The 123862-nt window shown below is 44.0% G+C and overlaps 1 protein-coding gene across 1 annotated transcript; it reads right to left on the bottom strand.

Annotated features, from left to right (window-relative positions):
- Nucleotides 1-3502: 3502 nt before the first annotated feature.
- LOC132828273 (probable RNA-binding protein 46) lies at nucleotides 3503-97657 on the bottom strand. Its single transcript, XM_060845248.1, is given in 9 exon segments — nucleotides 3503-4302; nucleotides 41358-41825; nucleotides 50799-50862; nucleotides 59814-60005; nucleotides 66783-66908; nucleotides 88337-88548; nucleotides 95735-95856; nucleotides 95949-96093; nucleotides 97606-97657. Coding segments are annotated over 9 exon segments (2181 nt in total).
- Nucleotides 97658-123862: the final 26205 nt, after the last annotated feature.

Raw genomic sequence — 123862 nt, 5'->3', positions numbered from 1 at the left:
AGATTGTCTCATTAGTAAGTTTGCAGATGACACCAAGATTTGGTGAGTAGCTGATAATGAAGGGGAACTGTCAGAGAATATAGCAGAAAACATACATAAGAGTGTTGGGCAGAGAAATCGCAAATTGAGTTCAATCTGGATAAATGCGAAGTGATGCATTTTGGAAGATGCAATTCCAGAGGCAAAATATACAGTAAATGGAAGAGTCCTGGGGAAAATTGATGTACAGAGAGATTTGGGTATTCTGATCCATTGTTCCTGAAGATGGCAAACAAGTCAGTAAAATGGTCAAGATGGCATACACCATCAGATGAAGTACTGAGTACAAGAGTTGGCAAGACATGTTACAATTGTAAAAGATGTTGGTTTGGACACATTTGGAATACCGTGTACAGTTCTGGTCAACATATTACCAAAAGGATGAGGATGCTTTGGAGAGGGTGCAGAGGAGATTTACCAGGATGTTGCCTCTTATGGAAAGTGCTAGCTATGAGGAGAGGTTGCGTAGGTTATGATTATTTTCATTGGAAAGAACATGGTTGAGGGTGAATCTGATTGAGGCCCACAAAAATCATGAAAAGTGTAGATTGGGTGGATAGCAAAATCTTTTGTCCAGAGGGGAGGACTCAATTACTAGGGTTCATGAGTTCAAACTGAGAAGGAAAAGTTTAGGGGAGACATACATGGAAAGTTCTTAATGCAGAGGGCGGTGGGTTCCTGGAATACGTTACCAGCAGAGGTGGTTTGGGGCAGGAACAATGGTGTCATTTAAGATGTATCTAAATAGATGCATGAATGGGCAGGGAGCAAAGGGATACAGATCCTTAGAAAATAGATGGCAGATTTGGATGGAGGATATGAATTGGCGCAGGTTTGGAGGGGTGAAGAGTCTGTTCCTTGCTGTAATGTTCTTCGTTCTATCAACAAACACATTGATTTGGACCCCATCTACAACTCTCTAAGAAAAAGAACAGGAAATGACATCACCAACACAGGAAATTATATCACCAACCCAAGGAAACCTAAACACATAAATAGAATATGGGACATAACACCAGAGGCTCACTGATGACGTTATTTAGTATGTGACAAAACATCTGAAAATGAACCTTCCAGTTCAGCAAACAAACTTCCATCCAGTATAGTAACCCTCCTGAAGTAGGGTTACATCCAAAACATTGACTTATCCACCTCCTGATTCTTCCTGGTTTGCCATGTTCTTCCAACTTCCTGCTTACATTTACATTTTTGATAGCTCCTTTTGACAGATTGAGTTTGACAAGACTTTTGATAGTCCCAGTGAGATTGCCATTTATAAGTTTTACACACATTTATACTTACCTTTACTAATCCCAAAGTCATCCGACAACATCCAAAGGCTACTTTACCTCAATTAAAGGTTCCATTTATGTTAACTGCAATAAATTCTTGGGCACTCATGTTTTCTCCTTCATTGCTTGTAGAATCTCCTCATGATTCCATCAGAAGACCATTTCCATTACAGAAATTCCATTATGCACCTCACCATTCTCATGCCTTTTATTAGTTTTGAAAAGGCTGGTACTGGAAAAGCATAGCAGGTCAGGCAGCATTCAAGGAGCAGTAGAGTCGATGTTTTAGGCATTGACTTTGATGCCTGAATATCCTGCTCCTCAGATGCTGCCTGACCTGTGGTGCTTTTCCAATGCCAATCTTTTCCATTCTGATTCTCCAGCATCTGCAATCCTCACTTTCTCCCTTTTATTAGTTGGCAACTCATTTTTAAGTTGTGCTTCTCACTAACTATCCCACCTTATTACAATTTATTTGCGACAGCAGTTCAAAATTTAGGCCCATCATCACTTAAGCTAAAAAGGCCCTAGCCTCACATAAGTGAATACTGGTATCCTCTTCATCATTATCAACAACCGTCATGACATAAGAACAAAGAAAAAAGAAAATTTACAGCCCAGTAACAGACCCTTTCACCTCCAATCCTGAGCCGAAGCAAATCCACTGTCTAATCCTGTCGCCCAGTTCCTAAGCATCTGTATCCCTCTGTTCCCAACCTACTCATGCATCTTAAATTAATCTGTCCAGATCTCAGTCAATTTAGCATATGTTCTTACAGTTATCTTTCACTCCTCTAACACTGGCCTACTCTCCAAACCCACCTATGCCTCACCCTCTGTCCTTCCTGCTCAGAAAAAGAAAATCAAGATTGAACTTTCATGTTTCTTTTTCTTCCATTTAACTTTGAAAACTTCTGTAAACATTTGCAGAACCCTCAGAGAAATGGTGTTCGTGTCAATAGCTTTAATGAAACAAAAACTGAAATTGCTGGAGAAAATCAATAGGTCTGGACGCATTTGTGGAAAGAAAACAAAGTTATGTTTCTGAAGAAAGGTCACTGGATTTTAAACCTTATCTCTGTTTTCAATCAACAGTTTTGTATGTTTTGTCCAAGTTTTTCACAGATCTTGGGGCAAAGCTGCAAATGACTGGGTTATGACTACTGAAGTTCAACTCCACAATTCAATTGTGCTTTGATTTCCCATTCTAAAAGTTTGTCTTCCTTGACATAATGTTTTCTGCTCTATAACAATGTTTTCGACATATGTATCATAGAATGTAGAATATAGAACTATATAGCACAGGAACGGGCCCTTCGGCCCACGGTGTTATGTTGAACATGAAACTAAGTTAAGTTAATCCTTTCTGCCTGTCTTTGATCCATATCCTTGCATATTCAAATAAGAAGCATAGGCTGTGCACAGCAAAACATCCTGAACTCTCACCATTCTCATATAACAAAAACTGTAACTAAGCCTTAGTTTGTAAAAAGATGATTTTTTAAGAAATTATAATACTTTTCCACAATCATCCTTGTCACAGCATATTCACTTTGTTGGATTTCCTGAAAATATATTAGCAATTTGTCTCATTGTCTACCCAGAAGTCAGATGTCTCAGTAAGGAATTCTTGCCGCTTCCTAAAATGTTGCTCTGCTTTGATCATATATCAGGAGAGTTAGTTTCCCAACAATCCAGAGCTTTGTGACTCCTTGGTGGACAAAACCTACTGAAAAGCTCTGCTTTCATACTCACTAAGCCAGAATAGAGTGTTTCTTGTGAAATATATTGACTTAATAGTTTAGACAGAGATCTCTGGAATATTCACGTGTGTGTGAACATTTCACAGTTAGGTTTACAAATATGTTTCAAAGCAGAAAGACTGGAGTTGTGCACTTAGAAAAGCTTCCCCTATCATTACAAAATAGATTTTTTTTTCTGGGGGACTTTTATACTTATTCAGAATGTAGTGCAATGCCTACAGGATTCAGTTACGGAAATAGAATGAAATTAGCATTTATTTTTAAATGAATAAAATGTAATAGGCATTTCACTTACTTCAAAATTACAGCTGAAACAGGACTTAATTTTCAAAATATATACATTGTTGCAATGTGGTGCAGACTTCATCTGTTCTTTGCACATAAAGTTAAGAGAGAAAGACAGAAATACTAACCTAAATGTGTTAGTGCATATTGTGCAGCTAGTTCCTTAGCATCTTCCAGCATTGTGCAGAGCTTATCAGGCATGAAATGGCTCAGTGTACCTTGTGAACTGTTCGCAAGGGAGGGAATAACCACTTTATAAACAAGCAGTTGTTTCCCATCCTGACTTGTTGTTGAGTATAGGTAGTACTCTGGTGGCGCCCAATTATTTTTGTTGCAATAATATTCCAAGTGTGTAACTGAGGACTGAAAATGGCTAGGCTTCAATGAATAAATACTCAAAGGTGTAAGCTTTATTCCAGGGAATAAAGGATATGTGCATCTCTCCAGTTCAGGTGAGCATGGGCTATGGTGACCATTCAGACGTGCCGGTAAGCTTGGTGACCTTCCTGGGGTTTTTGCTATCCCATCTTCCTTGTTGGTAAATGTTAGTCATTGATTTTCACAATTAATATTGACTTGACTACCTTGAGTGTACTTCCAAGAGCCATCTTTATTAACTGGCTTTGCAAGGGTGACTTCAATGCTAGCACCATCTATACACTTTCCATTCATAATATTCATAGCTGTAACTGCATCATCTCTGTCAAAAAAATGCACAAATGCATAGTCTCTGAGCTTTTTTACTCGTTCAACTGCTCCAGGCTTAATTTTGTTGAATTCCATTTTGATAGTCTCTTCTGTTGTGGATATCATCAGGTTTCGGACATAGAGTACCTTAACCTTTTGCATAGTTTCCTCATCCACTTCTTTTTCAGGGTCTGCCCAATCCACCTGAATGGTATGCCCCCACAATTGAAAAGTACCTGAAAAATACAGATGAGGTCAAGATGTTATTTCTAAAGTAACAGTGGCTTGGATTTACATTCTGCATTACCAAACAACTTGTTATTTCCCATCACTATATCATTTCAAATACATTGTATTTGCCAATTGGAGCTAAAAATTGGAAACATTACTTATTTGGAATTAGTTTTGGTTGAGGGGTTAGAGAGTTTACTTTTTAGGTTGTGAGTTCCCCATCTTCCAAAGCAGAAATTACAGCTATGGAGAAGAGGCTACTAAGTGGCGGCACAGTGGCACAGTGGTTAGCACTGCTGTCTCACAGCACCGGAGACCCGGGTTCAATTCCCGATTCAGGCGACTGACTGTGTGGAGTTTGCACGTTCTCCCCGTGTCTGCGTGGGTTTCCTCCAGGTGCTCCGGTTTCCTCCCACAATCCAAAGATGTGTGGGTCAGGTGAATTGGCCATGCTAAATTGCCCGTAGTGTTAGGTAAGGGGTAAATATAGGGGTATGGGTGGGTTGCGCTTCGACGGGTCGGTGTGGACTTGTTGGGCCGAAGGGCCTGTTTCCACACTGTAAGTAATCTAATCTAAGTCCAGAGGTTCAAGCGACACAATCCCTGACTCACTGGATTAATGCTTTTCCTTAAATTTAGAAATATTTTCAGCACTGAGTGCTGAGCATGCCTGGGATGTTGATGCATCAACATGGCCCAGCTAGAGGCTGTTAAGTGAAAGTGACTGACAAATGAATAGGGAGTGGATGAAACTAGGAATCAATAAGCTAAGCTGGGAAATGTGCTTTTGCTCCTATCTGTTTGTTTTACAGGCTTCTTACCCTGGAAAATGTGCTCCACAGGTACTGAAAACTAGGTGGGGTAAGATGAGTGGATTGCAGCACATGGAAAGAACTAATTACAGTGGAAGGGATTGATTTTAATATAAATGGGGGAAGAACATCTTGAGGCGAGGGCCTAATTAGTGCATGAGTATTAAAATGGGGTTACCTTGAAAAGATTATGCAAGAACACAAAGTAATTGCATATTGAAAGAAACAGAAGATAGCAGGAATAGGGTTTTTGGCTCTGAGAGTACTCAGCCATTCAGTATGATCGTAGCTGATCCGCTAAGTCTGTTTCTTGTTTCTGCTTTCTCCCTTTGATCATTTTATCTCTAATAACCATTGCCAATTCCTTGAAAGAATTCAAAGTTTTGGCCTCAGCTGTTTTCCACTGGCACAGATTTCCACTGGCTCACCACTCATATTAGTTTGCCTCGTTAACTGGTTCTGGACCCCCTGATAATTTTAGAGTTTTCTATCAGATCTTTGCTTACTCTTCTAAATTCCAATGCATATAGCACTAACACATCCAGGCGCTTTTCAAATGTCAATCCTGCCATCCCAGTAAGCAATGTGGTAAACCTTCACTCCACTCTCTCCGTAGTTCAGGTAAGGAGACCAAAATCACACACAATACTCCAGTAAGTGTGGTCTCATCAAGGCCCTGTACAATTACAGCAAGACATTCCTGTTCCTGTATGCAAATTGTCTTGCTGTGAAGGCCAACATACTACTTGACTTCTTCATTGCCTACATGATTACATTCAGCGAATGGCAGGTCGCCCAGGTCTTGTTGCACCTCTTCTTTCCCAATATATCACCATTCAGATAAGGTTGAAGATAAGTATGATGGTGCAGCATGCAGTAAAGAAGGCAAATGGTATGCACCCTTCATTGCAAAAGGTTTCATGTAGAAGAACAGGGGTGTGTTGCTGTAGTTATACAAGGCTTTGGTGAGGCCACATCTAGAACACTGTGTGCAGTTTTGGTCTTCTTTTCTGAGGAAGGGTTCTCTTGTTCTCGACAGAGTTTACCAGGCTGATTCCGAGGATGGTGCGGCTGATGTATGAGGAGGGATCGATTAGGTTAGGATTGTTTTTGCTGGAGTTCAGACGGATGAAGGGGGAATCTCACAGAGACTTAAAAAATTCTAACAGGACTAGACAGGGCAGATGCAGGGAGGATGTTCCCGATGGTGGGTGTGTCCAGAACCAGGGGTCACAGTCTGAGGATTCAGAGTGGACCATTTAAAACAGAGATAAGGAGACATTTCTTCACCCAAAGAATGGTGAGCCTGTGGAATTCATTACCACAGGAAGTAGTTGATGCCAAAATATTGAATGTATTCAAGAGGCGGCTAGATGAAGCACTTTTGGTGAATAGGAACAAAGGTTATGGGCGAAAGCAGGGTTAGATTACTGAGTTGGACGATCAACTATGTATAGCGAAGCAGGTTCGAAGGTCAGAATGGCCTCTTCCTGCTCTTAGCTTTTATGTTTCTATGTCTATGATTGTATGTTTCCTATTTTACTATCTAAGTGTATAAGTTCAGATTTATCTACATTATATATCATCTGTCATGCAATGCCCACTCACTATGTTCAAAATTAAAACATCTCTACGTCCTTCTCACAGTTCAAGCTCTATTGTGTCATCTGCAAATTTAGGGATATTACATTTAGTTTTCTCATCTACATTATTAATATATATATTATGAACACTAAACACTTTGGTGCTCACCAGTCACTGCTTGTCAGTATTGCATAAATGTATTGGAATTTACAGACTTGCATTGAGTACACTGCTCAACTGTTGAGATAGTTCAATTTCTGTCCCCTGATCATTAGTGCAACAATCCAAGAATACTCTAAGAGGATCCAAGCTGGAGGTGGATTCGGAAGCTCCAGATGGAACTCATCTGCTCTGCCTATTCTTTTTTTCTTTTTCCTTTTACACTCTTAGTACTTTTTTCTTCTTCACTCATGGCTTTTGACGATTCCCGGCCTCTGGCAACAATTCCTGGCCTCCAGAGAGCAACGATTCTGGGCTATGACTCTTGGTCTCCAGTGATGACTCATGGCCTCGTGACCTTCTGGCCTGGTACAATGGCCTCCTGGCATGGCATGGTAACCGACCAGCCTGGCATAGCAGCCTCCCCAACCTTACTGTAGCAGCCTCCTGGCATAGCAGCCTCAGCCCAGCGAAGTGTCCTCAGCCCGGCATGGCAGTCTAAAGTTGTCTCCTAGCCTCATGGTTCTCAAAATGAAGTCTGGTGCAGTCGGGAGCCAGGGCCAAGCACAGACTGGAAGTTCTGAACTTGTATCTCTGCAATGCTGGACATTTTATTTCTTGAGTCTCTGAGATTTTGTAACTAAAGAAGATGTAAATAGCTATCTTTGTACCTACGTTGGTGCTGTAAATGACTGCATATAAGCTTTTTGCTATACTCAGTGTGGCAATAAAGATTGATTTGAATTCTAATCTATAATTTGAAATTAATGGACTTTTATCTTTTAATATTAATGTTCAACTTTTTGGGTCTCAGAAACATACAGTAATCCAGTTCGCATACTTTTATCAGGCATCCTATAGTTTAGAAAACACTGAAATCTATAACTGCTAGGAATCTAAACATGCTGATTCAGGAGGTCATCATTCATGCATACAGATTGTGAAATCTGAGAGAAATATACCCAACCTCATATATAATCACAATAATAATCAATTACTATTGATTAAACCAGATTACATCAACATATTTAAAACATTTAAATAAAAGTTTCTGAAGAAGTCAGAACAATTAACTGTATTTCTCTCTCCATAGGTGTCACCAGACCGGCTGAGTTTCTCTAGCATTTTCTGTTTGTTTATTTAAATTAATGTTTTACTGAAAATAAAATTACACAGGATATAACATTTTTGATTTCCATTGACCTCAATTAAATCTGCCAAGATAGATTGATGTCTTTCAGATTCACCTTTCCCAGCAGTATTTAGTGCCATGTAAATATGATTTTCATATATAAAGAACAATATAATACAAGAACAGGCCGTTGGCCCTGCAAGTCTGTGCTGACATATTGTGTTTTTCTCTTCTAAAACTGTCTTCACTTACAGGATCCGTATCCCTCTATTCCCTTCCTATTCGTGTATTCGTCCAGGCGTTTCTTGAATATGGTTATTGTGTCTGCTTCCACCACTTCCTTTGGCAGCACGTTCCAGGCACTCACTACCCTTTGTGTGAAAAACTTATCTTGCACATATCTTAAACATGCCTCTGCTACCCCCCCCCCACCCCCCAAAAGCTGTGTCCCCTAGTAATTGAATCCTTTGTGCTGGGAAAAACCCTCATACTTTCCACTCTATCCAAGTTATTCATAATCTTATAAACTTCTATCATGTCATCCTTCAACTTCCTGCATTTCAGTGAAAACAAATCCAGTCTATCCAACCTTTCTTCATAGCTAAAAACTCCCATCTCAGAAAGCATCCTGGTGAACCTTTTCTATACTCTCTCCAAATCATCTACATCCTCCTGGTGGTGTGGTGACCACCATTCCTGATGAAGGCCTTATGACCGAAACATTGATTCTCCTGCTCCTTGGATGCTACCTGACTGGCTGTGCTTTTCCAGCACCACACTCTTCAACTCTGATTCTCAGCATCTGCAGTCCTCACTTTCTCCTGGTGTGATGACTGTACGCAACAAATATCAGGAACTGTGATGTCATGAAACATGATGATAGCCATCACACTGAAGTTTTCTCAAAACAGAGTGAACCAAAAAGATAAAAACACATATACATTAATATTGAATTAAAACATTCCAGAGAATAAAATAAATGATAAGATTGGCTTAAGAAGCTCAAATATGACAAAGTGTACAGTTTTTACAGTGAAATGATCAGGGTAAATCAGATTATATAGATTAAATAGCATAGAAAAAAAAAGACTATCTGGTCCATGGCTAATATTCTAGTTGAGTCTCCCCAAATCTCTTCTTATCTAAATTTATCATGGTAACCATCTCCCTTCTCTCAAATAGTTATTGAGCTTCCCTCGAAGGCATCAATACTATTCACTTCAATGCTCTCTGTGATAATGCTTTACATTGTTATCACATTTCAGATTATGAAGTTTCTTCTGAATTCCTATGGAGTGCCTGTTATAATGTTCACTGATGGCCTTCAGTCATCAGGGGTGAGAGAAGCCAGAAACAAATGTCAGAAATTTATTTTTGATAAGGAATCATGTATTTAAAGCTTTTTTTTATGATTTGTAGTGAATGCAAATGCTAACAGTTGGTGATGGAGCGGCTGGCATTACGGGACTTGGACTGTGAGCGGCTGTTAGATTTGAGTGGCCAGAAAAATTCCCACAGCAGGAAAATAAAACGCTGGGCCAATTTGAGTGATGGGACTATTTGATGAAGAGACAGAAGGCAGGATTGTGTACACCGAATATGCTTAAAAGCTAACAAAATAGCTTAAGGCATAACATACCAGCTTTCTTGAGTACCATTGGGTGCAAAGCATTCTCAGTTCTAAGGAGTCTGGTGCAACCAGAGAAAACTGCAAAAACGCACCAAGAACTATACAAACATTTGGGGAGTTATTTTGCACCACTCATGACCATAGAAAGTTTTCATTTTTATAAATGGGTGCAGCACAAATGAGAGTCCATCGCCCAATTTATGGCCACCTGAATGAGGTCAGTGAAATATTGTGAATGTGGAGGATTCCTCCAAAATGATGTGTGAGACCATGTGGTATATGGCTTCTGACACAAAGCCATCCGATGGAAGCTACTAACAAGGACTGACCTTGATTTTAAGGCAAATTTCAAAATTTCTGCCTAGATGGAGTTGACCATCAGCGAAGCAAAAATTCAGTGATGATCCATGGGTGCAGAAAGTAGAGGAAACTCAGCAGAGTGTGGTACCAACCATAGAATGCCACCAATGTAGCAGAAGTCGCCACGTGGAGTCAAGAAGCCCAGTGCTGCCAGTAACATATTTCAGGTTATATTGCCTGAAATTGTTGAGTACAATTCAAATGAGAGACGGGGTGTTTAAAGAAGATAATTCAGAGCACAAGACATAAAGTACTTTATCTTTATTTCTTCATTTATGGGATGAATATGTTTTATTGCCCATATCAATTGACCTTGAAATGATGGTGGTAAGCTGCATTCTCGAACTGCTGCAGTTCACCTCTTGTGGGTTGACCCACAGTGCCAGTTGAGAGGGAATTCCAGGATTTTGACCTAGCAATATATTTCCAAGTTAGGATGGTGGATGGTTTGGAGAGGAACTTTTAAGGTGGTGGTGTTCCCCTGCATCTGCTGCCTTTGTTCTTTTGAGGGAAGTGGTTTGGAAAATGTTATCTGAGAATCTTCAGTGAATTTCTGCAGTGCATCTTGTGGATAGTACAAACTGCAGGAGAAGCTGAAGGCCCAGAGTCAGCAGATTTTCAGTTAAACATCCTGTCAGTATGAGGGGAAGTTGATCATTTCAGAGTTCTGATGGAAATGGATATAAATGCAGTGGTGTTTCTGATTCCCAAATCATTATAAAAGGAAAAGTTAAAGGCAATGCCCAAGTGTGCCGAATTTCCTTTGTATGTAGTGAAAAACAGCTACCATGCATTATTCATTCAATGCTGGTTTTAGACATTAAAGTTAAATAGGGCATTAATAATTAATAGGTTGGCGGGCTCAAAAGCAGGTATAAAGATTTTTAGGTATAAAGATGTCCTCAAGGAGCCCTGGAGGTAATGAAAGGAGTAGAGCTTAAACTTCGGTTGAAGCAGGAGGGCATGCAGGTCCAGTACCATACGCCATCCAGCCTAAAGTGGAGGCAGAACTGGAAAGACCAGTTGTGAACCTGGAAATGTTGGAACCAGTTACCAATAGGGAATGTGCGCCTCCAGTGATTCCAGTCTTTAAAACATTGAAGCTTTGTGATAACTTGAAGGTCACAGTCAAACCAATTCTGTCATTGAGGGGACTAGCTGGAGGAAAGAAATTCTTAAAAATGTTTTGTCAGGTCTATTAGGTCTATTTGCAGATGGGTACTGTGAAGGAGTCCCAGTCACCGCTGATGATAGGACACACAGTGGACTGTTCTGCTACAAATGATTTCCTTTTGGCAGGTGTCTAATGTTACCTTGATGGTACTTTGTTTTTTGTATTTATTTGTGGGATGGCCATCATTTATTGCCCGTATCCAGTTGCCCTTGAGAAGGTGATGGTGAGTTGAATTGCTGCAGTCTACCTGTTGTGGATTCACCCACAATGCCTTTAGGGAGGGAATTTCAGGATTTTGATCCACCACCAGTGGAGTAATGGCAATATATTTCCAAGTCAGGGCAACTTGGAGAGGTGGTGGAGTTCCCCTGGACCTGCTGCTCTTGTTCTTCTGATGGAAGTGTCTTGGTAAATGTTGTCTGAGGATCTTTAGTGAATTTCTGCATTGTATCTTGTGGATAGTACAAACTGGTACTACTGAGTGTCGGTGGTGGAGGGAGTCAATGTTGTTGTTGTGGTGCCAGTCAAGTGGGCTACATTGTCCTGGATAGTGTCATGTTTCTTGTCTATTGTTGGAGCTGCACCTTGTGTCTTGTAGATGGACAGGAGGAAGGAGGTGAATTGACAGTGAGAGATTCAGTGATAGCAATACCATTGAATGTAAAGGGGCAATTGTTAGATTATCTCTTATGGTGATGGTCACACCCTGGTATTTATGTGGTGCGATTGTTACTTGCCCCTTGTTAGTCCAATCCTAGGTGTTGTTCAGATCTTGTTGCATCTGAACATGGATGGCTTCAGTATCAGAATTCACAAATGGTGCTGAACATTACACAACCACCAGCAAACATCACCACTTCTGACCTTATAATTGAGGGAAGGTCATTTATGAAGCATGTTGCATGAAGCACTTATGTTGGACCTAGGACACTACCCTGAATAATTCCTGCAGAAATGTTCCTAGAGTTGAGAGGATGACCTCCAACAGTCACTGTCTAAACTTTCTGACCCACAGACCGCAATCAGTGAAGATAAGAATACTCCACCTGCTCCACAATAACATTCAACACTGCAGACCCTCAAGGATGTGTCCTCAGCCCCCTATTGTACTCCTTGTACATCCACAACTATGTTACCAAATTCCAAATGAATGGCATACAAGTTTGCTGATGACACCAACACAGTTGGACGGATATTGAACAACGAGTCCAAATACAGAAGGGAGATAGAGGGCTTGGTTACATAGTGCAATGAGAACAACCTCTTTCTCTCAACAGCAGCAAAACTAAAGAACCAATCATTGACTTGAGAAAGAAAGGAGGAGAACACACCCCATCAACATAACTGAGGTTGACAGGATGGAGAATGTCAAGTTCCTCAGCGTGATGATAACCAACAACCTGTCCTGGACTTTCCACGTATTTGCGAGGATCAAAAAGGCACAAAAACGCTTCTTCTTCCTCATGCACCTCAGGAAATTTGGCATACCTATAAAGACCCTGACGAATTTCCACAGATACACCATTGAAAGCATACTGTCCGGTTGCATAACGGCCTAGTATGGCAACTACTCTGCCCAGGACCATAACAAACTACACAAGATAGTGTACACAGCCCAGACCATCACAGAAGCCAACTTTCCATCCTTAGACTCCATTTACATGGCTTGCTACCTTGGAAAGGCTGCTAACATCATCAAGGTCCCATCGCATTCCAGTAATGATCTCTGAGAACCTCGTCTGTCAGGCAGAAGATACAGAAGGCTGAAAACACACACACACACACACACACATCAGATTCAGGTACAGCTTCTTCCTGGCCACTATTAGATTGATGAATAGACTGTCTAGCCTCAAATAATGCTGACTTTGCTCTTGCCTCGTGAATGCCCTCTGCAATGTAAACATGTACGCCTCTATCTAAGTCTTTTTGATTTGTATATCCTTGCTTACTATAATCTGCTTGTACTGCTCATAAACAAAGCTTTTCATTGTACATGACAATAAATCTATCAATCAACCACGTGCAAAGTAAGACTCCAATCAGTGGAGACTTTGCCCCAGATACCTATGGATTCCAGTTTTGCTTGGGCTACTTGAGGCCACACTCGGTCAAATGCAGCCTTGATGTCAAGTATTGTCACTCTCACCTCACTTCTGGAATTCAGCTGTTTTACCCATGTTCGAACCAAGGTTGTTATAAGATCAGGAGCTAAATGGCCCTGGCGCAACCCAAACTGGATGCCACTGAGCAGGTCATTGGTGAGCAGGTGCTGCTTGAAAGCATTGTTGATGACAACTGATGATTGAGAATAGGTTGATTGGTCAGGTTGAATTTGTCCTGTTTTTTTACATACAGGATATGCCTGCGCAATTTTCCACATTATTGGGTAGATCCCAATGTTGTAGCTATACTGGATGAGCTTGGCTAGGGGAGTGGCAAATTCTCGAGCACAAGTCTTAATTACCATTCTTGGAACATTTATTAAGGCCCATAAGCCCTTCCAGGATCCACTGCTTCCAATTGTTTCTTGATATGGAGTTAAAGACTTGTACCTATATGCCAAGGACCACTGGAGGAGGTTAAGATGGATCATTCACTCGGTACTTCTGGCAGAAGACTGCTGTGAATGAACTGATGTGCTGGGCTCTTTCATCACTGAGGATGGGGACATTTATGAAGCTTCTTCCTCCAGTGAGTTGAATAATCACTCACCACTATTCACAACTGGATCCTCTGAAGATCAGAAATTTCCAGATCATCTGAAGGGAAGTATTTGCAAAACCTAGAAGAAACCAAAAAAACAATTGCAGAAGCATGGCCTACAAGTAAAAAGGGAGAAACACGTGATTTTTAAAGACTCCATAGAGTACCTGGGCCATAAAGGCTATCATGTCAGCCCCTAGATCAGAGAATGTGTCTCAAATGAGATTGTTCTTGTGATTTTTAAAGTTCTATGGCAAGTTCTTATTTGATTAGCAACTGTGCTAAAACACCTGCATCTGTTGCTGGGAAGAGGACATCCATAGAAATAGACCCAGGAATATGAGGAGCATTACTAGGAGGTGAAGGAAGCTTGAAAAGGTCAGAATTGTTGATTCATTTTGACCAGAAGTTACCACTGCAGTTTTCAATGTCTCACCTTATGGGGTGTATTATCATGTATCTTGAAGAACAGAGAGGAAGGGCCCATTGTGTTTAAATCAAGGTCACTAACAAAGATGGAGGAGAAGTATGTCCAAGCCAAAAAGGAAGGATGGAGCACTGTGTTTGGTGTTAAGAATTCCTCTATGGCAGGCATGTTGTGTTGCTGACATGGCTTTGGATGCGTACCTTCATTTTTGGCCCATGCATAGGCAAAACACCTGCAGAGATGGGCACTGGCTCTGTCACTCACATGAAATCATATACCAATAGTCGGAGAAGCATGGCAATAATGGTTGCTTTATTAAAATTACCACTACATGGAAATAAGGAAGTTCCCAATTTCAACCTGTAAATTATGCACTTTTCCCGGAACGACAAGGTGTCAGTCTTAGCAAGTTAGGTGTGGTCTTGACATTTTTAAGTTCGTAGAATCTCTCAGTTTGACCTATTGAGACCACACAGACACTTTGCAGAAATCCCACCAGGCTCTCTCCCTACCCTATCCCTCTAACCCTGTACTTTCCTGTGATGAATGCACCTAGCCTGCACACTGTTGGACTGTGGGAGGAAACCAGAGCACAGGGAAGAAAACCACGCAGACACAGAGAGAATGTGCAAGTTGCACAGTCACTTGAGGTTTGAACTGATCCTAGGATCCCCAGCACTGTGAGGCAGCAGTGCCAACCACAGAGACACCATGCCATCCCAAGTGATGGATTCAGTCCTGAGAGGAAAGACATGTCATAGAAACATCCCAAAATTATACCCTGACTTGTTTGGAAGGTGGGAGTTATATGTATCAGATGGGTGTTTGTGTGGGGAATGAGAGTTGTTATTGCTTCCTTCTGTTAAGAGGAAAGTTGCTGCAATAAGTGCACCAAGGGCATCCCAACATGGGGCGAATGAAAGGAATACCCAAGAACTACTTTTAGTGGCCAAAGGTGGAATGGATCAGATTTTGTCCCAGATTGAGGAGAAAGCAGGACCATGCCAATCTTACACATTAGTAAGGAAGGTGCCACTGTTGTAGTCCCTCCACATATGGTGAATGGCCTCATTCAACCTGGCAACAGATTCATGTAGATTTCACGGGACTGGTAGAGGGATAGATGGCATTGTTGTTCGTGGACGCCCACTTCAAGAGGCCCGAGACCTTAATCACGAAGTCGGCATCTGCAAAGGCACTGATAGACCAACTGGATGAAATTTTTGACAAATTTGGGACTCCTGAACAACTCACAAATGACATGGGCTCACAGTTTGTGGTGTAAGAGTACTTGGAAGGTCACTGATTCAACAATGGCTCTATATCACACTGCAACTAATGGACGGGCACAGAGGCTTGTATTAACCTTAAAGGCTTCACAACAGGAATGCCCACTAGGATGCCTCCTCAACAAATTTCTCAGCATATACATAAGCATACCATACACAATGACACAGTGCTTGTTGGCATCCTTAATGTTCAACTGCCAGCTAAAAATCATATTTGATTAACTGCAGCCGAAAGAGACTAGAGTGGTGGTAGAACAAAATCAAGGGCAGGGACTTCAAAGTTGAGGGTATTCCATAAAGGAGAGAATGTACTGGCCTAGAACTATATGTCTGGGGAGAAATGGATCCTAGCAGTGATGGCACAAACAGAAATGTTGCTGTGCAGACTGACCCCATACCCAGGAAGGAGACAACAGCAGCCAATCAAAGAGGAATGTATTAGTGAAACAACAGGAATTTCCTGAAAACTACACTAGAAAAGATTCCTAAAACAAAGAGGCAGTCTTTCCAGAATGGCCATAGTTATGAACCAGACCAGACATCTTCAAAATATTTCAAGAGGGTAGCCTGGAGCCTAACTTTTTCTTATTTTAAAGGCAAAATGAAGTGCCGTGATCCAGATACAATGTGACTGGTCAAAACAAAAATGCGATGTATTTAATACCCACTCTAGTTAAAATACAAATAAAAGAAAAAACTTCATAACAACATTGAGAGAACATTCACAGACAGTGGCAGCCAGGAGACATTTACTAAATCGCCCAATTCTGTTGAGACCCCAATAAGTTCTGATACTGTTGAAAACCAAAATCCAGAAATCCTAATTTGTGAGATTAGGCCACACTTATTCAGGCTGTTAAACAAAAAGCCAAGGCCTCCCAAGCTTTTTACTCAAGTGGTCTTGGCAGACTGCTTAGTGCCTCTGTCTTACAACCTCTTTCAAAGGAAAAACAGAATAAAACCTCCCCTTAAAGCCACAGCATAGTTACACCATCCTCAAGAGAAACTATCTTTTGTGAATTTACATCATATTAATATAGACTACAGAAGGATTTTTTCCTTTTTTTTGTAAGTACTCCTGATGATGTATGTATGTTACCTACAATGTCTGAATAATAGTTATAATTGTTGGATGTCAAGGGGAGTATGAAATAAAAGATGGAGTGTCATGTATGTAGTTGGGTATGCACTGCCCCTTTAAGAGAGCAGATGAAGTGACGTGGAGGCAGGAGCTCAGGGAGGAAGCTTAAAAACCAAATGTAGCGCTGAGGGATCTACGATAAAGTATTCCCTGTTCATGTTTACACATCGTCCACTTCATGTTTTATTTATGGCTCTAATGCTCAAGACAACTCGGGATGGGCAATAAATGCAGGCCTTGCCAGTCTGCAGAGCTTCAAAATAAAAGATACTGGTCCAAAACAGAAAGGTGACAAGGTGAACTACAGTTCAGAAAGCGCTTTCTCCACTGTTTCCGATTGGGAATATTGGGAAGAGAGTTCGTTTGTCCCAGGCACATTTGATGTATATTCATGGCAAAAATTGACAGAATAAGAGGAAATTAAAACTGCACACATGTTCTTCTACAAGCGAGTTGTGTTCTCTGGAAGTCAATTGTCAGCTGCTTGATTTCTTTCTAATCAGCAGCCATGCTTGTGGATGTTGTGCATTATACTTTGGGGTACATTTATTCTTGCAATTGCACAAGGAATCTGTGGTCTGTGACATTAGCATGCTGTGGACCATTGCATCTCACATGGAAGCTCATGATACATATGTATTAATTGTATTTACAACTAGTGGCAAATACATCAGCAGGACAAGCTGTCCTTTCATGTTTGCACAGTTGGACAAATACTTCTAAAACGTTTTCTGAGATAATTGAGAAATGTTTATATTAATATTGCACCAGTCATTTACAATTGAATTATAGAATGATAGTACAGAACAAGGTCACCTGGTTTATCATAACTCTGCCATCTGTAAATGAACCATGCAGCTTGATTCCACTTCTCAGCATTTGGTCCCATAACCTTGCAGGTTATGACACCTGAGGTGAATACACAAAAGAGAACCAGGAACTGTTTAAACTTAGGTAATACACCTGTATTTTGCTTCACAATAAACCCTTTATTCTGGAATCTTCAGTGTTTAAACATGGAGAAACGGTCATCACTGAGGCCACAACAAAAATAAAAGATCTCTCTTCATTTTAAAAATCCCTTCGTATAATATAGCATGGACATAAGTTTTAACATTGCAATTTAATTTTTACCTTGCCTGACAAGGCCACACATCAACACATCAATAGGCTGCCAGTGCGTGTATACTGCACATACTTCTTTCTCTGCCAGAATCAATGGCACAACATGTTGTTTCCTCATAAAATTATTTTGAAGTGAAGAATCAAGGTAGAATTTTTGTCAAAAGGCATACATTTCTCATCCCTGAATTATGCTTTTCTCTATAAAAGGAAATATTCTGTCTGCATTCATTGAGCAATTTTTTTTGTTCACAATTCTACAATGATTTTCTAATGGTAATCAATCATGCTAATCAACTGACTCTGATAAACATACAGTAAACCAGTATGCCTGCTTGATGTCATTACACAACAGAAAATGAGTATGTACAAAAAATGAGCATTTTGCTCTGTCGCAATTTTCCAACTTAATTGCTCATTTTATGAATATTGTTCATTCAAGGTGAAGGGAAAATTAAGGGAAATGCGAGGGAAAATGAAACTGTTGAATACATAAAATAACTAATATTGAGAGAAACAAAGAAGTACAAATTTTTGGTTGGTGTGTGTAAATTGATCTTATGATAACATAAAAATATTAAAACTATGTGTACTTTATTGTTGAGTTTTCTCACATTACCATCTGTTGGAAAATGGCTCTGGGTTATGCTTGAATAAAACCATTGCAAAAATGTTGGCCCAAGGGCAATTGTGGGAACCCAGGCAGGTGGGTGATTGAAAATGTCTATAACAAAGGATTTTTTTCAATCAATGCATCTAGGTCTTCCTGATAATTTATGCTTAACATAATTGTGCGGTTGTGGAAGGAGTCAAAATGGGGACAAAAAATGTACAGTTAAGCATGTAGTAAAACTAGCGCCACGTGCATGTGGTTCCAGCCAAGCAAGAAAACAAGATTCTCTAACCCTCTAGCTTGAGGCACGAGTAATGATCCAGCTGCAACATAATAAAAGGTAGGGACTTTATCCCTTTGGTTTGTTTCTCTGTGTCAGTGTATGAGGTAAGCTGATCAGAAATGACGATAGTACAGGATTGTATGTATGTGTGATGAATATTGTTCCAGAGAGCTTGAAGATTCAGAGAATAGAGAAAGAGGCTTTGAGCCCACCCACAGGAATTTTAAAAATAGGAAAAGGGGCTTTGAACCCTCCCACGGGAATTAAGAAAATACAGAAAGGGGCTTCGAGCCTGCCTATGAGAAAAGATGATGTTGAGGAGCCAGTGTTGGACTAGGGTGGACAAAGTTAAAAATCACACCACACCTGATTGAGGAGCAGTCCTCTGAAAGCTAGTGCTTCCAAATAAACCTATTGGACTGTAACCTAGTGTTGTGTGGTGTTTAACTACAACGAAAGAGATGACAATCAGGGACCCCAGCTGACAATAAACTTTGTCTCAAAATTGGGCAACTTAAATTGTAATGTCCAGTTTAAATGATTGCATGATGGTGAAAATGTATGTGCATGTGAGGCAGCTGTCAACAGAATCAGAAGGGAACACCTTTGGCATATATGTATGTCAAAGAAGGCATTTGGTATGTTTTTCTTTATTGGTCGGAGTATTGAGTATAGGAGTTGGGAGGTCATATTACAGCTGTACAGGACATTGGTTAGGCCGCTTTTGGAATACTGCGTGAAATTCTGTGCTCCTTCCTCTCTTTGGAGTCTGTATTGAATGCACCTTTGTTTGTTGGTGGTTAAATGGTGTCATGTGTAATATTTGTATTTTCATTCCTTGGAAATTGAGATCCAAGAATGCTTTGAGTTTAGTTTGCATTTTGGCAATCAATAAAAATTTACCTTGTAGAACTGGAATTTATCACATTTGGAATTTCATTTTCTGGCCAGCGTGAACTTCCAAATATGTTTTACCACCTAAGTTAATCTTTAATTCTGGATAATATGATTTTCTCATTGTAAATATACTTTGGTGTGAAAGTATCCAAGTAATAGTAAAACTGGAATTTAGGAAATGCAATTTTGTTTGAACAAAATTCTGGTGAAATGTTCTAAAAGCTATGAAAACTGTTAAGTATGTGGGGATTATGCTGAGCAACTTTGTGTGGCCTTTGAATTATATTCGAATATTGAGGTTGATGCTGGGATGCCCGCTCTGTTAGTGCTGTTGCAAACAGGTTGCAACTATGTATGAAATAAATCTTCTGTACCATCTGTGAAGGGTGGGAAACTAAAAGCTTGAACGAATCTCAAGAATCCTGCAGCATTCCCAGCACCAGTTACAACTCCAGTAGTCAAAAAAAATAAGGAAAGACCTGATCAGATCCTTGTTGCAGATGAAGCTAGACCACCTCATAGACACCCTTGGACCAATGCAGACAGAGGATGTGGCCAGGGTAGGGGAAAGGCCAAATGGGGACCTTGTAATAATTGCGGTCAACATGGCCTTTGGTCCTGAGAGTGTCCGAACAAATCGCAGGAGATTGTAGTGTCTGCAATTTCTTTCCCCTTTTGCATCAGTTGCAGCAGCAGGCATAGGAGTGTCACTCCCAGAAAAAGGATGGCTCCTGTTAATCCCTCAAATGATGCATCCTTAGGAAACTCTCATGCTGACCTTGAGGCCAAGGAAGCAGCTGCAGAATGATCCAGGATGATGCGTTGCCCCAGCTGCCCCTACAAGATCCCCCCCTTCCCTTGTGGACATTATTACCTTTAAATCATAATCCAGCACCGCAGAACTATGTGCCTGGCATGTTGCAGGATATCTCCAATGGCCAGATCACTTATGGGTCTTCCAAAATGTCCACGTGGTAGCACCTTCTGCCTTGTAACCCTGGCTTGCCTGCATCTGTCACCACTTTACATACAGGCAAATGGGGGGAATGAATAGTATTATACAACAATCCTGATAAGTGTCCAGACTTAGTGACAATAATTTTTTTAAAAAGTGCTAGATATATGGTATGTCAAAGACTTAATGTAGTGAAAACTCCTAGTGTCAAGCCTGCTTTGCAATCCCAAGAATGGGGCCCCTTTGTGCATAAACAAATGGACATCCTCAGTGTGGATGACATCCTATTGAACTAATGTATGACTCAACTAAGTCTCTTAAATCATTCCATTCACAGGTAGCTGAAAGCTCAAGGGAAGCCACTAAGGAAAGCTGCGACATATACCAGCCAGGAGATTGAGTATTTGTCAAATTATTCCGCAAAACAAACTGAGAGTAAAACAAAAATTAAATGAGAGTGAAATACAACCTGTTTTCTACATTGATAATGACACACGGTGACAAGGGTGGTTGTCCAAGGGTGACCACATGTGCAACTGGTTCCAGGTTGATATCAGCCCCATTACAACATGACTAAGAGGCTGCCACAGTTTCAGATGATGTTCCAAATGAGAGCCCCATACTGTTATTCCAATACCATTGGAAAAGGACAGTTCTTGGATAGTAGCACCTATAACCAGTATATACTACATTCCTGATGAAGGGCTTTTGGCTGCAACTTTGATTTTCCTGCTCCTCGAATGCTGGCTAACCTGCTGCACTTTTCCAGGACCATTCTAGTCTTGACTCTAATCTCCAGTATGGCAGAACCTACTTCTGATCAGTATACTACAGCTGATCCCCTTTGGGCAGAGAATGGTATTACTGGGTATATGGATACAGGGCATTCTCTTGATTGCTGCCAGCCTGTCTCTCGTTTCAGGATAAAGCCACACACTAAACAGGAAAAAGACAATGTTGTTGAGGAGAATACAGATATACATACTATTATACTAAACGGGATTGAGGTTCACAAGGAGGAGTTGTTAGCAATTCTGGGAAGTATGAAATTGGGTAAGTCCCCTGTGCCAGATGGGATTTATCATAAGATTCTCTGAGAAGCCAGTGAGGAGATTGCCGAGCCTTTGGCTTTGATCTTTATGTCACCATTGTCTACAGGAATAGTGCCAGAAGACTGGAGGACAGCAAATGTTGTCACTTTGTTCAAGAAGGGCTTTGTTTAAGAAGGGGGGTAGAGACAATTCCCCCACTTTGGGTGTGGGTAAAGTATTGGAAAGGATGATTAGAGATAGGATTTCTAATCATCTAGAAAGGAATAATTTAATTAGGTAGGGTAAACACGGTTTTCTGAAGGATAGGTCGTGCCTCACAAACCTATCTGAGTTGTTCGAGAAAGTGACCAAATAGGGTAAAGCGGCTGATGTGGTGTATGTGGATTTCTGTAAAGTGTTTGGTAAGCTTCCCCTCAGTAGGCTAATGCACAAAATACACCATAGGATTGAGGATGATTTCACAGTTTGGATCAAAAATTGGCTAGCTGAAAGAAGACAGAGGGTGATAGTTGATGGAAAATATTCAGCCTGGAGTTCAGTTACTGGCGGTGTACCGCAAGGATCCGTTTTGGGGGCATGCTGTTTGTCATCTTTATAAATGATCTGGATGAGGGCGTAGAAGGATGTGTTAGTAAATTTGCAGATGATACTAAGGTCGGTGGAATTGTGAACAGTGCCGAAAAATGTTGCAGGTTATGAATGGACACAGATAAGCTGCACAGATGGACTGAGAGGTGGCAAATGGAGTTTAATGCGGAAAAGTGTGAGGTCATTCACTTTGGAAGCAGCAACAGGAATAAAGAGTACTAGGCTAATGCTAAGATTCCTGGTAGTGTGGATGAGCAGAGAGATCGCATGTGCATTGCATAGATTCCTGAAAGTTGCCATACAGGTTGACAGGGTTGTTAAGAAGGAATACGGTATATTAGCTTTTATTGGTAGAGGGATTGAGTTTCGGAGCAATGAGGCCATGTTGCAGCTGTACAAAACTCTGGTGAGGCCACACTTGGGGATTATTGCATACAGTTCTGGTCGTCGCATTATAGAGAGGACGTGGAAGCATTGGAAATGGTGCAGGGGAGATTTACCAGGATGTTTCCTGGTATGGAGGGAAGGTCTTATGAGTAAAGGCTGAGAGACTTGGGACTAAGAGAGAAGGTTAAGAGGTGACTTAATCGAGACATACAAGATGATCAGAGGATTAGGTAGGGTGAGCAATCAGAGCATTTTTCCTTGGATGGTGATGCCTTACACAAGGCATAGCTTTAAATTGAAGGGTGATAAAGACCCTACCTCTGACATTTGTCCTGTATCTAAGGGCATGGTAAGGGCATGGAATGCACTGTCTGTAACAGTAGTAGACTCGCCAACTTTATGGTCATTTAGATCATCATTGGATAAATATATGAGTGATAACGGAATAGTATAGGTTAGATGGGCTTCAGACCGTGTTCATAGGTCGGCACAAAATCGAGGGCTGAAGGACCTAAACAGAGGAAACTCGATTATCCAAAGGACATAGGCAAGCAGTATTCGCTCAGTTAATTGAAATCCGGATAATCGAATGCCGGATAACATAGTTTAGCCGAGCACTTGCGATCTTGCTGGGTAATCCAATATTCAGAAAATCGAGATTGCTCTGTATTGCGCTGTATTGTTCTACGTTCTATGTAATTGTACTCAATACCACATGTGAAGGACCATAAAGGCTTAAAAATAATGTTCACGGAATTCCAGTGACTGCAGTGGAAAAGGGCTCCAATATTGCTTTTTATGTAGTCCCATGCTCCAACCTTCATGATCTATCTGCAGTACATTGGCTTCTGGGCCCAATAGGATTGCTTAAGGGTATCTTGAGAAACTGGGGGAGATCAATTGCTCAGCAGTGTAGTTTACCTGATTATTATTGCCTTAGTTCGGGTAGGATGCATCAGGATCCTTTGCACCAGGCTGTGGCCAATCCATAGTCCAACATTTGGTAAGACCAGAGGATAAGGATCTGGAATTCCAAAGACTGAGTCAGACTGAACTCTAAAGTTATGGAAGGAATCAAAACTGGGACTGAAAAATGTGAGCTAAGCAAGTAGGAAAGCTAGCATTTTGTAAGAGTTGAAGGCAGATGACCTATTAAGGGTTTCTAAAGCTTGAAATTGAGATGTATTTGGCCAATAAGAAGAATGCTAATTTGTGTATAGAAGTGTGATTGTAACCGCTAAAAGGCAGACTTCACTATACTAAGGGTTCTGTGACCCTGCTTGTTGAGGGTCCTTGCATGTAAGTAATAAAGGAAGCTGTATGAAGTATCCTACCGTCTGGCTGATCATTTCAACGCCGTTTACAGTATCTTCCAAAATCCAATTGGGGTGGCAAGTACCAGGGACCTGGGTTTGATTCCTGCCTTGGGTGACTATCTGTGTGGAGTTTGCATATTCTCCCCGTGTCTGTGTGGGTTTGCTCCAGTTTCCTCCCACAGTACAATGATGTGCGAGTTAGATGAATTGGCCATGCCTTTGGAGGGCCAGTGTGGATTTGCCAGGCTGAAGGATCTGTTTCAACACTATAGGAATTCTTCTTCGTCTAGTCTTTCTAGCATACATCACTTTACAGTTCTCTGTCATGGTTATGGAAGCATGCCCCTCATATTTTTATACACTTCTATCAGATTGTCGCTCAGTGTCTGATGCTTGAGAGAGAATAATCAAAATTTTCCAATTTCTTCTTCACCTCAGATGCTTAATCCAAGTGTGAGATCTACTACTTAGGTCCTATCACTTTACTTAATTTCAAAGGCCGTCTCACTTCATGTCTGAATATTAACGCAAAGGGAGTAGAGTCATAGAGATGTACAGCATGGAAACAGACCCTTCGGTCCAACTCGTCCATGCTGACCAAATATCCCAACCCAATCTAGTCCCACCTGCCAGCACCTGGCCCATATTCCTCCAAACCCTTCCTATTCATATACCCATCCAAATGCCTCTTAAATGTTGCAATTGTACCAGCCTCCACCACTTCCTCTGGCAGTTCAGTCCATACACGTACCACTGTCTGTGTGAAAAAGTTGCCCCGTAGGTTTCTTTTATATCTTTCCCCTCTCATCCTAAACCTATGCCCTCTAGTTCTGGACTCCCTGATCCCAGGGAAAAGACTTTGCCTAATTACCCTATCCACGCCCCTCATAATTTTGTAAACCTCTATAAGGTCACCCCTCAGCCTCCGATGCTCCAGGGAAAACAGCCCCAGCCTGTTCAGCCTCTCCTTATAGCTCAAATCCTCCAAGCTTGGCAATATTCTTGTAAATCTTTTCTGGACCCTTTTAAGTTTCTTAACATTTTTCCGGTAGGAAGGAGACCAGAACTGCACGCAATATTCCAGTAGTGGCCTAACCAATGTCCTATACAGCCACAACATGACCTCCCAACTCCCGTACTCAATAAAGGAAAGCATACCAAAAGCCTTCTTCACTATCCTATCTACCTGTGACTCCACTTTCAAGGAGTTGTGAACCTGCACTCTAAGGTCTCTTTGTTCAGCAACACTCCCTAGGACCTTATCTTTAAGTGTATAAGTCCTGCTAAGATTTGCTTTCCTAAAATGCAGCACCTCGCATTTATCTGAATTAAACTCCATCTGCCACTTCTCAGCCCATTGGCCCATCTGGTCCAGATGCTGTTGTAATCTGAGATAACCCTCTTTGCTTGCATCCAAATCATTTATGTGAATGATAAAAAATAGAGGGCCCAGCAACGATCCTTGTGGCACTCCACTGGTCACAGGCCTCCAGTCTGAAAAACAACCCTCCATCATCACCCTCTCTCTTGTACCTTTCAGCCAGTTCCGAATCCAAATGGCTAGTTCTCCCTGTATTCCATGAGATTTAACCTTGCTAATCAGTCTCCCATTGGGAACCTTGTCAAATGCCTTAGTGAAGTCTATATAGATCACATCTACCGCTCTGCCCTCATCAATCCTCTTTGTTACTTCCTCAAAAACTCAATCACGCACAAAGCCATGTTGACTATCCCTAATCAGGCCTTGCCTTTCCAAATACATGTACAACCTGTCCCTCAGGATTTCCTCCAACAACTTACCCACCACCGAGGTCAGGCTCACTGGTCTATAGTTCCCTGGCTTGTCCTTACCACCCTTAAATAGTGGCACCACGTTTGCCAACCTCCAGTCTTCCGGCACCTCATCTGTGACTATCGATGACACAAATATCTCAGCAAGAGGCTCAGCAATCACATTCTAGTTTCCCACAGAGTTCTAGGGCACACCTGATCAGTTCCTGGGGATTTATCCACCTTTACCCATTTCAAGATATCCAGTACTTCCTCCTCTGTAATGTGGACATTTGCAAGATGTCACCATCTATTTCCTTACAGTCTATATCTTCCATATTCTTTTGCACAGTAAATACTGATGCAAAATACTCATTTAGCATCTCCTCCATTTTCTGCTTCTTCACACAATGGCCGCCCTGCTGATCTTTGAGGAGCCTTATTCTCTCCCTTTTGCCCTTTATGTATTTATAAAAACTCTTTGGATTCTCCTTAATTTTAACTGCCAAAGCTATCTCATGTCCCCTTTTTTCCCTTCCTCATTTCCCTCTTAAGTATACCCCTACTTCCTATATCCTCTTCTAAGGATTCACTTGATCTATCCTATCTATACCTTACATGTGCTTCCTTCTTTTTCTTAACCAAGCCCTCAATTTCTTAGTCATCCAGCATTCGCTGTACCTACCAGCCTTTCCTTTCACCCTAACAGGAATATACTTTCTCTCGATTCTTGTTCTCTCATTTCTGAAGGCTTCCCATTTTCCAAACGAGCCTTTACCTGTGAACATCTGTCTCCAATCAGCTTTCGAAAGTTCTTGCCTAATACCATCAAAATTGGCCTTTCTCCAATTTAGAACTTCAACATTTAGATCTGGTCTATCCTTTTCCACCATTATTTTAAATCGAATACAATTATGGTCACTGGTCCCAAAGTGCTCCCCCACTGACACCTCAGTCACCTGCCCTGCCTTATTTCGCAAGAGTAGGTCAAGTTTTATACCTTCTCTAGAACGTACATCCACATACTGAATTAGAAAATTGTCTTCTACACAAGAAGTTCCTCTCCATCTAAACCCTTAACACTATGGCAGTCCCAATCTATGTTTGGAAAGTTAAAATCCCCTACCATAACCATCCTATTATTCTTACAGATAGCTGAGATCTCTTCACAAGTTTGTTTCTCAATTTCTCTCTGACTATTAGGGGGTCTATAATACAATCCTAGTGTGGTGATCATTCCTCTCTTATTTCTCAGTTCCACCCAAATAACATCCCTGGAAGTATTCCGGGAATATCCTCCCTCAGCACAGCTGTAATGCTATCCTTTTTCAAAAATGCCACTCCCCCTCCTCTCTTGCCTCCCTTTATATCCTTCCTGTAGCATTTGTATCCTGGAACATTAAGCTGCTAGTCTTGCCCATCCCTGAGCCATTTTTCTGTACTGCTAGGATATCCTAGTCCCATGTTCCTAACCATGCCCTGAGGTTCATCTGCCTTCTCTGTTAGGCCCCTTGCATTGAAATAAATGCAATTTAATTTATTAGTCCTACCTTGTCCCTGCCTGCCCTGACTGTTTGACTCGCTTCTGTTCTCAACTGTACTAGTCTCAGATTGATCTCTTTCCTCACTGTCTCCAACCCCCCATCTTACTAGTTTAAATCCTCTTGAGCAGCTGTAGCAAATTTCCCTGCCAGTATATTAGTTCCCTTCCAATTTAAGAGCAATCCGTCCTTCTTGTAAAGGTCACTTCTACTCCAAAAGAGATTCCAATGATCCAAAAAATGTGAATCCTTCTCCCATCCACTAGCTTCTAAGCCATTCATTCATCTGCTCTATCCTCCTATTCCTGCCCTCACTCGCTCGTAGCACCAGGAGTAATCCAGATATCACTATTCTTGAGGACCTCCTTTTTAAATTTCTGCCTAACTCTCTGTAATCTCCCTTCAGAATTTCAACCTTTTCCCTTCCTACGTCATTGGTTCCAATGTGGATAATGACCTCTTGCTCGCCCTTCTCCCCCGTGAGAACATTTTGCACCCTCGTTGAGACATTCTTGATCCTGCCACCAGGGAAGCAACACACCATTCTGCTTTTTCGCTGCTGGCCACAGAATGCCTGTATGTACCTTGGACTAGAGAATCGCCTAACAATTGATCTCTTGAAAGCTGACGGATCCCTCGTTGCATTAGAGCCAGTCTCAATATCAGAAACTAGGCTGTTCATGCTTTGTTCCCCTTAGAATCCATCACCCCCTACATTTTCCAAAACAGTGTACCTGTTTGAAATGGGTATATCCACAAAAGACTCCTGCACTAACTGCCTACCTCTCTTATACTTCCTGGAGTTAACCCATCTATGCATCTGAGACTTCCCCCCTTCCAATAACTGCCATCCATCACATACTGTTGCTGTTGCAAATTCCTCATTGCTTCTAAGTGTCTCTCCAAACAATTCATTCGATCTGATAAAATTTGCAGCCTACTGCATTTATGACAATATAATCTGCAGTAACCCTAAAACTCTCTTTAAATTCCCACATCTGACAAGAAGTACATATCACAAAAGACCATTTTTGCTCCTTTACACTCTACAGTCCCAGAAAATAGCACCATCTTATTACTCTACAAACACTGCCCATGTTAAATTAATAGTTATGACTTACATTTTAAGTTTAATCGAGAGACATATCTCCAAAAAACATCTAATCAAGAAAGAATCCACTCGACTCCCTACTGCAGATTCTCCATGGGCTACACTTAAAAACGATTAACATATCTGATTCTGTGCTGTGAACTTCACCCAACAGTTCCTCCAAGATTAGTTGTGAATGTCACTGCTTGTTAATTTTCTCAGATGCACTCTGATGTCCAACGATACACGAATTCAAACAGCAAAGGCAGTAACTGTGCAGGTTTTCTCTCTCCTGCAATGACCTCACCATGTGCTTCCTTTTCTGCTCTTCTCTCTTTTAATACTGCTGTTGTTTTGACTTTGTTTTTCAAAGTTCCAAAACAATGCATCAACATATAAAACAGTAATTGCTGCTCCTGGAATTCAAGGAAATCACCTCCAACACCGACAATGAGTAAATTCATTTGGGGCATCGCTAATGGCAAACAATATGACTGGGATAACTTAATTCCAATCATTTGGGAAATCCTGACAGTACACTCTTAACATGGTCTTTGGCGTCTGATGCCACCTTTCCAAGGCTCCCTGGGATTCAGGATTTCAATGGCTTTCTTCACATCCTCAAATGCCCCAGACACCTCCTCTGATAGTGAGGCAAATATCTCCTTAGCTCTATCTACAAATTTTATTTTAAACAACAAAACCCACATTGTCACCTGGCCACTTCATTTGTTTAGCCATCTTCTCAAATGGGATGAATAAGGCTTCTACATCCTTCTCACCATATGTTGGTACTGTTTGGATGTATTTAAGCAGATCCTCACCGTACCTTTGGCTACCAAAGGTTTGCTCATCCTCACTAAGCTTACCTTCAGCCTTCATCTCCATCCTTTTAAGTTGACTTTCCTGTCTAAGTGCCAATTTCTGAAGTTCTTTTCTCTCCCTCTTTCTGCCTTTCCTCTCTTTTTCTAGTAAAGCAATTCATTAATTTTTCTCTTTCCTTTGCTTTTAAATTGCAATTCAAACAGTTTTATTTCTTTCGCCCTTGCCTTTTCTTTTGTCTCTAACTCAAGCTTTGTTTTCAATTGAATTTTAACCTTTTCTAAGTTTTCTGATGGCGTTTCAGCAAATTTAAATGCTGAGCTATTGCTATAATTATCGCTGCTCATGAAAGGAGCTCTAACTCCAGCTTGACTGCCAATTCCAGCAGTTTTTCCTTGTTCACCTTTTGTAAAGCTCCCAAAGTCACTTCTTCCACCTCTAGAAAACTCTTAGTGACTGAAAGAGCCATGGCTATCCCAAGCGTTATTTAAAACAACCAAAATCAACACCCAGAACAAAAGACACTAATACCTACCACTTTGAGTCCAACAACCATAATCCTAATTTGGAAGTAACGAACAAATCCCACAGAGTTCTCACTCTGTTATGGACCACCAGGCCAGACCCCCTCAAAATATTTTAAGAAGGTTGCCCAGACCCTAATGTTTCTAGTTATTTTATGCAGGTATGGATTGGATATTCCAGGAGTGATGCAGCTGGCCCACCCACTCCGTTTTAAACAAAATAGAATTTATTTATACATGAACAAAAGAAAACCAAATTTAGAATAACCTATTTGAAAACCTAATCAACTGTATCACAACTTAATGATGCTGTTCCAATTACTTGCAAAATCCCCATAAACATCCCTAAGCAAAAATGGTAAAGTCAAATACAGGTTCTTACAGGAGAGATTCAGAGAGATCAGCATAGAGCTGTTTCTTTGACTAGCAGCCTCAAAAAAAAACTGACTGCTTGCAAAAGCCAATCCAAAACAAGCATGAGAAATGCTGAGCTGGGAGAACTGCTCACTCTCCTTTAAATGTACAGTTATGTCTTTTTAAACTTGAAAGCCTTTTATCTGAGGTAGTAAGAGGATTGATGAGGGCAGAGCAGTAGATGTGACCTATATGGACTTCAGTAAGGTGTTCGACAAGGTTCCACATGGGAGACTGATTAGCAAGATTAGATCTCATGGAATACAGAAAGAAGTAGCCATTTGGATCCAGAACTGGCTCAAAGGTAGAAGATAGAGGATGGTTGTGGGGGATTTTTTCTCAGACTGGAGGCCTGTGACCAATGGAGTGCCATAAAGATCAGTGCTGGGTCCACTACTATTCGTCAGTTGACACCAAAATTGGAGGTGTAGCAGACAGCGAAGGTTACCTCAGATTACAACAGGGTCTTGACCAGATGGGCCAGTGGGCTGAGGAGTGGGAGATGGAGTTTGATTTAGATAAATTCAAGGTGCTGCATTTGGGAAACCAAATCTTAGCAGGACTTATACACTTAATGGTAAGGTCCTGGGGAGTGTTGCTGAACAAAGAAACCTTGGAATGCAGGTTCATAGCTCCTTGAAAGTAGAGTCACAGGTAGATATGATAGTGAAGAACGCATTTGGTATGCTTTCCTTTATTGGTCAGAGTATTGAGTACAGGAGTTGGGAGGTCATGTTGCGGCTGTACAGGACATTGGTTAAGCCACTGTTGGAATATAGCATGCAATTCTGGTCTCCTTCCTATCGGAAAGATGTTGTGAAACTTGAAAGGGTTCAGAAAAGATTGACAAGGATGTTGCCAGGATTGGAGGATTTGAGCTACATGGAGGGTTTGAATAGACTGGGGCTGTTTTCCCTGGAGTGTCGGAGACTGAGGAGTGACTTTATAGAAATTTATAAAATCATGAAGGGCATGGATAGGCTAAATAGACAAGATCTTTTCCCTGGGGTCGGGAATTCCAGAATTAGGGGGCATAGGTTTAGAGTGAGAGGGGAAAGATATAAAAGGGACCTAAGGGGCAACCTTTTCAAGCAGAAGATGGTACGTATAGGCTAGAGGAAGTGGTGGAGGCTGGTACAATTACAACATTTAAAAGGCATCTGAATGGGTATATGAATAGGAAGGCTTTGGAGGGATATGGGCCAGGTGCTGGCAGGTGGGACAAGATTGGATTGGGATATCTGGTCGGCATGGACGGGTTGGACCGAAGGGTCTGTTTCCATGCTGTACATCTCTATGACTCTATCTATAATCACATGACTCCTTGGAATCATAGACACATTGGAATATATGCATCTATGACCCCTCTGAAAAAAAAATGACAACTTAACCCTGTTAAAGAAGCTGCATCATCACATGAGGAACTGAACATTTGTGGACCAGATGCATAGTTCTCAGTGATGTTGAGCCTCATGAGTGTTGGTTTACAATGCAATTCAAGATGGTCAGGAATATTCCATCATATTCCTAAGGAATGCATTGTAGATGTTAGAAAGGCTTCTATCTTTACCAAATTATAATATGGCTGAGCTGAAAATGTTGGTATTGAGCCAGTGGGCATAGAAGCCCATAACCTTTGACCAGGCATTTTAAGTACTCATCCAAAGATGCTAACCAGCACACAAAATATTCCAACTTATGGATAATAGGATTTTGCTGAAGTGCAATCCATCAGTTCTGGAACAATGCTGACTACTTAAATGTTGCAACACAGAATGATTTGGAGATGCTGGTTTTGGACTGGAGTGCACAAAGTTAAAAATCACACATCACCAGGTTATATTATATATCAGGTGGTTGTGGAGAATAAGATGGAAGACACAGAATTTACAGTGTGATGTGACTGAAATTTCAGTCACATCACACTGTAAACCTTTGCCATAAATTCAGAGTCACACAATCTTATACTCCACAACCACCTGATAAAGAAGCAGCGCTCTGAAAGCTAGTGCTTCCAATTAAAACTGTTGGACTATAACCTGGTGTTGTATGATTTTTAACTTCACAACACAGAGTTGAAACACATTTGAGCCCCATTCTCCATGCAGTTGACTCAGGATTAAGAAGATGCACTTTAAATCAGCCCAACAATTGCAGCAATAATTCTTCCCGCTTGAAGTATCTTCCTCTGACTTTGGCTGCTGGCTAGATTTTAAAGAATTGTGTAACAAACTTGCAAAGTCACAAATGGTGTGCATCACATTCCTGTGAGCTCCAGAACTTTCAGTCCTCCCATGTCATTCATAAAGTTCACCTCATCACTACCTGACTCTTTCTCTGCCTCTGTAGCCCTGAACCTCCCACCAACATTCACCAAATACCATTATCCTAGATCTGTCATGTTGATATTCTTGCTCCATGCCTCCTGAGCTGATGACCTATAGGGAGGCTTTGGTGCAGTGGTTAGGACAGACCTAGGTACAATAGATATGTCACTGGATTTGAAGTACAAAGCTCCAGGTTAGTGTTGGTCATGTAGGTTCAAATCCCACTAGTACAGATGGTGAAATTTGAATCCAATAAAAATCTGTAACAAAATAATGGTCTTCATCCCAAGTTGGAATGGTAATCTGCCATGGACTAGTCATGTCACTCCACACTTGTAGCTACATGGTTGTTTCTTAAAGGCCCTCTGCGCATGTAGGGTGCTGGCCTAGGCAGCAGCATCTGACTCTTTCATAAAGACTATCGAATACTTGTCCAGTACCTAAGGACTATGACTCTTAAAAAAAACTAACTGCTCGTCTCACAATATCCTAACTTGATGGTCAAGACCTAACGTTCACCATCACCAATTCACGTTTAGACACTCACAGTGCTGAAAGTCTACGCACTGCCTTACAACTGCACCAACGTATTTGGAACACCATTATCCATTTCACTATCAATACATCATTAGGAGACACTGTATGACAGTACATCTTTAATAGACATGCTCATCCTATCAACACTCTACCATAGCGTGATATGTGATAGAATAAAGATTTTAAATGTATCTGAAGTTCGATTACTTGAGGCATGAAATGTTAATTAAAGCATAGTGCTCTCTGCAATTGAATAAGTTAATACCAACCCAGATACTCGTGCATGTGAATGTAATAACTATACATAATAGTTAGCCATAATAAACATCTGTTTGATCTTTCAGTATCACATTACCCATGCCTAGTTTGTGTTAGGATGGATAACTGCTCCATCAGGTAAAATTACTGTCTGGGAGGCAAAACTCAATCATGATTAATGGTATTAGCCATTTTATTAGCAATAAAATATTCCAAGAACTTGGTGGCTTATATTTGGAAAACTAATTAAAATCAAAACAGGCAGATAATTCAGACTAAAGGAAAGCTCCTTGCTAAATAGCGCTATTTTCCAAGATTACGGATGGCTGTTATGGATTTGTGGATGGGGCATTATAAAAAGAAAATTAAGTTGCTTTAACTTAATTGCAATTTAAGTTTGATCAAGTTAAAATGTGTGTTTAAGATTGCCATTATTAAAAAAAAAGCCGCAGTCCATTTTTGAGTTAAGACATAAGAGACAGCTTCAGTCCAAATACATGCTGTTCTGAAAACTACTGAAGTAAAAATAACTTGTAGAATAAAAGCACAACCATTTTTAAAGGAAGAATCAGTGCTAACTTGCACTGACGAGGTCAGACATTTGACTTAAGGTCTGAAGTTTTTTTTTAAATTTCATTCATTGAATTTAAATGTCACTGGCTAGGCCAGCATTTCTTGCTCATCCTTAAATGTCCTTGAGGTGGTGATGAACTGCTTTCTTAAATCATGAAGTTCATTTGGGGGCAAAGATTTTGAAACAGCAACTTTTTAGGAATGGCAGTATTTTTCCAAGACTGGATGGTGAGCAGATTGGATGGGAATTTGCAGGGGTTAATTTTAAATGTATCGCTGACCTGGTCTTTTTAGATCGCAGTGGCCATATATTTGGAACGTTCTGTCTCAGGAGCCTATGTGAGTTGTTGAAGTGCATCTTGTAGCTGGTTCACTGTTTCTGGAGGTGGTGCCAATCACACTGGCTGCTTCAAACTGGATACTGTCAAACATTTTCAGTTGTTGAAGCTGTACTTGTCCATGGATTATACTTCATCACATTCCTGGCTTGTTCTTTCGAGATGGTGGAAAGACTTTGGGGAATCAGGATGTGAATTACACATTGCAGGATTCTCAACCCCTGACCGGATATGGAAAATCCAACTCATTTTCTGGTCAATAGCAACCTTCTGGGTGTTGACAGTCAGAGATTCATAAAATGAAATGCAACTGAAAGTCAAAAGGGCCACAGTCAAGAGAGCCACACTGCATAGAAACATGCCTTTCGGTCCACCATGTCTATGCCGACCAACAAACACCAAACTACACTAATCCAACTTTTCTGATCCATAGCTGACTATGCTCTAGTTTTTATATTTAAGTACTCGTCCAGATGCTTCTTAAATATTGCAAGAGTAACTGCCTCCAGCACCATTTCAGGCAGCACGTTCCATATAACTATGACTGTCTGGGTGAAACAAAAATTCTTCAGCTCTTCTCCAAACGACTTGCTCCTCACCTTAAAACTGTTGCCCTCCAGTTTTACATTTGTCATGCAGAAGAAATTCTCACGTTCTCCTCTATCTGTGCCTCTCATAATTTTGTATACCTGAGATTTCCCCCTCGGACTCCTCTGCTCCAAGGAAAACAAATCCAGCCTATCTGGTTGCTCCTCATAACAGATTTTCTATTCCAGGGAGCATTCGGGTAAATCTCCTCTGTAGCCTCTCCAATCCAATCACATCCTTCTGATTGTACGGCGACCAGAACCACAAAAGAATACTCCATCTGGAGCCTAACGATCTTTTATAAAGTCAGAACACAGAATGGAGAAGTACAGCACAGAACAGCTCATGATGCTGTGCCAAGGATTATTCCTAATCTAAGATAAAATAACTGAACCTATTCACCCCTCAATTCACTGCTATGCATGTGCATGTCTAGCTGTCGCTTAAATGTCCCTAATGTCTCTGGTTCAACCACCACCACTGGCAACGCATTCCATGCATTCACAAGGGTGGCACTGCTGCCTCACTGTGCCAAAGACCTGGGTTCAATTCCCGCCTCAGGCGGAAGTTTGCTCATGTGGAGTTTGCACATTCTTCCAGTGTCTGCGTGGGTTTCCTCCGGGTGCTCTGGTTTCCTCCTGCAGTCCAAAAATGTGCAGGTTAGGTGAATTGGCTGTGCTAAATTGCCCGTAGTGTCAGGTGAAGGGGTAAATGTAGGGGAATGGGTCTAGGTGGGTTGCTTTTCGGAGGGTTGGTGTGGACTTGTTGGGCCAAAGGGCCTGTTTCCACACTGTAAGTAATCTAATCTAATCTAACTCTCTGCGTAAGCAACTCTCCTCTATATCTTCCTCCTATCGTGCCAGTCAATCCTGCCCTGGGAAAAAGTCTCTGGCTATTGACTCTATCATGTATACCTCGATCAGGTCACCTTTCTTCCTTCTTCTCTCCAGACAAAAAAGTTCAAGCTTAGTCAACCTCTCTTCGTAAGACAAGCCCTCCAGTTGAGGCAGCATCCTGGTAAACCTTCTTTGCACCCTTTCTAAAGCCTCCATATCTTTCCTACAACAGATCTACCAGAACTGGACACAATATTCCAAGTGTGGTTTCACCAGGGTCTTATAGAGCTGCAGCAAAACCTCTCAGCTCTTAAACCCAATGCCCCTTTTAATGAAAACCAAAACACCATATGCTTTCTTAACAACCATATCCACTTGGGTGGCAGCTATGAGGGATCTATGCACTTGAACACCAAGATCACTCTGTTCCTCCACACTGCCAAGAATCCGGACTTTAATCCAATATTCAGCATACGAGTTCAATCTTCTAAAATGCATCACTTTGCATTTATTCAGGTTGAACTCCATCTGCCATTTCTCAGCCCAGCTCTGCATCTTGTCTATGTCGTGCTGTAGCCTGCAACAGCCCTCAAAACTGTCATTGGCACCTCCAACCTTTGTATCATTGGCATATTTACTAACCCACTCCTTAACCTCCTCATCCAAGTCATTTATGAAAACTACAAAGAGCAGAGGTGCAAGAACAGAGCCCTGCCGGACACTACTCACTACTGACCTACAGGCAGAATACTTTCCATCTACAGCTGCTTCTGTCTTCTGTCAGCCAACCAATTCTGAATCCAGACAGCCAAAACTCCCTGTATTCTATACCTCCTGACTTTATGAATGAACCTACAATGGGGAACCTTATCAAATGCTTTGCTGAAGTCCACATACACCACATCCATTACTCGACCTTCATCAACCTGTCTCATCACCTCCTCAAAGAACTGAATAAGATTCGTGAGGCATGGCCTGACCCTCGCAAAGCCATGCTGGCTGCCTTTAATCACGCTATGAGTTTCCAAATAGTCATAAATCCTATCCCTCAGAATTCCTTCCAAAACCTTGCTTACTACAGACACAAGACTGACTGGTCTGTAATTGCCAAGGATTTCTCTATTCCCCTTCTTGAAAAGAGGAACAACATTCGCCTCCTTCCAATTTTCTGGTATGACTTCCGTGTAGAGTGAGGAAGCAAAGATCTTTGGAAGCCGCTTAGCAACCTCCTTTCTCGCTTCCTGGAGGAACCTAGGATAAATCTGGTATGGAGAAAGTGAGGACGGCAGATGCTGGGGATCAGAGCTTAAAAATAAGAAGGGCTTATGCCTGAAACGTCGATTCTCCTTCTCCTTTGATGCTGCCTGACTGCTGTGCTTTTCCAGCAACACATTTTTAAGCTTAAATCTGGTATGGCCCTGTGGACTTATCAATCTTAATATTTGCCAAAATTTCTAGCACACCAACTTCATCTGTTCAAGCCTGTTTTCCAGCTCCTCAAAATTCTCATTCACAACAAGGTCCTTTTCTATAGTGAAAACCAAAGCAAAAATATCATTTAGGGCTTCCCTTATCTGCTCAGAATCGATGCATAAGTTCCTTATGCTATCCCTGACCATCCCTACCTTCTCCCTGATCATTCCCTTATTCCTCACGAATGAGTAAAATGCCTTTGGGTTCACCCTAATTGTTCCTTCTTATCTTTTTTTGTGCCTTCTCCCAGTTCTCCTCAATCCATTTCTGAGCTCCTTTCCAGTAAGCCTGTAATCCTCTAAAGTTGTGCGAGATTCTAGGTGGAAGCTCCACCTGCCTTCTTCCTTTTGAAGGGAAGCTCCTTTGTTCTCGTCATCCAAGGCTCCTTAATCTTACCTCTTCTTGCCTGTCTCAGAGGAACAAATCTGTGCATTACTTGCAACAATTGCTCCTTAAACAGTCTCCACATATCTATTTGCCCTTTCTGTGGAACAATTGTTCCCAATCTATGTTTCCCAACTCCTGTCTGATAGCGTCATGACTTCCTTTTCCCCAAGTAAATATCTTCCCTTGGTAACTGCTCCTTTTCTTCTCCGAGGTTAAAGTAAATGTGAGGCAGTTGTGGTCATGATCACCAAAGTGTCCTCCTACCACAAGATCTGACACCTGTCCTGGCTCTTTGTTGAGCATAATTTGTAACTGATGTTCTTGCTGCTACATTCTACGCTCCTGCTATTGAAGCCGGACATTGTATTTGAATTCTTCGCCAACCTGTCTGTATTTCAGAAATCTATGGATGGTACACCAAGATCCCTTTATTCTTTAGTAATCCATAGAGACCTACCATTATGTACATAGACCTCAATAAACATTCAACAAAAAGCAACAATGTGCACTTACAAGAATTACGTTGTCACTGCTCAGGCCAATTTACTAGCTGATCAATACCAGACTACAACCCAAGACCACGCTCCTCACTATCAACGCCACCAGTTTTCTTGCTTTCTTGTTGGAAACAATTATTCCTGACACAAGAATTACTCACGTTATTTACCACCTGTCAACTCAAACTTGAATATTGCCAGGGTCTAGATTTGAACATAGATATGCATTTGAAGAGTCACAAATGCTCTTGGATTTTGTGCAATATATCCTCAGCTCTGGTCTTTTGATGGATGGAAGGTGATTGTTGAAGTATCTGAAAATGACTGGTCCTAAGACATTATGCTGATAAACGCCTGCAGAGATATCCTGATGTTGAAATGGTTGACCAACAAATATAACCATCTTCCTTTGTGATAGCTACAACTCCAACCAGCAGAGCTTTGGGTAGGACATAACCGGTCTCGGGGAATCTTGATGTCAACATGAACTGGGTCAGAAGAGTGTTCCTTTGTACTTTTTAAATCCATTTTATAATGTATTCTTGAATCTGCAATGCTGGACTTTTTAAAAAAAAACTTCTCTATTTTTCCATTAACTGCAACTGAAAAAGCTGTACCAAGGGACTTTTGTAACTACGACAGTGTGGTCAGTGGCAACTTGCACACTTTTCACCATACTCACTTAAGTACAGGTGACAACAATGCTAATTCAATTCAAGTCTTTTAGAAAGCAAATTGAAAAATTGTTATTTAGTATGGATAGAAGGGGAAAAACTTAACTCATTAGTTAAGACACTAAGTAATTATAAGTTCATATGTGTACACGTAATAGTAGTATCTTTAATTTTAGTGCATTAGACATTAGAGAATTTAATTAGATCCCTATAGACAGTTAGATCAAGGCACAGAAACACTCTTGATAAAAGTGTACCCTTGGAAAACCTACATTAGAAGTGCCTGATGCCACAGAGTCCAAAGTTTGTTATTTAATTTAGTGTCAAAGGAAAAGTCTGATCCCACCATAATCAATGGTTTTTTTAAGTAACTGCCATTGCATATTATACATACAGGTATATTGAAAGTATAAATACAACTATCAAGCTAATGTTAAGGAATGCAGCTGAATTCCTTTAAACAAATGGCTGCATACAGCAGAGAGAAGCCTCTACCTTGCCAGCAAGGGGTACTGAATGACAAATGATGTAAACACCAGGGACGAGGTGACGTGTGACAAGGAGCATAAACAGATAACCTGGTAAAAGAGCACAGAGATGCAGACAGCATTGAAAGGGGGTAGAAGAAATTGCAACAGCATTACATAGTCATTTTGACCTCAGGAAAGCAACCAATCACAGCCTCACAAGATAACAAACTGCACCCACTTAGTACAATACAGCTGGTAAATGTCTGATGAAAAGTCTGGTGGTCTGAAGGGACAAGGCAAGCACTGACATCAATGTTGCATGTAATCACTATAATGCAATAAATACAATGTACTTGATTGGGAGAGTTAGATTACCCGGAGACTGCTTCCAGACACCTCTCCTATGCTATACAGACAAGGAGCTCCTAATAAAGTTTAATTTGTGCTGCTGAACACAGGACTTAAGGCTCCTCTTTAAAAATCTCTCCACCCACAGCTGACTATTCTTGAAATCTCCAGGACCACCCACTTGATCAAGGAGGATAGAAACATTTCGTACAAGGTGGCAGCAAGTTCGTCACCTGTCTCCACCAGCATTCTGGGATAAATCCCATTAGACCCTGCAGATTTGTCTACCTCCAAGCTTTTCAAAACACCAAACACTGCCTTTTTTTTATACTGACATGTACAAGAATATCAACATATCCTTCCTGACAATCATATTCCACCACGTCTATATCTGTTGTGAATACCGATACCAAAAGTATTCATTAAACACCTCACAAATGTCTTCCAGCTCAATGCATATATTTCTTCCTTTGTCCATCAGTGGACCTAGTTTTTCACTAGCTATCCACTCACTCCTGATAAATGTTTAAAATATATTAGTATTTTCCTGAATTCTGCTTTTCCAAGACATTACATGCCATTTTAGCACTCCTAACTCCTTGTTAGAATTATTTCCTGCTTAACTTATATTCTTTAAGGGCTCTGTTGGTCCTCAGTTTCCTAAACCTTACATCTGCCTCCTTTTTTTTTGACTGAGCTCTCAAATTCTCTTCTCATCCAATTTCTTTTGCTATATTTATCCTTCATTTTCACAAACTTGCTGATTCTGAAGTCTAATCAACTGGTTTTAAATGATTCCCACATTCCAGATGTGGATTTATCCTGAATCAGCCATCCCAAACGTACCAGCCCCAGTTCCTGCCTAATACTGTGGTAGTTAACCTTCACCCAATTTAGTACTTTCATGGAGGACTGCTCTTAAAACTTACAGAACTTTGGCCACTATTCCCAAAATGCTCCTCCACTGAAACTTTGATAACCTGGGCTTGTTCCCTGATACTTCGTCGGGTATGGCCCCTTCTTGAGGATTACTTATATATTGTTTGAAAAAGTTTTTAAAAAAATCCTGGACACATGTAACACATTCCCTCCCATCCATGCCCCGGCACTACAAGAAATGTCAGTTGTCTTTTCTTCTTGATCAGAACGGCAAATAAGCCATGCTTTGTTTAAATCACATGGCAGAGAATTTCTGGGCTTATGTAAGGATTTGCAAATTCCCAGGGTTGTGTGCCATAGGGAAATGCCTGACACACACTTATGAATTAAAATCCCAAATGAAATCTGGAATGGAAAGATATCATACTGCAGGAGGAGTCGCTTATTTTGAAAGAGGTTTTCTATTTGAAAGAAATCTACATTATAGGAGAGATGTGAAGGCACTGGAGACAGTGCAGAGGAAATTTACCAGGATGTCGCCTGGACTGGAGAGTTTTAGTTATGGAGTCTGGATAACTGCAGTTATTTTCCTTGGAGCAGAGGTGACTATGAGGGGACATGACTTAAATGCATAAAATTATGGAGAGAACAGACAGGAAGAAACTTTCCCATTGGTGGAAGGATTGATGACCAGAGGACACAGATTAAAGGGAAAGAGCAGGAAGTTTACGGAGATGAGAGAAACATTTCTTTTAATCAGCGGTTGGTGGGAATCTGGAACTCACTGCCTGCAAAGGTGGTAAAGGCAGAAACCCTCAAACACTTAAGTAATATTTAGACATACACTTGCAATGCTAAGGCCTACAAGGTTACAGGCCAAATGCTGGGAAGTGGGATTACAAAGTAGGTGGCTATTTTAAACTAGCAGAGACTTGATGGATAAAGGGCTTGATTCTGTGCTGTAGACATGAGTCAATGTTTGTTTTTTTTCCCTCCGAATTCCTTCTGCAATAAAATTAGGATTGGTAAATCTGATAAATCAACAAATCCAGCTGTCTTTTAAATCACTCCTCAAACATTTCAGTACCTGGAATTAGTTTCCGTCTTGCCATTGCAGCAGCTCTATGAGATTCATATTCCACAAATGCAAATCCACGATTCTTTGTCTTGTCAGTGGCACTGGGGTAGACAATAACATCAACGACACCTTCAGTAACCTTCTTCATCTCTTCAAGGATTTCTTCCTTTTTTTTCTCTTTTGGAATTGCACCAATGAACAATCTGCAGTTATCCAAGCTAACACAAACACCAATAAATTTTCCAGGTCGAATTTCATAATTGTTAAGCATTTTGATTGCATTCTGGGCTTCTTCTCTTGTAGTGTACATTACAAAAGCATAACCTCTATTCTCACCACTGAATTGCATCATCAGTCTAAACTCATAAATTTTCCCTGCTCGTTGGAACACAGGTACCAATTCATCTTCATACATGTCTCGTGGAATTTTTCCTACAAAGACTTCACATCCACGAGGTGGTGGTGGACCTTCCCAACCTGTAAAAGAAGGTAATTTGAAGAGTGTTTTATAAAATAAAGAAACTTATCAATATGGGATGAACTAATAAGGTTCGAGGTTACACATAAAATGCACATGACAAGATTGATCAGTGATATTAAAAGAAACTTTCAATTTTAAATGCCATGAAGTTTGAAATTGAAAATTTGTACCAAATCATACCTAAAAAAGATAACTTAACTTACAAAATAGTTTATTAATTATTTTACATGTGCATTACACAAGCTTCCACAAATTATGTTCTTCCTCAAAGTCAAGAAGGGCTGAGACCAAAAATAGCTTTGAAATTCCTTTGACAAGGAATCATGTGATGATGGGACTTTTAATTGTGAGTAGAACTTTTAGATTTCAAGTGGGTAGCATTAGCTTAATTATTTGTTTACCTTCCACTAGCATAAAGACTGTGGACTAATGCATTCGTATCAAATTTCCTAAATCTTAGCATTACAGCATTTAACACAGTGAATACTTGATTTACAGGATGATATCCATATTTAACAAGACATGATCTGTGAGTCATATCAGTTGCACAGCATGAAAACTGACCATAACCTCAAAACAAACTGATACATACATGTGAAGCTTTGCAAATGATTTTTCAATTGAACCCCAGTTCAACTTACCACTTTCTCAAAAACAATTATAATGGCCTTGCTAACAATGTTTTTATTCCGTGGATGAATACATACTAATAAAATCCATGGTTGAAAGGGGTTTAGAGGTAGGAACTAAATATTCAAGTGTATGGGTCTTTTTGAAAGGATAGGTAGGAATAGAATTGTGGTGGGTAGTTTTGTTAGTAGAAGGTGGAATGAGTACAATAGCAAGAATAAGATGGATCAGATGATGCAGAATCCATCTAGATGAAGGCAAGTGATGTTGGGGGCTGCCAACGGATGCCTGACAGTAGCTATGCCATACGACAGGGAACATGTGATAATTAGGGCCCGTAAAAATGGAAGTACACTAATCATGGATGACTTTAAATCTTACACAAAGGATAGCAAAGAGGAAGAATTTGTAAGAATGTATTTCAAACAGTTTCCTGGTGTAATATATTGCAAATCCAACCATATATTAATTTTCGACCTGGCAGTTTAATAAGTCATCTCAGAGTAAGAGATCCCCTTGGGAACACTGACGGTAAGATGCTAAGTTTTTGCATTCAGTTGGGGTGTGAGAAATCTGGGCTGCAAACAACTGTGTTGAACTTAAGTAAGGGAAATTACATAGGGATGAGGGAAGAGCTGGCTGAGTGGACTGGGAAAAACGATTAATAAAAAAGATGTCGAGAAATAATAGTAGATATTAAGAAAATAGTTTATAACTCACAGCAAAGATATATTCCAGTTAAGGACAGCATCAAATTGAGAGAAAGAAGAAGTTACAAAGGTTAGTGCAATTGTGAGGACTGAGAAAGTTTTAAGAAAAAAAAAGCAAAAATAGGAAAAAAAGAACTCTGACAGCAAACCAGCAAAGTACTACAAAAACAAACAGCGAGATTTTCTTTATAAAAAAAACAAAGTGATCAGAAGCTTTTTAAGAGAAAAAAACTGGGAGAACTGGAAAATGCCAGAAGAGCAGAATAAATACTTTGCACCAGTCTTCATGGTACAGCAGGTTCATAGAATTCCAAAAAGACTAAATAGTCAAGGGGCCAGATGGGTGGGGTGAGGATATATTGTCCATTTGTGCATTTTTAAAAATTAAACTGAAGAGGTATGTTACACATATTTAAGGCTGAGATGGACAGATTCCACTAAGGGAACCAAGGCAGGAAATTGGAGTTGATAAACAGCTCAGCCATTCTCATCAGACTCAATGGGCTGATTCCCCCTTCTGTTTCTACATTTCATGGTCTTAGCACTTAAAAATTATAGTGATCCCAGACACCAGTAAAAACAAACCAGAAATAAAGCAGCACAAGAGTGCCGTTTTATTACTGAAGTTCACATAGTCAATTAACATAAAGTAACAAGCTATAAAATGAACACCATAAAATTTGACTTTATATAATTTGTGAGGTGTCAGCCAAACTCTAATTCTATAGTGACAGGAGACAAAAGCATTGCACCCCCTTACCTTACTAATCAGCTCCTGTCTCTCCACCCCACATGAATGAATCTTTCCAACTCAATTCCCTCTACAAGTTACTCCTGCGCTCTCCACACTCATGCCCTCTTCCTTCTCTACACTCTACCACCTGGATTTCACCATCTTGCTCAAATGTAGGGAGCTCAAAATGGAAATGCATAATGTTGCAGAAGTGGAAACATTTTACAAAGCAGATTCAAATACTACAGTTTTAAAAAACATTGATTGCTGCAAGTGAAATCATCAGAGTTCAAACCCCAGAGCCTGAAGTATGGACAACTCTTCCCTTCCATGAAGAATGGTATCTAATGTTGAAATATATTATCTTGAAAATAATGAACGTATGCCTCAAACAAATCTGCTCAGCAGAGAATTTAAAAAGGCTGTATAATAAAATATCATAACTATGGGGTGGCTCGCTGGTTCAGTAGTTAGCACTGCTGGCTCACAGCACCAGGGACCCAGGTTCAATTCTAGCCACAGGCAACTGTCTGTGTGGAGTTTGCACAGTCTCCCAATGTCTGTGTTGGTTTCCTCCCACAATCTAAAGATGTGCAGGTTGGGTGAATTGGCCATGCTAAATTGCTCAGAGTGTTCAGGGATATAAAGGTTAGGTGCATTAGTTAGGGGTAAATTTAAAGTAATAGGTTTGGAGAATGGGTCTAGGTGGATAAAGTTAAAAATCACACAACATCAGGTTATAGTCTAGCTGGTTTACTTGGAAGCACTAGCTTTCAGAGCGCTGCTCCGTCAGCAGGAGGTAGTGGAGTATAAGATTGTAAGACACAGAACTTATACCAAAAGTTTACAGTGTGATGCAATTGAAATATATATTGAAAAAGACCTGGATTGTTTGTTAAGCCTCTCATTTTTTAGAATAACTGTGTTGGTTTCATTTCTTTAACATGTAAATCCCAGAACTTTTTTAAAAAAAGTTACATTCTCAAAAGAACGTCAACAATAGGTGCCATATCAGCTCAGACAATGCACTGAAGGTGCGAGTTGCCCTGGACTGCTGAAGTGTTCTCCAACTCGGAGGGAACACTCCTGTCTGTAGCCTCTGCTCGGTCTTGCCAATGCACCATGCCTCAGGGCTGGGTCTGGGTGGGTTGCTCTTCACAGGGCCAGTGTGGACTTACTGGGCCAAAGGGCCTGAGTCCACACGAGGGATTCTATCATTCTATTTCCCAACATGATTTAAATTGTGGCAGCAGGCGGGACTTATGGATGGTGTGTTGCCTTCCTGGTGCCAGGGTTAAAGACATCACAGACAGAGTGCCGGAAATCCTCAAGGACGAAGGTGAAGAGCCAGAGGTGGTGGTACATGTCGGCACAAATGATGTCGGGAAGAAGTGGAGGAACATACTACAGCGGGACTTCGGAGAACTAGTAAGAAGGCTGAAAAGCAGCATGTCCAGGGTGGTTATCTCCGGTTTGCTTTCAGTTCTGGTGATGCCAGAAACAGGAAGATAATGGACTTGAACGTGTGGCTGGGGAACTGGCGCAGGATGCAAGGATTTAAATTCTTGGATCACTGGGGTATGTTTTGTTTTGTTGTAAGCATAAATTATACAAGAGAGACGGTTTGCACCTTAATAGGTTGGGGACCAGCATTCTGGCAGGCTGGTTTGCTATTGCAACACAGCTACGTTTAAACTAAGTAGCGGGGGGGGGGGGGGGGGGGGGGGAAACAAACTGGATGTTTAAGAAGGAAATTGAAGGGAAAGTTAGAACAAGGGAAGTCAAGAAAGACAACTGTAAAAGATCATGCTGTAAGGTTGAGTGAAATAGGAGTTGATGGGAAGGGCGAGGGCAGTAACAAATTAAAAATACAATATATGAATGCATGAAGCATTAGAAATAAGATGGATGAGCTTGAGGCTCTTTTGGAAATTGGCAGATACGATATTGTGGGGATAACTGAGACGTGGGTTCAATTGGACAGGGCCTGGGAAACGAATATTCAAGGCTGCACATGCTATCATAAGGATAGACTGAAGGCAGAGGGGGTGGGGTGGCCATGTTGGTAAGGGATGATATTCAGTCCTTTGCGCGGGGGGACCTAGAATCAGGGGATGTAGAGTCAATATGGGTAGATCTGAGAAATTCTAAGAGTAAAAAGACCCTCTTGGGAGTTATCTACAGGCTCCCAAACAGTCGTCTGGATGTCGGATGTAAGTTGAATCAGGAGCTGAAATTGACTTGTCGCAAACAGTTGTTATAGGGATTTCAACATGCAGGTAGACTGGGAGAATCAGGATGGTATTGGACCTCAAGAAAGAGACTTTGTGGAGTGCATCAGAGATGGATTCTTAGAACAGCTGGTACTGGAGCCTACCAGCGAGAAGGCAATTCTGGGTCTGGTATTGTGCAACGAACCAGAATTGATCAGGTACCTCGAAGTGAAGGAGCCATTGGGAAGTAGTGCCCAAAGTACAATAAGCTTCAATCTGCAATTTGAGAGGGAGAGGGTACAATCGGAAGTGACAATGTTTTTGTTGAATAAAGGGAACGATGGAGCTATGAGGGAGGAACTGGCAATACCTTAGCAGGGATGACAGTGGAGGAACAATGGCAGATACTTCTGTGTATAATGCAGAAGATGCAGAATCAGTTCATTCCAAAAAGGAAGAAAGATCCTAGGAGGAGGCATGGATGGCCGTGGCTGACGAGGAAAGTTAAGAAACATATAAAGTTAAAAGAGAAAAAGTATAACATAGCAAAGATAAGTGGGAAAACTGAGGACTGGGAAGCTTTTAAAGAACAACAGAGGATTACCAAGAAGGAAATACACAGGAAAAAAATGAGGTACGAAGGTAAACTGGCCAAAAATATAAAGGAGGATAGTAAAAGCTTTTTTAGCTATGTGAAAGACAAAAACATGGTTAAGACTACAATTGGGCCCTTGAAGACAGAAACTGGGGAATATCTTACGGGGAGCAAAGAAATGGCAGAAGAATTGAATTGGTACTTCAGATCTGTGTTCACTGGGGAAGACACAAGCAATCTCCCTGAGGTAACAGTGGCTGAAGGACCTGAACTGAAGGGAATTTATATTTGCCAGGAATTGGTGTTGGAGAGACTGTTAGGTCTGAAGGTTGATAAGTCCCCGGGGCCTGATGGTCTACATCCCAGGGTGCTGAAGGAGGTGGCTCGAGAAATCGTGGATGCGTTGGTGATTATTTTCCAGAGTTCGATAGATTTGCAATCAGTTCCTGCGGATTGGAGGGTGGCTAATGTTGTACCACTTTTTAAGAAAGGTGAGAAAGAGAAAGCAGGAAATTATACACCAGTTAGTCTGACCTCAGTGATGAGGAAGATGCTGGAGTCTATTATAAAGCATGAAATTACGACATATCTGGATAGTAGTAATCAGATAGGTCAGAGTCAGCATGAATGTATGAAGGGGAAATCATGCTTGACTAATCTTCTGGAATGTTTTGAGGATGTAACTCTGAAGATGGACGAGGGAGATCCAGTAGATGTAGTGTACCTGGACTTTCAGACAGCTTTTGATAAAGTCCCACATAGGAGGTTAATGAGCAAAATAGGGCGCATGGTATTGGGGGCAAAGTACTAACTTGGATTGAAAGTTGGTTGGCTGACAGGAAACAAAGAGTAGTGATAAACGGCTCCATTTTGGAACGGCAGGCAGTGACCAGTGGGATACCACAGGGATCAGTACTGGGACTGCAGCTTTTTACAATATGTGTTAATGATATGGAAGATGGTATTAGTAATAATATTAGCAAATTTGCTGATGATACTAAGCTGGGTGGCAAGTGAAATGTGAGGAGGATGTTAGGAGATTACAGGGTGACCTGGACAGGTTAGGTGAGTAGTCAGATGCATGGCAGGTGCAGTTTAATGTGGATAAATGTATGGTTATCCACTTTGATGGCAAGAACAGGAAGGCAGATTACTACCTAAATGGAATCAATTTAGGTAAAGGGGCAGTACAAAGAGATCTAGGTGTTTATTTTTAGATTACTTACAATGTGGAAACAGGCCCTTCGGCCCAACAAGTCCACACCGACCCGCCGAAGCGCAACCCACCCATACCCCTTACCTAACACTACGGGCAAATTAGCATGGCCAATTCATCTGACCAGCACATCTTTGGACTGTGGGAGGAAACCGGAGCACCCGGAGGAAACCCACGCAGACACGGGGAGAACGTGCAAACTCCACACAGTCAGTCGCCTGAGGCGGGAATTGAACCCAGGTCCCTGGCGCTGTGAGGCAGCAGTGCTAACCACTGTGCCACCGTGCCGACCTTATACCGTGTTCTTGTATACCAGTCAATGAATGTAAGCATGCAGGTACAGCAGGTGGTGAAGATGGCTAATTTTATGCAGGCCTTCATACAGGAAGAATTGAATATAGAAGCAAAGAGGTTCTTCTGTAGCTGTTTAGGGCCCTGGTGAGACCACACCTGGAGTACAGTGTGCAGTTCTGGTCTCCAAATTTGTGGAAAGACATTCTGGCTATTGAGGAGTGCAGCATAGGTTCACGAGGTCAATTCCTGGAAAGGCGGGACTGGAACGACTGGGCTTGTATACCCTTTAGTTTAGAAGACTGAGAGGGGATCTGAATGAGACATATAAGATTAGATTAGATTAGATTACCTACAGTGTGGAAACAGGCCCTTCGGCCCAACAAGTCCACACCGACCCGCCGAAGCGCAAACCACCCATACCCCTACATTACCCCTTACCTAACACTACGGGCAATTTAGCATGGCCAATTCACCTGACCCGCACATCTTTGGACTGTGGGAGGAAACCGGAGCAGCCGGAGGAAACCCACGCAGACACGGGGAGAACGTGCAAACTCCATACAGTCAGTCGCCTGAGTCGGGAATTGAACATGGGTCTCAGGCGCTGTGAGGCAGCAGTGCTAACCACTGTGCCACCGTATTGCCCATAAAGGATTATTAAAGGATTGGACACTCTGGAGGCAGGAAACATGTTTCCGCTGATGGGTGAGTGCCAAACCAGAGGACACAGCTTAAAAATACGTGGTAGACCATTTAGGACAGAGATGAGGAGAAACTTCTTCACCCAGAGAGTGGTGGCTGTGTGGAATGCTCTGCCCCCAGAGGGCAGTGGAGGCCCGGTCTCTGGATTCATTTGAGGAAGAGTTGGATAGAGGTCTCAAGGATAGTGGAATCAAGGGTTATGGAGATAAGGCAGGAACAGGATACTGATTAAGGATGGTCAGCCATGATCATATTGAATGGTGTTGCAGGCTCGAAGGGCAGAATGGCCCACTCCTGCACCTATTGTCTATTGTCTAATATAGTATACTGAATCAGAAATTCAGTAAATTAGATTAGTGGTAGGATAAATCTGATTCACCTCACATCTAAATTTAGATGAAATACATATTTACACAAACATTTGAAAAGAAACAAAATCTAGACCGTCTCTTTTAAAACAAAGTCACTCAGAACAGAGCATCTCAAACAAGAGACAGGAAGAGTACAGAACAATACAGAACTGGAACAGACCCTTCAGCCCTCGATATCTGCGCCAGCAAGTTCTGCCCTTCCAGAGTAAACTGTCTTCAATTATAGGATCCATATGCTTCTTTTCGTTTCCTATTCACATATTGGTCCTGGTGCTTCTTGATTGGTGCGCTGTGTCCGCATCCACCAGCTTCTCTGGCAATGCATCCCAAACACTCACCACCCTTTGTGTGGAAAACTTGCCTCACACATCTTTCGGAACTGCCACCACCAATATTCCCCCACTCCGCCTCAACAAACCGCCACGCACCTTGAACCTGTGTCCCCTAGTAATTGATCGGTCCACCCTCAGGAAAAGTCTTATACACAATTCATTCACAATCTTATAAACTTCTATTAGGTTGCCCTTCAATCTCCTGAGTTCCAATGAAAACAAACTCAGTCTATTCAACTTTCTTCACAGCTAAAATCCCCCATGCCAGGCAACACCCTGGTAAACCTTTTCTTTACCCTCTCCAAAGCATCTACATTCTTCTGGTAGTGTGGTGACCAGAACAGTACACAATATTCCAAGTGTTGCCTAACTAAAGTTCTATAAAGTTGCAGCATAACTTGTTTATCCTTATACTCAATGCCATTTCCAATGAAGGCAAACATGTCATATCTCACCTACCCGCACAACCACCTTCAGTGACCTGTGAACCCACACACCCAGATCCCTCTGCATATCAATACTCCTAAGAATTCTACTATTCATTGTATAAATTCAACCTGTACTTGACACTCCAAAATGCATCACCTCACATTTGTCCGGCTTAACTTCCATTTTTCGTCCATACCTCCAACTGATCTATATCCTGCTGTATTCTCTAACAATCCTCACTATTAGCAACTCCGACAATCTTTGTATCAACTAGAAGCTAATTAGACCAACACGTTTTCCTACAATATCATTTACATGGTTCACAAACAACAGAGGTCTCAGCACTGATACCTACGGGACACCACTTGTCACGGCCGTCCCTTCTGCAAAGCACCCTTCTAACCCTACCCTCTGTCTCTGATAACTAAGTCAGCTCTGTATCTGTCTTGGCAGCTTACCCCGATATCATGTGACTTCACCTTATGTACTAATCTGCCATGAGTAGCCATGTCAAAGGCTTTTCTGAACCCTATGCAGAAAACTCAACCGCTTTTCCCTCAATCATCTTCAACACCTCAAAAAACTCAGTCAAGTTAGTGAGGCACAATTCCACTCTCCCTATATCATCCCCTGCACAAAACCATGCTGTCTATTGCCAATCAGTCCATTTGCTTCTAAATGTGTTTATATCTTGTCCTTGATAACCTTTTACAATAATTCCCCCACCACCGACTTGCAACTCACAGGCATCCCTGCTACCCTTCTTATCCAATGGGACAACGCTGGCTATTCTCCAGTTCTTTAGGACCTGTGAGCAAAGAGGATACAAAGATCTATGTCAATGCTTCAGCAATTTGTTCTCGTCTCCCTCATTATTATGGGAAAGACTCCCTTCAGGACCCAGGACTTAGCTACCTTAATATATATTAAGGCAAACCACACCTCTTCCTCTTTTAATAGCAACGGGGCTTAGAAACTCATCACTTCCTTCCTGGAGATCATCCCCAACAATTCCTTCTCTTTGGTGAATACCGACACACAGTATTTGTTCAGGACCTCACATACTCTTTTGGCTCCATACAGATTCCTTCCTTTGTCCTGGAGTGGACCAACCCTTTCCATGGCTACTGTTTTTTTTTAACACATGTATAAAATTCTTTGGTAATTTCCTTAATCCTGATTTGGAAATGCCAGTGTTGGACTGGGATGCAGTGAAATATCACACAACACCAGATTATAATCCAACAGATTTAATTGGAAGCACACAAGCAAGGATGCCCTGAGGCATGGTACATTGGGAAAACCGAGCAAAGGCTATGGCTTTGAATGGGCACTGCACAACAATCAACAGACAGGACTATTCCCTTCCAGTTGGAGAACATTTCAGCGGTCCAGGACATTCGACCTCGGACCTTCGGATGACCATCCTCCAAGGCGGATTTCAGGACAGGGAGCAACGAAAAGTGGTCAAGCAGAGGCTGATAGCTAAGTTCCATACCCATAGGGAGGGCCTCAACAGGGACCTTGGGTTCATGTCACATTTCAGGTGACCACCATTGCACTATACACACACACACACACACGTTTGTGGGGTGAATTTGTACTTGCAGAGTTACATTGCACTTTGCTCAAAAACTGCATGATTTCATGTAAAACACTGTTATTGCACTTTTTATATTAGAATCAGTCTAAACATCAAGGCACAGACAGAGAACATGGGGGCTAACACCTTCAACATATTGTCCAGCTAACATCAATTATTACAGTTAACCTGAGAATGCAACTTTTAAAAAAAGGTTTTGTGATTTACACATGAACGAATCGAAACTACCATGGTATTTGAACAGATGAAAGACTCAACAGACAATCGATGTAATTTTCAATGTATAATTTCAGTTACATCACACTGTAAACTTTTGCTATAAATTCTGTGCCTTACAATTGTGTCCTCCACAACCACCTGATGAAGGAGCGGCACTCCAAAAGCTCGTGTGCTTCCAATTAAACCTGTTGGACTATAACCTGGTGTTGTGTGATTTTTAACTTCCTTAATCCTGTTTGCTAATGACTTTTCATGTCCTTGTTTTACTCATCTAATTCCTTGTTTAAGTTCTTTCCTGTTTTCTTAAATACTTCAAGGCTTCATCAATTCCCATTCTCCTATGCTTCCTTTTACTTTCTAACCAAGATCATAACTCCATCCCTGGTATTCACTCAACTTTCCTTTACTCTCGCAGGAACGTTCCACTCCTGAACTCTGCCATTTGAAATACTCCCACATGCTCGATGTAAATTTATCCTCAAACCAGCCACCTCGAATCAAAATTCTCCAGTTCCCGCCTAATATTGTTGTCGTTTGCCTTTCGCCTAATCTAACACTCTCACTTAAAGACTGTTGTTATGTCTATTCATGAGTCTCTCAAAACTCACAGCACAGGTCACTACTCCTGAAATGCTCCCCCATTGACATCACTCAACTGGCTGGGTTCATTTCCCAAAATCAGGTCCAGTATCACCCCTTCTGGGTTAGATTGTTTACATATTGTGTCAAGAATCCCTCCTGAATGGTCCTTACAAACTTTGCCCCATTCAAGCCCTTAGCACATAGCAATCCCTAGTCAGAAGTGGGTACTGCAGATGCTGGAGATTACAGTCAAGATTAGAGTGGTGCTGGAAAAGCACAGCAGGTCAGGCATCATGCAAGCAGCAGGCAAATCAACGTTTTCGGCAAAAGCCCTTCAGGAATAGAAAAGGTGAAATCACAGTGCTGGCGGTATATTACAGCCCCCCCCCCCCCCCCCCCCCCCCCCCCGAGAAGCCTTTGGGAGAGAATATGTAGACAAATTTTGAAAAGATGTCAAAACGGCAAGCTTATTTTGGTGGGTGACTTTGACGTCCCCCTTATATTGATGTTTCGGGTAAAAGTCCTTCATCAGAAATTGCTGAGACCTCTGCTGTTGTGATCTATATAAATGATATTGGAATTCCTGATGAAGGGCTTTTGCCGAAAACGTCGATTTGCCTGCTGCTTGCATGCTGCCTGACCTGCTGTGCTTTTCCAGCACCACTCAAATCCCGATTCCTAGTCAATATAAAGGGGAAGTTAAAGTCACCCACCAAATAAGTTTGCCGTTTTGACATCTTTTCAAAATTTGTCTACATATTCTCTCCCAAAGGCTTCTGGGGGGGGGGGGGGGGGGCTGTAGTATACCACCAGCACTGTGATTTCACCTTTTCTATTCCTGATTTACCCAATTACCCACACTGCCTCTTTACACAGGTCCTCTGATGTATCCTGCCTCAGTACAGATACTCCTTTACCAGTAATGCAATTCCCAAACCCTTTCTGTCATACCTGGAAGATACAGATTCTGGGACATTCAGGTGCCAGACCTGTCCCTGTTTCAGCCAAGTCTCTGTAATTGCAATTTTGTCATAGTTCAAAGTACTACCCAAAGCGGTAGGTTCATCTCCCTTGACTATTATACTTCTCACACTGAAACACATGCATTTAAGACCACGTCCCCTGCTCTTTTCCAGAGGATTTTCCTGACTGTTCTAATTCTTAGTAATTTTTGCCTTAGTTGTTACTTTCTGCATCTACTACCCCTACTCCTTTGGTTCCTATCCCCCTGCCACATTAGTTTAAACCCTCCACAACCACTCTACCAAGTATCTCCCAAAGACATCAGTCCCCGTCCTGCTCATGTGTAATCCACCCAGTTTATACAGGTTGCCACCTGTCCCAGAACCAGTCCCAATGCCACACAAATCTGAAATCCTCGCCCTCACACCAGTTTTCAGCCACATGTTCATCGTCTGATATCAGAAATAGACCAAATGTCTCATCAAGACCGTTTCACCATTCAATAGCTGATCTTGGATTTTAACTCAAATCTATAGTAGGAACAGAGAAAGACTTTTATTTCATTTGCATTCCAGGTTTTGTAACCTGGGATTACCCCAATCAACTTTATAATAAACTAACTGCTTTTTTGAATGCAGTTCCAGATAAAAAATACAGCAGCCAACTTGCATACACAAAAGAGATATTAACTGGTCAAATAATCTTTTTACAGTGTTAATCAAAGGACAAATGCTAGTTAGCACATAAACATAGCTAGTGGAAAACCCTAACCCTAACGCTAACCCTAATCCTAACCCTAACCCTAACCCTAACCCTAACCCCTAACCCTAACCCTAACCTTAACCCAAACCCTAACCCTAACCCTATCCCTAACCCTAACCCTATCGCTAACCCTAACCCTAACCCTAACCCGAACCCAAACCCTAACCAGAAACCTAACCCTAACCCTAACCCTAACCCTAACCCTAACCCTAAACCTAAAACCTAACCCTAACCCTAACCCTAACCCTATCGCTAACCCTAACCCTAACCCTAACCCTAACCCTAACCCGAACCCGAACCCTAACCCTAACCCTAACCCTAACCCCCGAACCCTAACCCTGACCCTGACCCTGACCCTGACCCTGACCCGGACCCTGACCCGGACCCTGACCCTGACCCTGACCCTATCCCTCACCCTCACCCTCACCCTCACCCTCACCCTCACCCTAACCCTAACCCTAACCCTAACCCTATCCCTATCCCTATCCCTGACCCTAACCCTAACCCTATCGCAGGTGCCAGTGTTGGACAGGGGAGACAACGTTTAAAAACCACATGACACCAATTTATAGACTGACAGGTTTATTTGTTGTTAAGTCTTTCATCATTTAGAATGGGCTGCACGCTTCAGTTCATTAATATGTAAATTACAGAACTTCTTGTCTGTCACTTTCTTGAGATAACAAGGTTTAATAAGAAAAGGTGACATCTGAACTTGGACAATGTATTAAATGTGTGAGGTTAGAGTCTGTCTGTATTCCAATCTTGAGTCAGACTAGTTTCATTTCCAAACTAGGAAAAGTTTGGATGTTACAATATTGACTACCTGCAGGCTGTATGCTTTTAGAGCTAAAATAGAATTTATCTGCAAATACATAAGTACAGAATGTTAATAAGGTTCTCCTTAATTCTACCCGCTAAAGATTTTTAATGTTCCTTTCCAGCTCTTTTAAGTCCATTCTTGGCTACGTTTTAACTCTCTAAAGCATTGTCTGAATCTTACCACCTCCACCTTAAGTAAGCCTCCTTCTTCCTTAAAGTACAGCACAGAACGGGCCCTTCGGCCCACGATGTTGTGCCGAGCTCTCGTCCTAATGCAAAATATAATAACTTAACCTACACAACCCTCCACTCCCTGCTATCAATGTGCATGTCCAGCAGTCGCTTAAATATCCCCAATGACACTTCTTCCACCACCACAGCTGGCACCACATTCCATGCATTCGCAACTCTCTGCGTAAAGAACCTATCTCTGGGGTCTCCTTTATACCTTCCTCCTATGACTCCTCATACCAGTCATTCCTGCCCTGGGGAAAAGTCTCTGGTTATTGACTCTATCTCTTCCACTCATTATCTTGTATACCTCGATCAGGTCTCCTCTCTTCCTCCTTCTCTCCAGAGAGAAAATCCGAGCTTTTTCAACCTGATTTCATAAGGCAAGCCCTCCAATCCAGGCAGCATCCTGGTAAACCTTCTTTGCACCATCTCTAAAGCCTCTGTATTTTTCCTATAGTAGGACGACCAGAACTGGACACAATATTCGAATTGTGGTCTCACCAGGGACTTGTAGAGCTGTAACAAAACCTCGGCTCTTAACCCCGATCCCTCTGATAATGAAAGCCAAAGCACCATATGCTTTCTTATGCTTGTCACCCAAGGTTCTGTCAAACGACCATCCCTTCCTTGCCTCAGTGAAACAAACCTCTCCAGCACTAATAGCAGATGTTTCTTAAAAAACACCTCCAGGTTTCTGTTGTGCATTTCCCTGAGAACATCTGTTCCCAATTTAGGCACTCCAGTTCCTGCCTAATAGCATTGAAATTCACCCTCCCACAATTAAACACTTTCCCACACCATCTGCTCCTATCCCTTTGTACAACTATAGGAATGGTTATGGAGTAATGATCACTATCAACGAAAGTCTCTTGCACCAAGGGATCTGACACTTGGCCAGATTCATTGCCAAGCAGCAAATCAAATATGGCCTCCCCTCTAGTTGGCCTATCCACGTATTGAGTAAGGAATTCTTCCTGGACACACCTGACAAAACCTGCTCCATCCAAAATATTTGAACTAAGTACGTTCCAATCAATATTAAGGAAGTTAAAGTCACCCATGACAACAACCGTTACTTCTGCACATTTCCAAAATCTGCCTCCCAATCTGCTGCTCTGTATTTCTACTGCTATTGGGGGAGCGGGCGGGGGGCTGGAGAAAACTTGAAAAAGTCACTGCTCCTTTCCTGTTTCTAACTTCCACCCATACTGACTACATAGATATACCTTCCTCGACAATCTCCCTCTCTGCAGTGGTGATACTATCCTTGATTAGCGATGCCACTCCCTCACCTCTTTTACCTTCACCTCGATTCCTTTTGAAACGTCTAAACCCTGGAACATCTAAAAGCCATTCCTGCCCATGTAATATCTAACCTCCGCAATGACCATAATATCATAGTTCCAAGTACTGATCCATGCTCTTGAGTTTGTCTCTCTTATTTCTGATACTTCTTGCATTAAAATACACACATTTGAACCCAACACACTGGCTGCACCTTTGCTTTATCAAGTCCCCAGCCCTCCTCTGCACGTTCTAACTGGCTGTTGACAATCTACTCCATCATCTGATCCGTAGCTCAAGTGCCCACCATCCTGCAATCTCATTTAAACCCTCCCAAAGAGCACAAGTAATCCTCCCTCCTAGGATTGAACTGGTGCCCTTCCAGTTCAGGCACAACTCGTCCTTCTTGTACAAGTCCCACCTTCACAAGAAAGTAACCCCACAATTCAGATGTTGAAGCCCTCCCTCTTATACCAGCCCCAAGCTACGTGCTCATTTCTACTCGCTCTCTATTTCCAGCCTCACTAGACCGTGCTGCTTGCAGCAATTCTGAGATTACTACTCTGCTCGTCCTGCCTTCCAGCTTTCAAGCTAACTCACTACATTCCTTCCTGGAGTCCTCCTCCCTTTCCCGACCTATGTCATTAGTACCAATGTCTACCATGACTTCTGGCTGGTCTCCCTTCCCCTTAAGAATCCTGTTGAATCAATCTGAGAAACCCTGATCTTGGAACTTGGAAGGAAACACACTATCTGGGAGTCTCACTCGCGATCACACAATCTCCTTTCTGTCCCTCACATGATTGAATCCCCTATCACTATCGCTCTCCTATTCTCCCCACATCCTGCGTGAGCTCAGGGCCAGAAACCTGGCCACTGTGGCTTTCCCCGAGAGATTCCCTCACAAAACAGTGCCCAAAATGGTTTACTTATTATTGAGGGGAATGACCACAATGTCAACAATTCCTCAACTTCAGCAGAAATGCCACAATAGAGGAGGACAAATAATGATTTCTTTGAAATAACAGCGCTGGATATATCTATAGACATCGACCTAGCCAACTGTATCATTGCCACATTATTGGACAAAGTGGTTACTGGGACACCCGATGAAACCAGCAACATCAACTCCACTACTCCACTAGGTACCTGATGGAGGAGCAGTGCTTGGAAAGCTAGTAGTTCCAACTAAATCTGTTCGAGTGTAACTTGGTATCATGTGATTTTTAACTTTGTCTACCCCAGTGCAACACTGGCACCTCCACATCATGTCTTCCACATAAGAACAGCATGCTAATAGAACATACAACATAGAACAGTACAGCACAGAACAGGCCCTTCAGCCCATGATGTTGTGCACCCGCAAATTTCTGTGACCATATGGATGTCCAGTAGTCTCTTAAATGTCCCCAATGACCTTGCTTCCACAACTGCTGCTGGCAACGCATTCCATGCTCTCACAACTCTCTGTGTAAAGAACGCACCTCTGACATCCCCTCTGTACTTTCCTCCAACCAGCTTAGAACTATGACCCCTCGTGTTAGTCATTTCTGTCCTGAGAAATAGTCTCTGGTTATCGACTCTATCTATGCCTCTCATTGTCTTCTATACCTCAATTAGGTCCCCTCTCCTCCTCCTTTTCTCCAATAAAAAAGTCCGTGCTCAGTCAACCTCTCTTCATAAGATAAGCCCTCCAGTCCAGGCAGAATCCTTGTAAACCTCCTCTGAACCCTCTCCAAAGCATTCACATCTTTCCTATAATAGGACAACCAGAACTGGACACAGTATTCCAAATGTGGTCTAACCAAAGTTTTATAGAGCTGCAACAAGATCTCACGACTCTAAAACTCAATCCCCCTGTTAATGAAAGCCAAAACACTATATGCTTTCTTAACAACCCTGTCCACTTGTGTAACAACCCAGGTTACATTCAATGGACAAGTATACAGACAAATCAACATCACCCCAATGGAGTCCCGATATCAGGACTGATAGCAGAAGCAATAACGCAACGCGTAGAATGGACAGCTCTGTCCACCATCCAACCCAAACTGTGGATTTGGTATATAGATGACACCTCTGTCATCACTAAACATACACAACTTGAAGAAAGCCACCACCACATCAATAACATCCTGACCAGAATAAAGTTCACTGACGAAGAGGAGAAGAACAGCAAACTCTCCTTTCTGGACACCTACTAGAGAACTCCAGATCAGTGTGAACAGGAAGAACGCCCATACAGACCAAATACTGAAATATAGCAGCAACAACACAACACCTATAAACGAAGCTGCATTACAATATTATTTAAACAGGCAAGGACACACTGCAGCTACCCAGAATTCCTGAAGGCAGAGCAGGAACACCTATTCAATGGATTTAAATAGACCAGGGACCCCAAAAGCACTATCCTGCAGTACTTCTGCAACAAACTCAAGAAGAAAGCACTTCACGACCAGACACGACAGTGCCCATATCATATATCAAGGACATATCCGAAATGACTACCTGACTACACAGACCCCGCGAAATCACAATGTTTCACAAACCAGCAAACACCTCTCGCCAGCTCCTTGGACACCTACATCCAACAGGACGAATATTATCTACAGGATACCATGCAAGGACTGTGAAAAACACGACAGAGATCAAGCAAGAAGAAAACTGACCATACGAGCACACGAACACCAACTCACCACTGCCAGACATGACCAGCGCACTCTCTTTTCTAATCACAGACACAATGAAGGACACAAATTCACCTGGGACAATGTAACCATCCTCACACAGATAAAACAGAGAATGCCTTGTGCATGGCACTCCAACTAGAAATCAATCACTAAACACATTGAACATATACAAATCATTCAGATACAGAACCGGAAGATAACAGAGGCACATAACTCCCAGGTGGGATGGTACACAAATGCTTCACCAGAGGCACATTGATGATGTCACCTAGCGAGATGATAAAACACATCAGCTCAGCGAACACATCGACAATCACAACATCAAATCTAACACCAAGCTGATGGTATACAGAGCTGTGGCGGTTCCTGCCCTCCTATAACGCTCTGGGACATGGACAGTCCACAAGGGGGCATCAAGGTGCTGGAGCAGTCCCATCAATGTTGCCTGCCCAAGATCCCGTCAATCCGCTGGGAAGACAGACGCACCATTACCAGGCGCCCTCAACAAGGCCAAAATCCCCAGTATTGAAGCACTCACTACCCTTGATCAGCTGCAATGGGCTGGGTACTTCCTCTGTATGACCTATATGATACTACCCAACCAGCTGCTCCATCCGTTCTCCGAAACGGCAGGCGAACCCCAGGTGGACAAAGGAAGTGCTTCAGAGATGCCCTCAAGGCCTCACTGGTGAAGTACAGCATTCCCACCCACACCTGGGAGTCACACGCCCAAGACCATTCAAAGTTCAGGAGGAACATTTGGGAAGGCATCGAGCTCCTCAAGACTTGCTGTTGGGAAGAAACGGAATCCAGGTGAAAACAGCATAAGGAGCATGCTGTCACACTAATACCTCACCTACCCCCTACCCACAGTTATCCTTTGACCCAAGTGTTGCAGAGTCTGTGGAAACTGCATCAGACTTTACAGGGACCTACGGACTCACCCTGAGAGTGGAAGAGAGTCATCCTCCTCTGCTACCGATTGTCAATGTGGTAAGATATGAAGATTGAATTCCCTCACTCCTGTCACTGTGCCTTTGTTACAAATTTCAACAATTCCCTGTCTAATAGTGTCCAACAATGTAATGCTGTTGTGGAAACTGAAACCTGTCCTTCCACTTCGGTTTTCTGACACTTGTTACCCTGAATTAGTATTCATACTGATTCATAATCTGAGGCCAATATTCTTCTTGGTAATCCCATTGTTACCTCTAACTCTGAGAGGTCCCCACCGTGCTTCTCTTTCTGCCTGACTTAACACAATGGTGTGTAGCTGTGAATATTGAAACCTCACCTTTTTGTTCACCATGTGACCACATCTCCCTAATCGTGATTAGATAGAAATTATTTCCCTCTATGTCTCAAGTGTAAATACTTTTATGCAGATTTTTGCACATTTAATTAAAGAAAATGTCTTTTTTTTAACTACAAACACAGTCATCAGTCCTGGCCCATGCGGTCTTTGTGATCTCTATTTAGACTGCAGGAGGCTCTGTGCTCAGTTGGCAGTGTGCTGTCTTTTCAGATGTCAGGGTACTCTCCATTCAGATGGCATGAGGCCCTGTGCTCAGATGGCAGGGCTTCTCTCCCAATTTTCAGAAAAAACCTTCTTAAAGTCCACTGACGATGAAACAAATTCTCCTAAAATGACTGGTTTCAGGCTGCCAACACCATCAGTTTTAAAATTCAATTGACTTTCCATGACTGTTGGGTTTAAATTAATTGGCCAACTCCCCCACTGTCATGCTCACTGTCCCGTTCACACCATTAGATTCACACTCACTGCCACACACACTCCCCCACCATCATGCTCACTCCCACATACACCTCATCACTTTCATGCTTACTTCTCCTGCACACTCCCCCACTGTCACACTCACTCCTTGCACACCGCATTACCGTCAATCTCACTCCCCCGCACACTCCCCCATTGTCACGCTCACTGCCCCACACACTCCCCCACCAACACACCCAAATCGTGTGGAACAGAACATGGGGCTGAGTCAGTCTCTCTCCAGCTCAGCTCCTTCAACACAAAGACAAACAACTCTGCATCTTGGCACTTCATAATGAACATTTTTATTGTTTACAAATTGACCAACTCGTCAAAGTCACCCTAAGGTATCCAATAACAAAGTTAATTGTTCATATTTCAGGAGACATAGGACAGTACAACACTATATAGGTCCTTCAGCCCTTGATGTCGTGCCAACATTTTATCCAGTCCAAGATCAAACTACCTACCCTTACAGTTGAGAACTCTCTGTACTATTCCTTGTCTCTCACAGACCCTTTCTCTGATTAACTGTAAGCTGAGAATGCAATTTAACTCTTATAGGAATGTTGTAAAACTTTCCCCCACTTTTACACACCAATTCCATAACACCACCGTCACTCTCCCTTCCGCCACCATAACCCATGTATCTCATCTTCCTCGTCCCGAGTCTGATTCCTTACCTCACTGTCGTACTCACTCACTCAGTGATAGTCAGTCCTCCAATATCACACTTATTCTCCCACCCACTCCGCTCCTGTCATGCTCACTCCTCCACATACTACCCCACCATCATGCTCACTCCCCCGCACAGTTCTCCACTTTCGCACTCCACGACCAGTGTGCTCATTCCCCGTACACTCTCCCACTGTCACACTCACTGTCCTGTGCACTCCTGCAGTGTAATACTCACTGCTCCACGCACACCCCCACCGTCACTCTCGCTGCCTCGCACACTCTCTCACTGTCACTCTTACTGCCCAATTACTGGCCCACTTTTATGCCAATGCCCCACATACACCCCTACTGCCACACTCACTGCTCCGCACACACGCACACTATCACGTTCACGACATTGCACATTCCCCCACCATCACGCTCATTCCCTCACTGTCATGCTTACTCCTCCACTGTTATACTCACTGACCCGTGCAATCCCCTGCACACAGTCAGTCCCCAGCACACTCCTCCATTGTCACTCTCATTGCCCCGCTCACAACCCCACCGTCACAATCATTGACCAGTGCACTCTCCTGCACAGACCCAGACCACCACACACTCCTCCATCATCACCCTCACTGCCCTGCACAATCCCCCACCATCAGGCTCACTGCCCTCATTTCCCCCAACCATCACATTCACTTCCCCTTACACGCCTCGATCAACATGCTCATCTCCCCGCATACTCCCTCACTGTAAACAGTCACTGCCCCGCACACTCTCCCAATGTCCCTCTCACTGCCCTGCTATTCCCCCACTGTCATGTTCATTGTCCGGTGCACGCCACTAGACTCACACTCACTGCCCAACACATTCCACCACCATCATGCTCACTCACCCGCACACTTCGCCTCTTTCATGCTAACTCTCCTCCACACTCCCCCACTGTCACGCTCATTCCCTGCACACTGCACCACCACCATTCTCACTCCGTTGCACACTCCCCCACCATAACACTCACTGCCTCCCACACTACCCCACCAACAACTTCCAAGGCCTAATGATCTCTCTCCAGTTAAGCTCCTTCAACACAAACAACTCTGAGTCCTGGCACTTCATAATGAATTGTTTTTTTATTGCTTCCAATTGCATTTATAGATATAATCAAAGTAATGTTGCCATTTCTCATTGGCCCATAAGTTGAGAGAAACATTGAAATGTGTCCTTTACCCCCACGCCCCCGGGACAAAGTTGGGCAAAGCATCACTGCCTTCAGTCTGTTACCATAGCGACAGGCTGCTTCAATGCAGAAGCATTCAACTGAAATGACAACATCTTGGATGTTAATTAGTGAATTTGATTGATTGATGAATTTGGGTAAAAGGGAATTTCAGCACAGTCTTCATCTGCTGTCTGAATTTAGTCTGGGTCACAGCATAAATCGCAGTGTTTGTGCAGCAGCTGAGGAGCTGCAGCATGTAGCCCAATTCCTTTACAAACCAATGCAGAAACACAGCCTGATTCCCAATATGATACATCCGGAACCATATAGAATACACCATTAAAGTTGACCATAGCACGATGAAATTGGCTGAGACCACAAACAGTAAAATGATGGATTTTTTTTCGATTTTGCAGTTCTGTGTCACACTGCCCATCCCTATTGGTGTGAGCCTGGAGTCTCCTGCGGGCTCTGCTGGTCACTACAATGTGTCTGACAGTGAAAACATTGAGCAGCAAAATCAGCAGAAATGGCACGACTGGGTTTTGAATGTTATGGAGGAACTCGATTGTGACCCAGACATGAGAGTAACGAACAGCATCTGTTACCTCACAAAACCAGGGGTAATTAACCAGCGCATACCGAGCTGTGAGCATAAAATACCAGAAAATGTTCTTTAAACAGCTCAGCACAGTCACTGTTCCCAGAACCACAGCTGCCGTTTTCTCACTGCAATATTTACTTTTCAGCTTCTGGCAACAAATGGCCACAAATCGATCAAAGGTGAAAGTGACAGTGAACCAGACAGAACAGTCAGTGGCTGCATAAAGCAGGACGGCGTGAATATTACAGACAGGGATGGCCCACAGGAAATCAAACAGTTCCTTATAAGCAATGGGAAGGTGTCTCAACATCAGGTCGAGGGTAATGACCAGTAGATCGTCCATTGCCATGGCCCCCAGGTAAAGACTGACACATGGAGACAATCCACAATCTTTATAAAGTAGGACAAAGATCGTCACTATATTAACTGTGAGGAATGGAAACAAACAAATTATACATCAGCCTGGAGTCAAAGTTACCAGTTGGATTGAAGATCCAGTGTGTCAAGTCATTCAGAGATTAAGTGAAATAATTGAAGCTGAAATAACAACTGGCAAGGTCTGAGTTACTGACAACAATGTGACACAAAACATAGGAAACAATCCCTCCCTCCCCAAACACATGGGCACAAATCCATAAGATCAACCTGGATCATTCCCAAAAACGCAATCACTTGAGATCAGAATCAGGACACTTATTTACAGTTCCGAATATGAAGATTGAAAACATTGTTGTCCTGAAGGATATCGCCCAGTTCCTTGAATACAAGCGGACGTTGGAAATTTCTGTCTTTCATGTAAATTGTAGTCGATCCTCTGTCATGATGAAAAACAAATGCCGGGGAAAGGTATTCACCCTTTTAAATACCTGAGAAGATTTCAAAAGTGTCTTTCCTTCCAGGCAACGGGATCTCTTCCCTCGGGATCTTATCTTTGTTCAATTTACTGACGTCCAACATTTCAAAAGTAATGTCAATTGGAGAATATTCCAGGGAATATCTGTTATAAAATCTTCCAGGTAAAGGCAGTTCTAAAACATTCTGGGGAATGTCAGTTATGCAATATTTCAGGGAATGTCATTTATAGAATATTCCAAGGAACGTCAGTTACAAAATGTTGCAGGGAAAGTCGGTTGTAGAATCTTTCAGGGAATGTCATTTATTAAAATTTCCAGGGAATGTCGGTTACAAAATGTTCCAGAATATGTTAGTTCAGAAGGTTCCGAGAAATTGCGTTTATGGATCAGTCCAATGAATGTCAGTTATTGAAAGTCCTGGAACATGTCAATTATAGAAACTTCCAAGGAATGTTGGTCTTAGAACTTTCCGGAGAGTGTCACTTACAGAATGTTCCGAGGAATGTTGGTTAAGAATGGTATGGGTAGTATCGGTTATAGAATGTTCCAACAAATGTTGATTATTGAATGTTCCAGAGATTGTTGGTTAGAGAGCATTCCGGGGAGGGTTGGTTACAGAATGTTTTGGAAAAAAAAGTTGGTTATAGAATGTTCTGGGGAAGGTCAGTAGTAGAACGTTCCAGAGAATTTTGTTTTTAGAATATTCTGGGGAATGGCAGTTATGGAATGTGATAGAGGCATGAAGACCCACATCACAAATGTCCTTCTGCCCATTAAGTTTGGTGAAATGCAGTCAGCCTCATGGTGGAAATCTCTCTCAAAAATCAACTCAGCTGGTACTTTGCGTAACAAAATAAGATTATGCCAATTCTGTGATCATTTGATGTAAGATTCTTTTTGACAACAAACATATATCATTCGTTATGTGCTAATCTCGCCACTTTTTTTTATTTTTGTGTTCCAGGTCCAGCTGTAAAATGTTCTGCACATTCAGTTCCCAATATCGATCACCCTGCAGCCATGTCTCTCTAATGTCATTAATCAGATCCATTTACCTCAACGTATGCAGTGAATTCCTCAATTTGTTTTTGAGAATAAAGCACACATTCAAACAGAGTGTCTTTCATTCAACTTTTTAATCCATTATTCGCTTCTCCGTTGTCGCACTTAACCTCATTTTGACAGATCATCAAACAGTCTCACATCGTCATACTCACAGAAACAGACATGCTGGGTATGTTTAATGAAGTTCCATCAGCATCCCTGGGCATATCCTATCCCACCAGCAGGACAGAACTACCAGTATTGGTGGCACCATCGTATACTGTCAGGAGTTTCCCAGGACTTGCCCAACATTGATTACAGAACATGAGAAATTCTCATAACAGGTTGGAAATGGTGAAGGAAATAACCTGATGATGTGTATCTACTTCCCTCCGCATCACTCCACAGTGATAACTCAGTTCTCCTCAATGTTGAAAACAAATCGGAGGGAGCACTGAGGGTGACAAGGACACAGAGCGTACTCTGGCTGATGAACTTCAATGTCTATCACCAAGAGTGTCTCCATAGGCCCACCACTGACTGAGCAGAACGAGGCCTCAAACACACAGCAGCCAGACTGTGGGAAGTAATCAGGGAACCAACAAGAGGGAAACATTCTCACCAACTAATTGTCACAGGTGCATCTACAGCATCTGTAGGAGCACCCAGCACACAGTCCTGGCGGAGGGCAAGTCTCAACCTCATATTGAGGATACCGTTTAATGGAATAATTTAATCTCTGTCAGGTTAAGAGGGAACAACGACTGCAGTAACACAATGATGAATACTGGGTCCTCAACTATTTGCAACCGATATCGACAGTTTAGATAAATGGAACAAATGTATTGTAACAAAATTTGTCAACGACACGTTGTTTTCATGAGAAGATACTTAGACTCTAAGAGTGTAAATGGAAAAAAAAACAATAACTTGTCAGATGGAATATAACCTGGACAACTTTGAACCTGCAATTTTTTCAGGAATAATAAAAGGCTGTATATTACATAAATGGACACAACAATACAGCATTTACGCGAGCTTTCACTCTGACCTATTCAGACATCGGGAGTGTTGCTCCACCTCCCTCATGGTCTGCTTTCTGAGGTTCCCTGTGGTACCATTTGCTCTCAGTTTACACAGGAGATTTTGATGTGCTTGGTTGTAAGTGGGAGTTGTGAGGGATGTTTTGTGTCATGCAGCAAGGGGATGGTGTTTATCCGAGAGGCTATTGGAGTCATAGAGGCGTAGAGCTTTACAGTATGGAAACCGACCCTTCAGCCCAACCTGTCCATGCCGACCAGATATTCCAACCCAATCTCGTCCCACCTGTCAGCACCCGACCCATATTCCTCCAAACCTATCCTATTCTTATATCCATCGAAATCCCTCTTAAATGTTGTAATTGTACCAGCTCTTTAATTGTACGATGTGACCCGACGATGATGGGATTGGCTGACTGCTTCTGAATGAAGAGGCTGTAGCTGCTGCGAGGACAGTGGGTATTCACCAACATGATGTACTGTACGTACTCACACTGCCAAGATTAATGGAGTGACAGTTTAGAAAGTTTATTCATATAAATGAGAACATATAATAAAGACATTGCCAGCGCACATGAAGTGGTTACTTTTATCGCATCTCCCACCTCCCAGAACTAGCCCACACACCAAAACCGCAGATATCAGTTCAGCACAAGCATTGTGAAGACCAGGCTTGTGCACTCCTCAGGACAAACTGACAATCTGTCTAGGGAGCAAAGTTGAGCAGATTACTCCAATGCATTTGTCTTTGAACCCAGACTCGGTAATTGTCCAGTCGGGGAAATGTGCAGGGAACACCAATGTACTGATCTCTAAGTTATCCCCCCAGCACATGGTGCTGTATAAACCAACCCATCTCACTAACTGGGAGATAGTAAGAACTGCAGATACAGGAGAGTCAGAGTGGATAATGTGTAGAGCTGGAAAACAAAAACCACAGCAGGTCAAGCAGCATCAAAGGAGAAAGGGAGTCAACATTTCAGATTGGAACATTTCAGCAGGATGGAAGGGGGAAGGGGACTGAGAAATTAACAGAGCAATGGGGTGGCACTGGGGGTGAGATACGTGGGATAGCAATAAGTGAATGCAAGTCGGAGGTGATTGATGAGTGGAAAGAATGGAGTAGACAGATGAGAAGGAAAATGGACAGGTAGGGTCAAGTTAAGGAGATCGAGTCGAGAGGCAGTGCTGGACCGGGGATGAGGTGAGGAGTAGAGAAATTTGGAAGCTGGTGAATTCGATGTTAAGGCTTTCTTAACATATGCTTTCTTAACAACCCTGTCCACTTGTGTTACAACCCAGGTTACATTCAATAGACAAGTATACAGACAAATTAACAGCACCCCAATGGAGTCCCGATATCAGGACTGATAGCAGAAGCAATAGTGCAACATGGAGAATGGACAGCTCTGTCCACCATCCAACCCTCACTCTGGATTTGGTATGTAGATGACACCTCTGTCATCACTAAACAGACACAACTGGAAGAAAGCCACCACCACATCGATAACATCCTGACCAGAATAAAGGTCACTGAAGAAGAGGAGAAGAACAGCAAACTCTCCTTCCTGGACACCTACGAGAGAACTCCAGATCAGTGTGAACAGGAAGAACACACATACAGACAAATACTGAACTAGAACAGCAACAACACAACACCTATAAACGAAGCTGCATTACAATATTATTTAAACAGGCAAGGACACACTGCAGCTACCCAGAATTCCCGAAGGCAGAGCAGAAACACCTATTCAACGGATTTAAATAGACCAGGGACCCCAAAAGCACTATCCTCCAGTACTTTTGCAACAAACTCAAGAAGAAAACACTTTACGACCAGATACGATAGTGCCCGTATCATATATCAAGACATATCCGAAATGATTACCTGACTACTCAGACCCCTCGAAATCACAATGTTTCACAAACCAGCAAACGCCTCTCGCCAGCTCCTTGGACACCTCCATCCAACAGGACGAATGTTATCTACAGGATACCATGCAAGGACTGTGAAAAACACTACAGAGATCAAGTAGGAAGAAAACTGACCATACGAGCACACGAACACCAACTCACCACTGCCAGACATGACCAGCGCACTCTCTTTTCTAATCACAGACACAATGAAGGACACAAATTCACCTGGGACAATGTAACCATCCTCACACAGATAAAACAGAGAATGCCTTGTGCATGGCACTCCAACTAGAAATCAATCACTAAACACATTGAACATATACAAATCATTCAGATACAGAACCGGAAGTACGAGATAACAGAGGCACATAACTACCAGGTGGGATGGTACACAAATGCTTTACCAAAGGCACATTGATTTCGTCACCTAGCGAGATGAGAAAACACATCAGCTCAGCGAACAAATCTACAATCACAACATCAAACCTAACACCAAGCTGATGGTATACAGAGCTGTGGTGGTTCCTGCCCTCCTATAACGCTCTGGGACATGGACAGTCCACAAGGGGGCCTCAAGGTGCTGGAGCAGTCCCATCAACGTTGCCTGCCCAAGATCCTGTCAATTCGCTGGGAAGACAGACGCACCATTACCAGGCGCCCTCAACAAGGCCAAAATCCCCAGGATTGAAGCACTCACTACCCTTGATCAGCTGCAATGGGCTGGGTACTTCCTCTGTATGACCTATATGATACTACCCAACCAGGTGCTCTACTCCGTGCTCCGAAACGGCAGGCGAACCCCAGGTGGACAAAGGAAGTGCTTCAGAGATGCCGTCAAGGCCTCACTGGTGAAGTACAGCATTCCCACCCACACCTGGGAGTCACACGCCCAAGACCACTCAAAGTTCAGGTGGAGCATTTGGGAAGGCATCGAGCTCCTCAAGATTTGCTGTTGGGAAGAAACGGAATCCAGGTGAAAACAGCACAAGGAGCATGCTGTCACACGAACACCTCACCTACCCCCTACCCACAGTTATCCTTTGACCCAAGTGTTGCAGATTCTGTGGAAACTGCATCAGACTTTACAGGGACTTACGGACTCACCCTGAGAGTGGAAGAGAGTCATCCTCCTCTGCTACCGATTGCCAATGTCGTAAGTTAAGAAGATTGAATTCCCTCACTACTGTCACTGTGCCTTTGTTACAAATTTCGACAATTCCAACAATGTAATGCTGTTGTGGAAACTGAAACCTGTCTTTCCACTTCGGTTTTCTGACACTTGTTACCCAGAATTAGTATTCATACTGATTCATATTCTAAGGCTAATATTTTTCTTGGTAATCCCATTGCTACCTCTCACTCTGAGAGGTCCCCACCTTGCTTCTCTTTCTGCCTGACTTAACACAATGGTGTGTAGCTGTGAATATTGAAACCTCACCTTTTTGTTCACCATATGACCACATCTCCCTAATCGTGGTTAGATAGAAATTATTTCCACCATTATTTTCACTCCCTTGCACACTCCCCCACCATAACACTCACTGTCTCCCACACTCCCTCACTATCACACTCACTGCCTCCCACACTACCCCACGAACAACATCCAAGGCCTAATGATCTGTCTGCTACTCAGCTCCTTCAACACAAAGACAAACAACTCTGAGTCATAGAGTCATAGAGATGCAGACCCTTCGGTCCAACCCGTCCATGCCGACCAGATATGCCAACCCCATCTAGTTCCACCTGCCAGCACCCAGCCCATATCCCTCCCAACCCTTCCTATTCATATACCCATCCAAATGACTCTTAAATGTTGCAATTGTACCAGCCTCCACCACTTCCTCTGGCAACTCATTCCATTCACATAACACCGTTGTGGTTCTGTTCGCCGAGCTGGAAGTTTTTGCTGCAAACGTTTCGTTCCCTGGCTAGCCAGGGAACGAAACGTTTGCAGCAAAAACTTCCAGCTGGGCGAACAGAACCACAACAATGGACACCCGAGCTACAAATCTTCAACCAGACTTTAATCACATAACACCCTCTGCGTGAACAAGTTGCCCCATAGGTCTCTTTTATACCTTTCCCCTCTCACCCTAAACCTATGCCTCTCTAGTTTTGGACTCCCCGACCCCAGGAAAAAGACTTTGTCTATTTATCCCATCCATGCCCCTCATAATTTTGTAAACCTCTAAAAGGTCACCCCTCAGCCTCTGAAGCTCCAGGGAAAACAGCTCCAGCCTGTTCAGCCTCTCCCTGTAGCTCAGATCCTCCAACCCTGGCAACATCCTTGTAAATCTTTTCTGAACCATTTCAAGGTTCACAACATCTTTCTGATCGGAAGGAGACCAGAATTGCACGGAGTATTCCAACAGTGGCCTAACCAATGTCCTTTACAGCTGCAACATACCTCCCAACTCCTGTACTCGGTGCTCTGACCAATAAAAGAAAGCATACAAAACGCCTTCTTCACTATCCTATCTACCTGCGACTCCACTTTCAAGGAGCTATGAACCTGCACTCCAAGGTCTCTTTGTTCAGCAACACTCCCTAGGACCTTACCATTAAGTTTATAAGTCCTGCTAAGATTTGCTTTCCCAAAATGCAGCACCTCGCATTTACCTGAATTAAACTCCATCTGTCACTTCTCAGCCCATTGGCCGATCTGGTCCAGATCCTGTTCTAATCTGAGGTAACCCTCAGCGCTGTCCAGTACACCTCCAATTTTGGTGTAATCTGCAAACGTACTAACTGGCCCTGGCACTTCATAATGATTTTTTTTTTATTGCTTCCAATTGCATTTATAGATATAATCGCAGTAATGTTGCCATTTCTCATTGGCCCATAAGTTGAGAGAAACATTGAAATATGTCCTGTACCTCCCCTCCCTCCCACTGTGGGACAAGGTTGGGCAAAGCATCACTGCCATCAGTCTGTTACCATAGCCACAGGCTGCTTCATTGCAGAAGCATTCAACTGAAATGACAACATCTGGATGTTAATGCGTGAATTTGATTGACTGATGAATTTGGGTAAAAGGGTATTCCAGCACAAGCTTCATCTGCTGTCTGAACTTAGTCTGGGTCACAGCATAAATCGCAGTGTTTGTGCAGCAACTGAGGAGCTGAAGCATGTAGCCCAATTCCCGCACAAACCAATTCAGAAACACGGCCTGATTCCCAATATGATACATCCGGAACCATATAGAGTACACCATTAACGTTGACCATACCACGATGAAATTGGCTGAGACCACAAACAGTAAAATGATGGATTTTTTTCGATTTTGCAGTTCTGTGTCACACTGCCTATCCCTATTGGTGTGAGCCTGGAGTCTCCTGTGGGCTCTGCTGGTCACTACAATGTGTCTGACAGTGAAAACATTGAGCAGCAAAATCAGAAGAAATGGCACGCCTGGGTTTTGAACGTTATGGAGGAACTCGATTGTGACCCAGACATGAGAGTAACGAACAGCATCTGTTATCTCACAAAACCAGGGGTAATTCTCCAGCGCATACCGAGCAGTGAGCATAAAAATACCAGAAAATGTTCTTTAAACAGCTCAGCACAGTCACTGTTCCCAGAACCACAACTGCCGCTTTCTCACTGCAATATTTACTTTTCAGCTTCTGGCAACAAATGGCCACAAATCGATCAAAGGTGAAAGTGACAGTGAACCAGACAGAACAGTCAATGGCTGCACAAAGCAGGATGGCGTGGATATTACAGACAGGGATGGACCACAGGAAATCAAACAGTTCCTTATAAGCAATGGGAAGGTGTCTCAATATCAGGTCGAGGGTAATGACCAGTAGATCGTCCATTGCCATGGCCCCCAGGTAACGTCTGTCACATGAAGACAATCCACAATCTTTATAAAGTAGGACAAAGATCGTCACTACATTAACTGTGAGGAATGGAAACAAACAAATTATACATCAGCCTGGAGTCAAAGTTACTAGTTGGATTGAAGATCCAGTGGGTCAAGTCATTCAGAGATTAAGTGAAATAATTGAAGCTGAAATAACAACTGGCAAGGTCTGAGTTACTAACAACAATGTGACATAAAACATCGGAAACAATCCCTCCCTCCCCAAACACACGGGCACAAATCCATAAGATCAACCTGGATCATTCCCAAAAACGCAATCACTTGAGATCTGACACAGGCCACTTATTTACAGTTCCGAATATGAAGATTGAAAACATTGTTGTCCTGAAGGATATCGCCCAGTTCCTTGAATACAAGCGGACGTTGGAAATTTCTGTCTTTCATGTAAATTGTAGTCGATCCTCTGTCATGATGAAAAACAAATGCAGGGGAAAGGTATTCACCCTTTTATATACCTGAGAAAATTCGAAACAGTGTCTTTCATTCCAGGCAACGGGATCTCTTCACTCGGGATCTTATCTTTGTTCAATTTACAGATGTCCAACCTTTCAAAAGTAATGTCAGTTGGAGAATATTCCAAGAAATGTCTGTTATAAAATCTTCCAGGAAAAGTCAGTTCTAAAACATTCTGGGGAATGTAGGGTATAGAATGTCCGGGGGGAATGTCAGTTATGCAATATTCCAGGAAATGTCATTTATAGAATATTCCAAGGAACGTCAGTTACAAAATGTTGCAGGGAAAGTCGGTTGTAGAATCTTCTGGGAAATATCAGTTATTAAAATTTCCAGGGAATGTCAGATACAAAATGTTCCAGAATATGTTGGTTTAGAAGGTTCTGAGAAATTGCGTTTATGGAACAGTCCAATGAATGTCAGTTATTGGAAGTTCTGCACCATGTCAGTTATAGAAACTTCCCTAGGAATGTTGGTCTTAGAACTTTCCGGAGAGTGTCACTTACAGAGTGTTCTGAGGAATGTTGGTTAAGGATGGTATGGGTAGTTTCGGTTGTAGAATGTTCCAACAAATGTTGATTATTGAATGTCCCAGAGATTGTTGGTTAGAGAGCATTCCGGGGAGGGTTGGTTACAGAGTGTTCTGAAAAAAAAGTTGATTATAGAATGTTCTGGGGAATGTCAGTAGCAGAACTTTCCAGAGAATTTTGTTTGTAGAATATTCTGGGGAATGGCAGTTATGGAATGTGATAGAGGCATGAAGACCCACATCACAAATGCCCTTCTGCCCATTAAGTTTGGTGAAATGCAATCAGCCTCATGGTGGAAATCTCTCTCAAAAAGCAACTCAGCTGGTACTTTGCGTAACAAAATAAGATTATGCCAATTCTTTGATCATTTGATGTAAGATTCTTTTTGACAACAAACATATATCATTCGTTATGTGGTGATCTCGCTAGTATTTTTTATTTTTGCGTTACAGGTCCAGCTGTAAAATGCTCTGCGTATTCAGTTCCCAATATCGATCACCCTGCAGCCAAGTCTCTCTGATGTCATTAATCAGATCCATTTACCTCAACGTATGCAGTGAATTCCTCAATTTGGTTTTGAGAATAAAGCACACATTCAAATAGAGTGTCTTTCATTCAACTTTTAATCCATTATTCGCTTCTCCGTTGTTGCACTTAACCTCATTTTGACAGATCATCAAACAGTCTCGCATCGTCATACTGACAGAAACAGACATGCTATGCTGGGTGTGTTTAATGAAGCTCCATCGGCATCCCTGGGCATATCCTATCCCACCAGCAGGACAGAACTACCAGTATTGGTGGCACCATCGTATACTGTCAGGAGTTTCCCAGGACTTGCCCAACATTGATTACAGAACATGAGAAATTCTCATCATAACAGTTTTAAATGGTGAAGGAAATAACCTGATGATGCGTATCTACTTCCCTCCGCATCACTCCACAGTGATAACTCAGTTCTCCTCAATGTTGAAAGCAAATCGGAGGGAGCACTGAGGGTGACAAGGACACAGAGCGTACTCTGGCTGATGAACTTCAATGTCTATCACCAAGAGTGTCTCCATAGGCCCACCACTGACTGAGCAGAACGAGGCCTCAAACACACAGCAGCCAGACTGTGGGAAGTAATCAGGGAACCAACAAGAGGGAAACATTGTCACTAACTAATTGTCGCAGATGCATCTACAGCATCTGTAGGAGCACCCAGCACACAGTCCTGGCGGAGGGCAAGTCTCAACCTCATATTAAGGATACTGTTTAATGGAGTAATTTAATCTCTGTCAGGTTAATAGGGAACAACAGCAGGCGTATGTCTGGACGGAGAGTAAATGCATCCCTGTGTATTATTACTGAACAAACAGTGTCTTAATGAGGTCATGGAGACCATCACACATTCAAACAGATGAGAAATGAGCAGAAGTTCATCAGATTGTTTTGCCAATAGGGTATCGAAAAGAGGTGCTGCGAGTGGCGTGTTAGCTAATACTTGGATTAATTTAGGAGTGAGGAAAACACAGGCTAAACTACACAGACATTTTTACTGGCTGGGCCTACACAAGGATGCAGCTGAATATGCATATATGTCAAATAATCAGAAAACCACAGGCAATAATGAAACCTGCACCTTGAATGCTATTCCTGCGTTTGAGTAACCTTTCACAAGAGTTTTGATTTATTGCCTAGGTTCTCTAAATCAAACAAAAAGTGTTAAGAAGTATTTATTAACAATAATAGATGTATTGACGAAATTTCCCGAGGCAGTCCCACTATATAATGCCACAGCAAAAAAGGTAGATGAAAAATTACTTAATTTCTTCACTCGATACAGACTACCTATAGAGATCCAGTCATATTAAGGGTCAAATCTCACATCCAAACTAATCAAGATGTTTACGGACAGGTTGGGAATAAAACAATTCAAATCTACTGCAGACCATTCAGAATCACAGGGAGCAGCAGAAAGGTGGCATCAAACATGAAAGACCATGTTCAGGGCATATGGTCAGGACTATCTGGATGATTGGGATTAGGGAATTCCACTTGTGCTTTTTTGCAATCAGAAATGCACCAAATGAATCAACCAAATTCAGTCCATTTGAATTAATTTTTGGACATGAAGTAGAAGGACCGTTAAAATTAAATAAGGAGAAATTAATAAGTCAGAGATCAGAGGACATTCATTTGGACGATGTGTCAAATTCTAGAGGACAATTAAATAGAGCTGGAGAGTTGGCTAGACAGCATTTAAAACTATTGCAGCACACAAAGAATCAGGAAGCAGATAGGAAATCAAACATTTGTAATTTTGTCATTGGGAATAAGGTATTGTTGTGACTTCAAGTAATAGGTGAACCTTTGAAAACAAGGTTTAGTGGACATTATTAAATCAAAAGGAAATTGAGTGAGGCGAACTACTTGCTAAGGATTCCAGACTGGAAGAAATCTTGCAGCATGTGTCATGTGAATATGCTCAAAATATATTTTGACAGAGAAGGAAAGCAAGAGAAGATGTTAATGATTACAGCACAGAAGGAAGAACCAAGCTCACAGGATTCTGAATTGGACATTCCTGAAATCCAATTGGACAATGAGGAAGCTGTCAAAAATTGGGATCAATTCATGAGTTACCTTCCACAAGACAATTGAAATGACTTTAAAGATTTATCAATATCACATGGGGAGATATGCAGAGATAAACTGGCAAGTCCTACTCTAATTGTGCATGATGTAGATATAGGAGACGCTGTTCCAGTTAAGCAACATGCTTTTCGGCATAATCCTCTAAAGTTCACACAGGTTCAGAAGGAGGTAGAACGATGCTTCAAGATGGCTTAATCAAAGTGAGCTACAGTGACTGGAGCTCATGAATAGTCATGGTACCAAAGCCAAATGATACCCAACAGCTAAGTGTGAACTTTGCAAAAATTAATGCCATTACAAAGACTGATGCATATCCAATTCTGCGGTTGGAGACTGTGTCGAAAAGGCGGGACAAGCAACTTACATTTGTACATTGGACTTACTCAGAGACTACTGCCATGTACCTCTATCGTAGAGAGCAAAGGCAATTTCGGCTTTTGAAATGCCAAATCGACTATATGAGTTTAAAGGCATTCCATTTGGAATGAAAAATGCACCAGCCACATTTCAATAAGGTCATCGCTGGATTATCCAACTGCATGGTGGTAATGGATGACCTGGAGATCTTTAGTCACTTCTGGAAGGAACATTTGCAGCATTTATCGCACTTCTTCATCGAGCTCGAAAGGCAGGATTGGTGGTATACCTAGCTAAAAGTGAATTTGCCACAGCCCATGTTATTGGACACAGGTAAGTGGCCCCATGGGAGTGCGGAAACGAAAGTAATTCAGGAATTTCCCACACATCGACAAAAAGTGCAGTACTACATTTACTGGGATTGAATGGATTTTACAGAACGTTTATGCCAAGTTTAGGCAGTGTCACTGCTCCACTCACTGATTTGTTAAAAGAGGGCAAGATGTTTCAATGGGCAGCAGAGTGTCAAAAGGCATTTGAAAGCCTGAAGACAGTGTTAAGCACTGCCCCAGTATTAGCTACACCTGATTACACAAAGCCTTTGAAGCCGGCTACCAATGCCAGTGGTGTGGGTGTCAGTGCAGCCCTCCCACAGGTGGATGACAACAGACGTCCCCAACAGTACCCTTCCACCGTCACTCTCATTCGTTTGGCAAAACTGGTCCTCACCCTTAACAATTTCTCCTTTGAATCCTCCCACTTCCTCCAGACCAAAGGGGTAGACATGGGCACATATATGGGCCCCAGCTATGCCTGTCTCTTTGTTGGCTACGTACAACAGATGATCTTCCATAATTACACCGGCACCACTCCCCACCTCTTCCTCCGCTACATTGATGACTGCATTGGCGCCACCTCGTGCTCCCGCGAGGAGGTTGAGCAATTCATCAACTTCACCAACACATTCCACCCTCACCTTAAATTTATCTGGACCATCTCTGACACTTCCATCCCTTTCCTGGACGTCTCCATCTCCATTAATGACTACAAACTTGATACTGACATTTTTTACAAACCCACCGACTCCCATAGCTACCTGGATTACACCTCTTCCCACCCTATCTCTTGCAAAAATGCCATCCCGTATTCCCAATTCCTCCGCCTCTGCCGTATCTGCTCCCAGGAGGACCAGTTCCACCATAGAACACACCAGATGGCCTCCTTCTTTAGAGACCGCAATTTCCCTTCCCACGTGGTTAAAGATGCCCTCCAAAGCATCTCATCCACATCCCGCACCTCCGCCCTCAGACCACACCCCTCCAACTGTAACAAGAACAGAACACCCATGGTGCTCACCTTCCACCCTACAAACCTTCGCATAAACCAAATCATTCGCCGACATTTCCGCCACCTCCAAAAAGACCCCTCCCACCAGGGATATAGTTCCCTCCCCACACCTTTCCGCCTTCCGCAAAGACGTTCCCTCTGTGACTATCTGGTCAGGTCCATGCCCCCCCTACAACCCACCCTCCCATCCTGGCACTTTCCCCTGCCACTGCAGGAACTGTAAAACCTGTGCCCACACCTCTATCCAAGGCCCTAAAGGAGCCTTCCACACCCATCAAAGTTTTACCTGCACATCCACTAATATCATTTATTGTATCCGTTGCTCCCGATGCGGTCTCCTCTACGTTGGGGAGACTGGGCGCTTCCTAGCAGAGCGCTTTAGGGAACATCTCCGAGACACCCACACCAATCAATCACATCGCCCCGTGGCCCAACATTTCAACTCCCCCTCCCACTCTGCCGAGGACATAGAGGTCCTGGGTCTCCTTCACCGCCACTCCCTCACCACCAGACGCCTGGAGGAAGAACGCCTCATCTTCCGCCTTGGAACACTTCAACCCCAGGGCATCAATGTGGACTTGAACAGTTTCCTCATTTCCCCTTCCCCCACGTCACCCTAGTTTCAAACTTCCAGCTCAGCACTGTCCCCATGACTTGTCCGGACTTGGCGGACCTGGCTAGCTCCTATTCCACCTATCCACTCCACCCTCTCCTCCCTGACCTATCACCTTCCTCTCCTCCCCCACTCACCCATTGTACTCTATGCTACTCTCTCGCCACCCCCACCCCCCTCTCGCTTATCTCTCCACGCTTCATGCTCACTGCGTTTATTCCTGATGAAGGGCTTTTGCCCGAAACGTCGATTTCGCTGCTTGTTGGATGTGGCCTGAACTGCTGTGCTCTTGCAGCACCACTGATCCAGAAGGGAATAGAAGGACCCATCGGGTATTTTTTCAGAAGTTGACCCTTCATCAACAGGAACATTCAACAGTGGAGAATGAGAATTTGTGCTTGGCATTGGCATTAAAACCTTTCAGTGTCTATATTCCCAGCAATGCATCTGAAACAATCGTATACATTGATATCTGTGGAGAAATTTTAGGACAAAAATGCCAGACTATTTTGATGTAGGTTATTGTTGTAGCCATTTGAATTGACAATTGTTCTGGTGGCAGGTTGTGAAAACCTGACTAAAACAATTCTCCCTGCTGCCATCTGACAGAAGATACCGGAACATATGGTCCCTCACGGCCACATTGCGCAATTCTTTCTTGCCCCAAGCCAGGAGGGTCCTTAACAGAGTCAACTTGGACTCCGCCCCATCTAGGAGAGAGTGAGGACCGCAGATGGTGAAGATCAGAGCTGAAAATGTGTTGCTGTAAAAGGGAGATAGAGGCAAAGGTGTGGGTGATAGGCTGGAGTGGGGGTGGGGGCCTTGGAGGGAAGTAAGGGCGGGAGGTGTGGGCGCAAGTTTTACATTTCTTGCGGTTATGCAAAAATGTAAAACTTGCCCCCACACCTCCCCCCTTACTTCCCTCCAAGGCCCCGAGGGTTCCTTCCATATCTGCCACAAATTCACCTGCACCTCCACACACATTATTTACTGCATCCGCTGCACCCGATGTGGCTCCTCTATATTGGGGAGACAGGCCGCCTACTTGCGGAACTTTTCAGGGAACACCTCTGGGACACCTGGACTAACCAACCCAACCACCTCGTAGCTCAACACTTCAACTCCCCTCCCACTCCACCAAGGACATGCAGGTCCTTGGACTACTCCATCGCCAGACCATAGCAACACAACGGCTGGAGGAAGAGTGCCTTATCTTCTGCCTAGGACCCCTCCAATGACAAGGGATGAACTCAGATTTCTCCAGTTTCTTCATTTCCCCTCCCCCCACCTTGTCTCGGTCCCAACCCTCAAACTCAGCACCACCTTTATAACCTGCAATCTTCTTCCTGACTTCTCCGCCCCCACCTCCACTCTTGCCTATCACCCTCACCTTTACCTCCTTTCACATTTTGCAATTCCAACGCCTCTCCCCCAAGTCCCTCCTCCCTACCTTTTATCTTAGCCTGCTTGGCACACCTTCCTCATTCCTGAAGAAAGGGTCATGCCCAAAACGTCGATTCTCCTGCTCCTTGGATGCTGCCTGACCTGCTGCACTTTTCCAGCAACACATTTTCATCTCTTCCCCATCTGACATTTTCTCATATTACTGCTCGAAAAATATTATTATCCATAATATCATCCTATTATCCATCATTCTTTCATTCGACTGTAACTTGTGTGTTTTGCAGTTCTCATGCACTTTATGCCATGCCCGATTATACAGTTGCTGCTTTCCATTTATCACTCTCGGTTTGAGAGGAAAACTGTATTGTTTTAACTGTATCAGTTGTATATGGTAGAAATGACAAATAAGAACTACTCTATGCTTTATTCTACTAATATCCTTCTTCAGTGAACTCCATGATCCCCCTTATATCTCCAGGGCTTCCCTTCATCGCAGCTGCCTGTACCTGAGCCGAGGCTCCTTTCTTTTTGTTGGTCAAAGTCGCATCCAGCGTCCCCTGCTCCTGCTAACCTTGGTCTCTACCCTCTCAGGAACATGTGGACCTTGAACTCTGACCATTTCACTTTTGAATGCCTCCCACTTGCTGGATGTTCCTTCGCCTGCAAACACATTTATTCCAATCAACCCCTGTAAGCGCCCATCTAATTCCATCAAAGTTTGCATTGCACCAGTTTAGAACCTGAACCAGTGAACCAGTTTTGTCCCTCTGCATAATTATTGTAAAATTAATAGAAATATTTCACTGGTCCCAGTGTCACCTCCGTCACCTGCCTAACCTACTTCTAATGATTTGTCCCTTCATGAGTAGGACCCTCTATATATTGTTTAAGGATGTTTCCAGAATACTCTGAACAAATTTCACCCTATCTAAGCACTTAACACTATGGCAGTTCCAGTCTGCGTTGGAAAAATTAAAATTCCTGACAGTGACAAAACTATTGATCCTGCAAGTCTCCCCAGTCCCTCTGCATGTTTGTTCCTCTAATTCCATTGACTATTTGGGAGCTACAGTATAACTCAATAACGTAGCCTTCCCCATCTTATTTCTTTTGTTTCTATAAATATATTTATTAGCAATTTTTTTAACTTTACAAACATAAAATTATTGAAAAATATTATCGATCACAAATATCAGTATAATAAAAAGAAAACAAAAACAAAAACAATACAATTACTGCCTCCTAACTATTATTGTACCCTCTAATACAAAACAAACCCTGACACTGTGCAAAGCAACATCAAACAAAAAAGCAAAAAATACAAAACAAAACACAGAATATAGAACAGCTATGCTCAGCGCAAAGCTCCGCAACAGAGGTATGGGAGCATTGTATATATAAGTGCATTAACACAGGAGAACCCCTCCAGGGACAAGGGCTTGACATATCTAACCACCTCATCAAACAAACCCCCTAGTTAACTCAATTGACAAATCTGTTCCCAAATAACTCAAGTAGGGCTGCCATGTCTTTTAAAAATAGTCCGTTGTGTGGTGGACAATGTTTGTAAAAAAGTCCAAGGGAATGTGCTCCATAATTAATTTTTGCCATCCCAGCAAGCCCGGGGGGTTCTCAGACACCCAATTCATCAGAATATTCTTCCGTGCACAGTCTGCAGGAATATTAAATAGTTTCTTCCCATGCCCGTCTAAAACTGGTAAATTCGGTAGACCTAAGAGGAGAGATATCGGGTTTACTTTGACTTCAGTCCTCAATACCCTCCCTACCTCTCCCACCACAGCGCTCCAATAAACATGGAGCCTGTGGCATGTCCTGAAGCAATGGCTAAGAGTACCTTGACTTTTTTTTACATTTGGAGCACATTGTCGATTCTCCTTTTTTAGATTTCGCCAGTCGGTCTGGTGCCTGATGAGAACTGTGCAGACATTTTAACTGCGTAGCGCATGTCAGATTGAGATCTTTTGTGTATTCTCCCATATGTTCTCCCATGTATCAGAAGAGCTCTCCAATTTTAGCTCTTGCTGCCAGACCTCACATAACCAGTTAATATCCTGCCATGCCCTGTCACCCAGCAGGCAATAGAGGACACACGCCAAAAGAGTGCTTGTGGAATGTAGCAACAACCTCTCTGACTTATAGGGCTTCGTGAGAAGCGTAGTCTTCCTCTTGGTGAAATCCCTAACCTGAAAGAAACAGAAAAGATCTCTGCTGAGTAACCCGTATTTGCAGATCAGTTGCTCAAAAGACATCATAACTTCCCCCTCAAACAAGTCTCCCAAACTAGAACCTCCTCTCGCTGCCCATAGTTTGAACCCTGAGTCCATCATCCCGAGTCGGAACCCTGGTGTGCCAGCTCTTGTTGTAAGTACCAAAGTCTTGGATAAACAACCCTCAATCTGACACATCGCCCTCCAAGCCCTGACTGTACTAATGACAACGGAGTTCCGGCAGTGGTCCATAACTGTCCTCACCTTATCCATGAACAACAGGTTAATAAGAGGGCACTTTGCTTGGGAGGCCTCAATATCCAGCAATATTGAGTTTGAATCGTTATCTACCCAATCGCAGACAAAGGACCGCAGGGAACTCAATTGATACCTTTGGGTGTCTGGGAAATCAACCCCTCCCTCTCCTTGAGGGAGCTGCAACTTATAAGTTTGATGAGGGGCCGCCCACGATTCCAGACAAAGGAACCAAACCACCCCATAAGCTTCCGCAGCGTTGACCTAACATTGTGGAGCATGTGAGCAAAGTTAATCCGAAATAACAGATCAAACTTGGGGTTAATAAAAATGCCTTGGACCAGAACCTTGCCCGTGACCACTTAAAAGGGAACTTAGAACCACCTTCAACTTGTGGCACATCCTTAAGATTCCCCAAATGTCTGGAGTGGTTATGTGGATGTTCTGACGAATGGCCTCGACAACAGTGAAGGGGGACAGCCTTGACGACTACCCCTAGCAATCCTAAAATCTCCAGACTTCACACCATTGGTGATGACCGCACTCAGAGAGTGGCGATATAAAACCTCCACCCACCTAGCAAGGACTGCACCCAACCCAAACTGCTCTAAGACATAAAAAAGATACAGTCATTCCACCCGCTCAAATGCTTACTCTGCATCTAAGGAAATCACCAACCCCTGAGTCGATCGTTGCTGACAAACGTGGACCACATTCAGCAACCTTCTAATATTATTAGAGGACCTATGGCCCTTTATAAAGACAGGTCAATCCTCATGTGACATTTATGTGAGTTTGAAAAACCGGTGAAGTCCCTGCCAGTAGGGTGAAGACATCTCCAAATATCCACCAGCCCCAACTCCTCGAATAAGTCAACCAACAGCTTGGCCTGCGAAGAAATGGCTGGGGGTCCCCAAGGCATCCTGTCCAGTGTCGGATCCAAAAGACAATTGAAATCCCCCCAATAATAATGTCATGTTCTAAAAGCACTCGATTTAAAGAAAGCACAAATCAAAAATGTGAGGGGATGCACCACAGGACAGTAGACGTTTAAAATGCCACATTCCTCCTCATGTATCAGTGCATTACATATCACAAACCGTCCCTACTCATCTTTCACCTGCTCTAATAATGTGAACGGAAGATTTTTCTGGATAAGTACTTCCACCCCCCTACTTTTAGTAGTAAAGGATGAAAAGAATACCTGGCCATAACCCCACCCCGTTGCAATTTCAGGTGTTCTCCATCATCAAGATGGGTTTCCTGCAACAAAGTGATATCAATCCTGTCCCTCTTAAGGTTATAAAGTACTTTTTTTTTTTAGCTTTTAACAGGCGAATGACTTCCCTTAATGTTCCAGGTACACCATTTAATAAGAACTTTCAGACACCCTTGAACCCCCCAGAGGGAGAACCCAATTTACAAAGCGCCAAGGATAATTAAATAAATACTCATAGAATCAAAAAATTATACATACAAAAATTACTCTATCACAACTATAAACAACTATTGCTACCAAAAATCTACAAAGAAAACCAACTATAGAACCTTGAATGAAGACTCTTCTCCCTGCCCGTAGCGGGCACTCCCCCTACCCATCCCCTCCTTCAGAGCTCCTTCAAACCTGGATTGTGCCCCAGCCTTAGGCCAGAAAAAAAAACAAGATTATCCTTAACTTAACAGAACAAAAGACAAAGTCAGGATGAGCACTCCATCCATCCGTGGCTTCATGTCACCCCAATTTGTGACTAAAGGAGAAGCAGAACAAACAAAAAAAGGGAGAGACAACAACGAACATCCACATAATTTCCCATCAGAAAATCCATTTATCTAAAAAAAGAAACAACTTATTCCAAAGTACTTCCCCCCTTTCCAAAAAGTAAATCATTAGAGATAAAGAAAGGAATTTTAAAAAAAAGGGTAAACATGGGGAAAGATAGAAAAGAGAAAAAAACATTACCTGTATTCTTCGGCCAATCCGTCTATTTTAAAGTGTCCAAATGTATAAACTGAATCCTTGTGGCTGAAACGAAGCACTGCAGGGTATCTCGTGGAATAATCGATGTCCAGGTTCCTCAGCCTCTTTTTTAACTTCATTGAAGGACTTCCTCCTTCGAATTAGAACTGCAGAGAAATCCTGGAAAAACATGACCTTTGACCCCTTGTACAGCAGTGCCTGTGGATCTTTTCTCAGGGACCTGGAAGCTTCTATGGCTTTTTGCTTGTCCTTATATGATGGAAGTGCACTAGGACCGGGCGGGGGTGCTGCACCAGACCTGACCTGTGCACTACCCGATACGCCCTTTCAATCTGTAACCTGCTGGACTCGATGTGAAGGCCCCAAAACTTCGGCAGCCAGCTTTCAAAGAAGCTGATTGGCTGCTCACTTTCCTCACCTTCAGGGAGCCCGACAATTCAGAGATTTATCCTCCGACCTCAATTTTCGAGATATCGATATGGTTTCGCAAGGCCCGCGCCTCTCACTCCAGCACCTGGATCCGACTGAATGAGGACTCCATCGCAGCTTCCGAAGCCTTAGTTTAACCCTCCACCTCCTCCAGCCTCTCCCCAAGGCCCTGGATCTCCTGCTCATGCTTCTGCAGCATGGATGTGATAGTTTGGACCTGGCAACGAATTCTCCCCACAGGTTTCCTCAATCGCAGGCACAACTTTCAAGGTAAGGCTCTCCATCGCTGCAGCCAATTCCTGTTGCCTGTCAGGTCCCCGGGGATTTCAGGAGAGGATGCTGCTGCTGCTGCTGCTGCAGTCTCTGGTATGCTTGGTGCTGCAGGGGAGGGTCCTCCCTGCTGCTGTTTGCTTGCTCCTTTTCCCTTTGGCATTCTTCCCACTCCCAAACATGAACAAATATGTGATCTGTCAGGTTTTAAACTTATAATTCCACCACATAAGTTGGCCAGGGATGGCAAAGAAACATTGGCATGCCTTGGCTGTTAGGCAGAGCTGTCCACAGCAGTTCTACAGAATGGCTACCAGCTTCCGAGTCGCCCTTCTTATTTCTTATCTCTACCCACAAAGCGGGACTTCAGTGATCCTTCAGTTATTTTATCTCTGATTACTGCTGTGATACTTGTTGTCATCAAAAATGCAACACCCCCTCCCCTCTTCCCAGCACCTCTGTCCTCCCTAAAGCACTTATACCCTGGCACATTAAGCTCCCAGTCCTGTCCCTCTCTTAGCCATAGTAATGTCTGTAATATCCCTGTCCTATGTACCTATACACACCCTGAGTACACCAGCTTACCTGTCAGCCCTCTTACATTGAAATAGATGCAATTTATTCCAACAGGCATTCCTAGTTCCCGGTCGTTTCCCAGCCTGACCTGTCTCTTTAACATGCTGTTTCTGATTGAATCTTCTTCCAACCTCACACTTGTCTCCCTGCGGTTAAGGATCCTGCACCCCTGCCAAACTAATTAAAACCTATCCTTGCAGCACTAGCAAACCTAGCTATTAAGATTTTGATCTGAAAATGTGTTGCTGGTTAAAGCGCAGCAGGTCAGGCAGCATCGAAGGAACAGGAGATTCGACATTTCAGGCATAAGCCCTTCATCAGGAATGAGGAAAGTGTGTCCAGCAGGCTAAGATAAAAGGTAGGGAGGAGGGACTTGGGGGAGGGGCGATGGAGATGTGATAGGTGGAAGGAGGTCAAGGTGAGGGTGATAGGCTGGAGTGGGGGCGGAGAGGTCAGGAAGAAGATTGCAGGTTAGGAGGGCTGTGCTGAGTTCGAGGGAATCGACTGAAACAAGGTGGGGGGAGGGGAAACAAGGAAACTGGAGAAATCTGAGTTCATCCCTTGTGGTTGGAGGGTTCCCAGGCGGAAAATGAGGTGCTCTTCCTCCAACCGTCGTGTTGTTATGTTCTGGCAATGGTGGAGTCCAAGGACCTGCATGTCCTTGGTGGAGTGGGAGGGGGAGTTAAAGTGTTGAGTCATGGGGTGGTTGTGTTGGTTGATCTGGGCGTCCCAGAGATGTTCCCTGAAGCATTCCGCAAGTAGGCAGCCCATCTCCCCAATATAGAGGAGGCCACATTGGGTGCAGCGGATGCAATAGATGATGTGTGTGGAGGTGCAGGTGAATTTGTGGCGGATATGGAAGGAACCCTTGGGGCTTTGGAGAGAAGTAAGGGAGGAAGTGTGGGCGCAAGTTTTGCATTTCCTGCGGTTGCAGGGGAAGGTGCTGGGAGTTGAGGTTGGGTTGGTGGGTGGTGTGGATCTGACGAAGGAGTCACGGAGGGAGTGGTCTTTTCGGAACGCTGATAGGGGAGGGGAGGGAAATATATCCCTGGTGGTGGGGTCCATTTGGAGGTGGCGGAAACGACGGCGGATGATACGCTGTATACAGAGGTTGGTGGGGTGGTAGTTGAGAACCAGTGGGGTTCTGTCCTGGGGGTGGTTGGAGGGGCGGGGCTCAAGGGCGGAGGAGCAGGAAGTGGAGGAGATGCGGTGGAGGGCATCGTCGATCACGTCTGGGGGGAATCTGCGGTCTTTGAAGAAGGAGGCCATCTGGGCTGTACGGTATTGGAACTGGTCCTCCTGGGAGCAGATGCTGCGGAGACGAAGGAATTGGGAATACGGGATGGCGTTTTTACAGAGGGCAGTGTGGGAGGAGGTGTAGTCTAGGTAACTGCGGGAGTCAGTCGGTTTATAGTAGATGTCTGTGTTGAATCGGTCTCCCGAGATAGAAATGGAAAGGTCTAGGAAGGGGAGGGAGGAGTCTGAGACGGTCCAGGTGAATTTGAGGTCGGGGTGGAAGGTGTTGGTAAAGTAGATGAACTGTTCAACCTCCTCGTGGGAGCACGAGGCAGCGCCGATACAGTCATCGATGTAGCGAAGGAAAAGGTGGGGGGTGGTGCCAGTGTAGTTGCGGAAGATGGACTATTCCACATATCCTACGAAGAGGCAGGCATAGCTGGGGCCCATGTGGGTCCCTATGGCAACTCCTTTAGTTTGGAGGAAGTGGGAGGATTGGAAAGAGAAGTTGTTCAGGGTGAGGGCCAGTTCAGTCAGTCGAAGGAGGGTGTTGGTGGAAGGGTACTGGTTGGTACGGCGGGAAAGGAAGAAGCGGAGAGCTTTGAGTCCTTCGTGATGGGGGATGGAGGTGTACAGGGACTGGATGTCCATCGTGAAGATAAGGCGTTGGGGACCGGGGAAGCGAAAATCATGGAGGGCGTGGGTGGTGTCCCGAACGTAGATGGGGAGTTCTTGGACTAAGGGGGACAGAACTGGGTCGAGGTATGCAGAGATGAGTTCGGTGGGGCAGGATCAGGCTGAGACATGGGTCGGCTGGGGCAGGCAGGTTTGTGGATTTTGGGCAGGAGGTAGAAACGGGCGGTGCGGTGTTGTGGGACTGTGAGGTTGGAGGCGGTGGACGGGAGATCCCCTGAGGTGATGAGGTTATGGATGGTCTGGGAGATGATGGTTTGGTGGTGGGAGGTGGGGTCATGGTCAAGGGGGCAATAGGAGGAGCGTCCGCAAGCTGGCATTTGGCCTCAGCGGTATAAAGGTCAGTGCGCCAAACTACTACCGCGCCTCCCTGGTCTGCCGGTTTGATGGTGAGGTTGGGGTTGGAGCGGAGGGAGTGGAGGGCTGCACGTTCCGAGGGTGAGAGGTTGGAGAGGGTAAGAGGGGTGGGCAGGTTGAGGCAGTTAATGTCGCGGCGGCAGTTGGCTATAAATAGATCGAGGGCGGGTAAGAGGCCAGCATGGGGTGTCCAGGTGGATGGGGTGTGTTGGAAGCAGGAGAAGGGGTCGTCAGAGGGTGGGCGAGAGTCTTGGTTGAAAAAGTAGGCACGGAGGCGGAGGCGGCGGAAAAGTTGTTTGATGTCTCGCCGCGTGTTGAACTCATTAATCCGAGGGCGTAGGGGAATGAAGGTGAGGCCTCTGCTGAGGACTGATCTTTCATCCTCAGAGAGGGGGAGGTCTGGAGGGATGGTGCAAACACGGCAGAGCTGGGAGCAAAGACCTGGTGTGGGGCTGGAGCTGGGGGTGGGGGCGGGGTTGGGGGCAGTGGCGGGGACGGAGATCGGTGTGGGGGCGGGGTTAGACGTGGTGACGAAGACAGGTGTGGGGGCGGGGTTAAGCGAGGAGGCGGGTTACGCGTGGTGACGGAGGTCGGCGTGGGGGCATAGTTATGCTTGGTGACGAAAGTCGACGTGGGGGTGGAGACACCTGAGGCGTTGTGGTCGTGCAGGTTAGTGATGTCACTGGAGGCGGAAGTGGCTGCAGCGACGGCAACCGAAGGGGCGGAAATGGTTGTGGCGACGAAAGAAACGTTGTCATTCCCGATATCCGCAGGGGTCGCGAATCCGTCGGCGATCTTCCTGGCGATTGTGGAATCGGTTGTCTGGGCAGCGATCGCGGAGGCCGCGAGGTCTGTGGGGGCGGAAGTGACGTCACGGTTGTCGTCGGCTGTTGGTGCCGCGGGCGCTATAGCGGCCACGTGGGTACTGTCGTCCGACAGATTGCAGAGGCCGATGGAAGATTCTGGAACAGTTGAGGAACCACGAGTGTGGGGGTAAGTACATGAAAGTTTTCGGTACTTACTGTCTTTAATTTCTGATATGGCTAGGAAGAACTGTTTGTTTAGTGTATGGATTCTTCTGTAGATGAAGAAGAGTAGAGGTCCTTTGCAGGTCTGTGAAAGTGTTGTCCTGAGCTGGGGTAGGGCTGACTGCAGGGAATGTAGGTAGCGGCGCATGGCTGCAAGGGTGGAGCGGAGGATCCGGAGGGAGGTCTGTTGCTGGAGGCTTCGGATTTGTTGTAGGTACAGGTTGTCCTGGTTGGGTCCAAATTTTGTTGGTCGGAACGTAGTCTGGAGTCCGTGCGGGATCAGTCGGTTCCGTAGGCAGGTCCTGAGGAAGTAGATGTGGCTGTTTGAGAACGTGGCTGAAGAGCTTCTGTGCAGAGGAGATGACCTGGGGGGTGCAGTGAGAGAGGGACTCACTGAAATCCTTGTAGAGGGAGGAAGAGAGCTTCTTCAAGGAAGGCATCCTTGCAAGAGGATTCACACTTGCGCCCACACCTCCTCCCTTACCTCTCTCCAAGGCCCCAAGGGATCCTTCCATATCTGCCACAAATTCACCTACACCTCCACACACATCATCTATTGCATCCGCTGCACCCAATGTGGCCTCCTCTATATTGGGGAGATGGGCCACCTACTTGCGGAACGCTTCAGGGAACACCTCTGGGACGCCCGGACCAACCAACCCAACCACCCCGTGGCTCAACACTTTAACTCCCCCTCCCACTCCACCAAGGACATGCAGGTCCTTGGACTCCTCCATCGCCAGAACATAACAACACGACGGTTGGAGGAAGAGCGCCTCATCTTCCGCCTGGGAACCCTCCAACCACAAGGGATGAACTCAGATTTCTCCAGTTTCCTCATTTCCCTTCCCCCACCTTGTCTCAGTCCACCTAATTCAAAGTGAATGCAAATTACATTCAGGCACCTCTTAACATTGTCCTCATGTAAGAAACCAAACAGATTTGAGACAAATAATCAAGAAATAACATAACCTTTAAAATATGATTCATCTGGTTGTAGAAGACTTATAATTAACTTCTGGGCTCAGCTCTGTGAGTTCTGATCCAAATATCCCAAGAAAATCACATACAATCCTTGAACACAAGTGGTGGTGTGGTAGTCTATTTAAAAATGACTGACTGCTGCAAGTAAGTCCTCCTGCACTCCAGTATCTTCCAGAAATGGTCATTTTTGCACCATCTGTTAAGAATTTTCTACTTAAAAGGCCTCCGACAGTGCCATCTAATCCATTTTTCTTTCCCCACATTATGCTCAGAATGTTTTCTTTTATATATTGGTTACAAGGAAAAGACTAGTCACTACAGTAATAGAAATATATGGCTCCAGCATTTAGATGGTTCTGAAGAGGTCAGAAAACATTTCAAATTCATTTCCAAACTTAATCAGAGGATGCTACGATTGATTCTGTAAAGGGTACTTCTGACAGTGATTAAACATTATGAAGAAAAAAAATAATAGCTTGCATTAATGTACCGCCTGGGAACCGTCCAACCACAAGGTATGAATTCAGATTTCTCCAGTTTCCTCATTTCCCCTCCCCCTACCTTGTCTCAGTCGGTTCCCACAACTCAGCACCGCCCTCCTAACCTGCAATCCTCTTCCTGACCTCTCCGCCCCCACCCCACTCCGGTCTATCACCCTCACCTTGCCCTCCTTCCACCTATCCCACCTCCATCGCCCCTCCCCCTAGTCCATCCTCCCTACCTTTTATCTTAGCCTGCTTGGCTACTCTCTCTTATTCCTGATGAAGGGCTTATGCTCGAAACGTCGAATTCTCTATTCCTGAGATGCTGCCTGGCCTGCTGTGCTTTGACCAGCAACACATTTGCAGCTGCATTAATGTTGTGTCTGTCAAGATTCAAAGAGCAGGAGAATCGACGTTTCGGGCATGAGCCCTTCTTCAGGAATCTTCGGCTCGTGCTCGAAACGTCGATTCTCCTGCTCTTTGGATGCTGCCTGATCTGCTGCGCTTTTTCAGCAACACATTTTCAGCTCTGATCTCCAGCATCTGCAGTCCTCACTTTCTCCTGTCTTTCAAGATTGCCAGGATTCCCAAAGTGCTTGCAACGTATGAAGTACACTGAAGTGTAATCACTCTCGTAATGTAGCAAACAACAGTAAATACACTTGCAGAGTTCCACAAACAGTTATGATGCAATTAGATAATTACTAGACAATTTGAAATGTGTTGTTCATCAGTTGTCAAACTGCTCTGTGCAGACATGTCTTAAATGTGCACATCCTCTTAGCAATATGACCTATTTTGCTTGGGTTGACCTTGTGTACCAATCTCAAAAGCAAGCCGTAAGATCATACTGTATTTATTTGCTGAAAGGTGGTGGTGTCAACTTGTGTGCCAAGTTGAAGCTTAGATATATTTAGGCACTGAAACACAGAATTTTCTTATACCAGGTCAAGTGTAATTGTTCCAGAATTGTTGGAATGAGTCTAAATTCGGAAATTCCCTCCCTAAACTCTTTCGCCTCTCTCTTCCCTTATGAATCGTCAAAACCTACATCTTTCAAGCAGCCTTTGGCCATCTACTTGATTATCACTTCATGTGATTGTGTCAAACTACTCTCAGTAATTATAAAGTGCAAAACTCTTTGGGATAATTTGCTTTCTGCTATAAAAGCACAAGTTTTGTTGTGGCAAAAATAATGCCATTGAATCATTAATGTCAGCCTGAGGGGCAGAGCTGCCCTTTGTTTAAGACCTCTTCTGAAATATGACACCTTCAACCTCTTGGCTATTCATCTCATTAAAATGCACAAATTCAAGCCTCTGGTATAGGTCTTGTACTTAATCTTATGAAGCTCAAAATCAAAGTGATCAAGGATTTCATGCCACACAGCTGTTCCCTGCAGCAATTCATGTCGATAGTTAAGTCCTTTGGACACTACAATACTGTTTAGTGATTAAGAACTGTTAACATTTTTTTCATTTTCAGATCCACAAAGACAACATGAATTGCTTTAAAAATGAGGAAATCATACCTATTCTTGTCAGGGCATAAATTAATGGTAAATGATTCAGGTTGATGGATAATAAAATTAATTTTAAAAAGCAAAATCAAATCTAACAGAGAAAATAACCATCTAATTTCAACAATTAAAATGAAGGTGTAGCTCCACGACTTTGATTTAGTTTTGTCCATTCAATTTTCTAACATTGAAAGGTGGGACTAAACTAAAGGAAACAGGATAGGGGAGATAGATATGGTTGAGATGCTCTTCAGGGGGTCAGTGTGGAGTTAGTGGGCCAAATGGCCTGCTTTCACACTGACAGGATTCTATGATTCAATGATTAAACTAACTTAAGAGTCAAAGATTTGAAAGACAGCAAAAATGTATTGTATGCTGCTGTATCTTGGTTTTGTAATATTTGATCATTAAAATGACCAAATAGACCCAAACACAACAACTTTGGGATTGATTACTGGATGTGTTTGACAACTGAAAATATGCCAAGTCGAGTTGCAAAACATACCCTTTTCAATTGACAATAATCAGGCATTAGTTTCCTGGATCCAGGTCCATTCAGAACAATCACATGATTTTTGTAACACAATTTTCTGGTTTGTTCTGTCAATTAACATTACAAATGAACACAATTCCAGTAGAGAGTAATATTGTATTATTGGAGGACTCCCAGAGCAAAAATCAGAGAAACTAAACAGAGCACAAGGGGAAAAAGTGAGAACAAACTAAAGATAAACTGATCACAAGACAAGAGAATGAGTGAAAACTATAACAAGAAAAACAAATGTTTCTGGTTATGCTTCAATAAGGGGGGCTTTGAGCTGTATTTCAAAGCCAATTAATGTCTTGGGAAAACTTCTTTAAATGTTTGTTCAGAGGTATATCAGACAAACGGAGGTGGGATTATTCTCAAGTTAAATGCCGATTGAAAGTGGAGTTGGTGAGGCAAATCAGTGATATTTCAGGATGCTATGATGTGACAGATTGAGAACAACTCTGATTCAGTTATTAAAATATCACCAGCCTATTGCAACTGCATAACTGCTGTTGGAAAACACACCACAACCAGACTCCAACTGGGTAATAATAGAGTCATGGAGTCACATAGTATGGAAAGAGACCCTTCAGTTCAACTTATCCACGCCAATCAGGTATCCAAATCTGGCCTAGTCCCATTTGCCAGCACTTAGCCCATATCCCTCTACCCATTCCATTCATATACTCATCCAGATGCCTTTTAAATGTTGTAATTGTACCCCCTCCCACCACCTTCACAATTATCTCTGGCAGCTCATTGCATGCACACACTACCCTCTGTGTGAAAATGTTGCCCCTCAGGTCCTTTATAATCTTTTCCTTCTCACCATAAACCAATGTCCTCTAGTTTTGGATTCCCCCATCCTAGGAAGAAAACCTTGGCTACTCACTTTATCCATGCTCTTCATGATTTTATAAACCTCTAAGCCCACAGTCTCCAGCATTCAAGGTAAACAAAACCCAGCTTATTCAGCCTCTCCATATAACTCAAACACCTCAGTCCTGGTAACATCCTTGTAAATCCTTTCTGCACCCTCTCAAGTGTAGCAACATCCTTGCTACAGAAGGATGACCAGAAATATACACGGTACAAGTTCTGGATGTAACATGTTCAGCTCAACCTGAGCTACAAATCTTCTCAAAACTCGCCAGCAGTACAAGTTTCCCCCATTGTCCGAAAGTAGAGCGTTCCTATGAAACCTTTTGTAAGCTGAAATGGCGTAAAGCAAATAAACATTAATTTATATGGGAAAAATTTTGCCTATTTTCATGGAAGTGAAAATCCTCTTGGATTTCTTTCAGTTCGCGAAAACGGGTTCTAATGTAGATCCGTCATAAAAGTGAAGTGGCGTAAAGTAAACTTTCAAAAAGCAGGTTTAGCTGTATTCCAAAACCTCACCAATGTTCCATAAAGTCTCAAGATAACATCCCAACTCCTTTACTCAATGTTTTGACCAATGAAGGAAAGCATGCCAAAAACCACCTTCACCACTTTGTCAAACTGCAGCTTCACTATTCAGGAACTATGCACCTTCACTGTAGGTGTCTTTATAAAATTGCAGTGAGTGGATCATTCAGGTTCATGTTTTTCAAAAAAAACCTTAACCCTTTCTTAAAAAAGGCTTCATTTAAAATTCACAGACAGGTGTGATGTTTAAATTAATTGAAACCTTCGCAGTTCAAAAGGAACAATGCCCAAATTCGAGGTGAGTTTATTCAAAGCACTTGCAAACTTTAGAGTCAGAAGCAAAATTGTACAGAGAGATCATGAGTTTCAATCATATACAGAACTTTTCAATTCCCACTGCCCTTCCTGATCCTCAACTTATTTTTGCTTCTTGCAAGAAAACTGCTCTCTGCTTTTACAGGGGATCTTGAACAATGTTCAGCAATTCCTGTACATATTCACAGGGAAGACCTTAAGGAAAACAATGGGGTCATATCTCTATCCTCATTTAGATGTTGAATCATCAGCCAAGCTGAATGAAAATATATAAGCCATCTTTCAGGTGTGATCTAAGACTAATATGATGTTTATCCTCATTCAGGGCTCCAATTGAAACAAATCACTTTAGCACCAGCAGAAGTCCCATGACAATCTCTTTTCCTGGGTTTCTCCATCTCCACAGTTGCTTCAAGCATGGCAACAATAAGAGCTATCTGCCCTCCTAATCCAAGATACTTGGGCAATCCAGATTTTCGTTGCTGCATTCATGATTGTTCTACCCACAGTATCCAAGACTCCACCACTTGGAATTTCCCTTCTAATCTTCTCCAGTTCACTTTCCTCCTTGAAAGCAGTCCTTTAAAATCTCTCAGACCAAGTTTCAATCATTTGACCTCACATCTCCAATGCAATTCAGCGTCATATCTGGATTTTAGAATTCTCAATAATAATAGACGTCTTGGTGCAATACCGCACTACAGGATGTTAGGCCGGAAACTCGGGATTCCGGTCTTTGCGAGTTCTTTGGAAGGAGAGACCGCACCAGCTTCTTTAGTTTGAAGCTGAGCACCGTTTATTTTACAGAATCACAACTGGCAAACTATACAACGAATTCTACAGCATGCAATTCGTTGGAGAAGGCGTTCTGCCACTCTGCTCAAATTCGCCCCAGTTATACCCCTCGCTGGCCAGTGTTCTCGGTCAGGTGTCCACGTCTGGCCTTCCTGTTGGCTACTCGTTCCCGGGCAAAGCGTTCCGCTCTCTGGTTGGATGGTTTGAGCTGTCTGTCCGTTTGCCTCGGAGCGGGCAGTCCCGTAGACATTGTGGGGCCACTGGTCCTGCTTATTTAATTAGTGGTTTACCAGAAACAATAGTTCATTACCATTTAAGTGAGTAGTTTCGATGGTTCAATCGACAGCTCAACTAATCCAATTAGCAATGTCTACCAGTTACAAATTCCAGAGGTACAATTAACAGGCTGTCTATCAGCTAGCCTCTGATCAAATTAGGAGGCCAGCAGTTTCCAGTTCAGTAATCATGATAGTTTAACCATTTCAGGCCCGGTATTAGAAGCACTTGGTACAATTATAGTTTTTTCCCTCCCTTGATCTAGTGTGCCCACCCCACTAGTACAACTACCCCAACATTCCCTCCCTTGGCCTCTACTGAGGCCACACCACCCCATGCCGTAAGAAACGCAACACCACGAGGCGACCGGGATCTGGTGTGCCGGCAGACGCCCCCACAGACGTCCCTTTGTCGTACCCGAGCACGTTGTTTTGACCAGAATCACCGGTTCTAGGGAGACAGTCATGTTGGGATGAAGGGTGCCCCACGCAACACGCCGCAACACAGTTTACAAATAGATAATTAAAACTACATGCAAATCTAAGTTAATAGATAAAACAACTCCGGCAGACTTCTGCGGAAAGGACAAAAGCACAGAATTAATCAAGCATGGCAAAAAAAAGCAAAAAGAAAAACAGAGCACTGTACGCAAGTACGTAACAGTCGCAAGAGATTTGGAGTGGAGGAATTGAAATAAGTAAGGTGTCTGCAGAACGCAAGTCTGTAGTCCAACGAGCACCCAAGTGTAAACATGTTCTGTGAATTGTGAAACGGAATAGGATTAGAACACTAGCAGCAGTTAGGTACCTGCTAGCGAGCGGAAACCCAGTGAGAAAGCGTACTGTGCGCCGGTGTTCCCACAGATCAGAATGCTCCACAGGCCAGCAGCTCCGTCCAGACGTCCGACACGGAAGACAGAGACCAGAGATCTTATTAAATCATGACGAACGTGGGCCACCAGTTCCGATGTCAATGCGCGACTGTGCCTGGCTTAGGTTGTCCCTCGTCCGAGGGATCTTACCCGTCATTGGCTAACCAGTCGTACTGCATTGAATTGTAGATACCGACATCCGTTGCACCGCCGTCAAGAACGGACACAGGCAGTGGCAACCGGCTCAATAGTGTGTTCAGTGGCCCTCGAGACCAGCTGAAGCCAACTGGGTGTACTGGAGATCATGTAAAAATTGACTTGTGTGAACAGCAGTGTTTCGAGTCCCGGGCACACAGTACATCTCAAACCCCCACTGTATGAAAGGATCAATTCACATATCCCCAGGTCAAATGGGCAAAATAAGTAGGGACTCTTTGGACAACCAGCCCACATTCATTGTTTATAAAGGAGAAAAGTTAGTCCTGAGTAGCAGCAAGAGCAGAACCGTAGCGCACCACCGTGGGCCACGCGATCGGATGAACTGGAAAGAAAGCCATTGAGACCGCTGACATGCACCGGAGAGATAGTATTTAGTACGCCTGCACCTGTAGCCCATTCAGAGGTGGTAGTGCATGATTGGAGAGAATAACCGCCAGATCCCCACTCGCCTGGCTTCCCATCGGGAGGCATCAGTCACGTAGTGCAACCGGCCGCACGGAAAACCGGCTCTATGGTTCATGAATGGAAGTCACCTTACGGCATGTATTCCATATGTCCCTCCCCATTTGTAGGAGATCACACGCAGGCTGTCGTGTACTCAGAGTTGGTGGCGGCGCAGGCATCTGTTGAGGAGTGCAGAGCCCAGCGTATGGGGGGTTCGGTTGAAAAGTAATGATACCACATTACATTTAAACCAGGGAGATGGTGCTGCAGAAGGGTGAGCTGATCTGGGAAAGCTCCTTGCTATTAGACTCAACGGACATCACCATGCCAGTACTTCTGGATGTGAAGTCTCATCTAGTAAAAGGAAGAGGGGGCCAGTGCGAAATGTCCAATGCATTCACTAAGATTGCCCCCCACCCAGTTGTGCAACAGAACTGGAGAAACCAGATATCAATCAAGACAATGAGAGAGAGAAAAAAAGTGAAGGTAGGCCTAACCCCTAACCTTCCTCACAGCCCATGGACCTGTACGAAGCTGTCACCTAAAAAAATAGAGTGATCCCAGTGTGAGGTAAAAGAAGTGGTTCCGTCTAAAAGGAAGAAATAGTACCTTGTACAAAGGAGTGCAGAGCAGTTTGTGAACTCCAATCAGAGAGAAAAAAGGTCCCTGACCACTGGCTGTCACAACAGGCAATTGAAACAGGGGGAAATAGATCATCCTGTAGGGGAATTAGATTACTTACAGTGTGGAAACAGGTCCTTCGGCCCAACAAGTCCACACCGACCCGCCGAAGCGCAACCCACCCATACCCCTACATTTACCCCTTACCTAACACTACGGGCAATTTAGCATGGCCAATTCACCTGGCCTGCACATCTTTGGGCTGTTCGTCTTATTTTTAAAGAGTCAGAAAAAAGCGAAAAAATGCAACCACCCCACTGATTCAGGATTGGGAGAGGTAACTGCGGAAAAGCGGTCACGCAAAACGATACCAAGTAGCAGCATTTCTTAATCAGAAAAAGGTAAAAAGCAAACGTGCGCAGGCTGTGGAAGACATTCAGTAGGAAAGGCTGCGGCCAATTGGGAAATAGCACTATACAGGGCAGATAAATTCCGGGACAATGATGAAAATGCAAGATAGTACGAGTCTCGGTTATAGCTTGCACTAGCAGCTGCAGGCGCAAAAACGTCGTCATGCACATGAAATAACCAATGTTGAAAAGTAAAAATATCCGACCAAGAGCTCTACGAAAAAATAGGGTGACACCGTAGAGGGGGTCAAAGGATCGGCAACAGTTAAAAGGGGAGAAATAGTACACCGTATAGGGGAATGCAAACTATGTCCACTGTCACCACAGTTGACTAAAACAGATTGTCGTATGCGCAGGTTACTTCCTTAGGAGGCAAACCGAAAAAACAGGAGGAATATAAAGTAGGTAATCAATTCAGATGAGCTGGACATGGGTGAATGCACCACGCATCGCGCAGGAACTGTAACAACTGCAGCATGTACGCCATGTAAATGACAAACCAGAAAGTTGTCGGGTGAGAGATCACGGACATACAGGGTCAGCTCTGCTGCAGTATGGGTGACCCGTGGCAACAGGAAATAGGGCAGCTAAATTTCCACTGTGTGGTTACGAAAAGACATGGCGCAGGGGGCCCCCAATTTTCCAGGGCGCGCAACATAACTCGCACGTAGGGGAGAACCCCGAGCTGTTCGTAACTATTGTTGAGAGGTAATTTAAAAACACAAAGGCAACTCCGAATGCATGGGTACCATCAGCAAAAAAGGACGAATTGTTCCCTGCTCTTCCCAGATATTCATGTACGCCCTGCCCGTGTTTTCGCCTAAGGGTCCCCCATGCGTCCAGAGAGAGGATGGTGGGAAAGCTATCTGGTGGGGACCGCCGTATAAGATTTCAGAAAAGGTCAAACGAGGCCGTCTCGTCTGTCCGTGGTCCTAAATTATCTCATGGCAGGTTTCTCTCTCAAAAGTCGCTATGTGACCAGGGGACATAATTCTCCCCCACACACGTGGCGAGTAGAGGCGCTTGGACGGTTGGCCTAGTAGCAACGGCCCCCTTTAGCGGGCTACACCCTTCCTCACCACCCGCAATAATCTCCCCCTCGTCCAGCTGGGAGGTGATGTCAAGAGGGGATTCGAACTCATTACCCTAGGTGGGTTCCCCAGGGCAAAGGTTGAAGACAAATTTCGACAAAATGCACGTAAAACATCAACCACGAGCACAATCTTACTTTTACGACTACCCGCCTGCTCGCAGCGGAATCCATGGTGAACAAGGTGGATCACTCAGGACAAGCGTCAGTGAAGAAGTTAGAGAGCCAAAAGCATTCCCAAAATACTAGCAAAGATATCACAGAACAGACCCCGTTCGGTGTTGACGGACAACGACCCTATCACTACGCAGAGACGTAGGGCAAAGCAGGGCTCTGTTACACCCCCTCATTTCCCACGTCCTTGTCGGGCTCAGTCTCCTGAATTGAATTCAGGGCAACGTTTGGCCTCCCTGACCTGGGGCAATGGGGGAAATGGTGCCAGCTATTGTCATCCTCCCTTCAGACCCTGCACCCAAGTTTTCCATATGTTACCGCAGTCAGGGGCCCACCAGCGGTTGTGAACGGACTTACTGCCTTGGGCAACTCTCACATGTGTTGCCCCATGTGTTTTCAGCCCGTTCAGTATAAGGGATGATGATGATTATGGAGAGGGGGCATTTGTCACGGGGACCCTGGTGAGTAATGTAAAACTCTGGGCAATTAGGAGATTTGCGGTGGGACGAAATTGGACTTTTTGCCTGAGGGGACTTGTCCCTCGAACGAGATACAGAACGAGAGGTACAAGTATAATCCTTGTGTATGCAAGAATCTGTGTGTGTGAAGGGCCATGTGTCATAGCCAAAAGAGAGTGCGCAGGTGCTGCGGGCATATCGGACGTCGTATCTGTGTGAAACAGAGAGTGAGAGCCACAAGGGGCTGCTCAGCTAGCAGAGAGGTTAACACTGTTCTAGCTCGAAATCATCTGGTTGTTAGTGAGTGGATGTGTGAGTGTTGTCAGCTAGAGCTTGCACCCCCCTTTTTGACTGTGATATTTATGGATGTGTAACGTGATCTTCTCAGGGAAGCTTCTGGTATCCTTGTAGCTTATTTAACGTGATAAAAGCCAGAGAATGAAGGGTAATTCGAATGAGTAAGAGTAAAAAATACGTAAGTTGAGATGCATGTAACATCCCATTGAATACTCCCGTAAGAAGGGTATGAATAGAGTGTCGTCATCCGCAGAGGATGTCAGCTCCTATGTGCAGAGACGAAGAGTGGAATACTGAGGGCGTGCAGAACACAAGTCCCTTTCCAGTTCAGGGGCAACCAATTGTACCGAATCTGCCCCCCACAATTTCACCACAAATCTGCGTGACTCACCGTTAATGCTGCCGCTTGGCTGCCCGTGAGTATCCCCGGGTAAGCCGTCCGGGCTGGGTGAATCAAGTGAAATTTACTAGCGGGTGAAAAGCAGTGTTTCCCCGACCTGCACTCCGATGTGGGGGTAGGTCGTCGGGAAAACACATGTTTTTTGTTTAGATCGTGACGAGGAGTATAGAGAATGATAGAATTTCACAAGAGAGTTTGCTGCATCAACATCCAGCAATTGCATGCGGACTACCAATGCAGCGACTGACTTCCAGGAGTTGGAATATTTCAGGTGAAGTGCTGTTGAGATGGAAAAGGGAAGTTTGAGGTCATGCTCTGCAGGAAATAGGAAGTATTACCTGGTAGAAGAATACAGTCCGTTGCCTACCGGCCAGAAAAAGAGGAGTAATCATTTAGTTCGGGCACATGGTGAATGACACGGGTAACGAGTTGTGAGTACAATCAATACAGGTCAGGACAGAAATCCTTTGTGTAGCACTGTCCTCTGTGTAAGGCAAAGTTTGTAGGTAGTAGGAGGCCTTAAGAGTTACCCAGAAAAAAGAATCATAAAAGAACCTGGTGACCCTGCCGTTTTCAGCGCGAATCTGCGCCTTGCAGAACGTATGAACAGGTGAATTGGAAACAACTACTCGCAGTTGAAGAGACAGAAGGATATAGGCAAGAGCTGAGCTTCGATCCCTATGCTGCAGACAAAAGTTGTTGCAACGTGTGCATTGCTAGGCTATTCACACTTAGCAGTCAGTCAGGGACAAATGGGTGAGAACAGAGCATGGCCACTGTGACCGCCTAGTATACAGACAAGTAGGTATAAAATCAAATCTAGCGGTCAGAATCTGGTAGCAGGAAAGCGTAGCGACCCAGACGTCCCAAGCCTGGTAAAAGGGTCTATTGTAGGAACATGAAAGAAAGTGTAAAGTTAAGCATAACGTATTGACAAGAAGAATAACTGCACAAACCCTGCAGGATCTCACTCTCGTCCTCTGAGGAGGTAGTGTCAGGCGGGGAGGTGAGCTTACACCCCCCTGCACAAGTTCGCCCTGGAGATGCTCTCCCGTGACTATTCGAGTGTTGTGTTATGCTGTGAGGGGGTGTACCCCCGTCGGGGCTTGTGAACTCTGCGGGGCAGCAGCAGGGGCCGCGGACAGTAGGGGAATGATAAGGACGAGGGCGAAGCCCTGTTCCCCTGTGGGAGGCGATTGTATGTATAGCGCTTTCACGTACAGGTGAAAGCAAAAACGCTCCGGACACTGTAGGCGCAGCGGAAAGGCAAAAGGAAACGTCGGACAGGTCTGTGACAGGGAAAAAAATGACAGGCAGGCGTGAGCGCCTGCAGTGCAACAAGGGCTCCGGAACCTTCAGATTTAAAGTGACTGTGGCCCCGTTTATTCTTCGGAGGTCATGTAACGAATCCTGGTAGCAAACCTCAGGGAGTGTAATACTTGGAAAAAAAAAGGGGATGAGACGCAGAGTACAGCAGCAGGAGCACAGTGAGTGAAATGCTTTTGATGGAGAGATGAGGCCAGAAGATGAGTTACTGTGACTTGGTAGAAAACCTCAGGGAGTATAAGACCTCAAAAAGGGGATGAGACTCGGAGACCAGCGGAATCTCAGGCCTGCGGATACCAGTTGAATTCAATGCTTCAACAAGATGAGTGAAAGATAGAAAATGACGATAGAAACGACCTCAGATCCGACAGAGAACATCAAGTGGAAATAAAGGGTGAGCGGGGGTGTAGGATGGGGCACTACATGCGGCAATCGAATTCGGATTGAGATTTCAATGGGACAATTTGATACTGGGTGGCAGTTGCAGGCTCCATGATCTAATTATCAAAGAATGTAGCTTCAGACAGGTAGCCCTGCTATTGCTAGCTGCACCCCGCATGGCTGTGAATAACCGTTTGGGGACTGGAACTGGCAGTGTCTGTTGCAGCAATGGCACTACCCTCCCTAGCCCCAGCCTTTAGGAGGAGGACGAATAATAGTACGAAATAAGTGCGCATATACTCGTAAAAAGACGAAAAGAGCGGGCATGTGATTGTAATGAGAAGATGAATGAGCGCGCATAACACTTTAGCGTAAGGGAAAATCTGTGGATCTGAGAGAAAGGATGAAATGGGTGTGTAAGATAGGTCAGTAAAAATTGGAGGACATAGGCGGAAAGATGAATGAGTGCCCCCATCTCGTCATTAAAGAATCTGTGAGCATGAAAGTGGAAAAAATGGCTTAAGCACCCATGTCGGTGGACAAAAGATGAGTGACTGGTCGCGAGGAAAAAGATGAATGAGCTAGGCCAAACCCTTTACTGTCTGCTGAGTCGCAGGTCCCGGTTGGAGACCTGAGATCTGCGGCTACCCGGAAAAGCGAGAAAAAAAAGAGGAATAGGCAAAAAAAAGTGGGCTGGGGGATGACAGAGCCTAATGCCGGCTTCGGTAATGCCGGGCAAACAGCGGTCGCATGAAAACCACTTTAAAGGGGGCGAGTAGTAGTGGCCACTGTGCCACCGTATGGTAATGTTGCACCGCACATGTTGTTGGTTGGTATTTTCTATTTAAAAGTAAAAAGGGTACAACCTGTCGAATAAGATGTAGTTAGAAGCATGATTCATGTCATCATCATGATAATTTAAGAAGACCTTCCCATCGGATTATCCCATGGACCAGGACAATCGCGCCTGAGTGTCCCTCCGATGTAGTGGTGGCTTAGTAGTCGACCTGTTAGGGTCGCAGACCCCTGAAAACGAGTAGCCCCTCCCAGAGCGAGCAATCCCGCCCAGACTGAGCATTCGCGCCAAAACTGAGCAAACCTGCCAAAAGTAAGTTGACCCGCCAGAACCAAGCTGACCCCGGGACACCCCGGGATTTACCGTCTTGGGACGGCACAACCGTAATGGTCCGATAATTAAATGCTCCACCATCCCTTACTCTGTCACCTTTCTGTACCCATCTCTACCTTTTCAAGTAAAAGAGTAATTAAAAATGATAGTGGGGCAGTACATAATTTTGGGAGGACAGAAGTCATTAACCCTAAAAATCAATGTGAGCCTACAGAGAAAAATCCCAGCCCGTTCAATCCAAGGAACAAAACTCACATACTCACCGAGCTGCAAATCTGCTCCTGTTTGCTGGACAGCTTTCCACGCTCTCTCTCTCTCAGAGGCTGCCGGTGCAGGTCCGCTGCACCCCGATGCCTCACTGCCGACGCGGTCTAGCAGGTCCAGACCTGGGAGTAAGTGACACTGCAACACCCCCGTTCGCCATGCCCGTCAGAATCACAGCACTCACTCTTTCTCTCTCACTGGGCCGGCCCCACACTGGTTGTCATCCGCATACATGCCAAGCCACGCATACTGTCGTTGTCTCTGTATCCCTGTCTCAGCCTGTCGCAGTCCCCTGCCCTCTGTCTTAGTAACATGCTCCGAGGCGATACAGCCTCGGCGGTCCGAGATCGGGTCCCCCATGTCGGATCTCCCCTGATGGGAACTGTGATAAAAACAGAGCATCTTTCAATGCCTGACCTTCGCGTGGCAGATCTCTGCTCGTAACAACCGGTCTAAGGCAGACGCCTGTGTGGATAACCCTGTTCAGAAGATGAGATCCGACCTCTGTCACCCCGGGGTTTGGTAGATGCTAGCAGCAAGTGTGTATAGCAAGATTCGTCGGTCTTAAGTGCTTTTGTAACGTGGATCCAAGCAGTCAAGTACGGTCAGCGCTGCAATAGGTAATCTCAGGGACGCGCTCGGCTCCGAAAGCCACGCGATTAAAAGGCAACTAGGGGCGCGCTCAGCTCCGAAAGCCACGCGAATTAAACAGACAACAAGGGGCGCGCTCAGCTCCGAAAGCAACGCGAATCAAACTGGCAACAAGAGGCGCGCTCAACTCCGAAAGCAACGCGAATCAAACTGGCAACAAGGGGCGAGGTCAGCTCCGAAAGCCAAGCGAATTAAACAACAGGGCCGCGCTCAGCTCCGAAAGCCACGCGAATCAAACTGGCAACAAGGGGCGCGCTCAGTTCCGAAAGCCACGCGAATCAAACTGGCAACATGGGGCGCGCTCGGCTCCGAAAGCAACGCGAAATCGAACCGGTACTAGTTAAAAGGTTAGTGGTAGCTTACCAGTCAGGATTGTGCGATGCTGCTGCCAAATTCGCCCCAGTTATACCCCTCGCTGGCCAGTGTTCCCGGTCAGGTGTCCACGTCTGGCCTTCCTGTTGGCTACTCGTTCCCGGGCAAAGCGTTCCGCTCTCTGGTTGGATGGTTTGAGCTGTCTGTCCGTTTGCCTCGGAGCGGGCAGTCCCGTAGACATTGTGGGGCCACTGGTCCTGCTTATTTAATTAGTGGTTTACCAGAAACAATAGTTCATTACCATTTAAGTGAGTAGTTTCGATGGTTCAATCGACAGCTCAACTAATCCAATTAGCAATGTCTACCAGTTACAAATTCCAGAGGTACAATTAACAGGCTGTCTATCAGCTAGCCTCTGATCAAATTAGGAGGCCAGCAGTTTCCAGTTCAGTAATCATGATAGTTTAACCATTTCAGGCCCGGTATTAGAAGCACTTGTTACAGTTATAGTTTTTTCCCTCCCTAGATCTAGTGTGACCACCCCACTAGTACAACTACCCCAACATTCCCTCCCTTGGCCTCTACTGAGGCCACACCACCCCATGCCGTAAGAAACGCAACACCACGAGGCGACCGGGATCTGGTGTGCCGGCAAACGCCCCCACAGACGTCCCTTTGTCGTACCCGAGCACGTTGTTTTGACCAGAATCACCGGATCTGGGGAGACAGTCATGTTGGGATGAAGGGTGCCCTATGCAACACGCCGCAACACAGTTTACAAATAGATAATTAAAACTACATGCAAATCTAAGTTAATAGATAAAACAACTCCGGCAGACTTCTGCGGAATGGACAAAAGCACAGAATTAATCAAGCATGGCAAAAAACATAGCAAAAAGACAAACAGAGCACTGTACGCGAGTACATAACAGTTGCAAGAGATTTGGAGTGGAGGAATTGAAATAAGTAAGGTGTCTGCAGAACGCAAGTCTGTAGTCCAACGAGCACCCAAGTGTAAACATGTTCTGTGAATTGTGAAACGGAATAGGATTAGAACACTAGCAGCAGTTAGGTACCTGCTAGCGAGCGGAAACGCAGTGAGAAAGCGTACTGTGCCCCGGTGTTCCCACAGATCAGAATGCTCCACAGGCCAGCAGCTCCGTCCAGACGTCCGACACGGAAGACAGAGACCAGAGATCTTATTAAATCATGACGAACGTGGGCCACCAGTTCCGATGTCAATGCACGACTGTGCCTGGCTTAGGTTGTCCCTCGCCCGAGGGATCTTACCCGTCATTGGCTAACCAGTCGTACTGCATTGAATTGTAGATACCGACATCCGTTGCACCGCCGTCAAGAACGGACACAGGCAGTGGCAACCGGCTCAATAGTGTGTTCAGTGGCCCTCGAGACCAGCTGAAGCCAACTGGGTGTACTGGAGATCATGTAAAAATTGACTTGTGTGAACAGCAGTGTTTCGAGTCCCGGGCACACAGTACATCTCAACCCCCCACTGTATGAAAGGATCAATTCACATATCCCCAGGTCAAATGGTCAAAATAAGTAGGGACTCTTTGGACAACCAGCCCACATTCATTGTTTATAAAGGAGAAAAGTTAGTACTGAGTAGCAGCAAGAGCAGAACCGTCGCGCACCACCGTGGGCCACGCGATCGGATGAACTTGAAAGAAAGCCATTGAGACCGCTGACATGCACCGGAGAGATAGTATTTAGTACGCCTGCACCTGTAGCCCATTCAGAGGTGGTAGTGCATGATTGGAGAGAATAACCGCCAGATCCCCACTCGCCTGGCTTCCCATCGGGAGGCATCAGTCACGTAGTGCAACCGGCCGCACGGAAAACCGGCTCTATGGTTCATGAATGGAAGTCACCTTACGGCATGTATTCCATATGTCCCTCCCCATTTGTAGGAGATCACACGCAGGCTGTCGTGTACTCAGAGTTGGTGGCGGTGCAGGCATCTGTTGAGGAGTGCAGAGCCCAGCGTATGGGGGGTTCGGTTGAAAAGTAATGATACCACATTACATTTAAACCAGGGAGATGGTGCTGCAGAAGGGTGAGCTGATCTGGGAAAGCTCCTTGCTATTAGACTCAACGGACATCACCATGCCAGTACTTCTGGATGTGAAGTCTCATCTAGTAAAAGGAAGAGGGGGCCAGTGCGAAATGTCCAATGCATTCACTAAGATTGCCCCCCAACCAGTTGTGCAACAGAACTGGAGAAACCAGATATCAATCAAGACAATGAGAGAGAGAAAAAAAAGTGAAGGTAGGCCTAACCCCTAACCTTTCTCACAGCCCATGGACCTGTACGAAGCTGTCACCTAAAAAAATAGAGTGATCCCAGTGTGAGGTAAAAGAAGTGGTTCCGTCTAAAAGGAAGAAATAGTACCTTGTACAAAGGAGTGCAGAGCAATTTGTGAACTCCAATCAGAGAGAAAAAAGGTCCCTGACCACTGGCTGTCACAACAGGCAATTGAAACAGGGGGAAATAGATCATCCTGTAGGGGAATTAGATTACTTACAGTGTGGAAACAGGTCCTTCGGCCCAACAAGTCCACACCGACCCGCCGAAGCGCAACCCACCCATACCCCTACATTTACCCCTTACCTAACACTACGGGCAATTTAGCATGGCCAATTCACCTGGCCTGCACATCTTTGGGCTGTTCGTCTTATTTTTAAAGAGTCAGAAAAAAGCGAAAAAATGCAACCACCCCACTGATTCAGGATTGGGAGAGGTAACTGCGGAAAAGCAGTCACGCAAAACGATACCAAGTAGCAGCATTTCTTAATCAGAAAAAGGTAAAAAGCAAACGTGCGCAGGCTGTGGAAGACATTCAGTAGGAAAGGCTGCGGCCAATTGGGAAATAGCACTATACAGGGCAGATAAATTCCGGGACAATGATGAAAATGCAAGACAGTCCGAGTCTCGGTTATGGCTTGCACTAGCAGCTGCAGGCGCAAAAACGTCGTCATGCACATGAAATAACCAATGTTGAAAAGTAAAAATATCCGGCCAAGAGCTCTACCGAAAAAATAGGGTGACCCCCTAGAGGGTGTCAAAGGATCGGCAACAGTTAAAAGGGGAGAAATAGTACACCGTATAGGGGAAGGCAAACTATGTCCACTGTCACCACAGATGACTAAAACAGATTGTCGTATGCGCAGGTTACTTCCTTAGGAGGCAAACCGAAAAAACAGGAGGAATATAAAGTAGGTAATCAATTCAGATGAGCTGGACATGGGTGAATGCACCACGCATCGCGCAAGAACTGTAACAACTGCAGCATGTACACCATGTAAATGACAAACCAGAAAGTTGTCGGGTGAGAGATCACGGACATACAGGGTCGGCTCTGCAGCAGTATGGGTGACCCGTGGCAACAGGAAATAGGGCAGCTAAATTTCCACTGTGTGGTTACGAAAAGACATGGCGCAGGGGGCCCCCAATTTTCCAGGGCGCGCAACATAACTCGCACGTAGGGGAGAACCCCGAGCTGTTCGTAAATATTGTTGAGAGGTAATTTAAAAACACAAAGGCAACTCCGAAAGCATGGGTAACATCAGCAAAAAAGGACGAATTGTTCCCTGCTCTTCCCAGATATTCATGTACGCCCTGCCCGTGTTTTCGCCTAAGGGTCCCCCATGCGTCCAGAGAGAGGGTGGTGGGAAAGCTATCTGGTGGGGACCGCCGTATAAGATTTCAGAAAAGGTCAAACGAGGCCGTCTCGTCTGTCCGTGGTCCTAAATTATCTCATGGCAGGTTTCTCTCTCAAAAGTCGCTATGTGACCAGGGGACATAATTCTCCTCCCCCACACTCGTGGCGAGGAGAGGCGCTTGGACGGTTGGCCTAGTAGCAACGGCCCCCTTTAGCGGGCTACACCCTTCCTCACCACCCGCAATAATCTCCCCCTCGTCCAGCTGGGAGGTGATGTCAAGAGGGGATTCGAACTCATTACCCTAGGTGGGTTCCCCAGGGCAAAGGTTGAAGACAAATTTCGACAAAATGCACGTAAAACATCAACCACGAGCACAATCTTACTTTTACGACTACCCGCCTGCTCGCAGCGGAATCCATGGTGAACAAGGTGGATCACTCAGGACAAGCGTCAGTGAAGAAGTTAGAGAGCCAAAAGCATTCCCAAAATACTAGCAAAGATATCACAGAACAGACCCCGTTCGGTGTTGACGGACAACGACCCTATCACTACGCAGAGACGTAGGGCAAAGCAGGGCTCTGTTACACCCCCTCATTTCCCACGTCCTTGTCGGGCTCAGTCTCCTGAATTGAATTCAGGGCAACGTTTGGCCTCCCTGACCTGGGGCAATGGGGGAAATGGTGCCAGCTATTGTCATCCTCCCTTCAGACCCTGCACCCAAGTTTTCCATATGTTACCGCAGTCAGGGGCCCACCAGCGGTTGTGAACGGACTTACTGCCTTGGGCAACTCTCACATGTGTTGCCCCATGTGTTTTCAGCCCGTTCAGTATAAGGGATGATGATGATTATGGAGAGGGGGCATTTGTCACGGGGACCCTGGTGAGTAATGTAAAACTCTGGGCAATTAGGAGATTTGCGGTGGGACGAAATTGGACTGTTTGCCTGAGGGGACTTGTCCCCTCGATCGAGATACAGAACGAGAGGTACAAGTATAATCCTTGTGTATGCAAGAATCTGTGTGTGTGAAGGGCCATGTGTCATAGCCAAAAGAGAGTGCGCAGGTGCTGCGGGCATATCGGACGTCGTATCTGTGTGAAACAGAGAGTGAGAGCCACAAGGGGCTGCTCAGCTAGCAGAGAGGTTAACACTGTTCTAGCTCGAAATCATCTGATTGTTAGTGAGTGGATGTGTGAGTGTTGTCAGCTAGAGCTTGCACCCCCCTTTTTGACTGTGGCATTTATGGATGTGTAACGTGATCTTCTCAGGGAAGCTTCTGGTATCCTTGTAGCTTATTTAACGTGATAAAAGCCAGAGAATGAAGGGTAATTCGAATGAGTAAGAGTAAAAAATATGTAAGTTGAGATGCATGTAACATCCCATTGAATACTCCCGTAAGAAGGGTATGAATAGAGTGTCGTCATCCGCAGAGGATGTCAGCTCCTATGTGCAGAGACGAAGAGTGGAATACTGAGGGCGCGCAGAACACAAGTCCCTTTCCAGTTCAGGGGCAACCAATTGTACCGAATCTGCCCCCCACAATTTCACCACAAATCTGCGTGACTCACCGTTAATGCTGCCGCTTGGCTGCCCGTAGAGTATCCCCGGGTAAGCCGTCCGGGCTGGGTGAATCAAGTGAAATTTACTAGCGGGTGAAAAGCAGTGTTTCCCCGACCTGCACTCCGATGTGGGGGTAGGTCGTCGGGAAAACACATGTTTTTTGTTTAGATCGTGACGAGGAGTATAGAGAATGATAGAATTTCACAAGAGAGTTTGCTGCATCAACATCCAGCAATTGCATGCGGACTACCAATGCAGCGACTGACTTCCAGGAGTTGGAATATTTCAGGTGAAGTGCTGTTGAGATGGAAAAGGGAAGTTTGAGGTCATGCTCTGCAGGAAATAGGAAGTATTACCTGGTAGAAGAATACAGTCCGTTGCCTACCGGCCAGAAAAAGAGGAGTAATCATTTAGTTCGGGCACATGGTGAATGACACGGGTAACGAGTTGTGAGTACAATCGAAACAGGTCAGGACAGAAATCCTTTGTGTAGCACTGTCCTCTGTGTAAGGCAAAGTTTGTAGGTAGTAGGAGGCCTTAAGAGTTACCCAGGAAAAAGAATCATAAAAGAACCTGGTGACCCTGCCGTTTTCAGCGCGAATCTGCGCCTTGCAGAACGTATGAACAGGTGAATTGGAAACAACTACTCGCAGTTGAAGAGACAGAAGGATATGGGCAAGATCTGAGCTTCGATCCCTATGCTGCAGACAAAAGTTGTTGCAACGTGTGCATTGCTAGGCTATTCACACTTGGCAGTCAGTCAGGGACAAATGGGTGAGAACAGAGCATGGCCACGTGACCGCCAAGTATACAGACAAGTAGGTATAAAATCAAATCTAGCGGTCAGAATCTGGTAGCAGGAAAGCGTAGCGACCCAGACGTCCCAAGCCCGGTAAAAGGGTCTATTGTAGGAACATGAAAGAAAGTGTAAAGATAAGCATAACGTATTGACAAGAAGAATAACTGCACAAACCCTGCAGGATCTCACTCTCGTCCTCTGAGGAGGTAGTGTCAGGCGGGGAGGTGAGCTTACACCCCCCTGCACAAGTCCGCCCTGGAGATGGGCTCCCGTGACCATTCGAGTGTCGTGTTATGCTGTGAGGGGGTGTACCCCCGTCGGGCTTGTGAACTCTGCGGGGCAGTAGCAGGGGCCGCGGACAGTAGGGGAATGATAAGGACGAGGGCAAAGCCCTGTACCCCTGTGGGAGGCGATTGTATGTATAGCGCTTTCACGTACAGGTGAAAGCAAAAACGCTCCGGACACTGTAGGCGCAGCGGAAAGGCAAAAGGAAACGTCGGACAGGTCTGTGACAGAGAAAAAATGACAGGCAGGCGTGAGCGCCTGCAGTGCAACAGCGGGCTCCGGAACCTTCAGATTTAAAGTGACTGTGGCCCCGTTTATTCTTCGGAGGTCATGTAACGAATCCTGGTAGCAAACCTCAGGGAGTGTAATACTTGGAAAAAAAAAGGGGATGAGACGCAGAGTACAGCAGCAGGAGCACAGTGAGTGAAATGCTTTTGATGGAGAGATGAGGCCAGAAGATGAGTTACTGTGACCTGGTAGAAAACCTCAGGGAGTATAAGACCTCAAAAAGGGGATGAGACTCGGAGACCAGCGGTATCTCAGGCCTGCGGATACCAGTTGAATTCAATGCTTCAACAAGATGAGTGAAAGATAGAAAATGACGATAGAAACGACCTCAGATGCGACAGAGAACATCGAGTGGAAATAAAGGGTGAGCGGGGGTGTAGGATGGGGCACTACATGCGGCAATAGAATTCGGATTGAGATTTCAATGGGACAATTTGATACTGGGTGGCAGTTGCAGGCTCCATGATCTAATTATCAAAGAATGTAGCTTCAGACAGGTAGCCCTGCTATTGCTAGCTGCACCCCGCATGGCTGTGAATAACCGTTTGGGGACTGGAACTGGCAGTGTCTGTTGCAGCAATGGCACTACCCTCCCTAGCCCCAGCCTTTAGGAGGAGGACGAATAATAGTACGAAATAAGTGCGCATATACTCGTAAAAAGACGAAAAGAGCGGGCATGTGATTGTAATGAGAAGATGAATGAGCGCACATAACACTTTAGCGTAAGGGAAAATCTGTGGATCTGAGAGAAAGGATGAAATGGGTGTGTAAGATAGGTCAGTAAAAATTGGAGGACATAGGCGGAAAGATGAATGAGTGCCCCCATCTCGTCATTAAAGAATCTGTGAGCATGAAAGTGGAAAAAATGGCTTAAGCACCCATGTCGGTGGACAAAAGATGAGTGACTGGTCGCGAGGAAAAAGATGAATGAGCTAGGCCAAACCCTTTACTGTCTGCTGAGTCGCAGGTCCCGGTTGGAGACCTGAGATCTGCGGCCACCGGGAAAAGCGAGAAAAAAAAGAGGAATAGGCAAAATAAAGTGGGCTGGGGGATGACAGAGCCTAATGCCGGCTTCGGTAATGCCGGGCAAACAACGGTCGCATGAAAACCACTTTAAAGGGGGCGAGTAGTAGTGGCCACTGTGCCACCGTACGGTAATGCTGCACCGCACATGTTGTTGGTTGGTATTTTCTATTTAAAAGTAAAAAGGGTACAACCTGTCGAATAAGATGTAGTTAGAAGCATGATTCATGTCATCATCATGATAATTTAAGAAGACCTTCCCATCGGATTATCCCATGGACCAGGACAATCGCGCCTGAGTGTCCCTCCGATGTAGTGGTGGCTTAGTAGTCGACCTGTTAGGGTCGCAGACCCCTGAAAACGAGTAGCCCCTCCCAGAGCGAGCAATCCCGCCCAGACTGAGCATTCGCGCCAAAACTGAGCAAACCTGCCAAAAGTAAGTTGACCCGCCAGAACCAAGCTGACCCCGGGACACCCCGGGATTTACCGTCTTGGGACGGCACAACCGTAATGGTCCGACAATTAAATGCTCCACCATCCCTTACTCTGTCACCTTTCTGTACCCATCTCTACCTTTTCAAGTAAAAGAGTAATTAAAAATGATAGTGGGGCAGTACATAATTTTGGGAGGACAGAAGTCATTAACCCTAAAAATCAATGTGAGCCTACAGAGAAAAATCCCAGCCCGTTCAATCCAAGGAACAAAACTCACATACTCACCGAGCTGCAAATCTGCTCCTGTTTGCTGGACAGCTTTCCACGCTCTCTCTCTCTCAGAGGCTGCCGGTGCAGGTCCGCTGCACCCCGATGCCTCACTGCCGACGCGGTCTAGCAGGTCCAGACCTGGGAGTAAGTGACCCTGCAACACCCCCGTTTGCCATGTCCGTCAGAATCACAGCACTCACTCTTTCTCTCTCACTGGGCCGGCCCCACACTGGTTGTCATCTGCATACATGCCAAGCCACGCATACTGTCGTTGTCTCTGTATCCCTGTATCAGCCTGTCGCAGTCCCCTGCCCTCTGTCTTAGTAACATGCTCCGAGGCGTTACAGCCTCGGCGGTCCGAGATCGGGTCCCACATGTCGGATCTCCCCTGATGGGAACTGTGATAAAAACAGAGCATCTTTCAAAGCCTGACCTTCGCGTGGCAGATCTCTGCTCTTAACAACCGGTCTAAGGCAGACGCCTGTGTGGATAACCCTGTTCAGAAGATGAGATCCGACCTCTGTCACCCCGGGGTTTGGTAGATGCTAGCAGCAAGTGTGTATCGCAAGATTCGTCGGTCTTAAGTGCTTTTGTAACGTGGATCCAAGCAGTCAACTACGGTCAGCGCTGCAATAGGTAATCTCAGGGACGCGCTCGGCTCCGAAAGCCACGCGAATCAAACTGGCAACAAGGTGCGCGCTCAGCTCCGAAAGCAACGCGAATCAAACTGGCAACAAGGGGCGCGCTCAACTCCGAAAGCAACGCGAATCAAACTGGCAACAAGGGGCGCGCTCAGCTCCGAAAGCCACGCGAATTAAACAACAGGGGCGCTCTCAGCTCCGAATGCAACGCGAATCAAACTGGCAACAAGGGGCGCGCTCAGCTCCGAAAGCCACGCGAATCAAACTGGCAACAAGGGGCGCGCTCAGTTCCGAAAGCCACGCGAATCAAACTGGCAACAAGGGGCGCGCTCAGCTCCGAAAGCAACGCGAATCAAACTGGCAACAAGGGGCGCGCTCAGCTCCGAAAGCAACGCGAATCAAACTGGCAACAAGGGGCGCGCTCAGCTCCGAAAGCCACGCGAATTAAACAACAGGGGCGCTCTCAGCTCCGAATGCAACGCGAATCAAACTGGCAACAAGGGGCGCGCTCAGCTCCGAAAGCCACGCGAATCAAACTGGCAACAAGGGGCGCGCTCAGCTCCGAAAGCCACGCGAATCAAACTGGCAACAAGGGGCGCGCTCGGCTCCGAAAGCAACGCGAAATCGAACCGGTACTCGTTAAAAGGTTAGTGGTAGCTTACCAGTCAGGATTGTGCGATGCTGCTGCCAAACTGATCAGTTTTTTGGGTTGGTGAGGTTCAGAGAGCAGACAAGAAACTAACTGAAGAAATTTAACTACTGGAAGCGTTAGGTTTAACAGGCGCTTCCTCACCTTAGAAGGTTTCGGCCGAAGGTTGTCTGCTCCCTGATTCGCCAACGTGGCCAACTTGTCGTGGTCTCTTTCCCTTCCCGCGTCAGGCTCACCAGATGTTAGGCCGGAACCTCGGGATTCCGGTCTTTGCGAGTTCTTTGGAAGGAGAGACCGCACCAGCTTCTTTAGTTTGAAGCTGAGCACCGTTTATTTTACAGAATCACAACTGGCAAACTATACAACGAATTCTACAGCATGCAATTCGTTGGAGAAGGCGTTCTGCCCCTCTGCTCAAATTCGCCCCAGTTATACCCCTCGCTGGCCAGTGTTCCCGGTCAGGTGTCCACGTCTGGCCTTCCTGTTGGCTACTCGTTCCCGGGCAAAGCGTTCCGCTCTCTGGTTGGATGGTTTGAGCTGTCTGTCCGTTTGCCTCGGAGCGGGCAGTCCCGTAGACATTGTGGGGCCACTGGTCCTGCTTATTTAATTAGTGGTTTACCAGAAACAATAGTTCATTACCATTTAAGTGAGTAGTTTCGATGGTTCAATCGACAGCTCAACTAATCCAATGAGCAATGTCTACCAGTTACAAATTCCAGAGGTACAATTAACAGGCTGTCTATCAGCTAGCCTCTGATCAAATTAGGAGGCCAGCAGTTTCCAGTTCAGTAATCATGATAGTTTAACCATTTCAAGCCCGGTATTAGAAGCACTTGTTACAGTTATAGTTTTTTCCCTCCCTAGATCTAGTGTGCCCACCCCACTAGTCCAACTACCCCAACAAGGATAACATGGTTTAATTACAGTAGACCTGTCATTTTCTGAACTATCACCAAATAACTAACAAGCTATGAACTGGGAAGGTCAGGTTTTTAGAAAGAAATTGAATTTTCTTGGTCATTTTGTAAAACAATTACTCTCACTTACATTTTAGCACATGACATCCTTGTGAAGCACTTCGGGATGGCTTTTTTAAAAAAATGGTAAGGCAGCAGAAAAGGATACACAAGTGAGTATATTTCTCAACTATTAAGTTCACCTATGGCAACAGGCAGTGGATCTGCAAGTTGGCAAGTAACTTGAAGGGAATCCTTTTTAGTGAAGCAGGCAAGTACAATTTTAACCAATTAAAACTTAAGATTTTCACTTCTAATAGACAAAAATATTGAGAAAACAGACATGGTTCTACATATTGTCAATTATCATCTCTTTTGCAGCTGTAAAATATAACAATATGATAACACTATTATAATCGGCTTTAAATGAATAACAGACCCGCAGCCAATGGTCAGTCATAGCATTCTTTTCCACAGTAGTGTCCAGGAAACTGGAAAGAAGCTGAGGTTTTATGCAATGATACAATGGATCAACAGTTCCAGAAAAAGTAAAGAGGAGTTGCTCTTCAAGACTATTTAACTCATTGGCAATTGAAAAAGCTGACAGCACAGCTCGCTGAAAACTGGAAAACAACTCAGCAGTAAACAATCTAAACTCAGATTCTATAACTTGTACATCTGAAGATACATTGCACTGATATATTGAGTACTCTTGATTCAGCAATGACAGTAATGCACTTAAATCTCAAACAATGTTTAAGAGATCAAGATAACAAATAGAAGACTCCCACAGCTCAATAGTTTTTGATGTACACTAAAAATCCTGAATCAAACCAAAATCCAATTTTAAAATAATGTTTATTGTGGTTCTGTTCGCCGAGCTGGGAATTTGTGTTGCAGACATTTCGTCCCCTGTATAGGTGACATCCTCAGTGCTTGGGAGCCTCCTGTGAAACGCTTCTGTGATGTTTCCTCCGGCATTTATAGTGGTTTGTCTCTGCCGCTTCCGGTTCCAGCTGTCCGCTGCACTGGCCGGAATATTGGGTCCAGGTCGATGTGTTTGTTGATAGAATCTGTGGATGAGTGCCATGCCTATAGGAATTCCCTGGCTGTTCTCTGTTTGGCTTGTCCTATGATAGTAGTGTTGTCCCAGTCGAACTCATGTTGCTTGTCATCCGCGTGTGTGGCTACTAAGGATAGCTGGTTGTGTCATTCCGTGGCTAGTTGGTGTTCATGGATACGGATCATTAGCTGTCCTCCTCTTTGTCCTATATAGTGTTTTGTGCAGTCCTTGCATGGGATTTTGTACACTACGTTGGTTTTGCTCATGCTGGGAATCGGGTCCTTTGTCCTTGTGAGTTGTTGTCTGAGAGTGGCTGTTAGTTTGTGTGCTGTTATGAGTCCTAGTGGTCGCAGTAGTCTGGCTGTCAATTCAGAAATGTTCTTGATGTATGGCAACGTGGCTAGTCCTTTGGGTTGTGGCATGTCCTCATTCCGTTGTCTCTCCCTTAGGCATCTGTTGATGAAATTGCGGGGGTATCCATTTTTGGTGAATACATTGTAGAGGTGTTCTTCTTCCTCTTTTTGCAGTTCTGGTGTACTGCAGTGTGTTGTGGCCCATTTGAACAGTTTCTTGATGCAACTTCGTTTGTGTGTGTTGGGGTAGTTGCTTTCGTAGTTCAGGACTTGGTCTGTGCGTGTGGCTTTCCTGTATACCTTCGTGCTGAATTCTCAGTTCGGTGTTCTCTGTACCATCACGTCTAGGAATGGGAGCTGGTTGTCCTTTTCTTCCTCTCTAGTGAATCGGATTCCTGTGAGTGGGGCGTTGATGATCCGGTGTGTGTTCTCGATTTCTGTGTTTTTAATGATTACAAAGGTGTCATCCACATATCTGACCCAGAGTTTGGGTTGAATTTGCGGTAAGACTGTTTCTTCTAATCTTTGCATTACAGCTTCTGCTATGAGTCCAGAGATAGGTGAGCCCATGGGTGTACCGTTGATTTGTTCATATATTTGGTTGTTGAATGTGAAGTGTGTTGTGAGGTACAGGTCCAGTAGTTTGAGTATGCCGTCTTTGTTGGGAGGTTCTCCGTCTTGTTGTCTGTTCTGTATGTCCAGCAGGTTGGCTATTGTATCTCTGGCTAGGGTTTTGTCAATAGAGGTGAACAGTGCCGTTACATCGAATGAGACCATAGTTTCTTCCTTGTCTATATGTATATTTCTGATGATGTCCAAGAATTCCTGTGTTGACTGTATAGAATGTCTGGATCCGCTGATCGGTGTTTCAGTTTCTGTTGTAGTTCTTTAGCCAGTTTGTGTGATGGTATCCCTGGTAGTGATACTATTGGTCTGAGTGGGATGTCTGGTTTGTGCACTTTAGGTTGTCCATAGAATGTGGGGGTGGTGTTGCTTTCAGGTTTCATTCTCTGTAGGTCAAACCTGGTTATCTGTCCGTTTTTTTGCAGGTTCCTCAGTGTGTTGTTTATCCTATTGGTGAGCTGTGGGGTGGGGTCAAACTCTCTCTTTTGGTAGGTCTTGATATCTGCAAATAGTTGTTGCGCTTTCTGGATGTAGTCTGCTTTGTCCAGGATGACCATTATTCTGCCTTTGTCTTCTGGTAGTATGATTATGTTCTTAACATCTCTTAGTGTTTTTAGTGCTTCCCTCTCCTTGGTGTTGGGGTTGTGTGTTTGTCTTTCCTTATTATCAGGGGTACGATACTTTGTCTCACTGTTTGTTGAGTTTCTTCTGTCAGGGGATAAAACGTTTGCAACACAAATTCCCAGCTCCGCGAACAGAACCACAACAACGAGCACCCGAGCTACAAATGGAGGTATGGCATTGAGGATACATTAGAGGTTTGGATTAGGAATTGGCTGGCTGGAAGGAGACAGAGGGTAGTAGTTGATGGATTATGTTCATCTTGGAGCGCAGTTACTAGCGGTGTACCACGAGGATCTGTTTTGGGACCATTGCTTTTTGTTATCTTTATAAATGATCTAGAGGAAGGACTTGAAAGCTGGGTAAGCAAGTTTGCGGATGACACGAAGGTCGGTGGAGTTGTGGATAGTGAGGAAGGAAGTGGTAGGTTACAGCGGGATATAGATAAGTTGCAGAGCTGGGCGGAAATGTGGCAAATGGAATTCAATGTAGCTAAGTGCGAAGTCGTTCACTTTGGTAGGAATAACAAGATGATGGATTACTGGGCTAATGGTAGGCTACTTGGTAGTGTGGATGAGCAGAGGGATCTTGGTGTCTATGTACACAGATCTCTGAAAGTTGCCACCCAGGTAAATAGTGCTGTGAGGAAGGCATATGGTGTACTGGGCTTTATTGGCAGAGGAATTGAGTTCCGGAGTCCTGAGGTCATGTTGCAGTTGTATAAGACTCTGGTGAGGCCTCATCTGGAGTATTGTGTGCAGTTTTGGTCGCCATACTATAGGAAGGATGTGGAAGCTTTAGAACGAGTGCAGAGGAGGTTTACCAGGATGTTGCCTGGAATGGTAGGAAGATCGTATGAGGAAAGGCTGAGGCACTTGGGGCTGTTCTCATTGGAGAAGAGAAGGTTTAGGGGAGATCTGATAGAAGTGTATAAGATGATTAGGGGTTTAGATAGGGTAGATACTAAGAACCTTTTACCGCTAATGGAGTCAGGTGTTACTAGGGGACATAGCTTTAAATTAAGGGGTGGTAGGTATAGGACAGATGTTAGGGGTAGATTCTTCACACAGCGGGTTGTGAGTTCATGGAATGCCCTGCCTGTATCAGTGGTGAACTCTCCTTCTTTATGTTCATTTAAGCGGGCATTGGATAGGCATTTGGAAGTTATTGGGCTAGTATAGGTTAGGTAGGACTCGGTCGGCGCAACATAGAGGGCTGAAGGGCCTGTACTGCGCTGTATCCTTCTATGTTCTATGTTCTATGTTCTAAACCTTCTTACAAACTTTGAAAATAATGTTTACTTTGATTTCTACTATCAGACGTGTCACATAAAAGCAATCACTCCATCATGAACCACATCGTTTAGTTAAAGCTACACATTAAACAACATAGTCCATAATTGATTTTAAAATCACCATTCTTTGAAATTGCCAGCATAATTAAGAATACCTTGGTGCCAACTACATTTATATAAAGGCAAGCACTCTCAAGGCAAGAGCTCTCAATATAACTTATTTACATACACTTCACAATTTCATTGTAAATATTCTAGTCAATTTTAGATGAAGAGAGACAAATATTTATTTTATATTTTAATATATCCTTGCAATGCAGCCTGCAATTCAACACAGTCATCAAAAAGAATGTTGTAATCACATTACCTAAAAATTATCCTAACATCCAATGTATTAATAATTTGAGCTCAGAGTAGAAGATATAGTAAATAGTTTTCCCAACAGCTAATATTGGCACTTTAAGGGTGCAAATGAACAAGAACTGCATTCCCTCCAGCCGCCATTCATCGTCCATGCCAACATTACAATTCTTCAAATTCTCCTTCATCAAAGGGATTATCATGAAATGCAAAGTACATCAGTGCACCTATTTCTCAAAATAATATCATTTCAATTTACTGCAACCAAGATCAACTTTTGAGAAAGTTGCTTCGAAGAACTGAGCAAATCTCCTGAAAACCAAAGTGAACATCTGACTTTCATATTTTCCCACCACGCAGGAATAACCTGTTCAGTCACCCAAGCATGACTGGGCCTGAGATCTGCGATCCAGCAGAGGGAGGGGGCGGGGGGCGGTGATGGTGAAGGAAAATACATCAGTGCAATCTGGCTTGGAAATCCAGAAGTTGATATTTGTGATTCAATATTCCTGCTGAGGAACAACTATTCATCCCCACCTCAGACTACAATCAGCAAGTTATGAGTGCACAAATCTTCATCGTTTTAGTCTCACCACAAAAATCCTTGAATCTGTGTGAATGAGGGACATTTGGGTTTCAGCAAGCTTATTAAATTATTAATGGCCCTGAAAAAGCTGATGTTATTTTGCAGAGTTCAAATTCTATTTTTGTTTAAACAGGAAACATGTTTTTCAAGTCTGTGTATATTAGCTTTGTAATTCATCAATTTCATTTATTTTGCTTTATGAAAAAATTAAATTAAAAAAATCAGTATTTATAACTTCTTAGTTTGCTGTCTTTGAGAATACTTTGGTTTGATTGATTGCTTGTTTTATTTGCTGACATCACTGCTCTGACATAACTGGAGAACCTATCAAATATGTGCCAGATTTAAACTGCCATCAGCAAAGGAGAAGTTCACACCATAACAATCACTCAATCTTTGCAAACGACTGTATTCGAAGCCACTTGAAATTACTGTTAGTTCACCCTGACAAAAACGTTCAGCCTATTATGTTCAACAGCTCAATATGACTGAAACATGTGTAAACTTCTACATGCGTAAAATTGCTATTACACTTCTTCACACAGACCGTGAACTATCGCAATATTCTAACGACTGTACATCCTTCATCAGATAGGCCAATGGGCTGAGGAGTGGCAGACAAGTTGAATTTAGATACATGCGAGGTGCTGCATTTTGGGTCAGCAAATCAGGGCAGAACTTATACACTTAATGGTAAGGTCCTAGGGAGTGTTGCTGAACAAAGAGACCATAAAGTGCAGGTTCATAGCTCCTTGAAAGTGGAGTCACGTGTCGATAGGATAATGAAAAAGGCGATGGTATGCTTTCCTTTATTGGTCAGAGTATTGAGCACAAGTGTTAGGAGGTCATGTTGTGGCTGTATAGTTCATTAGTTAGGACAGTTTTGGACTATTGCATACAATTCTGGTCACCTTCCTATCGGAAGGATGTTGTGAAACTTGAAAGGATTCAGAAATATTTACAGGGATGTTGCCAGGGTTGAGGATTTGTGCTGTAGGGAGGGGCTGTAAAAACTGGGGCTATTTTCCCTGGAGCATCGGAGGCTGAGGGGTGATCTTATAGAGGCTTATAAATTCATGAGGGGCACAGATAGGAAAAATAGACAAAGTCTTTTCCCTGGGGTGGGGGAGTCCAAAAGTAGAGGGCATTGGTTTTGAGTGAGAGGGGAAAGATGTAAATGAGACCTAAGGGGAAAGTTTTTCATGCAGAGGGTGGTATGTGTATGGAATGAGTTGTCAAAGGAAGTGGTAGAGGCTAATACAATTGCAACATCTGATGATAGGAAGGGATATGGCCTGTTTGCTGGCAAGTGGGACTAGATTAGGTTAGGATATCTGATCAGCATGAACTGGTTGGACTGAAGGGTCTGTTTCCATGATGTCCATCTCTGTAACTCAGATAGGAACTGGCAGCCCTTTACTGCACCTTCATGTTCAATTTTTATATTTTCTACAGTTTGGAAACAGCCCTTGGGGCCAACAACTCCATACCAAACCTCCAAAGATCATGACCAATTCGCCTAACCTGCACATCTTTAGATTGTGGTAGGTAACTCGCACAGACACAGGGAGAATGTGCAAACTCTACACGGTTGCCCGAGGCTGGAATCAAGCCCAGATCCCTGACACTGTGAGGCAGCAGTGCTGACCACTGACCCACCGTGCCATCCCAAGATATGTACTTGTTTGTTTCAAACAAAGTTAGTTCTTAACAAAGTTCCTTGCATTAGCGTTACTGAAACAGCACAACAGTCCATTCTATTATAACAGTGCCTGAACACAAGGCGTGTATTGCAATATCTCCTCCTGAAATTTTAGCACCAAGTCATGGATGGGTGATTTGAATTTAGCTGGTCGCTGTGGTGTTTACATTGTTTTGCACCCTCTAATGAGGAGGCAAGATTCAGAAGTTGGTGTCATGGTAACCTCTGTTAGTTTGAGAATTGAACCTATGCTGAAGGTGTCACTATGCATCACAAACCAGCTGGCCAACCATCAGTCATCGACCCCACTTACATGCATTTAGCATCACACATTGTCATCCTGTTATCTGCACTTTCAAAGTCGTGAAGCTGTTGCAAATGTATGGTAGATACAAACTTAAGCTCATCATAGAAGTAGAAAATCTTGTCCATTTCCATCTCATTTCCAATGAGTTGTTTTCTTCTGGAGTCAGGGGATTGATATCTCTGAGGGGTCATGATGGGCTCGTCTAGCAGCTCCAACACCAGACTCCTGCTAACAATTTTCAGTAAATTACCAAACACTGGTAGTAAACTACGAGGGCAGAGGCTGATTCCTTCAGATTCTTGGTTCGTAAACACTACTTTAGCTGGCCACTTTTATAGCGTTTAACTCATCTGTTTGTTTTCTTGAATTCTACGCCTGATCCGAGCTTAAATTCACCCAGAACTTACAGGTTCACCTCGGCCTAACTTTTTTTTAAACAAACTTAACTAGACACGGAGAAAACCCAAACTGTGCAGCACACACAAAACTAGCCTGTCCTCCCTCTCTGTCGCGTACCAATGAGTTGTTTTCTTCTGGAGTCAGGGGATTGATAGCTCTAAGGGGTCATGATGGGCTCGTCCAGCAGCTCCAACACCAGACTCCGCTGAATGGTGCATACCACCGAGCGCCTGCGGTCGAACATGCTGCGAGTGCACACATCAGGGCTCCCAACAGGGACTTGCTGCAGTTGTCCAGGTGACGGGGAAATTATGGGAGGATGGGGAAGGGGGAGAAGCTGCCAAAAAAGGGAAAGAGAAAAAATCGGGAGGAAGAAACGAGGGAGGGCAGATAGAGGATAAAAACAATCCAGCCGTTTTACTTGATCATGATTTCATGCTTTCACTAAAAGAAAGCCCCACTCTCATTCACTCTCGTTGCTTGGTAGTCCCGGATCGCCGAGGCTGCTGCTGTCCTGTTATCGATTGAGCAGCAGCTGCTGGTCAGATGCTGCTGGTTTATCATTCTCCCTCGCCACCAGCACTTTCCTCCCTTCCTATTCTGCTCCTCAGCCACCGGCTCCTGGTACCACATATTATTTTCCTCCCTGTCCGGCTCTCTCACTCCATCTGAGGATGTTAAAGTGCCGCAGAGGGGTCATTTCCGTGCTTTGCTTCTCTTTCAGAACACATTGAGGATTCAAGTGTTAAACGTTTCACTGCCAAAGGACTTACTGCAATATCAACTGATAGCATGGACTCTTGTAATACAGGCACAACATTTCAGTGGAGGGGGTGGGGGGTTGCTGACTGTATCTCAGAAATGGAGCCACTCGTGTGGATTGCCCTTGTAGCCCCAGGCAGAGGTATTTGCCTTTTTGGGGGTTTAATCCTGAAAGACTGGAACCAGGTAAGTATAATGGAGTTCAGAGTTGGAAACAGTGCACATTCTACATGATAGCACTGAATTTTGATTAAATGAATTTCCAGTTTATATTGAAGACTCTTAACAAATCTACTACTCAATAGGAAAGAAAGTTGTGATTTGGTCAGCTGAGTGGGATATGTATGTAATTGAACAATCCTGCTACACTGACATTTGTACAGCACCAAGCAGATTTGAATAATTTCTATGACTTTGAAATCTGTTTGTTCGTTCTTATTACTTCACAGTGCGATGTCTAGCAATTTGCACAGTTTTCCTCTCTCATTAACTAGGCTTATTACTCAATATTTTAAAACAATTTGCATTATCATGAACTGCAACATCACAGTTAGTTAATTAATTAATTGGAAAGGCTTTATACCTTTTCACATTGTCAGTGATCTGTGTCATTGCGTCATGATTACATGAAAGCATGGCTGCAACGATTAATGTTCAATTGGTAACAGAAGATATGGCAATATGAGGAGTCATGAAGGGAGCATAGCAAGTGAGGAACCAGAAGGCAAAGGGAGACTTTGTGTTCCTCATGAAGATCACTGGCACTGAAGCAATAGGTTAAATTCACTTCTCTGAAGGAGCCACCTTTATTTGGAATCGATAAGTTTGCCGAGGAGTAGGACAAATCACATTGATGGGATTCTACACCCTGCTTTTTCAAGATGGGATGGAGGCAAAACAGTTCGTAGATGTTGAAATTGGATGTCTTAGTAAATGTTATCAAACAGACTCTTGTGAGAGCAATTATTTGAGAATTGCAAAGAAGCCACACTTTTGCGAAAACACAGAGTTCACGACTCAACATTCTCCACACAAACGGCACAGAAAAGCAGTCTGCTCTTGCGGAGGTAGTTTCCCCGTGTATCTGCTGCCTTTGCCCTTCTAGATGAATGCAAACAATCACTGGGCTGACTCTGGCAGGATCAGCGGGTGCATTCTGTGCGTAACTAGGAATTCGTTTTCAATCGGATCATTCACAAGAAGAGCAATCAAGCTTCATGACCAGACTG

Source organism: Hemiscyllium ocellatum, chromosome 26 (assembly GCF_020745735.1).
Source record: "Hemiscyllium ocellatum isolate sHemOce1 chromosome 26, sHemOce1.pat.X.cur, whole genome shotgun sequence".
Classification (NCBI taxonomy): Eukaryota; Metazoa; Chordata; class Chondrichthyes; order Orectolobiformes; family Hemiscylliidae; genus Hemiscyllium; species Hemiscyllium ocellatum.
The sequence above is the reverse complement of the archived record's forward strand: the minus strand, read 5'-3'. Positions and strand labels throughout refer to the sequence as shown.